Source organism: Panthera tigris, chromosome A1 (assembly GCF_018350195.1).
Source record: "Panthera tigris isolate Pti1 chromosome A1, P.tigris_Pti1_mat1.1, whole genome shotgun sequence".
NCBI classification, from domain to species: Eukaryota; Metazoa; Chordata; class Mammalia; order Carnivora; family Felidae; genus Panthera; species Panthera tigris.
Window position 1 is genome coordinate 146,133,477 of NC_056660.1, and position 144,179 is coordinate 146,277,655.

The window sequence follows — 144,179 nt, forward strand, 5'->3', positions numbered from 1 at the left end:
AATAATTGAAGTCATAAAGTGTCTCAAGTACATTAATGTAATCAATACCACAGATTTCTGCAATTGCTAACCTGGTGAAGAAAATAAATTAAAATATTTGAGTTATATAAAAATATTTTTAAAAAGCCAATAGATTTGGGACATACTATTGCTGATTTATCATTATTATAGATATGTACCTTCCCCCCCCCACCTTAGCTTTGCAAAAATAATAGGAAATGGAAAATGTTATGTGTTTACAATTTGAACTGAAATGCATGAAAACAAGAATGGGTTAAATGTCTTTTCATGAAATAATGTAACTTACAGAGTTTCACCGAAGAATAATAGCTAAGATTCTACAACTCAGAAGAATCAAAAGATACTGCAGTAACACAAAATTGACTTTTAATGTTTGTTTACCAGTTCATTGTATCTTACAGAAAATGAAAACATTTTTTTTTTTTTTTTTTTGGTAATACAGATTGGTTTTTCTCCTCAGATTTGTACTCAGTAGGTATTAAATGCCTTTAAGTACTGATTGTTCTTTTAATCAGGTGGTTTAATGACTTTTGAATTTTGCATTTCTTTTGTTGTACATCGTTGCTGCTCTGGCAGTAGTGAGCTATGATACAGTTCACTTATCAACAAAATTATGTCAGTTATCCATTGATTGTTCTTGATGCATTCTATGCTGAAAACTGACAGGTCATTCCCTTTTAATCCTCCCCTCCTTAGTGGTCAGCTACTCCATGAGACCACCATATTCTTTGGAGCACTGAAATCAAGAAACCCAGTATGGCTGCCAGCAACCAAATCAGAATCTCTTTTGAGTCTACTTCTAATTGCCAAAATAATAAGCAACTATATTATTGCATACAATAAAGCTTTAACAGGTACCGGCCCCCTTTCTATGACAGAAAGTTTAAATTTACAAATACCATATTTGACTAAAAATTACTGTGATAAAATATGGCAGCAGTCATTTAAAGATGGTTTCCAGTGTTAATGTGACTTATTTTCATTTCCATTCCTTCTTTTCATATGAATCATTTCTTTTTGTTTGTGTTTTCAAATGTAGGTAACTCAGTGGAATTTTCAAATCAACTTTGTTCTTTATATGGGCCACAAGTGTTAATTATGGACAAAATGATCAAAACAGGATTTCCTAACCCAGACTCCCATCTCATCCCTCTGATACTCTTGGAACCCTAGTCTGAGGAGTAATTTCTGAATTTGTCAGTGCTATGCTGACTTTCTGTTAGGAATTGTATTTGGATAACTTTTCTTTTTTAGAAATTCTTGATGAGATATCTTGGAGAATGAAGTAGGAAAATAGACATTGGTGGAAAACAGCAAAATAAGAACATTAAAAAAACCCTTACTCAGGTAGAAGTCCAAAGGGATAAGAGGATTCTGATCCTTGGAGGGAAGTCAGAAGATAAAAATTCTGCCCAGCAGTATTCATTCTGTTAAGGTTTTTTTTTTTCTTTCTTTTTTTTCTTTTTTTACAAGCATGGAAAAATGGTGTGCAATCAGTATAGATTTTATTTAGCTAACAGTCACTCCAGAGATTTTGATCAGCACCAATTCCAATACTAGTAAGTATTCAAAAGTTAAGAAACACTACTATGCTTAATATTATAAAGGTAGAGTTCTGCAGCAATAACTGAAAATAATATATCTGCCTCAACAGAAATTTGTTCCCACTTGGATTTCCAATAAAATTCTTGTAATGTGGGTCATAATCATTCAAGTATGGGCTTCCTCCAATAAGCTAACCCCCGTATTGGAGGTGTTAAAGTTGTTATTTTGGAGATACCCCTCTTTAAATAATATATTCATCTTTTCCTAGACCGTTCAGGTATTTTTAATTTTGAAGTTTGAGTTCTAGTTATATCAGCAGTGTGTTTGAGTTGAACTTCACAATCTCTTTGGATTTATATTTTTGTACAATTTGCATATCCAACCTAATGTAAAAAGTGCATGCATACATTGTCCTCTTTAAATATTAAAGCATCGGGAATTTCCCAGATCTACTTCGACAAAAGAAATGGCCTACTTTTATTTACAATATTTTGTCTAAATAATGTATGGATATAATTATGGTTTCATGGACTTCCGATTGTTCTATACCTTCCACATATGTAACTCTACATTTATATAGAGTGAATTTATTAGAATTATTACAGAGCTTTAAATGCAACCACAATCAATTCAGGAAACAGATTTATTTACTCATGTTCACGGGAGGAAAATCTACATAAAAACATTCATGAAAGCATACCAGCTATGTCATACTTGGATTATTATACTAAATCCCATTTATTAGAACTCATTGTGAAACAATGGGAAACCATGAAATGTAATTTGAATACAAATATTGGTCCCTGCGGGGTCTCAACAGTCATAAAAATATAGGAAAACAGAGCTTTATTTAATATTGGAGCTGCTAATGTCTAAAGTTGTTTTTCTGAAGCTGGTCTTACCCTTTCATTTACAGCCTTGAAGATTTTAGTGTAAACTCTTTCTTTGCTGAGAGCTTCCACATTTCATTTGAGCCTAATGACGACCAGCAAGGAAAGTGATATCATTGACCACATTTTCTATATGGAGGAAGGTTTAGAACCACTTGTTCACTTTTTTCCTCCCACACAGGCACCAGTTGGGCTTTCTAGTAAACATACAAATAAGAATGGTAAGAATTTTGAATGTCGGGTCCGTATTTGTTTAGGCAAGTGTATAGTTATACATTATTTTGGTGATTTAAATTTTATTCATGTAAGGTAAATAAGGAAATATTAAATAGTTTAAAGTTATTTTTATAGGACAATAATATTTCATAGGCTAACATAAAATCAAGCTGCTAAATTTTACAATTTTTCTGTCCAGCAGTTTATCTATATAACTGCCCTGAGTAGATGCTAATGCTGCTTAGCAAACGGCCCTTAGAATTTAAATATAATTCAGTAAAGCTACTCAAAAGATAGAACCATTCTTCTCAGGCATGTGTAATTTTAATTAAAAGAAGATAGGAGTCTTTCACTGGTTAAATATTATCTGCTTATTTACGTTTTGTACTTCATATAAATGGGGTTATTAAGGAGTTTTAACTGTGCTTGTTAATATGCATTGGAGTCCATATGAATTTTTTTAAATTTTTATTTCTTGGTCAAAAGGCAGGATTTTTAAGAGTAAAACATTGTGTCTATTGCAGACTTGAAATAATATCTTTTAGAAAAGTGTAGATTGTCCCATGTGTAACTGAGTTTTGTGCAATCTCTCAGAATCTCAGTTTATGTAAAGAAGCCTGTATTTCAAATCTGTTGCTCTAATTTGCTGATTGTAGTACATTTCAAAATTGTACAAATGTGTAAAATTTGTGCTTGTGGGAGCTGCTGCTCTGAGTAGCCGTGCTTCCCTTAATTTAATCCTAGCAATTCTCAAGCTATCGCGTGCCCCATTCATGAAAGGATACTTCGCTGGGATGATGTAGCCGAAACAGTTTGGCTCTAAAGCCTCCTTGTGTAGCGCTTCCCTTAAAATTGTATTAATTTATAATATATACTGAGTGATAGCTTTACAAAAAAAACCAAATTGATGAATTGGTCTTTATGAAAATGACTCTTTACAGTAAGTAAAAAAGGGTTATCACAGTTTTGGTAAAACTTGCATGAGTTCGTATTGAAAAAAAAAACACCTTTCACATGTTCTCAATGACCTTGACACTGGCGTGCTCTAGGGGCACCCTCAGTTGTATGCTCTGAAGCAGTAGACGCCATACAGCTTATGCTTTTTGTCTGGGAAACCCACAAAACGCACGGCAGCCTCAGTAGGACTGCAGCGCCTTCTTGGCCTAGAGATGGGGTAGCGGACACTGCCATCCGCCAACCAGCCCGCATCACAGCGGTCGTATCCCAGAAGTTTCCAGGCAGCGAAGATCTGGCCCACTTTGGCAATCTGAGCACCATCGTTGAGACAAGCCTGCACTGCTTCATCATAGGTCAGCTTGGTGGGGTGGATCAGGTAGTAAAAACGGCCTGTGGAGGAGGAGAGAGAGAGCGCGCGTCAAAGGCCTGTCTGCGACTGCGCCGTACAGAGACGGAAGGAGCCCAAACGGAAGCGTTTCTCGAGGGAGGGGGATAGAGAGCAATGTCTATAAAGCTCTGGGAACATAGGATTGTCACTTTAATGTAGTGCCCCTCAGTCATTTGCTGTTAAATTAACTTATTCCTTGCCCCTTAGTATGTGTTCAGACATGCCCTTTTATAGCTTGAAAGCAGAAAAGGGAAATGACAGTTGCAGTTTCTGTTAGCTAATTAGTGACTCAAAGGGCCCTTCTGTAGCACTAGAGCGAGAATTCCATGTTAAAAGCAAGAGCTATTTAAATTCTAGCTGTAGCAAGACTGAGCCCCAGCACAAGTTTCTGGAGAGGCAAAATTTGAATGTGAAAAGATCAAAACACATTCCTGACATAAAAGTCCATTTAAAAAAACTCAAAAGCCCTCAAGTCCTTTTCATTACAGGTATCAATAAGACATTATTCTTATTCAGAGACTACAGTATGAAAATGCAAAAAATACAGGAAGTCACTTGCCATAAATAATACGGACTCAGAATGCGAATCTAGTCTGTTCACCTACTAGCAAAGAGAATGAATTTTTTTTTTCAACTTCTCTCCGTGGGAGCCCTGACACCTAACCATATCTTGATTTCACAAGAAAGAGCAAGTTAGTCTCCACCACTTACTGAGTAAAGTTCATTACTGAGATGCCTTCAATGTGTATTAAATATGCATACAATGTGTGAAGTATGACACCGACTGCGGTGAAACAATGAAGATTATCTTAGACTTTTAGTTTCAGGTAGCATACAGTCACACTCTTTTATCTGATTACCCTTTGCAATGTGATGTCTTCTTGCCCTCCATTACCTACAGATTATTGAAGAATAAATTAATGCTTGCCAATTCTTCCGTGACTAAAACAATGCGATTTGGAGGGAAGGTAGAGGCCACCGCAACATTAGCTACAAGGTTCGTTCTGTCATCCACACCAGAGGTCCCCAAACTGGAGCACAAGAGTCCACTGGAGTTTTGTTAGAACACAGCCACACCCATCCGTGTAGAATTGTCTATGGCTGTTTTGTGTTACAGTGTACAAAACCACATTGAGTGGTTGCAACAGAGACCCTGTGGCCCACAAAACCAAAAATATTTATTATCTGGCCCTTCACAGAAAGTTTGTTGATCCCTGATCCCTTGCTATTTTTCCTAAACCATGTCATCAGGGAACAAAAATATAAAATGATGGGGCCAGTGTTGGCTTTATGGATGTGTGACCTGTACAGTTACACAGGGCCTCATGCTTGCTTTAACCTACTGCTGTCACCATCTTAAAATTCTTAAATTTTTTTTTAACGTTTATTTTTGAGACAGAGAGAGACAGAGCATGAATGGGGGAGGGTCAGAGAGAGAGGGGGACACAGAACCGGAAGCAGGCTCCAGGCTCTGAGCCATCAGCCCAGAGCCCAACGTGGGGCTCGAACTCATGGACCGCGAGATCGTGACCTGAGCTGAAGTCGGACGCTTAACCGACTGAGCCACCCAGGTGCCCCAAATTCTTAATTTTTGTATGAGGAGCCCTCATTTTCATTTTGCACTGGGCCCCACAAATTACGTAGCTGGCTCTGGATGGAGCAAGACAGGGCTGGGGGTTACATGGAAGGCAATCAGCAACACCGAGGCGACCTGATCTCTCTTCTTCTGCTTTCACATCCAATGTTACTGCTACTTAATTTTTCTTGCCAAGTTCTCTTTACTCTGAGCTCTCTCCTGATGGTGTGCTTTGCTGACCAACCCTGAACATAACTGGCTTTGTAATTTAGAGAAGGAGAGTATGACTCGGAAGCTACCTTCACTTCATTAAGAGCTCTGTATCCCAGGGCACGCATCTGTATTGCGCACAGGGGCAGCAGCATCTTTGTCAATAAGAAAGAGAACCCTTACAGTTTAAACTATTTTATGATAATCTGATGCAATAAAACCTAAGAATAGTGGCAATAAGCATTTTTGCTTGCCCTGGGTGGATATTTTAAAAAATTATGACAGTGAAGAACTTTACATGTTCAAACGGGAACAGTGTATCAAAACCATGTTCTTTTCTAATTGGTAAGATTAAAAGTTGAGCGTGGCGTTAGAGTATGCATTGGTCCCCAGGATAGGAAAGAAGGCAGTACAGTTAATAGCTTACCATTGAAGTTAGATGTAAAACAGAAAACATCGTATCTGCTTTTATCTTTGTCCCAAAACCCGTAGTTCCTGACACCGGGCACCGTGTTCTGGCCTCCACAGGGTTCCCTGGGCTTTGTGATGGGATATTGCACAGACCCGTCACTGAGCCAGCCGGCGTTGCACCAATCCAGCCCGCCCCGCCAGGCGTCGTACAGCTGGTCAAAGGAGGCAATCACAGCATCCTGGTCCAGACAAGCCTGCTGTGCCTCGTGAAAATTGAGATTGTAGCGCCCCAGTCGTGGGAAGTAAGGGAACACCACACCTGTCCAAAGGAGAGGCCAAGGGATTAGTGGTACAAAAAGGAACAACTCTGAGCAAATGCCACTTGATTGGTGAAAACCTAACAGAATCTCCATCCAATGAAGTTGCAGTTTTTGGTCAACTTGAAATGGTTTCTCATGGTCCCTTTTCCTCATCAACAGTGTCTCAGCTCTGAGCATGTCATAGTCAGCTATGCTTTTTCATAACTTCGGTGATTTTACCCTTTTGCTAAGAGCTCAATCCAAGCCTTAAAATTCTCTTTGCTGGAATGATTCATCCACAGGTTATGTTTTTCAAATAGCCTCCCTTGAGAATTTACCTTCTGCTACTAGTCACTAATCTTAAAAGGGATTTCTACTGAGTCCTTTTCAGCTGGGAAAAAGTCAATATTGAATACTAATAGTGGTAGAGGGTATAGAAACAGTGCTCAGAGAGAAGGTATTTTGTTTTTTCCATGTTTTTCTTAGTAATCTTTCTTATATAATTAGTAATTTGTTTAATATAGCCTTTTAAATGTACAAACACGGTAACAAATGATTCAAATGTAGGTATATACTTGCTTTTACATATGTTTCTAAAAACTTACAGAGAAGAAATTTTCATTTAGGAGGTTTCTTATTTGGAGAAACTCTAAAGTGAGTTTACATGTCTAGCAAAAACCTAATTAAGCACCCATACTTCATATTAATAAGATAATTCTTTCCAGTGTAGCACAACCTCCATAGAGAGTATCCTGACTTTATCCTTTTTTTTCTGTTTATTTATTTATTTATTTTTTATTTAAAAAAAAATTTTTTTTAACGTTTATTTATTTTTGAGACAGAGAGAGACAGAGCATGAATGGGGGAGGGTCAGAGAGAGGGAGACACAGAGTCCGAAACAGGCTCCAGGCTCTGAGCTGTCAGCACAGAGCCCGACGCGGGGCTCGAACTCACGGACTGCGAGATCATGACCTGAGCCGAAGTTGGCCGCTTAACCGACTGAGCCACCAAGGCGCCCCTTATTTATTTTTGAGAGAGAGAGAGAGAGAGAGAGAGAGCGCGTGGGGGAGGGGCAGAGATAGAGAGAGAGGCAGAATCTGAAGCAGGCTTCAGATTGTGAGTTGTCAGCACAGAGCCCGAACTGGGGCTCGAACTCTTGAACGGCGAAATCAGGACCTGAGCTGAAGTCAGACGCTCAACTATCTGAGCCACCCAGGCTTCCTGTGACTCGTATCCATTTCAACTTTTAGTGTAGCCCTTAATCTTATTTTAATTTTTCTGTCCTTGAATGGTGCAGCTAAAATGAAAGGTTTCATTTAAAAATATTTCTATTACTATTTTTCAGCTTTCATATTCGTGTATTGAAATTTGAAACTAGCTTTTAAAAACATTCTTTATTGCAAATTGAAAAATAGAAAAACCTTCCCAAAACTTGTCCTATACAAGGTAGATACAGAATAAACATCTTTTGAGTTAATGCCAAAGAATTAAGTAAAATATTTGAGAATGCAAAAGCACTTAACAAATGTGAACAGTGTGACTTCGGCACTTGACTTTGCCTGGGAAGATGCAATTACTTTCCAAAAGCATTCTTTTTGGTCAGATCATCACTAGCGGTCATTGAACCCTCTCATAACTTTCTGTACAATTTCCTTAAAGGATAATAATTACATCACAAGGAAGCAAAGTTGTATCATTTGCCGGACTTTAAGAAAGACCACTGCATCAAAATGTCTCCCCATAAAAGACTGTTAATTTACAAACATTAAAAAAAAGGGGGTACACCTGGGTGGCTCAGTCAGTCGAGCATTGGACTTTGGCTCAGGTCATGATCTCATGGTTCATGAGTTCAAGCCCCACATCAAGCTCATTGCTGTAAGCACAGAGCCCTCTGTCCCCCTCTCTCTGCCCCTTCCCCACTCATTCTCTCTCTCTTTCAAAAATAAACATTATAAATAAATAAATAAATAAATAAATAAATAAATAAATAAATGACTATTAATTTAGAGTGGTTATTCAAGGCCTTGCCTTGGATTTTTTACTATAATTAGAAATGATTAATACTTGAGCATGTGGAATATGAAAAATTGTCCCACTGACACAGTAATTGGTAGGTTATATCACAAGTGCTATTTTATGAGACCGCAGACCCTATTCAAGATGAATGTACAATTGACTAATAGTGTAACCAGGACACAGGAAATGTTTTCTTTTATAAGTTGTCCTGGAAGACTCTACAAGAAGAAATTTCAATAGCCTAAATCAAGTCCTGTCCACCCAGGGCCTCTGCAGGACACGTTTGTCCCTCTAGGGCAGTCCAGCTGGCACTCTTCACTGGAGGCAGAGATCCAGGAAGGCTTCCTGATCTCATCCTGCCTTCTCAGGTTCTTGGCTGAGGGATCTGTAAGCTGAATCAGAGCCAAAAGGAAGGAGGAAAAGACTCTGTCAGTTACCACTGCCCCCTGCAGTGATGGGGGTGGAGGGGAGCCTGAGATGGTTCTATCTAAGAAGACCTATTTCCAGGCATCCAGCTAAGAACCCCAGTTAGTGCTGGAAGGATCTGCTGTAGCCCTGCCTGTCCCCTCATGCCTTTCGTCCTCTTTGCTCAGAACTCCAGCAATGCCAATGAAAAGAGAAACAATTAATTTATCCAGTAGAGATTTCCTTGGCAGCTAGACCCCAAGTGAAAGGAAAATCTCAAAGTGTTTCAATCTGGAGAAAGAAACCATTTGGGTTGGATTTTGTTTCCCAGATGTCTCAAGATGGAAATAGTGGAGAATGTAGGATATTTTAATTTGTAATAATTTTAAAGACCTAGACAACCTTTCTGGTTTAAACTCACTGTGGTATATTTGGTGGACTATCATGGACATTAGGAAAAAATTTTCTTTAGTGGTTATTCTTGATGAACAATTGAATGTTACTGAAACACGATTGATTCAGTTCCAAATTTAGTGTACTGTATTTTTATTTAAGTTCTTTTCAAATTTAACATAACTTCATGCAACCCCTTCTTAAAATCAAAGTGAAACCCTATATGACAACTTTATTATTTTTTAATTGTAGGAATAAATGGTCAACTTATTGTTATACCAACTCAAAAGATTTACTTGAATTTTAATGTTTGATGATTATGGAAATAATACATTCCAGGCAAATCAGGGTCATTTTCTATGTCTTAGCCAAAGTTGTAGAAGTTTCACTGTATTGAGCACATTGGGTGGACACATTTCAATAATCTTGATTCTTACAAGCAGGGGCATTTCTGAAACTACATGTTTGTTAGCATTTTATTTATTTACTTGTTTTGCTTCCATCGAGTTAATATTTTAATATCTAAGACTATAATTGCAGAAACCTTGGCTCTGTGGAAAAATGTGTAATTCCTACAGCTGAATTATGGAGCAAATGGTTATTGCTTTCATCCAGCATTACAAAAATAAGAAAGGTTACACTTACACAGGTGACACCAAGGGTGTGTGATTATTTTCCACTTATGATTATTTTATAGTTATATGTCAAAATGTTATCAAAAACCATATCTTTTCCCATGAAGGGCTGGTATGTATCACGACAAAGGAGATTAATAAGAATGATATATTGTATGGAAAAGAATAATATCAAATGATGTGAGAAGTTCAGTTAGTTGAAGTATGTTTTGAAAACACATTCCTTAATATTTATAATTTCGCAGTCCAATTCACCCTAGTTGTTGGCAAATAACAATTTGTTAGACACATAAGATGTTCATACCATGGCCCATATGAAAGCTAATGTAAATTTCAGTAACTTTATAAAGTAAATATATTCAATAGCAAAAAGACAGAAATCATGGAGTATAATTTTACTGTCTTCAGTGCCTATCAGTTCTGTACACATCCTGTACACATATATATCTGAAATTATTTTTCTATTTGTAAAAGTTCTCATACTATATTTTTGTATATTTGGAGCTGTTGTCACCAGTGGAAAACCAATACGGTGGAATGTCGGAAGCACAAACATCAATGTCTTTTTCGTATCTTTATTTATATATGTGTTGATTGCTGAGATGATTTCTGCAGACCCAGTTATTCATTAATTTCTGGTGACATGAATTTCTTCATTATATTGACATGAGGCTATTCTCTTGTTGGGTGCTGTTTTGGGCACGGTGGGTAATCGGGAGTAATCAGAGGGCGTTACCCTACCCAAGATTCTATATGAAGAAATTGTTTGCACGGCTAACTCCAATTTACATGTAGTTCAGTCTCTCAAAAAAATGTATAATTTTTTTTTGTCAGTGTGATTCAAAAAGTTCCTAAGTCACAACTAAGAGCAAGGCACTGTACTCGGTTCTCTAGGATACAGGTTTGGGGTGTGCCTGTTACTGAAGACAGCTCATGATTTGATATGCAATTTGAATCCAAGACAGAATAAAATCTTGGAACATAAATACAAAGCATATAATTTGGACATCTTGAAGAAGAATGATTTTTTCCTAATTAGAAAAATTCTTTGGAGAACATAGCATTTAGTCTCTAATAAAGGCCCAATATAATTTAAGACATTGTTACAATTACAGTTGAAAAGGCAGAATAGTCATGACATTTAAAATGATATTAGTTTTTCGTGCTCTTATTTATGCACATGAGAACATTGACAAGGAGCTTGAGTGAAAGCTGCCTGATTGGTAGATGGTGACATTAAGAATGTAAATGATGAAAAAAAGTCAAAAACTGGGGTGGAGCTAGTAAGTGGTAACTGCAAGCTTGCTTTTGCACATGCAGTTTATTTGAGCCTTTAAAACACACCTTGCTCCTCTATCCCAGACTATGTGGAAACTATCAAGTCACTTTCAGGCAGCAAGCAAGCTCCTGAAATTTTATCCTCCAAGGGTTAGCTTAAATTTTTTGTGTGCAATTGCATTTTAAAATATGTGTCCTTATCTCTTCTTGCAGCGGGTGTAGATAAAATAATATGCTTTCTGAGTTTTTCTTGAAAAATATGCAGTAGAAATAGGGTTATATAAAGCAAAATAAAATGAGATGCCATCATCATAATTTCGGAAGCTGGACAATAGTATATGGGGGGTCAGTGTTTCTACTTTTCCAAATATTTGAAATTGGCTATAATAAAAATTTGTATCCCACCCTATTGCTGAGCTTAGAGCCCTAACCCAGTCCAGGTGGATGCTGACTGTCTATGGCATCTGGTATTCACATGTTTACCTTTCAGGAGTTTCTCTCTCATGCCCACAATGCCCTCTCCCTTGCTTTTTCACACTCTCTACCCTTTGGAAGGACTCTTTCATCTTTCATGGTCCAAATCAAGTGTTGCTTCCTACTTTTCATGGCCCCTGCATGGCAGGCATATTTTGTTTTCTGTATTTAAAAGTTTAAACCCCTTTTATCTAACATTCAATCACTTGTAAACTATTTACTGAGCACTAATTTTATTCTTGGCACTTGACTGCCCTCAAGTAGATTGTAGTTAGCAAGTGGAGACAAGCAAGTTTACAAATATTTACAAGACAAAATGTGATGAGAGCTAAATGGAAAGCTGTGTAAGGTGCTGTGAAAACATCACAGCTTAGGAGAGGAGGCAGAAGGTACGAGATAGAACTCTGATCTTATTCTTTGAAGATTTGTATTTTCTTCACTTGTTTAGAAATGGATTCATGTATATGAGGCTAAATGTTAAAATGTTAGCTTTTTCAAGGCAGGTCCGCTGGTTACTGATGGCTTCTACCCTTTCTGTAGCACACAAGAAAGATGGAAAAACACTACCTGCAGTGAGGGGAATTTTAACAGCTACCATGAGTACACCAATTAATGCAGTATGACCGAAAGATAGTTTGTCGGTTATCCCCCAAATAACTCTGGGACCTTTAGGAATCCTCTCAAGCGGGGAGCTGCCAAAGACTGCTGTCTTTTTGAAGCCTCTGGTCTTCTCTCCAACAGAGAATTTCTCCTTCCCGTGAATCCCTGGATCATAGTGGATAAAGGCATAGGCTTCTTCCAATGCCTTGGTATCAAATTCTAATTCTAGCTCTTACCACTGGCCATGTTACCTTAGAAAAGGAGTTTTCCCTAAGTCTCATCTGTCAAGTGGGATTACTGCAAGTGGGCAAAATACATAGTGAGCACGATTATAGCAACTGGTTTGTACCCACTTACTTTACCAAATTCTACCTGATTTCATTTATTTATTTTAATTGAAGTGTAGTTGACCTACGAAATTATAACTTCTGCCTTATTTTAAAATACTTACTTTGTAAAGTATATTAGGATCTTTAATGGCCTGTAAGACTTTTGAATTAAAAGAACCAAGGCTTGGAAATCTTTATATCTCCTGACACCAAAACAGTCCTTGGAAAAATATTTATCAGTTAAATTGGTTTCTTGGACACATTTGCTTGGCTCGTATGCTTATGGGTTATATGGTATGGAAGTGTTCCAATAGGGCGGAAAGCATGATGATTTGGGATGGTGCAGGGCCTAGGCAGGAAAAAATTATTCTTCTTATAGTTCCTTTTCAGCACCTCTAATTATGTCTTGAGTACAGTCTCAGCTTGACCTTAGAGTGCCTCATCCTCTAACACATGAATCTCCTTTTCAAACAAAGGTAGAGCAGGTTTCATGCTCAAAGCTATTAGCACGCAGGTATCCAGGTGGAAGATAGAAGTATCTTATATTAGTTGTATTTATTTTTATGGTGTCCTTCTATTTCTGGTGAGTTATATGGGTTTCTATTCACTTAAAATTTCATTTTAAAATAAATGTGGAGAGACAGTAAATATGGTATGTGAATTACTTGGGTTTAGGAAATACATGGTATAGAAATAGAATTTTAGAAGAAAAAGTAACTCGATGGGTAGTAACAGTTCAACCTATTATTCGTAGAAAAGGAAGCCAGGTACAGTAAGTATAAATAACTTTCCCCAGTTATAAAACTCATACTGGCAGAGCTGGGACTAACCTAAGAGTCTTGGGACTACTAGCTCAAGGCTCCGTCCACTGTCTCATGCCCCTTTGATAAAGGAAATTGGCTGTCAATTCATATTTGATGGTTAACAGTCTTCTCTAAGCCAATCACTTCTTTTATCTTGAATAATGCTAATGTTTATGGATATTAATGTAAATCAATAAAAACTGAAAGTATATATAATATACTTTCATATAATCAGGAGCCAAGAAGTACAACTAAAACACAAGAGAAGGTCACAAAGATGTACTTTATGATACTGTGCAATTTATTAGATACATAAAGCTAATAAATCTCCATACGTGTGATGGGATTCTATAGGATTCAGAAGGTCACATCTTCAGTGATGTGTTAATGAACCAACACACGTGTGGAAAAGGCACAAGTCTGTCCTAGATGTGAAAGGAGCTTCTAACAAACATATACCTATAGTTTACGTGCCTAAGGACGGAAAGTATTCCAACAATATAGCCATTAGTCATCCTTCAGTGTAAAGAAACACTGAAATTCGTGAATATGAGATATTTTGAGATATGAGAAACAGAGAGGAGTTTCCCTGTTAGTGGGGCATATGGACGATGGGCTTTGGGCAGAGGGGAGGTGGGATGGCGAGGGCACTTTTTATTGTTTAGCATTCTTCACATTTTGGTTTTTAAAACTACTGAAAAGATTGCCTATTTAAGAAATAAAATTGCTCCAGAATGCCTTGAATACGTGGTATTCGGTGTCTAAAAGAGTCTGGACCATTAAAAATGTTTACTTCTTTACTTATTTATTTAAGTAAATCTGGAGGGCACTTTTTTGTTAAATTAAGTTTTCAGTTAGTTGATAGAATACGATTACATGTATTTTAGCTAGCAGATGTCCTTCACAAAAGTTGGCATTATTTGAAACTGAGATAATTTTAGAAGCATAATAAAAATGCATTCAATCTGAATTTCTCAATAACTATGTAATGAGATTTAAATTTTGAATAGCATAAGGCAGTTTCCAAGTATTGTTAATTCAGTTCCACTGCACGTTTCTCCTACTTGCAAATAGCTTCACTTTTACGTATAACCATTGTGTGTACATTTCAAATATGAAAGCTGGAATCAGTGACAGACTGCAAAACACAAAAGAGCAGAAGCATTCCATTCATGGACTTTTGAGTTCTCACATTATCACTGTGGTAACCACTAGACATTACTCATCATGAAAAATGATTAATTATCATTTCCAAGCTTAACATGATTTATAGGTACCTACCTTGCAAATCTAATGATACCACAGCAGTATCATCTTCTAATCCTTCAATCACCTCACACTTATATCTCCCATAATCCTCCAGGGTGAGGTCTGCGATCACCAGAGAAGCATCATTATCACTGCCTCCCTTCAGAAACACTCTGCCCTGGTAGCCTGCATAGGCTTTGTTGTGATATCCCATGGAAACAAAAACGTCCACTTCCTTGAGGTAATCTGAAGTTAGCTTGGTCCACTTGATTCGGATTTTGTGGGTTCCTGAGCCAAATGCTGTAGGGTCTCGATAAAATTTACATGGCAGTGTAACATTGCCACCTCTATGTGAGAACACCTTGGTTTGTTCTGCTTCTACGAGTAGACGGGGGCCATTTTCTGCTATTAAAAAAAAAAAAGAAAGAAAGAAAGAAAAGAAAAGAACCATTAAGATGCTTGTAGACTTTTTTAAAAAAATAAAATGAAATATGCTATCTATATATCTATACAGGGTATCTGACAAAGCTTCTCTGCATTCTTGAACACAATCTTTTTTGAAGCACATAGAAAGTTACCTCTAATACCTAGAGGGCATCTATAAGGGAGTCATGCATTTGAAACCACTGAAAAAAAGAAGCGTGTTAATTATATTAATTGAGAAGTATTGAGTAGAAAACTCCACAGTCATCAAAATTTGATAATTTAATAGCAAATTCCATTTACTTTTTTCTACATTTCAATATCGAAAATGTAGAAACAAGACCAAGAGAAATGGCATAGTTCCATGACTAATTTCATCAATATAAACCAAAACATCTCAAGATTTCAAACAAAACACCTAAGATTTCTAATATAATAAATCTCTATTTTATTTATGGGAAGAATATAAAACTACATGATCAGTTTTCATTGCACTGTTCTGGGCAAAGAACTTAGAATATCCTCACATATGTGGCTTTTATTCAAATATACACTTGTAATATGACATTCTGGAGCATTTCAAGCAGTATGTATATATTTTATTTTCATATGAAGACTAGACATCGGAAAGGTACTTTCAGCCAATGCTTTAAAGAGATTCAGGTTTTGAAATATATCCCTTAAAACTTGAATGTTGGGGCGCCTGGGTGGCGCAGTCGGTTAAGCCTCCGACTTCAGCCAGGTCACGATCTCGCGGTCCGTGAGTTCGAGCCCCGCGTCAGGCTCTGGGCTGATGGCTCGGAGCCTGGAGCCTGTTTCCGATTCTGTGTCTCCCTCTCTCTCTGCCCCTCCCCCGTTCATGCTCTGTCTCTCTCTGTCCCAAAAATAAAAATAAAACACGTTGAAAAAAAAAACACACACAAAAAAAACAAAAAAACTTGAATGTTAAAAGTATATCCAAAGTTACATGTTATTTTCTGATTAACCAAAAAATTATTGGTTCTTTTGTACCCTTAAAATCTCCTTCTACTTCTTGTCTTTGCTTTCTGCTACATTTTGTTTTATAGTTTATCTTATCGCTCCCACCTTTCTTCTTCTTGCCCTTTGGTTTCCCTCCTCCCTCCCCCAAGAACAAGAGAGCCTTCCAGAGAGCACCGCAAGAGTCCAAGCCTGCCAAACCAGCAAGGCTCCTGTTCTCTAGGGAGCCAGCTGTTATTTTCACATCTTGGCTTTCTCTGGGGTTTCCCCTGGTTAGCTCATTGTGCTTTTGACCTTGACAAGGTCTCTTGAGGACGTGCAACATTTGAAAATGAGAAAGCAATTGAAAACCTCTAGGACACACACGCCTTCTCATCTCCACACAGCTTTCGAAGCTTGCCAAAAGCTACCTTTCACGAAGTTCTGCAACTCTTCCTGCCTGCGGCAGGCATGTAGTGAATAAACCTTGGCCATCAGTCATTTAACATATACAGGTCAGGAAGAGTACCCAGTCACCTCTGGACAGATCCATGCCTTACTTATTTAATGGCATACATAGGATTCAGATTTTAAAATAAAAAGCATGAGGAATAGAGATGGTAGTTTTATTTTTATCATATAGCAATGAGTATTTTAAAATGAATATATTTCATTTAGAAGTCAGCCCAATGCTCAGAAACTGAAAAGTTTAAGCCATTAATGCCTCCACTTGGAATAGATAATAAAATAAGGATAATGGCTTAATTAAAATGAATCATAAATCCAGCTCATTAAGCATTTCCTTTAGATTTTATTCTTTATCTTTTTATTTAGGATCATAGAATCATAAGGGATGAATGGTAAATCTACCCAACTCTACCCTATGTATAATTTTTTTCCCCTACAACATCCCTAATGAGTGCATCCAAGTATCTTCTTTCTGGGAGGAGGAAAGTGCTGTCGACTGCTCAGTAGAGCCTGAAGGGTGTAGGGAACATCTCCTACCTGGTTCCTGGAAGGACACCTGCTCCAGGAGGTTGCAGTCTCATGATTCTTTGAAGGCTTTCACTTTGAAGTTAAAACCAATGTCCAAATACACAGGGATAGGGGATATTATTAAGTATTCTTATACTTAGAATTATGTCTGACCAAAAGTAAGCGTGCACTCACTGCTGACTCTTCCTACTGCATAGATTTTGCACAGTATTTCTCAAATATGGTATTGCCTGATATTGAGCCTAATTTTGGCATGTATTAACCTTCCACAGTTCTACTTATAAAGTTATGAACCATGTGGGGTGACAAATACATAAAATGCCACTTGTGTCATAAAGGAGATGTAGAAATTATTGTGTGGTTTTACATAATCATAAGGTGTTCCAGAATGAATACAAGGTCTGAGTGTTTCATAAATTAAAGAGTTCAAGCAAAGATCAAAACCCTTGTACAAGGGACTGAGACTTCTAATTTTTTTTTCCTGTGGTTACCTGCACATCATCTCGTAGTATTTTAGAATTACAGGTTTCTGATTTTTTTTTTAGGTACTATTTGCTTATAATCCAACATTGTGAGTAGGTGATGATTTATGTGGTAAAATATTGAGAAGTGAACAGACACCAAAAATCCACTGATTTCCCACAAAATAATTTTTCTAACAAGGCTGTCAGAATGTATAAAATTCTACCACTCTTGTTTTTTGGGAAGGGAGGTTGGGGTGTTGTGGTAATCAATGCCACAAGTCTGTGGCTGAAATTCAAAGAACTCTAAGAAAGATGTGCAATATGTAACACATTGGGTGACTGAGGGCCATCAATGTTCATTAGCCTACACCCCCAGCCTGGCATTGAGAACAATGGTTTTTTGTTTGTTTGCTTGTTTTTAGAAGATTGACACTGCACATGATACAGCACTGAGGATCGTTGGTGAGAGTGATCTGTTGCAGAACAAGTGAAATGTAGGAAGGAGCACTGGCCAGTGAGTCAGGAGCTCGGGGTGTTTGACTGACTGGTCTGCCTCATGAGAACATTCAGTTTAAGATTCTTGCCAGGCTCCTCATGACAGGCAATCATGTTAGGGGTCAGCCAGGAAACATCAGCTAGAGAGGGGAGAAGGCAGATACAAAGAACAGAAAAGGGAATCAAGTGTGCGCATGACAAACTTTGCACCCATCTTGTCTAGGGTAAGTCTTGAATCTCATCATTGGATGCAAACACCTAAGTGCCCTGAAATTAATGTTTAAATCAGCCTGTTTGATAAGTAGGCAGTTGCAAAGCAAATAAAAAACAAGGGATAAAAATCAACTTTGATCATCAGAATGAGAATTGCTTGGTTTCCTTTTTTTTTTTAATAAAAAGTATGAAAGAATAAAACTAGGCAACATACATATGCTCATTTAGGAAGGACTGGATTTTTTTTTAAAGTTTAATTTGTAAGTAACAGAAATTTCCTATTTCTATTAGTGTCCAAGACAGTGACTTGACAGATTTGATGCCCTTCAAAGACCACAGTTGTCTCCAGGGGAAACAGCAGGCCCTCATTATTATTTTACAGATTCTGCTGTGAAATCTAGAGGACATCATTCAGTTTCACCAAATTATTAAAGCATCGGCATGACCAAACAACAGATCTTTGCATTGCTGTGTAATTTATATGAAGTCTTTTAAACAATAGGACAAAAGCAATTAGTTGCAGAGAAACAATTTAGAAATATGGTATTGGACTATTACCCATTGTTTTTCATTCCTTTAAAAGTGTCATTACTATTATTATTATTACTTAGCAGTTCATTGCCAAAGAAATGTATGTAACAGAAAAAAAGAGAAGGCGTTACAAATCGAAGTTTGCCTTGTAAAAAATTTTTTTTCATGTTGATTCATTTTTCAGAGACAGAGAGAACACAGCGTGAGCTGGGGAGGGGCAGAGAGAGAGGGAGACACAGAATCCGAAGCAGGTTCCAGGCTCTGAGCTGTCAGCACAAAACCCGACGTGGGGCTCGAACTCACCCTGAGATCATGACCTAGGCCCAAGTTGCCTGCTTAACCTACTGAGCCCAGGCACCCCTTAAAGTCTGTCTTTTAAAAGTGAATTGCAGATTCTGCAAAATAACCAATGTTAGTATTGGTCACTTTCTCAATAGGGTACACAGATGAAGTAGCCTCAAGACCTGAGGATTTCTTAGATTAATAAAATGTAAAAAAAAAAAATAAATAAAACAATAAAACTGGGGAACATATTTAAGATGGCTAAACAAGGACATTAAAAATACTCTTCTCCCAAGAAAAAACTCCACCAGCATCATTTGAATTCTTTTTATTGTGGTAAAATGTACATGAAATTTGCCACTTCAATCATTTTTAAGTATACATTTCATTGGCATCAATTACTTTCATAGTGTTGTGTAACCACCACCACCACCAGTATTCCTAAAAATTTTTATCACTTCAAAGAAAAAGCTAATTCCTCCCTGGCATTCCAAACTGGGAGGCAAAAATTCAATTGTCAGCTCCACGCTGAGTCATTTGAGAAAATTGCACAGGTTTTAAAAATGGTTCCTTATTTTTGTGACATTTGTTACCACTTGGCTGGTTTGGATCTGTGAGACTAACACTGTGGAAGGTGTTAGTTTCCTTAGGGCACACAGACTGGTTCTAGGTAGTTTCACCATAAGAATCCTTGCTGCAAGTATTTTTGCTACAAATATTCAGCTGCATGAATAAATGGTAAAGGCAATTTTGCCATAAAAGATTAAAAAAAACACAACTGGTTGCACTTTTGGTTTGGTAGTTTGTTGGTTTCATCAACTGGTTGACAGTTTGGTTTTATTTCTTCGTTGATGCAGTACTCCCATTTTATGTTACATAAATTTTAGCCTTCGTACAGTGACACAGAGTTTGAACCCATGTTTCCCATAGAACTTTGGAATGTCTCAAAGGGACAGGTGACAATATGCCAAGAACAAACAACAACATAACAGGCTTTTCTATTGCAATACAAAGCTCAGTTACAGATGTGAATCCTCATATTTGGAAACTGTTAAGTCTCTTAATGAAGGAAGAGATTGTAGAGAAGAAAGAAGAAGCGAGCTGAACAACGAGTTGAATCAACAGGGAATGAAAGACTTTGAAGACAAGTGCTTAGGAACCATCCACAAAACAAAATCAATTCTTTGCTTGTATTGCCATGACTGTGCACACATTTTAAATGTATTCAAGTATTTTGTATTTCATAATAAAGTCTTTTTAATTTTGCTATTCCTATTTCATATTTAATTATGCCCCTTTTTTAAAGTTTATTTTTTTTTATTTTGAGAGAGAGAGAGAGCGAGAGAGAGAGAGCGAGCACACGCAGGGTAGGAACAGAGAGAATCCCAAGCAGACTCCACACTGGCAGCTCAGAACCTGATGTGGGGCTCGAACTCACCAACCATGAGATCATGACCTGACCTGAAATCAAGAGTTGGATGCTTAACCACCTGAGCTACCCAGGCACCCCTCATTATGCCCTTTTAAATGAATGTGCCTTTTAAAAAAAAAATTTGTAGTTTTTTATGGCACAGTGGTCTTACTGCCAGTTAGTTAGGCCATGAAAATATCTGCAGCAAAAATGCTTGTGGTGAAGAGGCTTATGGTGAAAATACCATATATAAGCCAAACCTGTTGGAGAATGAGCACCTGAGATGGGTTTCTGTCTTCATGGCTGTGCTTAGCATAATCTGCTGCAAATGACCACTCTGTCTCTCTAGGCCATGCCTTGTTAACATTGTTCCTCCAGCATCAGGTAGGGCCTGGCGGCAACAAGGGTCTAGGACTGCCACGGTCTGGTGCTGCCTAGCGCCTCAGCCGGCTATGGCAGTGAGACGTGGGTGTGACGGGGTTTGCCTTATATCCTGATGTAGCTCCAAGATAAACACATTTTATAGACACAATTAAAGATACCTGTTAAGAGCCCAATATTTAAGCAGAATATATAATTGAGATCTTGGTTTCTCACTGTACCTCACACATTACATTTGAGTAGGATGCATAATTTCGGAAAAAAGTAAGGAGCATCTTACTCATTTAGCTGAGAATATTTTGTTTCCTTCAAACTGGAATGACTCTAGTTTTTTCCTGAAGTTGCTCGCCAGGAGTCAGAGCCTCCCATTGTTTGGCTATGATTCTGTTGTGTCTAGTCAGCTGTGCATCAAAAACTTTTATGAGGGCCCTTTCTGCTGTCTTGGCTGCCCCCCTCGGTCCCCAGACAGCCTTCAGTGTCCTTTCCGAGGGATGGTTGCTTTTAATTTGTCAGAGACAGAGCTTCAGTTTCTTCACCAGCTATTCCTAAATGCAAAGGGTGCTGAGCCTCTCCTCCGGGACTCAGCATTTCAGGAAAAGCCAACCTGAAAAGGCCAGAGGACAGGCTCTAATGATCCATTCTTGCCCTGTCCTCATCCAGCCAATCTGGGTTTGAGACCTTCTTGGATTTGTCTGTAGCCCATCTTTGCTTTCATCTGGAGTTTAAAGTCTGACCTGGGGCACCTGGCTGGCTCAGTTGGTTAAGTGTCTGACTTCAGCTCAGGTCATGATCTCATGGTTTGTGGGTTTGAGCCCCGCGACGGGTTCTGTGCTCACAGCTCAGGGCCTGGAGCCTGCTTTGTATTCTGTGTCTCCCTCTTTCTCTGTCCCTCCCCTGCTCACTCTCTCTCTCTCTCTCAAAAATAAATAAGCATTAAAAAAAAATAAAGTCTGACCTGAAGATACAGAAAGGTATGTGTGTTTCTTGCCATTTACTTAAATTCAAAAGAAATAGTTCTATTTGCTTAAACTGTATCTGAAAGGATTTATAAGAAACACAAGCAGCTAATAACTTTGGTAGCCTGTGGGAAGGTAAGGTGGATATTTGGGAGAGAAACCTTGAGAGATTTTCATTGTGTACACTTATATATATTTCAAAAATTTGGAACTGTGCAAATATATAACCTATGCCCACACTAAATAGAATGATACAAAAATAAACAAAACAGTCGGGGAAATTTAACTGACAAGTAAACGCCAAGCTTTGCCAAAATTATCTCTGGAGAGATGCCCAAGAAGATGGTAGCCACAACTACAGTATATTGTGTGATTGCAGGAGTATATTTTTGTAGACCTATGCGTCTGTTAATAAAAATGTTATCTTTAAATATGTCTTCAAAGCATGAACGTTTTACTTCGTTTTCCCTATTCCCAAGCCATTGACAGAGGTCCTGATTGTTGTCTAGTTTTGACTATAAAGGGTAAGTCCAATGCGAGAAATCTGGGAAGTGAGGTCTACTCTTTGCTGTAAAGTGACTATAGCTGTTTGTGACCATCTGTGACCCTGCCATTTGGACTCACACACTATAAGAATACACTTCTCCCCACATTGGCCCTGACCTCCTGCCAGGGCCCACTTTGTTTCCAACTACTGTATAGTCGGTGCCCTGCTAGCTCCTATCAATCTGCAGCTGAACCAAATTACCTAGAACTGTGGCTTCCCTGTGTCCTTAAACGGCACGTGTCCTTTCTGTCAAGACCTGCATTATCTGATGTGATGTGCTATGGAGCATTCTCTTAGATATTGACCATATCCATCTTCCTTCCTTGCCTTAGAGCTAAATGGATTCTGTAATGGGAAACTGCCCACACCAAAATATAGTATTGTTTTGAGTGATGTTTATCATGAATGTGCACTGTGTTATTGTCTTATCCAAGTTTCATAGTAAAAAATAAGGATAAATGTTATCATTGTTTTAGAGCCTAGAGGTTGATCTATGGCAATATTTGATTAAAAAAAAAAAACAACCTTTTTTTTTTTCCCTTGGGACAGTGGAACTTTTTCTTCCCATAGGATATATTAGACAAACCTTTGCCACATATATCTGATAAAAGGTGAGCTTCTTTGCTTGAAATAGGTGTTAGGAGCCTCCAAGTAGCTCTAAGGGATCCATCCATTGAACACAGTGTAAAAATCTTTGTTCTCAGAGGTAAACCTGAAACTGTGTTAATATCCTGAAAAATACTCTGTCTCTTCTCTGTTTTTCTAGCAGGAAGAAGTAAGTTGTGATGAGAGTGTTTAGCTCTGTCTGCTAAGTTCTTTGTGGGCTTTGTTTTTCCATGTTCATGATTTGTTCATGTATGTTTTTGGTAGTTATAATTCTTCGATTAAACATATGGGCTCTTGTATTGTGTTACTTAACCTTTCCGTGATTCTATTTCCTCCTGAGTAAAATGGAGTCAAGCCACCTTCTTCCTAGATTCTTGTGTGAGTGAGATGAGGTCATTCGCTTAGAACTTAGCCTTGTTCCTTGCACACCGTAAGTGCCCAGTGACTCTTACTAACCAACATTTGCTGAGATCCAAATTGTGCCAGGTATGCAAACCAGCTTCTCTCTTCCACATTGGCTTCTTTCCTGTGCTCTTTCAGAAGACAGTTCCTAGAAAGTATTGCTTCCTGAGAAATTGACATCTCATCAACTTTCTTTGATTCTTCTAATCTAGTAGTTCTTAGCAGGACAGGAGTACATCCCGGACCACCACCTTGAAGGCTTTTCAGAAAAACCCAAATCTATCTACATCTATAGAATCTAACTTCTTCCTGCCTCCTCGTCAATTTCCCTGGGGGTTCCAGACAGTCTTCACTTGGGGACAGGGATGGCATGTATTCATTGGCAGCTGTCCCCTGCTCCACCCCACTCCTCTAACTCCTCTTAAGAATCACTATGGTAGCAGGATTTCTCCAAGAAATAGGAATAGTTCATAAGAATAGTTTCTTCAGGGTCCAAGACCAAATGTTTTTTTGTAGTGATTTGATTTCTTCTGAAACATTGTTGTATCGACGGAATACAATAAAATGAGAGCCATTCTCACCTATTAATTCACTCAACAGTCTTCAAGAGTTGGTTCCCCTTTGGGTTAGGAACATGAGGATTAACCTGCCTGAGTCTGAATCTCAGCTTCCCCCTTAATAACCATATGACCAGGGGCAAGCTTTGAACCTTTCTCAACTTTAGTGAGGATAACCACCTTCATTCAGTGCTGTGGTGAGTCCTAAACGAGATGACTGCGGTAGTGCATTTTCTGTTGCGGATCACACATAGTTAGTGGTTTTCAATGTTAATATTAGCTTATATTATTGCCATTGCTTCATCCAATATAACTGGCCCCAGGACTAGAGATAACCTTACTACCGTTGTCAACTCAGCGTTATCTACTCTGGTTAACAATTTTCAGATTTTAAATTTATGTTATCAAAGACTTTTATGCATAATGAACTAGTATTTAATTACTGTTATTTTAAACCAAATCATAGTGATAGAGAGATTAAGGAATACATTACAGGAAAATAAAATAAAAAATAAAATTTGAATATTTCACTAATAGGGTGAATGACATTCCTAATAAAAATATACTTTTCAGGGTTTTAAATGTCCTACAGGTTTCTTTCAAAGGGTATGGGGAAACCAGAACATTAGCATGAGTCATTTATCTTCATTAGGCTGTAATTAACCACACACTCTTTAATTAGTGGAAATGTGGCTTTATGTGGTAAAGGGGTAGAGATCAAATCTACTTGTCTCTGCTCAGACCACTTCCACTTTGTGGTGAAATGTAAGGTCAAATTATCCGTAATTTGAAGAAAAGACATTGTTGGTTTTATACACTAGTATGGTTAAAGTCTTCACTTAGTATGCAGGACATCAAGATAATACTGTCACAGAGTCAGCCCTGGAGGCACAAGGGATCTTTTGCTTCTTTAGTTAATAAACAATCATAAATTGATAGTCTAGAATGTGTCAAGTATTAAGTTGAGTGCTGAAACAAATGAAAGGTAAGTTGAACACAAATGCCCAGGTGGGCAAGGCTGAGGGAAGTGATGGGAACACCAAGGTGCTGAGAACAACAGGGAGTGGAACAGACCATGCCGTTGCGGTGAGCGCATGCTCCATTCTGAAGGGGAGCAGGATACCGATTCCTGCTGATGTTGTCCAACGGGAATGCAGGTTGAAAAACAGCAGGTCTTTGGAATTTTCAGCAGATGCTAGAAATGAAGATTTTCATGCAAATATCTCCAATTTTAAAATGTTTGCAATTAATTTAGATTTTTAAAAAAGTTACATGAAAAAAAAATACCGCATTTCAGTGAGCAGGATTCAGACTCTGGGAAGCAAATATGTGGTATCTGCATCCTCCTTCCCCCTACCTGTTGGTATTGAGCACCTCCGAAGCTCAGACCGGAGCTGTCTCCTTATCTCTACCTGCATTTCCTCCTTCTCTAGGTGTTCTCAGCTGATCCATGGCTATAAATAGCACTGTGTGCTGATGATTCCAAAACTTTCTAGCAGTGTAATTTTCCCTGAGCACCAAATGAATAAATCCAACTCTCTGCTGGGCATGTACTGGATGCCGAATAGACAACTATTCGGGGAATAGAGGGAAGAGCTTCCCCTGCCCAAACCTGTTCTTCCCCCAATTTTCCTCCAATTATTTATGCCTCTACCATCCGTTCATTTGTTCAAGGCAAAATCTCGAAGTTGAGCTTGATGTGCCTCTTTCCCTTCATCTCTATATCTATCTCTACTCCTTTTGTTTTCTAATTGGTTCATCTCCACCACCATAGTTTCTCATCTAAAGTACAAGACCTTCTTAAATATCTTACCTTTCCACTTGGCACGTCATAATTCAGTATTAATGTGGACTTTTGTATTTGTAAACCATTTGACATTACTCTCTTGCTCAAAACCTTGTAACCACTTTCAAATGCTTTTAGAATAAAGTCTGAACTCTAGACCAAATACAAAGCAATGTGGTCTCACTCCTGCCTACTCTTCCAACTCATCTTAAGTCACACCCTCTTCACTGTGAGGCTGCAGTGCCTCCAGCTTCTTTCCAGCCTAAAGACACCATGTTAGTCCTATCACAGAGAATTTTATGATTTCTCACTCTTTCTACCTGGAGTGCTCTGTCCCTGGCTTTTGATGTGACTGGTTCCTGCTTACTATTCAGATCTCAGCTCACAGAACCCTGCTTGACTCTCCTCTACAGCAATTCATCCCATGCCCGCCTGGAGGCCCCCCTCACAATCTTAGTACACTGTAGGCAGTTTACAAAAACCCATTACTTTATTCATCTTTTAAATAAGGTATTCTGTTTCCTTGAAAACATTTCAGGGAAGTACAGTATTAAGCATCTAATCAGCTTTTCATTATTTTACGCTACAAGACTCCTTGTTAATGATTGTGTGATAAAAGAAAAAGCAAAGTGAGAATTAAAAATAATTATATGCAGATTTTGGAGATTTAAAACCTATCAGTATAACTTATGATACTTTTCAAAAGAAAGTAATAATTATTCATAACCCACATTACACTAGGGAAGAAAACTTTAAAATTTACCCATCTATTCTTAAAAAAACAAAACAGGAAAAATAAACTTGTGTGAAGATGTTAATTATTTTTTCTTACCAACATAATTAGCCACAGATAATCAAAAATCCATAGCGAAAAAATAGAGTCCTGTAACTAAGAACATAAGAAATTTACATAATGCCTATCGTGACTTATAAGGAAACCTACCTATCTTCAACCTCCACATCTCTTGTTCACCTGTGCTTTCACTATAATTCAGTGAATAACTCTGTAACTCTGAGCCAAATACACAGACATCATTTCCAATGCTTTCCAGGAATAAGGCAAAAGCAAGCATGATTACAAATAGAATCATCTAGAAGTGGGAATCTCCATACTTCAAGGATAGATTTTCAGTGGTGTTCTTATTTAAAGTTTATGATCCCTCTTTAGAAACAAGGTAGGATACTCCTTTTTTTCCTTCTTCACCTAACTGACCCACTTGACTATAGTGAATGCTCCCTGTTCTAACATTCCTTGTTAATTTCATATGTGATGGACTGTAGACTTTATGTGTTTTTATCTTTAATGTCCCTGACCCTTCTGAGTGGGCAGGGTTGGAAAAGGTAGTTCTGGAGAATTCTTGTTTAACTTCAGTTGTTCAATATACTTCACAGAATAATCCATAAGTGTGTGAGAACATACTACTCAGAGCTCATACATGTGGTAACTAGTCACTGAGTAAGCATAAAAGTCAAGTAACCAACATATGTAATTTAAATAAGATTAAAATACCTACTCTTTGTATTGACTACATTTTTGAGGGCACATATGTTTAGTGCTACTACAATATACACAAAATATTTCTGAAGATTTATAGAAATTTTACATTTCTTGTTCTTTCATTGTCTTCATTTTGAAATAAAAATATTTCCATAACGAAGATTTATCCCCACTGGATATTATCAGTTTGATAACCCCTAATTGAATATTTTAACTTTTTACCATTTTGGTAGATTTTTCTATTCCAAAAGACTCTCCTAAAACAGTAATTTTCTACTTCACATTTAAAATAAAGCGCCAAATCAACAAAGAAATCTAAATCTATTTTTTCTTGATATCTAGTAAAGTCAAAGAAACATAGCATGTTGAAATTACTTTAACATTAAGCCATTAAGCTATAGGTCAGTGCTTTAGCTGAGTCAACATTGGTTCTTGCAAAACTGCAACCAGAGGGAAAGGTTTCTGTATTAAATGGATTTTCTCACTATTTGGGAAAGTTTCCAAATAATTATTGGTTTCCTGCATGATTTGCGCATATCAGCACCCAGAATGGAACAGAGAAAGCAATGGCTGTTGGTGTGAATTTGTTGCTACCTGAAGAGATTTAAAAACATTTTTTTATGTTTATTTATTTTTGAGACAGAGAGAACTGGGGAGGGGCAGAGTGAGAGGGAGACACTGAATCTGAAGCAGGCTCCAGGCTCTGAGCTGTCAGCCCAAAGCCTGCACATGGGGCTCAAACCCACGAACTGTGAGATCACATCCTGAGCCAAAGTCAGGCACTTAACCGACTGAGCCATCCAGGCGGGCCCAAGAGATTTTTAAATGTAGGTTTTTATACCTGGAAATATTATAAAATGTGTTGCTTTAATGTGCTTTATAGAATAACATAGAATCAGCATTCTAGGTTACTCAGTAACAAGTTTAGAAATATTCTTAAGATGTATTTTATGAGTTTAAATCTACTAAGTGATAAAAACTTTAGTGAGTATGGATACAAAGTTCTAAACAATAAGAGTTTTTTGTTTAGTAGCTGTTTACTCTTTTCTCCATGTTTCCACCTCTGTTTAACACTTACTTTGTTCTTTTTTTGTTACTTTTTGTTGCCATAATTTTGTTGGTAATCTCACTGAGGACATGGTCTGTCCTTCCTCAGAGAATAACCCAGTGCTTTGCTTGAAAGAGGCCAATGTTCATCAAGTGCCTGACTGCAGATTTTCTCAAAAGGACACACAAATGCAGGGAATGCTTGGGCATGGGCTAGCAGATGCAAAGTTGGTATGAAAATATACATATTTCTGAATCAAGATTAAGGAATTTATAGAAATTATATATTAATCTATAATCACTTAATCCCTTGCCTTTTCTATTCATGACCATTGAGTATGTATGTATATACGTATAATTATACAATGTGTGTATCCAGGACTATATAGTTGAAGAAAGGTGTTGCCATGTTTGACTTTTATTTCTAATTTAAAGAAACTGCTTTTTTGAATGCTTCTGTTTAAATAAAAGTAATAGTAGGTAATGGTGTTCTCTCTGTAGCATTCCATAATTTTTCGATCAGTTATCATATTCCTTAGTTCTATATTCATAGTAATGTCTGTTTCATCCTCTTACTGGATGAAAAGCTGCGTGAAGACAAAGACTGTGTGTTCTGGTCATCATTGTGTCCCCAATGCCTGTAAGAGTAGGTGCTTGCCACAGACGGAATGTCTGTATGCTCTCAAAATTCCTATGTTAAGGAGAGCTGGGTGCCTCAGTCAGTAAGCATCTGACTCTTGATTTTGGCTCAGGTCATGATCTCACAGTTTATGAGTTCGAGCTCTGCATCGAGCTCCACACTGATAGTGTGGAGCCTGCTTGGGATTCTCTCTCTTTCCCCCTCTCTCTGCCCCTCCCCACTCATACTTTCTCTCTCTCAAAATAAATAAACTTAAAAATTTTTTTTTCATATGTTGAACACTGATCCCCAAGTAATGATTTGTAGAGGTAGAACCTTTAGTATGTGATTAGGTCATGAGTATGAGTCCTCATGAATGGGATTAGTGCCCTTATAGAAAAGAGCCAGGAGGGCTACCTTGTTCTTTTCTACCTTGTTCTATGAATCCTGAAGCTAGCTCTCATCAGACACCAAATATTCCAGTGCTATGATTTTGGACTTCTCAGCCTCCAGAACTGTGAGAAATAAGTTTCTGTTATTTATAAGCCACCCGATTTATGGTATTCCCTTATAGCAGCCCCACTAAGTGCATGTACGTTTGTGTGCAGTACATGATTATTTTCCTTCTTTTGATGGCTCATTTATTATATTCATATTCTTAGTTTGACCAAATGATAGGCCTGTGTTTAATGTAGTTGGTTCTTATTATCGTATTTGGCTTTATGTCCTATCGTAAACCAATAGATTTTAGAAAGTTCGTTCAATACTCATGATGTTGCTAAGTTTTATAATTTTATGGTTAACTTTGTTGATATTTTATAGCTAGTAGTTTCTAGATAGAATTATCAATAGTATATATATTTCTGTAAGTGCGACTTGGAAAATACACTTAATCTTTGTGGATTTTAAATTTTTGCCAAATAGCATTATTCTGCCTCAAAACTACAAAAATGAATTAATTTAACTTTTCAAGACAGACTCAGAGTCCAAATGAGTTTTAAGTGGAAGAGAGAAAATTAAGCTGGAATAACACTTATCTCGTTCTCACATTAAACTTTGGCTCTGCAGACGGTTTGTGATCATACATTATTAAATTCATTCCACCCACTGTGATCCACTCTGCACCACCAGATCCCAACTCTGCAGATATTACATAAGGAACAGGATAGCACTGCAGTGACCAAACATAAATCGAACACTCTTCAAAGCTGCCTACACACATCAGGAAGATTGCTGCCTCCTGCCTCTGGTGGACTCTCATGGAGTGTAACATGCTGTGTGCAGTATGGGAGCCATGCATACGAGCAAACAAAATTTGCTACCACACTCCCAATCCTCCTCCTCCTCGACTGCCTGTCATTCCACGAACTAGAAAGACACCTCATGGCTTTGGTAACACTGAATAGGGCTGGATTAGAAAAAGTACCTGGATGCTGGTCTTGCATTTATTCAACAAACATGTATTGATCACCTACTATGTGCCAGGTAGTGGTTTAGGTGACTGGATATATCAGACGAAGATCCCTATCTACCCTTGTGGAGTGGATGGACACATGAAGCAGAGATGGATACAACTACATAAAAATAAGTAGAGTAGAGGGGTGCCTGCATGGCTCAGTCATTTAAGCACCTGACTTCGACTCAGGGCATCATGTCCTGCTTCATGGTTCGAGCTCCGCACTGGGCTCTGTGCTGACAGCTCAGAGCCTGGAGCCTTCTTCAGATTCTCTGTCTCTCTCTCTCACTCTGCCCCTCCCCTGCTCATGTTGTGTGTATCAAAATTAAATGAATAAACATTAAAAACAATAAGTAGGGTAGATAATCAGCGCTACAGAGAAAAGGAAGAGAAGGTGTGAGAGAGATCGGGGTGTCCGAGGAGGGGCAGAATGCTGCTGAGAGAGAAATTTCATTAAGAAAGTGAGAAATGAGCCCAGATTTGAAGAAAGGGAGGGCATTAGCTGAGAGTCAATTCCCTCATCAGCCATGCAACCTGGGACAAGCAACTAAAGGCTGTGAGTCTTGATTTCTTCATTTGTACAATGGACTATTGATCTAGATGATCTACACTAGTTCTTTTGAATTCTCAAATTCTATAAACTATGATTTAACTTATGCCAACATTACAGAATGGAAGCAATCCTCTAGTGTAAAGTGTCACATATGCTAAATGCTGTGAATGACACAGGACTTAAATGTTCATTGTGATAGCAATAATTTGGAAGTATCTCATTACACTCACTCATTTTTCAACAAACGTATGTTAAGCACCTACCAGGTGCCAAGCACTACTATACAGTTGGGGTATTACAAAGCTCACGGTCTGATGAGGCAAGGGAGGCACGTTAGTTAGCAAAAAGGAACGCACATTAAACTGGAACAGAGGAGTCGTTTGGGACACACAGCGAATGGAAGGACCAACCGCAATGAGTGGGAATGTCCATTTCTGTCAAGGGTTCCTGGTACACATTATCTTACCTTTTAATATTCTTTCAAAAAATTTAAAGTAGTTTATCTGTGTTTACCTAGTAAGTATGTTAAGGGAAATACTACTTATGTTTGGAAAGCTTCAGTTTCCATAGGAAAGTAAAAATTATAAGATGATGTTTAACAATGTTGAACAAATCTTAAATTGTGAAATTAAGGAGGACAAAGAGGCAACTTATAAAATGTTTACTCCCTTAGAGCTAAGGTAATGATATGGTTCTGTTAACAAATGAATTTGAAAAGATAACCACTGGTTTTCCACTGGTATTTGTGCTCCTTTTTCTATCTATCTATCTATCTATCTATCTATCTATCTATCTATCTATTTATTTACATTTTTTTTAACGTTTATTCATTTTTGAGAGACAGAGCATGAGCGGGGAAGAGAGAGGGAGACACAGAATCTGAAGCCGTCTCCAGGCTCTAAGCCGTCAGCACAGAGCCTGACGTGGGGCTCCAACTCACGAACCGTGAGATCATGACCCAAGCCGAAGTCGGATGCTCAACCAACTGAGCCACCCAGGCGCCCCTCCTTTTTCTATTTAAAAGTTAGGGTTTTGTTGTTGTTGTTGCTGCTGCTGTTATTATTTTTATTATTTTTTTCACAACTATTTATTTATTTATTTTAAATGTTTGTTTATTTTTGAGAGACAGTGAGAGACAGAGCACAAGCTGGGGAAGGACAGATACAGGGAGACACAGAATTCAAAGCAGGCTCCAGGCTCTGAGCTGTCAGCACAGAGCCTGATGCGGGGCTCACACTCACGAACTGCAAGATCATGGCATGAGCTGAAGTCAGGCGCTTAACTGAGTGAGCCATCCAGGCGGCCCTCAACTTTTTATTTAAATTCCAGCTAATTATCATACATTGCAATATTAGTTTCAGGTATAGAATTTAATGATTCAACACTTCCATACAACACCTTATGTTCATCACAAGTGCCTTCCTTAATCCCCGTCACCCATTTAGCCCATCCCCTCCACCCATAAAAACCAGTTTTCCATGATGGTTAGGAAGTAATAACCACAACGACAACAACTATTATCTAGTGGGAGCTTATTGTGTGCCAGGTTCAGTACTAAGCACTTTTCCATGTATTACCTAATTTAATTCTCACAAAACTTTTTGGAATCAGTGATCATGCCCAGTTTCCTAGATGTGATAACTGAGACTTGAAGAGATCAATTGTCCAAGTGCTAAAGCCAGTAAGTGGCATAATGGGTAAAACTCTTGAACTTGCCATCAGACCTTCTCTTGAACACCAGAGGCAGGAAGTGCTGGCTCTCTGACCTGGATAAGGTCAAACAGTTACATGTTCAGGATAACTGTACCTGCTTTGCTTTTCACATTGGTCAATGGGAAAAGGACCACAACATTTCTCTTCTGTCTTAAGACTTGTACTTTAAAAAGCATATTCATCATCTCTGAACTTCTACTAGTAATTGAAAGCCTACACAAAGAGTTTTTGGGCCTGACCCAAATATTTAAAAAATTGTACTTCTGTGTATTTTGGATTTCCATACAAAATCCTTCCCAAAGATCTCAAGTTTCAAAGGATTTGGAAGTTGTTTGACTAGGCACATTATGAAATGAGGAATATAATCCATTAGTTGAGAGGGTTATGGAGAAGGCATTAACGAGAACTGTCTCTTCCTGTACAAGTACTTGAGAAAATGGCCCTCTCCTATATTGAGAGCAGTGTATGACAGCCAATGTAATATCTTGACTGCTCATTTTTAGCAGACTTTATGGACAAGTGACATTTGCTTTCTTGTGTAACCAAATTGATTCAAGAAAAAAAAAAAGAATAAATTAGTATGCATGCAATTTTATTTAAAGCTGTGTTTCCCCCCATGGGAATCTGGGAGACTTTTCATCACCAGAAAATTCTTTTCACTAGAAACACTTTGGACAGGGACCTACCCTTGCTGTTTTTTTTTTTTTCCTGGTAATCTGACTTTTTTTTTTTTTAAAAAACCCAGATTAAGTTTTTTTGTACCTATATCTCCAAAGAACCTTCTAAAACAAAATTGGCAGGAAGCCTTCAGAAAATTAATTAGGTAACTCTTATGCATGAGATTCAAGGATGTATTAAAGTGTTGAACATCTTTACCATTGCAGCCAAGGAGAATTTGAGGGTGATGAGCATTATTCCTCTGGGTGTTATTTAGGCCTGGAGAACTTAGAATACAAAAATCGATATATAATGAAAAATGGGAGATAGAAGAAGTATTTTTGCAGTAACATGAATCTTGAGCAATTTTCTATCCCTGAGAGAAGCATATACTGCTCTTCAGTCCAGTTCAGGAATCTGAGATTTAGATTCCTAATTTAATCATCTGACTGCAAAATTCATAGAAAATTCACAAGGATTTCAGCTCCCTTGAATCCTTTCTGGGCCAAGTTTGATTAATAACAGTTCCAAATGTGAAAAAATAATGTAGTATTTCAGCAAATAATGAAGGTTGCCTACTTCAGTGATTATCTACTTTGCTGTCTGCTTTACTTTTGTATTGTAAAAGACAACGGAAATTGTGGCAGACCACTGGAAGTGTTTCTCTGAAGGATTGAAGAATATGAAAGTTCCATCTGAGTACAATCATAAAGGAAAAAGAAAACTTTTTATTAAACAAAAGTAACGATGATGAATATTTAGAGCAATTTTAAAATAAATTCTGACTTATGGACCTAGCATCCCAATACTGTCCCAAATCACCTTTCAGTAACAACTTCCATAAGCAAAGTATAGGCCTATGAGTGTTATTACTTGAAAGCTGTGAGTAACTTTCTAAGAATAGGAATTTACAATTAAAATGAGGTGGACTACCAGGTCACTTAAAAAAGTTGGGTAGTGTATGCAAATGATCTGGATAATTCTGATCCCTGTGTAAGAAATTCCTTTGCACTAAATTTCAGCAGAATATATGGGTTGGAAAGGCAGGAGCCAACCAAGTTTTCCTTGCTGAGATAACTTGAGTCTTAGAGACTCCCCAGAGTAATTTTTAACATGTTAACACGTTTTAAAAACAATATTTGCATACTCTGGGTGCACTTTAGACTAAATGGTTTGTACATAGTTCATAATGTCACAGGAATTTAATAATTACTTGAAACCACAGCTAGAATTTATTTTATAGAGCGCTTCAAACTGCTATTGTTAATGACTAGGTATTCCTATTTTGGCTGCATTTAATTCTGTGATTAGATGTTAAAGGATGTTATCCCTCATTAGAAAATCTCTATGTGTAAACACCGTATAGTCTTTGGGAGACAGCCTGGATTCTACTATACACATTCAAGGAAACAGCTGAGTCAGCAGCTTGCATAGTAAAATTTATGATTATATAATTCCTTTTCATGGTCCAACATTGGAAAACTTAAAGCTGCGGGAAGCAAAGAGAACTGAAAGAGAGATGTCTAAAATAGCTAGACGTCATCAAATTCAGAATTCGATTTGTGTGGTCATAATATACATACAGGAAAATACTTCTAGCCAGACTAGCATTTGACCTTCGCCAACCATACTTTCCAACAGTGGATGCGGTTTTTGGAGGCTATGCTTTCGACCTTGAAGATGTAACTTAATGTTTTATGTCTCTTAGCAAACTTACAATACCTCTGGTCCTCAAACCGAGCTCATCTAAAATGAATATCTTGGTGTGTTTGAACTGTTAAAGTCTATAATTCTTATTTTAATTATTCAGCCTACAAGGGCAAAGAGAGAAGCTGCAAACTATCTTTTTCTTATTGCATAAGTCTGTCGGCTTTCTTAGTGCAGGATGTCCCTCGTCTGAAGCTGGGACTGAGGAAACAGCTGCATTCTACTGCAGCCTTAAATCCTGCTACAGCTCTCAAGCTTAGGATTCAGCTGAGCTGCAAAATATGCAGGGGCAACACATTGGTCTATGGGAACTAAAGCTTTGCCAGAGGAGATTGTCGTAAAGTGAGTTACTCTTTCCTGAACCTTAGCTTGTCCCACTTTCATTTTCACACGGTTTTTCTTAATGATTACTCGAACAGAATGACCTTCCATCGTGAGTTTTACTTCCTATTTCTCCCTCCTTTCGCTTACATTTAAATAAACTTTATGCCCTTCATTCTACTTGGAAGACACCAACTGTAGTAAAAAGCCCTGAACAAATTGCATCAGCCCCTTGCGGTTGGACATTCCTAAGCCATTCTGCTTTAATTGTCCTCAATTCTTTACTATAATGCAATAGCATTCAAAAACCAGAAAAGCATGTTCACCAGTTAACAGAAAGGAAAAGAAAAAGCCAATGCAGCAGAGCTAAAATTAAGAAACACCAACCAAGCACCCCAACTCCAAGTAACTTGAAATTAATTTGACTTTCATATGAGAACCTGCGTTTTCTTACCTTGGATGTGAATAACTCTGTCATGATCTAGAGTATAGTTGTCTGAATGATGATCAGCCCAGCAGATTGAAATCAGCACCAGGAGAAGTAGACTCTTCATCATCTTTATAACCCAAAGAATCTTCTTCACTGTGAGAGCATCACATACAAAGAGGCTTGTGAGATTTGGAACCCTTTGGAGTGTTGCACTGCACAACTTATTACCGCCTTATCATCATAGAATGGGTCTGTAAAAATATTTAACCCAATCTGTTCAGAAAGTTACTGTAGCTGTCTTTGGGAGCTGAAGACTGCAGCTTTGAACAATTCCAGTTTCCCTTATGCAGCCAGAGTCCAAATAGTGTTTAACTCTATCTTTGCAGAATTGTAAATCTAGAGATGTAAATCAGTATTGTTTTGATATAGAGAGTTACAGTTAGTTACAAAAAGATATGGCAAGGATATAAAAAGACTTAAAAAATTATTTTGATCTCTGAATTTGAAGTATTACTTAACAAAACCACCATCTGACATAGCTGCCCTGCACGTGAGTATCACCGGGTCTAATTAGAAACTGAATCTTAAACCGGAGCGAATGAAAAATATTTGCATGAAACTTGACATCGTCATTCATTTTACATGTGGATTCCTAAGCAAGTTGGATTTGCTTGTTCTAAAGAAGAAGAAGAAGAAGAAGAAGAAGAAGAAGAAGAAGAAGAAGAAACAAACATAAATCCCTGATTAAGTAAAAGCAGCACATTTATTACAGATTCACTTACCATCTTAAACACTGCTTGGGTCGATGGTGAAGAGTTGAAGATTATGGACAAACTAGGTTAGAGTTGTGCATGGTACCACTGCAGTCATCCTGATTGATTTTTCATTCATTCCTCCCTAAAATGCTGACGCACCAACTTAGAGTGCCAGGTGGGGTCTCTGCAGTCAGCAGAGGCACGGCTGCAGGGAGCGTCCCTGCCAGCCTCCCAGGGCAATTATGCAAATGAAGGGCTGAGACAACAGCTAAGCACAGCCCTGGTCCTAAGTGAAAGAGGCAGAGCCCTCACTTGGCTGTTCTTTACTGCGAGACCAATTTGATCAAAGGGGACACAATGCCCCCAAACGTTGTCATTGGAAGGGCCAAAAAGTGACTCCAAGTGATACAAACCTTATGACCTTGGCAATAGCTGCCAGGGAAGAATTTGAGTGTAGCTCCTCTGTTTCCATGTGAAAGCCGAGGCAGATATTAACAAGGGCTTCCTTTTTTTTCCCATGCACATCGCAGCCTTAACAACACTTGGCTATTTTTAAAACTGAAATTGCACAGCACTGGCTTCTCACACTAATTTGTTTCTTCCAGGAAAGCCTGATTCCCTGGAATACTCATTACAGAGCGCTGAGTCTGTTCCTGGAGGTCCTTGCAGGCCTGCCTTGACTCCAGAGCCTGAAGACACACGAGACACAGGCGTCCCCGTCTCTCCTGGGACAGAAATCCCTCTTTGCATTCTCCTAACACTGGGCATTGCTGTGGTGCCTGTGGCTTCAGTCTTTCATGTTAGCTTGAACCCTTTTCTTTCTCTTCCTTATGACACAGAAAGAAGACAGTGGATGAGCAAATGAAGAAACTTACTTTTCCAGGACACTGAGGGTATCACTTTTAAAATGTTATTTGATTTGCTCATCTTATTTTCTGAAGTTCACTTGACTGTGTCTCTGAGGGTTTTTTGGAAATGCTTGTTGTTGTTTTTTTTAATTTTAAAAATATTAATTTTTGAGAGAGCGAGACACACACAGAGCATGTGTGGGGCAGGGGTAGAGACAGAGGGAGACTGAATCTGAAGCAGGCTCCAGGCTCTGAGCTGTCGGCACAGAGCCCGATGTGGGGCACGAACCCATTAACTGTGAGATCATGACCTGAGCCAAAGTCGGACACTTAACCAACTGAGCCACCCAGATGCCCCAGAAATGATTACGTTTTTGAAGATACTGACTTTTGTCCATAGGAATATTATTAATAAATATTACCTCTTTTCAGCCCACACTGTACTTTGGGTGAATACACATAATAAAAGTGATCTTTTCGAATTTGGAATATAATGGGGACAATTCCATACTCAAGCATAAGACAGTGGGGAAACCAACACAAGAGGTATCATGGGCTCTCTGCCTGCCCAATCAAAGGAGAGGGAAATGTGGGGCCACCTGGGTGGCTCAGGTGGTTAAGCATCAACTTTGGTTCAGGTCATGATCTCAAGGTTCGAGAGTTCAAGCCCCGCGTTAGGCTCCGTGCTGACAGCTCAGAGCCTGGAGCCTGCTTCACATACTGTGTCTCCCTCTCTCTCTGCCCCTCCCCCTCACTCACACTCTGTCTCTCTCCTTCAAAAATAAACAAACATTTAAAAAGTTTTTTTTTTTTTTTAAAGGAGAGGAAAATGTTGAAGAGGGAGTGGGAGGAAAGCATGTATAATTTCATCACTTAAAGAGCGGAAAAATTCTGAGGGATCAGATGAGCAGAAGCAGAGAATTTGCTATGTTAATTTCCACATTTGCGTGGTCATTTACAGCAGAATTTATACACACACACACACACACACATACACATGCACACTCTTACAGTTGTACATCCTAGACCTACAGTCATCCTCATTTCTATTCACTTCTACTTAAAGCATATTCCACACAAATTTGTGCATCTCCTTTAATTCCATACCAGAGAATTAGAAATTGTATCACTGGAGGTTCTTTCCATTGAATTAACATATTCATTGTCCAACAGCTCAATTTTAAAATGCAAACATCCCAGGTGGGGTGAGGGGTATAAATAATAATAACAATAATAATAATAACAACAGCAGTTCCTTTTACTTGAATGTCTACTATTTGCCAAGTGCTATGCTAAGCACGGTACCTACAATGCCTTGAGACTGTGAGACCAAAATTTCCATTTTTCCTGACACGGACAGTTACCTTGCTGAAGGTCACACATCTAGTAAGTTGTATTTGCTTTCAAGCAAAAGCAACCCCTACCCTGAGCTACGCTTGTTGCTCTGAAAGTGAAACTTGTTATTTGTTTTATTGCCTTTTTTATTTAGCCTCTTTAACTTGAACCTACCAAGCTCTTAAAACCTTAATCTGTGTTATATGTGAATATAAACTTTTTTTTCACAGCTTATAGATGAGAAGTCAGATGGCAGTTTTTGTAATATGACTGTGCCCTGCCTCACTTGTGATACCAACCTAGGGCCACAAACACTGCCTTGGTGCTCACGTGTGTACATACACACACACATACACACACATACACACACACACACACACACACACACTGACACACACACCATCTTCATTTTAACAAGGATATGGCACATCATCAGTGATTTGTGATTCAAATAGAAGTGTGGGTCGGTGCACACTTTCAAGCACCCTCACTGGCGTTAACGCACTCCAGGCAGGATAGCGTGGGACTATGACATGCTAAGCTCCCCTAGAACAAACTTTAGGGCCACAGTGTTCAGGTGTCGAAGCCAACTGCACTGCGACGTGAGGTCCTAGGGTGCGGTCCTAGAGCACAAGGGCTGTGCCAGAGGCCTGCGTGCTGGTGCTCAGTGGAGAAGGATGCTTCGGAGGTAGCAGGCGGTCATGTGAGGGAATGAATTGAATCCTGCTTATTTGCATTTTGTAACATTTTCTCTGGATATCCAGGTGTGTTAGGTAAAAAGTTTCAGTTTTTGATATGAGTAAAATTTAGGAAATCTAGGGAACCTTTATACCACCACCTATTTACCAACCTTGAATTAGCACTCAGTTCACCTGCAGCGCACACCATTGACGTCTCTTTTTATAGCCGACCAAGCCTGGCTGCCTGATGCTGCAGCCATCTTCAAGATGTGTTCAAACAGAAATGCCTGTGTTCTTCGTCAAAGACATAGGATAGGGCTGTAATTTTCCAGTGCTGCTTTGGTGATAATTAAACCGCTATTCGGAAGCAAGATAGTGTGGTCAACATAGAAGTCTAGTAGTTTGATACAAGTATAGATATACCAATACCAGTAGTCTAATAGCGAAGTGGCCAATTGCTATTTCTTTTTTTAATTTTTTTATTTTTGAGACAGAGAGAGACAGAGCATGAACGGGGGAGGGTCAGAGAGAGAGGGAGACACAGAATCTGAAGCAGGCTCCAGGCTCTGAGCTGTCAGCAGAGAGCCTGACGCGGGGCTCGAACTCACGGAGCGTGAGATCATGACCTGAGCCGAAGTCGGATGCCCAACCGACTGAGCCACCCAGGCGCCCCGCCAATTGCTATTTCTTAAACACTGCTAAAATTTGTGTTACGATGGTGGCTACACTGTGACACAAGGTAACATATAGACTTGTCAAATCACTCTGGTACACCTGAAGCTAATGTAACACTGTGTGTCAACTCTACTTCAGTTTAAGAAAATAACAAAAAATAAAATTACTGTATGAGGTAGTAGGTTAATAAAACTCAATGGAAGGCGTGGGTGCTGTTTTCTGTGCCTAGAGGCCTATGCCACACATTTCCTGAACCCATTTAATTATTACTTCTCAAAACAATGCAATTGAAGAATTGTGTTATTATACACATTTTACAGTTACAGAACCAGAGTCGGAGTGGTGGAGTCCCAAGCACATAAAACGAGAAACTGGGGATCTGGGCAGTCTGACCCAACCCCCCCCCCCCCCCCCCCACAGCTCTGGCTTGCACTCTCCAGCACCACTCACGGTGTCTGTCCTTTGTGCCTTGAGAAAGACCTTCAACTCTCCCAGTCAGGTCTCCCAGATCTCTTACAGTTCACACAGGTTGGAATGCTGTCTTTCATCCCTTTCTCACTGGGTTATAGGAGTAGCACTTAATCACAGCCCTGTTTGCACAAGACATGTTTGAGTGCACAGTATGAATGCTTTTCTCACTGCACACCCAGCACCCAGAACCTCCCTGTGCCAAGAGGAAGAATGAATGGAAAATTGAATCTGGGAGAAACAGCTATGAGGACTAAAGCAGCTGAGACTGAGGAGAGTTTAATACTGTGTAAAGAGTTACACTTATTATTATATGAAGAATGGTAAAAGTTACTTCTTCTCCACTGAGAACTTAATGAAGTAAACCAGGTTTCAGGTTAGTACTTGAAACTTAGTTTAGAAATTACAAGAATCAATACAAAGGTTGCTAAAGATTGACTAAGAATCTCCTTTGACAGAATTACTTCGAAATAGATGGAATCTTTTCCTCTTTGGTATCTTTTAAGTCTGATCTAGTTACAGGCAGAAGAGGGTTTATGATCAGTGTTTCTTCAAACTTGGTCAGTGGTAAAACTTGGGCAATGAAAAAAAAAAAAAGAAAGAAAGAAAAACAAAAGAGAAGGGACTCCAAAAGTGTAATTTTTCATTAGGTAACGTTAATCCATTAAAAAATTAGTTCTTTTTTGAAGTAACCTTTTTTTTTCTTTTACCCTTTTGCTATTAGAATGGCCTTTATTTCATGGAATTAAGAGTTGTAGACTTCTCAAATTGTATATTTTTTGTGTGTTGAGCAATTTTTTTTTTTTAAATAACCTTATGTCAGTTTCTCTGTTGTTTTACTGTTGTTGGTTGGCCTTGTTTTCTGCTTTTTAAAATTTTTTTTAATGTTTATTTATTTTTGACAGACAGAGAGACACAGAGTATGAGTGGGAGAGGGGCAGAGAGAGAGAGAGAGAGAGAGAGAGAGTGTGAAACAGGCCCCAGGCTCTGAGCTGTCAGCACAGAGCCTGACACAGGGCTCAAACTCACAAAACCATGAGATCATGACCTGAGCCGAAGTCAGATGCCTAACCGACTGAGCCACCCAGGCGCCCTTGTTTTCTGTTTTGACTCTACACATAGGTGCAATCCAGTAGTCAGACCTTTGACCCAGATGATGGCTAATGAATTGACCCTAATGATGCGTTCGATTTGTTCAGTGTGCAGAGGGACACTTGGATTTTTACCTAAGCCCTGAGATTCATTGCACACATGGGGGTAGTAGAATGCAGAACTGCTTGGAATATACCCATTGCTCAAGAGAAAAGCCATAATTGAAAAAAAAAAAGAAATCTTTGTTCAATGATACAACTCCCCTCAGGGAGTGACTCTATATAAACTTCAAGTGAACGTGGCATTTTCGCCTGTCATCTTGCATTGTTATATGAAAGCACAAGCTGTTGCAGAAGCTAAAGAGCATTTATGATGCCCTGAATTAGACGGCCAGCCATGGTCACTTTCTAATCTGGTGGTGGTCGGTCTGTTGCTTCCTAGGATCCTCATGACTCTCAGAATAACTTGCGTTTAAAATGTATTAGTTACTTCTTTTTCTTCCTCTGTAGTTTGAAATCACCTACTTTATTTCCAATTTTTCTCTACATTTTCCATCATTGTTTTATCTCTTCTTGTTTTTCCTCTCTACTTCTATTTCTCTATTCATTGAATATAAATCTTACCCTACCTCTCCACTCTTCTCTTCTTCCTATATTTTATTATATTTATCATATTATTCAATATTTGACACAATCATCTGATTTATCATACAAACCAGGGCATAGAATGTACAGGAAAACTATAATTACATGGAAAAACAGTAGCGTGTAAATTGGAGCTCTTCTAGGCAGATGGGGAGATAGGGTAGAAGGGTAAAAAAGGGAAGGCAGAATTTAGTTTCATTCCTTGCTTTGCCACTATCTAGTTATGTGACCCTGAGAGAAGTCATGCTTTGAAGGGGTCAAGTTTTTTACCCATCAATTGGAACAGCTGATGACAAATGTCAATGCTCTATGCACATTTTTATTATTGTTTTTATGTAATTTTTTTCCTACTGGAGAGATCAGGCCCTCCTCCAATCTACTTATATTGCATTTTAGGACTGTCCTCCTCAGCAAACAAATTCATGGATTTTTAAAGGGATGATATCAATAATACTTGTTTAAATAGCCAATTCAATTCACTTACTGCTTTTGGCTGGTTATTCTTTGCCAGCTCTCTCTGAGAGAATATTGATGGAGTTTGGGACAAACTCAGCATCCCTTCACTTAATCAAAGTGCATTTGCTCAAACTGTTCATTGACCCACCTGAAACTGCTTTAAATAATTCTTGAGGTAAGAGTTAGACTTCCCCCAAACCATTTTTATGAAAGAGTTCTACAGTGGTTTTGTTTGCTGATAGGTTTTCCCAAATAAATTGAAACAAGGCGTGCATGAATAAAAGTAGGAACTGTATTTGATGTTTATAGTGTTCAATTCTGCAAGCTTTTGTTGAATATCTAGGGGGTGTGGAGGAAGCAGTGCATACACATATTAATAAGTTTAAGAACTTGTTTCTGAGTAACAGTCTGGCATTGCTGGATGAATAAATGAATGAAGCACATGTAGCAGGATTCTGATATGTCTAGGTCATAAACTATGTAAAACCCTAAACTGAAAGTAATACTTAAAAGTTGCAAACATGTCATTCAAAGTTTATTGGCATGCAATACCTTCCTTTGGAATTGTGTTATCTATCCCAGCTCATATTGAGGTTGGAGATGGATTTATAGATATAATATAGTATTTTATATTTATTTTACATCTTATTTGACTCATTTTTCTTCTATGAAAAGAGTAAGCAGAGTAAACTATGGGTCTCCAATGTTGTAGTGTGTCTTCTTCACCCAAGAATCTCTCGAAGTGGGTTAATACCACAGGACAGGTAGTTGTCAAAGTTCACTCACGTGACAGGAAGGAAAGAATGTACATTGTAACTATAGTAAAAGATGACTTTCTCGTGATCGTATGTTCTTAGTGACTTTTGCATGTGTAGCCACATCATATGGGTGGGATGGCATGTGGACACAGACACACCTATTCATTCTGAAATTACATACTTAAAAATGTGTTTCTCTGCACATTTATATGGACAGTCAGTAAGACCCTCCTTTCTGGTCATTCAAAGGAAATCACAGACATGCTGTCAATATATTCCAATATTCTGGTTCTACTGTTAGCATATAATTCACAGTTTGTTGGAGAAAAATAGGTGGACAAGAAGACTTATGGTTTCAAAGTCCTAGAGTGTAGAAGAAATTGCACAGTAGCTTTAGTGTATTTTTGCCAGCTCTGGCTACATACTATCTGCAGGTGTTCTCACTGTCTACTCAAAAGCTTTCCTTTACATGAGGTTTCTAAGTTTTCAGGTTCAGGCAGGAACATGTCTTCTATAATTAATAGTTTGTTTCTTAACCAGACAGTTCTTAGTAGAGGAAGTCAATAAGTACATTGTTAACATATTAACAAAAATACATTTTGATGATGGCGATGCTAAAAGAAAATCTCTTATCTTCCCTTCTATTTATCTTTGGCGAATGGATCCTACTTTTGCTGCCCTGAAAACCATAATTTTACCATAGAACATTAAAAATCAGAGTATATTTGATATGAATATTATATTGCTTGTTCTTAAAAGTGCATCCTTCATGGAATACAGAGGAAAATATTCATTTCCTATCATTACACATAAAGAAAATGGTCAAAAATCAAATCACATCATGAAGAATTCTTAAAAGATAATTCAATTTGTTAGAATATAAATTAATGTTGCTGCCACTTCTCAGGCCATCTTATAGTTTCTTTATTGTTTACTAGGCTAAATGCTGTATTATATTGACATTATAGTAATGATTATATTACAGAAATAGTAAGTCCACATGCTAAATTTTGACTAAAATAAAAATTTCACTAAAATTTTCTTCATTTCTAGCCTAGAGTAATTTCTTCAAAAACCAAACAATAAAGCATGTACCTATGTTAGCATCGTTCTGGGGGAAAGAAAAAAAAAAGCTTTCTCTGTAGAGTGAATAAGCATGCTCTAAAGAGTATTCTTGCTAGGCACACTTGTGCAAGAAAGACTTCATTTTATAATTCATTCCTCTTTGATTCCATGATCAAAAATCTCAGTAGCATCAACAACTTACGTTGAGTAATAGAAAATTAGACTTCAAAAATATTTTTTTCTTAATGTGTAAAATCAAATGACTTATTGTCATTATCAGTAACAGTAAATGATTTTTGAACATGGAACTAGGAATTTGGCACTAAATTAAGAACTCTACAAAGGTAGACATATTCCCTAGTGAACGGCAATTCAAATAGAACTTAATTAAACACAGCATTTAAAAGAGATTGAAACGAGCCCTTTAACCAACAATGTAGACATATAAACACTATTAAACATTATAAAAGAATCAATATATATATAAGATTAAGAATTTAGATTGCTACCTCATTTTGTCCTAACAAATAACAAATCCAAAAACAGACAATAGCAAATAAAATAAAACCACTTCCATTTTTTATTACCCATTTACATCATTTTAAAACCATGGAAAGTAACTCCCTTTTTAATATTTTAATGTGCAAATATGAATAAAATTGAGAAATGCTAGAACTGCTTTTAAGTGTAGGTTACATAAAAATGAGTTTAGAATCTAGCTCATATGAATACTAGTAATTGGATGCAAACGTCCACAGGCCTTAGAATTTGAAAGAAAAATTTTTAAATAAAATATTTAGAAGCAGAGTTTATATGGGTAAAAAACTCATCATAACATCACTTTCAATTAAACTATCTTTGAAAGTATGTCTAATTGAGCTAGCAAAACAATATTTTAGGACTCCGTTTCATTTAAAATCTTAGCATTTCTTTAAAAGCTCAAAAATTTCAACATCTCTCAGTTAAACATTATATTAACACTGGATCTAAAAATACAACTGCACATCATCTACAAGACAGCTTTGGTGTTATCACAGATGTAACAGTCACAAGTTTTCTACACAATGCAAAACCCAACTCTTAACTCACCACGGCATCCCACATCTAATTCTAAAATAGTTGACAAACAACAAGAATGAGGCAACTCACATATATTTTTTACGGTGATCAGACTCTGAGAAGGTGTAGAAAGATTTTAAATGTATGTCAATTCTGATTTTTTACTAAATACAAGGAAGAACTTTATGATCGATGATTTACTGAGGTATCTGATTGTACTAAGTCATGATAAAAACAAAAAAATCCATTAATGATCGTTTGCAGCAGAAACTTCTGTCTCCTTCTTGCTTGGTGCAGTCCCCACCTCTTTTGGCTGCCACTTTTAAGGTCTCTTCCAAGACCCTGAGGCAGGTTTAGTATTGGTTCACATCCTACGTCAAAGCACAATTCTCATCAGAATTCAGTTCATTGGCTTATGAGTAACAAAGCTTGTTCCAGCCCAAAAGGCTGTGTCTACACTGCACAAAAAGGGAGAATACGATATTCTTGAATTAACTTGGCAAATATCGACAGTTAAGCTCATTAAATTAAGTTTCCAAATTGATTTTATGATGCAAAATACAGCCCAAGAATTCACCTTGATAGGTTTTTAAGTTATAGTAATCTTTGAAAGTATTTTTTAAGCTTTTAAAACAAAATTATCCTCATTTACATCTTCTTTAGCTGAGGAATTTGTTCATTCTGAAAGCAGCTAAAATCATTTAAATAATCTTCTTTATAGGCACTGAAGCACTGACTTAGTCACTTAGAACTGACTACTCTAGACTCCAAAGATATCTACATAATTTATAACTTTCTTTTATAAATAACAATATCAGTTAAAACTTTTGTAGTATGTATTAGGCTTGCCTTTGACTTAGAACCAAATAATCATCTATGAGTATAAAACATAAAAGTGAGTTGTATTCTCGCAAGAAGTAAGGAAAACATGTACACCTGAATCTCAAAGGTTTTCAGTGTCCTTGAACACCATAAAATTACCACCCCCACCCCTTCCACAGACTCTTCCTTTCAACCTGGCTCCAAATTCCCACCACTAGAGTTACCAATGCTAAGTTTCTCAGGGTCTTTTCCATTTCAAATGTGACCGTGGCTTTGTAAATGTTAATAGAGGGTCTCAAGTCCCTGCAAGTGAGAGCCTAGGAGAGGTGCCTTTGTTCCTGGGTGGGTTTTGCCAAAGTTCAGAGGAAAGGAACAACTATAAAAACTATGTTTTTTACTCTTCCATAATTTTCATAGAAAGCAGCATTCATTCCACAAACATAAAAGTCCCAAATTCTCATCAATGTTGAGCAAATGACAGTTGAGAATTATTTGTGTACTAAGGACCTATGAGTAATCTCTTTTACCTTGTTAACTTTAGCAGGTATGCAGATGTATTTATACCTAGGTGATGAAATGTGATCCTGAGAATACACAGTACCTAGAAAGCAAGAGAAATGGTAACATTTGCACAACTCTTCAAAAAAGAAACTGCTGTCCAAAAATAGCACATACACACCTCACATACACAGCTCTCAGTCACTGTGCTCAGATGTTGGTAATAACTGCACACCTGAAAATAATTTGTAGTGCATGCTACAGAGCAAATACCGAGAGGACCACTAAAGCTACAAATGTCATGGGCAATAAAATGTCCATGGCTGATTCAGAGATTGGGTTCTAGAAAAGTGTGCTTTTGTAAGCAGTCGTTTAAAGTGCCAAAGCCCCTATCAATGAGAAGCCTACGAAAAGAACAGGAGAAGAGAAGAGAACAGAAGAGAAGAGAAGCAAGAGGGGAATGGGGAACTGGGGAGATGAGAGAGAGAAGAAGGAGAAGAGGAGGAAGAGAAAGAGGAGGGGGGAGGAGGAGGAGAAGGAGAGGAAAAACCCAGCCGCTGGAAGAGAAGGAGCAGTGCTCCTTAGTGCTAATGGACACCTGAAAAAGGCGGCCGGCAGCAACAGCCCCTGGAAATGGGAGAATGACTTGAAGTACAGAAATCACAACCAAGAAAAACCCACCAGATAGGCTAAGTCAACAATCTGAGCAGATCCAGAGAGGGAAAACCCAGCTTTACATAGCTTAAGGGCCCCTAAATTATGTACTGTGCCATACGAAGCCACAATTCACGTAATTATCCACTAAGCACCACTTTATGCCAGGCAAGTAGAAATAAGGCTTCAGATCCCAAAGTCACCCTTCAGGGAGGCTGCAAAGAAGTAGCACGGAGCAGAATGCTAAGTGCATAGAGACGACTCGGGATGCTGTTGGAGAAAGAGGAAGGGCTCCCCAGAATGCAATGGGATGGGCACCCTCTGGAGTTGTAGGACGCAGCAGCCTTGGCAGGCACCTAAGCCAGCCTGGGAGGGGACAGGGGTGGTTTCGCAAAGAGGATGATGGCACAGCTGGATCTGCAAGACAAGGAGATAGAGAAGGGGGCAGAGGATGTTGTTGTCTGTCAGAATAGCACGCACAAAGGAAATGAGCTGGGAGAGGCCTTGGGGCGCTGAACGGTTGCACGAGGCCCCGCGTGACTGCAGAGTAGGATAATCAGAATAGCGATGTGGATAAGCTGGAGCGTGGTTGGACAGGCATCCAGGGCACGGTCAAGAAGGCCTTGCACGGCATGCTAATTTGCATTTTTCTTGATGCCAGCCGGTTTTCTAACCAAATCTTCACCACCACTGCAAGTGGCTTAGTTTATCTTTACATACCTCAAATTAATACCCTAAACATATAACTGCTAGAGCGCATCACAAACAGGGATTTTCTTACACGTGTCGTGTTCTATTGACTAAGGAAGATGCATCTGTAACACACTTTCCAAAGATTTCTAGTGTTTTACAAAAGTATGATGTAAACATTTCAAAGCCTATTAGGCTAACGTTTAGTATTGGGTTTCACTTACTGTTCCGAAATGCCAGATTCACACAGATGTTACTGTACGTTCAACATCAGTGTAGAGCACACCAAAAATTTTATACATTTTCATACTGGGTTATATCAAAAGAGTGTCAAGCCACATACTTGAAAGTAGTTCTCTGAATATTGTGTGGGATTCAAGAGCAGAATATACGCCATTGCATGGGTGCGTAACTACTGGAATGAAAGCTCCAGAAGGGTAGAAACTATCTACCATGATATTCCCTGGGACCCACTGGGAGTTCAGGGGCATTGGTGTTGCACTGTGCACTGCAGAATGGATGGCAACCCCCAGTGTTGTACAGTACACAACCTACACAACCATATGTTTTAGCCTTCTTGATATGAGACATAACACACACGCACACATACACACAACTAACCTGTTGAAACAATCATCACATTTTCTACAAATGAAACAATCATAAAATTTTCAAATGATTAATGAACCACCTCAAAGTGATTCCATGTTAATGTTACAGAAGTTTAAGCCCCACTGAGGACAAAAACTGGATTTCAGAACTTTATGATATTTTATAAAGATACTCCTAGCATCGTGTGAGTTTCCTCTGAGTGTACATGAATAATAATGAATGAATTATTCAGTACTTATAGCTGATGTAAGGGTGATCCAGAGTTAACTAGTTACCAGAGTAACTCAGTTACTCCATTGCTTCTGTGGATTGCTATGATCCTTTCTCGCTTACCTCAATCTCAACCTTCCATGGGCATATCTTGCATGTTTGCTGCTCATTTGAAGCACATAATCTAACCTAAAAGACCACTTTTGGCCCAGGGCCTACGTCTTCCCATGCCTTTTCTCAAGTATGTCCACACAAGTTTTTGTAGTCCGTTTGTGGAAGAACATAGAGCATAAAAGTTACTGAAGCATTTACACAGGCTCTCGTTGCTAACTGCCCACCTCCTCTACCTCTGTTACCAATCCCTCAGCCATCTTCTTGATAGAGTATTCTCACACTGGTGGAAAATAAACATAGCATAAGCCTCTGAAAGCTTAGTGTGAGTGAGCCAATATTTCGTCAGTATTTCCCATTTTATTTCTTCACACTGGTACTTTGGAGATTGTCTGAAGTTGTACCTCCAGTGAAGGCAGAGTCAGACAAAAATTAGGGATGTAAAATGCAGTCAAATAGGGGGAAGAACAGGAAAGGAAAGAACAGGACTTGAAGCCAAATTTTCTATCTCATTTTCTCCTACCTGCTCATTTAAACTTACTTAAGAATCATGCCCTCTGGCCAACTCCTTGCATGATTATCTGACCTCTGTGTTAAAAAGGGAAAGACATGACCAGGAAAACAAAGAAGCAGCGGTTATGAGTGGTGAAAAGGTAGCATAGGGAACAAGACCAGTCTGTCCAATATAATCACCTTAGTGAGGGGTTCTGAACTCTGCTGGTCTCTTCCTGCACAGCTTGTAGAACCTTCCCTTGGCTTATATGAGAGGCAAAGATAGTGAAAGCCACGTACTTTAATTCTCATCTGAGTTGGTAATACCAAGAGCAGCAAAGAAATAAAAAGGCTCAGTGTGGTTGGACTTCAGGTGGTAATTTCTAGCAATGAATTCTGAAGCAACCATGTCACCTCTTCATTCTGCTGATGCTGACTAAAAATGTAGTGCAGCAAATCCAGTGCCAACACAGGCACAGGCCCCACGCCTCACGCCATCCCAGCCATTTCAGAGACTCAGCATGTGAACTCAGGAAAGTCCTTGAATCTACACTGCCAAGCCAAAGGGTGGGAGAGGAGAGTAAAACAGGTGGGGTGCAAAGTGACACAAAACAAAAGAAGGTCAATTAAATTTCAGGAAGTTCAAAGCAGGATAAGGTTTATTTTCTCCACATCTGGGAGGGTGTGTTGTTGTTTTTGTTTTTTCATTCCTGATTTTCAAGGGGAGAATTTCATTCTGTAAAAATTCCATTAGAGAAAAAAAAGCTAATAGGTTAAGTTGGCTGTTTGTAAGTTAAGATAGTTAATGTGACAGGTATTTTAAAATATATGCAAAAGAGGAAATGTACTTGAAAATACTGAAAGGACTTCAACATAACAGGTATAACAAGGGCAACTAGTTATTAAAAAGCAAAACACACCCACACCCACATACACACACACAGAGGAAAAGAGGGAAAGTCAATGATCTCACTGAATCATTAACCTCAATGATCTAGTCCAGTCAAAATCAATTTTTTAAAAACTGCACAATTGGCAAATATTCTCTCAGTATGTAGTGAATGGCCTAAGGATGCATCTGCTGTTTCTCCCATTGAGAGGAAGGGCTTGCCCCTCATTTAAGGAACCCTTGCCCAAAATTTGCATTTTTAGTGATACTGTAGGCACATCTTTGCAAAATACCCTGTTCAGCAAAAGCATAAATTTCTGTTTAGTCTCCTGCAGAATGACAGAATAAATATCTACTCCCTGGCATAGTATTCAAAGCATTTATTCAACAATGTTTTAGAAGTAAGCATATAAAATGCAATCCATAGCCCCAAATATCTTACCATTATGGAATCCAAACCAGCAATGACCTCTTGAAATCCCATTGGATTGCATTGGATGTGACACTAATGTGATTAGATGCTCAGTTTCCCCAACTAGAATGTAACTCCATTGCCCTTATTGTATTATCAGCCCTTGAATCTCCAGCATGCAGGCTGGAAGAATGTCTTCAGACTATTGTGTAAGTTATCTGTCAATTTTAATATTTTAGGACATCCTACTCTTTAATATGGATAATGAAAAAAAAAGAAAGTATCAGGAGAATTGATTAACTTTGTATTTTTGTTCTTTGGTGTTACAATGTCTAAATTATGGAAGTGCATTTATAAGAACATTCCCCGTTACTGCTCTTCAACTGACACATCAAAAGGCTGTTTTTACCCCCTTGGTTTCATTAAGAAACAAATACTGGATAGACAAGAATTTCTAGTCACAAAATAAGCCAAATGGGATGAAGAAAATGTGTTCTCATATCCCTCAATTCCTTCCTTTGTTTCTTTTCTTTCTTCTTCCTCTTTCTAGAATACCCTGATGTCTGAGACATTTTACCTATTCATGGATTTACATTTCAAGGCTCTCTCCTCAGACCTGCCATCCCTGACCCAAGTAATAGCTATTTTCTGACCCTCTCTACCCTTAAATCCAGTATTTCCTTTGCCTTTAGTCTTCTGTTGGTCTCTTGCTTCTTGAACAATGCCTTTGATTTTTATCTTCCATAGTGAACATTTTGGGCAGTGGGAGAAATATTTTGCTCAGGAAGTCATCCCAATGACCACTGAATCACACCATCCACCTTGGCTGCCTTTTCTGAGGCACAGGCTATGTTTATCTCTATATAGCAGAATAGTTCCTGCCATTCTTTATTTGGTTCTCTTCACCAGTTAAACTTTTCAATATCCACAATGGATCTGGCATGAAATCACTGGCATAGTCCCCACTTTAAGAAGTCTTCATTCTTAATTGTAAAATGAAGTTGCTTTAAAATACTACCATAATTGGCAAATCAAATTCTCTCCAATAATTAAATGCACATGAAAAGCAAATGGTTGTTGACCTCTTTTGTGGGCGCCCACGATTGTGGATAATTTCCTGGGGTAGTATTTGCCAAATGCGGGCAGGTTTGAATCTTTTTTTTTTTTTTTTTTTTTTTTTACTTTGGAAAATGGATATTTGAGGAAATGTTATTTAAATGGGAGACATTAGTATAGACTGAGGAGACAATAACGCTGTAAGATGATGCATTCAGGGCAATAGTGGACAGAGGCAGAAAACTTCTATCACTTTCTGCTTATGTACAATGAGAAATAGCTACTAATAATTCTACGAATAAAGCCTTAAACTAAGAAAACTAAGCTGAAGACCAGACAATATTCATTTGCTCACTGGTGCCCATTTGGCCAATAGAAGATGAAGCCTATCAGCACCATGGGGGAACTTATTCACGCTTATGTACAATTCTTAGTACAGACATTGTGTTGGTACAGAAAAAAATGCCATTTAATATGAGCTTGCCTGGAGGACTTGCAAAGTCTACAACAGGTACAGATAAAGTCTACTTTATTGGAGTTTCCTCAGTCCATTAACCAATCATTCTAATTATTAGGCCCCCATTTATATAAGATTTTCTTTTTTCATGACAAAATTAATTTGGCCATCTTTTCTGTTTGGGGTGGATGGTGGGGAGGGTTTGGAGTCACTGGATTTAGCCAAGTCTCTAACTGAATATTCTGAGCCTAAATGGTGACTCTTTTCATTGTCAAACTGTTAGGTAGACAAAGCCAGTGTAGTAATGAAAACCACAGTTATGGGTATTTGAGTAGTGACGATTACTAATATTGTCAGCCTGTCTTATGTTTCTCTGGAGGGAACAGCTGCCCAAATGGTTATTTTTTGGGCAATAAACGTCCTCAAAACGGAAATACAATTTTTTTTTCACTGACCAGCCAAGAAGTGTAAAAAGGAAAAAGGAGACTTTGGAAGAATGAAGTGCTGACAAATACCTACTTCAACTACTTTAGTGTTTTGCATAGGGCAGGCTGTAATCGGGGGGGACAGAGGGTGGATGGTATCTGTAGAACACATGGGGTGACTTCAGACTTGAAAGTAGAATCAAATATGCAAACTAAGGCCAAGTAATGGACAATTTTTCTCAGAAATGGAGGAAGTTATTTATTTGCCAAATATCCTTAGATATTCTAAATTTATTGTATGCTGATTTTAATATAGAATGTAGTATGCATGTAGGCATCTATTTCCACATAAAAATAATAAAACCAAGTAGTTTACACACACACACACACACACACACACACACACACAATTACACTCAGTTAATTCTAAGTCCAAATATATATGCATCTTTAAACTTTTTTTCTTCCACTGGATTTACATAGTTTTCCCTCTTAAAAGTCAGAGATAGGAAATTCTATATTAATAAACACAAAACATTAAAATTCATCCTTCCTTAGTTTCAAAGTTAAATAACTAATATTATTTTACATTTGCAGTTTTATTTGTTCACTATTTTCTTCAAAGAACTATTTGTTAAGAGACCACCCAGAAGTTTGAACTAATTGAGGAAGCAATCTTCAGCTTACTTGAGAAGAAAGACTGCATGGAACACATTCCTGGCACTAGTCCTTGGTCATATCTACTTGGATATAATGCAAAGGACAATCATTTTGAAAATACCTTGGTCTTTTCTTTTTGCCCTTAAAAGCCCAAGACATTCATAGTTAAGAATCTCTGATACTTTTTTTTTCAGAAAAATTCCTTCATAATTTGAGGTTTAGAAATGCCAGGAATAAACGAGCCACCCAAGGAGATCATAAAAGCCAAAGTCACAGATGTAGAAACAGGTTTTTAGTAGTGTGATGAATCTGAGTTTGGGAAAAGTGAAAGATGTAATTCAAAGTAGAGCATTTAGGTCTTGGAATTCTCATTAACTATTTGGTCATGAGAGAAACATCTGCAAATGGGGACTAAAAGGTTTATGAAAAAATATTGAGGGAACACATTGGAACCTAGAATAAGAAAAATGTTGGGCAACTTCTATTTAGAGCCAAGTTAATGGTATTTTCATCAGTACAATTGTAGCATTTTAGGGTTATTAATATGAGTTTGATATTGTGACAAGAGCCACAAGTCCATTTTTTAAAGATTTTGCCCCATTTTCCTCTCTCAAATTATGATATTTGTTTGCCTTTTCTCCACTCAGGGAAAAGTACCTGATATAATTTGAAAACCATTTATGTAACTATTTGTTAGATATTCAAGCATGTTAGTATGATTAATAACTAAGTAAATCCTTTAGTACTGTCCTGTCTACTTTATTAAAATAAGTCATATATTTTTATTATCATGAGTTTCTATTTATGCATATGTGTATTACTTTAGAAAAACTACAAAAATAAAGAAAAGCAAAAGATGAAAATAAAACCATGTAGAACTTCTGCTTCTGATAAAGATGGAGTAAGAGGGGCAGGATATATAACCTCTTGTCTAAAATAACTAAAAGGAAAATGGACAAAATATAGAAAAAAACAGCACTCAAAATGTGCTTTGTGTGTGATTGTCCGAGGTTATTGCCAAAAGAAAGTTTCCATGCTACAGTGCAGGATGATGGAGTCTACATCGATGCCACTGGAAAACTTGAGTTGAGGGGATAGAGCCCAGAGTTCTGGAAATCCAATGAAGTCAGACATCGCAGGGCAGAATGTTGGAGAGGAGAGAAAAGAGAAGAAGAGAGGAGACGAGAGGAGAGGTGTGAGGATAGGGGAAGAGAGGGAAGGGGTGTGGGGAGGAGAGAGTGGCTCAAAGAAAGAACTTAAGCAATCTATACACCCAATGTGGGGTTGGAATTCACAACTCTGAGATGAAGAGTCATGCTCTACTGACTGAGCCAGCCAGATGCCCTGAAAAATTTTTAATGTTAAATTAATCCAAAAAAGAAAAAGGAGGGGGGCAGGGAATGAAGAATAGAAGAAGCGAGTAGAAAAATTACCAAGATGATAGATTCAAAACCAACAATATCAATATTTATGTTAAATGAAAGTGATCCAAATAAAACAATTAAAATTCAGAGATTGTCAGGTTTAGTTGAAAAGAAAGACTTAACTGTATATTTCCTAAAAGATAGTCACTTTAAATGAAAAAGACAAAAATATATTAAAAGTAAGAGGATGGAGAAGTATATAACATGCTAATACTAATAAAAAAAAAGATGGGGAGACTATATTAAAATCAGAAAGTAGATTTCAGAACCAAAAATATCAGCAAGGAGAAGAGGATAATTTCATAATGATAAGTTGATAAAATCATTAGTAAAACATTAGAATCTTAAAAAAAAAAGGAAGCCCCTAATAACAGAGTTTTAAAATACATGAAGGTTTTAACCTGATACAACTGTAAGGAGAGAATATCTCTTTATCAGTAATTTATAGAATAACTAGTCAAAAAAACAGCAAACACAAAGAAGACTTGGACACTATAAATCAGCCTGATCTCATTTATATTTTTACAACATTCTATTCAATAACAGTAGAATATACATTCCTTTCATGTGTATACCAGGCATCTACCAGGATTCTACAAGATACTACATTCTGGGCCATAAAATAATTCTTATAAATGTAGAAGGATCCAAGTCATGCACAATATACTCTCTGACCATAGTAGAATTATGTTAGAAATCAATTGCAAAAAGACAGGTGGATACATGGATCAGTGGAACAGGATAGAGATGCAAGAAATAAACCCAAACTTCTGTGGTTAATTAAGCTATGCAAATGAAGCAAGAATATATAATGGGGAGACGACAGTCTTTTTTAATAAAGGGTGTTTGGAAAACTGGACAGCTACATGCAAAAAAAGAAAAGAAAGAAACTGGATCACTTTCTTATAGCATACACAAATATAAACTCAAAATGAATTAAAGACCTAAATCTGAGACCCGAAACCTAAATCTCCTAAAAGAAAATATAGACAATAATCTCTTGGACATTCCCCTTCATAACATATTTGTGGATATGTCTCCTCAGTCAAGGAAAACACTAGCAAAAATAAACTATTGGGACTACATCAAAAATAAAAGCTTTTGCACAGCAAAAGGAACTATCAACAAAATGAAAGGTAACCTACTGAATGGGAGAAGATATTTGCAAATGATATCTCTGATAAGGGTTAGTAGCCAAAATATATAAAGAACTTCTACAATGCAACACCATAAAACAACAAATAATCTGATTAAACATAGGCAGATGATCTGAATAGACATTTTTCCAAAGAGGACATACAGATGTTCAACATCACTAATCATCAAGGAAATGCAAACCAAAACAACAATAAGCTATCACTTCAAAATAGTCAGAATGGCTAGTATCAAAAAGACCAGAAATAAGTTTTGGTGAAGATGTAGAGAAAAGGGAACTCTTGTGCACTTTTGGTGGGAATGTAAATTGATGCATCCACTGTGGGAAACAATATAGAGTCTCCTTGAAAAACTAAAAATAGAACCACCGTACGATCCAGTAATTCCACCAGTGGGTATTTACCCAAAGAAAACAAAAATACAAATTCAAAATGATATATGTACCACTATGTTTATTGCAGCCTTATTTTTATAATAGCAAGATATTTATTGCATACATATCTGAACATTTTAGCCAATAACAAGTGCTATTTTTATTTTCACCGAAATAAAACCAAATTATACAGTGTCTTTAAAAGTGATTTTTAAAAATTGAATATATGATCGGCATCTTTCCATTTCATCAAATCTTCTTTTACATGGATATGGATGTTTATGTGTGTATAAAATATACATGCCAAAAATATTTTAAACAATCATGCATTTTGTATATTTAAGTATGTTTTTATTGTTTTTCTAATAAAACATTGTCATCACATAGCTATAGGTAAATTTTTAGCAATCTAAATTTATTTTCTTAGGCTCAATTCTACAAAGTGAGATTAGTAAGTTAAAGATACATATTCACAAAGTTGTGCAACCATTACCATTATCTAATTCTGGAACACTTCATTACTCCTAAAAGAAACCTTATACCTGTGATAGTCACTCTCCATTCTCTGACAACCACAAATCCACTTTCTGTCTGTTTCAATTTATCATATTCTGGACATTTCATATAAATGGAATGATACACTATGTGTTTTTTTTTTATGACTGGCTTCTTTCATTTGGCATCATGTTTTCAATCTGTAGCATATATAAGTACTTCATTCTTTTTAATAATTCTTTGCATGAATATATCACATTTTGCTTATCCATTTAGAAGTTGATGGCTATTAGGCTTACATTTTCACTTTTTGCCTCTGATGAACAATGCTGCTATGAACATCCATGTACAAGTTTTTGTGTGGACTAGTAATGGGATTGCACTTCACTATTTTACATTCCTACAAACAATGCATGAGGGTTCCAATTTCTCTACGTCCTTACCAGGATAGGTTTTAATTAAACAAATTATTGTCTGTCTTTTTAATTATAGCCATCCTAGTGGGTGTGAAGTGGCATCCCATTTTTTTAATGCTTATTTATTTACTTTAAGAGAGAGAGAGAGAGAGAGAGAAGCAGAGAGAGAGGGAGAGAGAATCCCAGGCAGGTTCCACATCAGTGCAGAGCCCAATGTGGGGTTCGATCTCACAAACCGTAATATCAAGACCTGAGGCAAAATCAAGAGTTGGATACTTAACCGGCTGAACCACCCGGGCAGCCCTCATTTTGGTTTTTGTGTTTCCCCAGTGACTAATGATGTTGAGCAACTTTTCATGTGTCTGTTGCTCATTTGTATATCTTCTTGGGAAAAATGTCTATTCAAATTCTTTGCCCATTTTTAAATTGAGTTGTTTTTTTGTCATTGAGTTGTAAGTGTTCTTTATATATTCTAGATATGAGACACTTAATAGATGTATGATTTGCAAATATTTCTCCCAATCTGTGTATTGTTCTTTCATTTTCTTGATATTGACATTTGGAGCACAAAGCTTTTTAATTTTGATGAAGCCCAGTTTATCCATTTGTTCTTTGGTTGCTTGTGCTTTTAATGTCATCTCTAAGAGAGCACTGCCTAATTCGCGGTCATGAATATATACTCCTCTGTTTTCTTCTAAGAATTTTATAGTTTTAGCTCTTATGTTTAGGCCTTTGATCTATGTTCAATGAATATTGTGTATAGTATGAGGTAGAGGTCCAGACTGATTCTTCTGTATGTGGCTGTTTACTTTTTCCAGCATCATTTGTTGAAAAGACTATAGTTTCTCCATTGAATTGTCTTGGCACTCCTGTTGAAACTATGCTATTGATTTTTAAGAACTTTTTGCATATTATGGATACTGCTCTTTTTGTTTTCGGTGCATAATGATGATAAGATACATCACACTGAATATTTTATATCTGTTTGGTTACTTCAGCTATGGGCTGTGTAGAGAGAACCTTGAAGTAATCAAACAAATGTAAAATATCCAGTGTGATGAGCTTACCTTCAATAAACTACTGAAGGAACATTTTTGTTTGTTTGCTTTTTGGGATTTGGGTTTTTTGGTAGAACTTATTCTTTCTGTCCTCTCTCTCCTTCCATACTGTCCCTTGAAGTAAGCTTCCAATCCCTATTACACTTTGTATCTCAGCCAACAAGCGTGCTTTCCAGCATCTAAACGTAAAGATCTGGCTTTATAAATAAAGATACAGTTTGTTTTTATCTCCATTCACCACTTTTCAATTTGCTATTTAACCAGTTAATAATCCTCCAAGAGCGGAGAATCTTAAAGGAGATTATTATTTTTTTCATCAGGTGTGTCCAAAATATTTTTGGTGACTTCATATGATTACTATCAGGGTAACTTACATAGAGCCTACTCATGCTGAATAACACTCCTTTGGTTGTCCTTAAGGAGCAAAATAGTTCAAATTGTAAATTATCAAGGCCCAGAATGCCTTTGTTTTACTTCAAGAGAAATCCCATGGGCTATATAGAAAGTTGCTCTGCTCTGGAACAATCTTCTTTAATCGAAGGATCCTAAGCATTACACAGAGCACGAATGCAATTATATCAAAATCTCAACTTCACAGGCAGTCAATACACTGCAAGACATTTTGTGTACGCTTAGATAATTTTCAATTGTATAGCAGGGCACAGATGAGGGGAAATGTTTTTATATAGTCCATTCAAACTTGAATTTCCTGTAGTGCTCACCCATGCACCAAAAATTTGGATTTGCAATTCATGAGAACATTCTGATACATAAATGAAATACATAAACAAAGAAAGAACTGATTCCTGATAAATTTCATAGTAAACCAGTCCTGTTCCATAATTTAGGATAATAGGCTTAATTAACAACCAATTTAAAATGTTGATAATAACAGGAGCATAATTTCTATACTTCTACTTTAACATTAGGAGAATGGAACAACTGGAATCCCTTCTGTTGGTTGGTTAAAACACATGCTTTATTTAAAATTACACTTATCTACTACTATGCTGCATAGAAACCAGGATTTTTAAAAAGAGGGCACCCTGGCATTCTAGGTATTGTAGGTATGTCATATCTGAATGGCTTTCTCCCTTTCTGAGGTGGCAGCTACTGGCCTATAGCAAAGCCATGGAATAATTATTATCCAGGAGTCATAGATTGTTTACTTCTGATCCTTAGCACGGACATTTTCATGCTGGTGCAGACAAAGAGGGATGAGGGGAGGCAGTGCATTTTTTTTCACAGAATGCATAGTAACACACATTAAGATCACGTTTTGCTCTATACTGATTTTTTTTTTTTTTTAATTTGAGAGAGAGTGTGAGTGTGAGTGTGGGAGGAGCAGAGAGAGAGGGAAAAGAATCCCAAGCAAGTTCTATGCTGTCAGTGCAGAGCCCTTAACCGGGACTCGGCTTGAACTAAGGAACCGTGAGGTCGTCACCCGAGCCAAAGTCAGGAGTTGGATGCTTAATCAACTGAGCTACCCAGGTGGCCCTGCTCTATATCAATTATAGTAAATTGGTATTTTCCTTCACTGTTTAGACCTCAAACTCTTCGAACTATTTTGTTTTATGTTTGGGCAATTAATGCATTACCATGAATGATTTCACTATGAGACCAAGCTAGGTTTCAATTTTTGACATAACCTAACCTTTTATGGGATGCAGATGTTTAAATGATGATGCACTGTTCTTCTCATTCTGCCATCTGAAGATTAATTTGAAATAGTAATAATACATAATGAGATAGTCACAATAAAGGAGTACAGAAGATCAATGCCTTCCATTTTGAAAATAAAGGTTTTCAACTCTGCATTGACATTTATTTTCCATTTTTCTGGTGCACCAGCTATTTGTTTAATAAAAGGAGACCTTTCCAGTGACAAGGACATTATCTTACTCATTTCTATAATTCTGTGAGCACTATCAATCAGGAGGTTTGCTTTCAAGTCATGGTAATACAAATTGGGTTTTTCCTTTCAGTCATAGACTTCCAAGGCTCAAAGCCTGTACGTGGGCTATAAAGCTAATACTAAGAGTGATTGCAATGTGGCTTAGAAGCTAGAAGAAATAAAAGGATCTGCAGAGTTTGGAATGATGTGCCCCAAATAATAAACTTTTATAGAACAAAACGTACTGTTTTGCATTTAGAAATAAATTGCCCAAATACGAACTAGGAAGATAATAAATTTATTCAAGGTAGCTTCACAGGACAAAACTAGAACAAATGGATGACAGTGAGGAAAGTTGATTTCGCACAATGTCAGCAAGAACTTTTTGGTAAGTCCTCTCAAAGTGAAACGAATTGCCCTGCAAAATACATAGTGCTTTCTGAGGCTGCAGGTGTTGAAGTAGATCAACAAATTATATCACACAAGGGATTCCTGTGGTGGGTGGAACACTGGAACAGATCAGGTTCTTTGAACTCTGATTCAAACCTTTCAGGTTTGAATCTGATCTAACCTTTCAGGTCAAAAGTCTTAAGAATATCAGGTGGATAAAACAGTCCATTAACAAGGAGGCTATAAATGAGTGACAGACATGTCAATAATTAATTACAGCATAAATACATAGAAAACTGTGCTACGTAGAGTAATGGTGATGCAAATAAAATACTAAGAGGGAACTGAGACAAAGTGACTAATTTCAGCGGGCAGGCGGTACAGTGTAAGGTTGCCTGGAGGAAGTGTTCTGTTAATGATCCTATTGGGAGCCATAGTTCAGGAGGGAGGGATCAGGGTAAGCGATTCCTGCCTGAGAGAAGTGAAGGAGCAAAGGGTGAAAGAACTGCATGAATGTTTGGGAAGAAAGATCTGGCGAATGAAGTCTGGAGACTGTCATTGTCATCATATTTGTGATAAGTTTGCATTTACTTTAGCTACCAAGATCTGCCTCTTGGTGCCTTAAATAGTTACAATATTGTAAACTATCCTATATAAATCATAAACTTTACGATCATTCTATTGATTTCCTCTTTGTAATGTAAAATAACATTGGAGAGTGATAAAGTTACAAAGTTAGGAAGCTTCTTCCCTCAAGAGGAAAAAAAAAAGTAAATAATGTTTTAAATCATAGACCTAGTCTGATCTGCTCACAAGATCCATCGGGTCCCAATTTCGGGTCAAATAGCTGTAAAATTCATGTGGCAGTTTATTTTTAGCCATACTCTATTTATTGAGTTCCATCTTTTAATTGTTCTCTTTAGAATGTTTTTCTGAGCATCTGATGTTTGCACTTTCTACTTTTTTGACAACAAAGTATCCCAGATAACCAAAATAAATACATAAATAACATTAGATCATATTACAGATGGATATGAACCTCCCAAACGTGTCCATAATTTTTCCTAAACAGCAATACGACTGGACGACATCTGAAAACAGACTGCAGGAACTGAGTCACCACTAAGTCTCAGTATCTCAGTTTAGCTCCTTCAGGGAACTGATATCTCTCTGATACCCTTCAAGCCCTCTGGGCTCAAAGACTTTGCTCTCTCAGAGACAGTAGGCTCAGCAGATAAGAGCCACCCTGTCAAGCCAACCTGCTGACTTTGGGCATTTTCTAATGTGGAAAAAAAAAAAAGGCAAAATTTCCAGCTGGCTAATTTTGCTATTTGTTAGTCTACCTGAAGCCTTTTATTGCCAGAACATATTAACAGTCTTTGTTGTTGTCAGCAGTTTTTTATGTCCTGTGCCTGGGTGTGGGTTGTTGGTTTTTTGTTTTTGTTTTGTTTTGTTTTTTGTATTTATTCTGTTGTGGCTTTGTAGTATTTCTTGAATTTGTGACATGGACAGTCACAAGCTATTTTTTCAAATGTTTACTTTTTTATTTTTAAGAGAGAGAGAGAGACAGACAGAGTGTGAGGGAGGGAGGGGCAGAGAAAGAGGGAGACACAGAATCCGAAGCAGACTCCAGACTCTGAGCTGTCAGCACAGAGCCCAATGTGGGGCTCAAACCCACCAACTGAGAGATCATGACCTGAGCTTAATAGACTGAGCCACCCAGGCGCCTCACAAGCATTTATTTCTAAAACATTGTTTCTGCCCCACTTGCTGTTTCTCCTTCTGGGATGGATGGCAATGTCCACAATGCCCAGAGATGTTTTACTCTCCTTTCCCCACACACCTAGCTTCCCAAGCCCCAGTACTTTTTCCCCTTCTTCTCTTAGGTTTCAGTCTGCTTCTTATTGTCATTGTTGCTTTTCAGAACTATTTTCCATTTACTAATTATCTCTTCAATGTGTCTCAACTTTTCAGAAACTCCTGGATTGAGTTTTTAATTTTAGTTATTAGTATTTAATTATTAATTGTTTTCCCAGTTTTAGAATTTCCATTTGAATGCTCTTTTTTTGTTGTTGTAGTTTCCAGTTCTTTGGCAAAATTCTCTCAGAGTCTAATTTCTTAAACATATTACTCACATAAAATCTGTATCTGATAATTTTAATATTTAGATCTCTTATTGATCTGTTTCTATTTTCTGTTTTATTACCTGGATTTTTTTGATTGTTTCTTTTTTTTAATGTTTTTATTTTTGAGAGAGAGAGAGGGAGAGAGAGAGAGAGAGGGAGAGAGAGAGAAGGAGATAGCAACAGTGTGAGTGGAGCAGGGGCAGAGAGAGACACACACACAGAATCTCTAGCAGGCTCCAGGCTCTGAGCTGTCAGCACAGACCCCAATGTGGGGTCAAACCCACAGACCACGAGATCACAACCTGAGCCAAAGTCCTATGTTCAACCCACTGAGCCACCCAGGTGCCCCTTTGCTTGTTTGTTTTGGTCCTTTGGGCCTGCCATCTGGTATGCTGCGTAACTGTAGATGAGAAGAGGTGAAGCTAGAAAGGTAAGCTAGCACTGGTCCCTGAGAACCTTGCAAATGATATTAAATAATTTGAACTTAATGTTCACAGTAATAGAAAGGTGTTGAAGGGGTTAAGCGGGCAACTTTTTTCAGATTCACACTTGAGAAACACTAGCTTCTGTGTGGGAGAGTGCATTAGAAAGTAACAAGACTGAAGAGGCAGACACCAATGGGTAAGGTTTGCAGGAATTTAGACAAGAGGGGATGGTCATGGAAGGTAGGGTTTATGCTAATTGAGATAGAAAAGGAGATATTTATGGGATAGAATCAACATGGTGACTCTGTTTTTGGAAATAGAATGGAGAGAAAACAGTATAATTTACTACACTAGATAAAACTGGGAGCAGTTCAAATTTCAGAGAAAGAAAATGTATCAAAAGAAATCATTAGTGACTCTGATGAGGAGTGTTCCACTGGAGTAGTTGAGGGAAAAAGCACATTGTTGTGAGTTGAAAAGTGGATGCGGTGAAAGGGTAGAGAGTGACCACATGTAATTAATTCATGAAGCTTGGCTCTGATGGGAAGAAGAGAGATTGGTAGATAGAATGTATGTGAGATTATGGAGAGTTATATATTTTTAAGACAAAAAGTTATGACCATGGTTAAATGCCAATAAATAGGAAGAAATAGCCAGAGTGGAGAGATTGAAGACACAAGAGAGAAAAACCTTAATTAATCGGGACTGTTTCTGAGAAGAGGATATGGGATCTTGAGCTCAGGGTGCAATGTTTGCCTTAGACTCTTAGAGGTAAAGCATAGCTATTTTTTTTCTTCTTCCCTTATAGAAAGGAAAAGAGAATCTATGGAGGTGCTGGTAGTCAAAAACAAGTTTTGGTGGCAGAACAGTGACAAAATTCTTTCCAGATGGCTTGTATTTTTAGTATGAATTAGGGAGGCTTAGATATCTGCTACAGGGCGTTCAAGAAACAGAAAACCTTTAAGAAATCTGATAGAACTGCCACATAGCATTAAAGATCCATCTGAGGTCAGATATGATGATCTGTGGTCCAGATATGATGACCCATTATGCAAGGTGTTAGGAGGTTTTCCTAGCAGTCCCCAGCAATTTGGAGCAAGTATAGAAGAGGTGGGCTGTTAGATTTTCCTGAAAAAGCATTTCTGGCTGGTGGGTCCCTCTGTAGACAATAGGTCAAAGACAGTGACAATGTTGGCAAGCTGATGGACAACAGAAGAGAAAGCAAAGGGTGAGGGAGCAAACAGGTAGAAGAAAGACAGGAAGTCTGGGATGGAAGTTTCAGGTCAGTTTGATGGACCGGTCGTCCAAAAGTCCAGACATTCTTGTTAGGATGACTGGGATGATGACAATTTTTGACTTATGTATAAGAAAACCAGTTTGCTTGAGGCAGTCTTGATTTATATTACTTTGCTGGAATAATTAATAAGTCACCTTACTAATTTCACCTTCAAAGTGTTCCCGGTTGGCTAATAAATTATATGGCCTTGGTATCTATGTAGAATTGGAATGGACCAGGCTTGGTAGAAGGAAGATGATGAGTTCAAGTATGGACATGTTGAGTTCAACTAGTTTAAGAGAAATTCAGGATGAAAGGTCAAGTAAACTTTACATGCACATACAACCAAAATTCTATCATAAAACATAAAACAGTACTAAATGACTTCTAATTTATTATCTTAAGAATGATATACTAATTTGCAGACAATAAACTTCTAGAAAATATTTGCATTAAAAATTTGAGAGGCCTTTCGAGGTATAAAAATAAATGACATTTTTTGGTAAAATGAAAAACATTAATCACCTGAGGAATAATTTTAACATTGACCAAATGGTAAATGGACTGAGTTAAGTTGAATCATACCTCAAAACATCACAAGGTGGCAGCACAACTACAAAATGACATAGTTAAGAAGAGAAAAGATCACTTTCAGCTATTTCTGCAGTTAGAATATTTGGGAGTTTATACCCATTGTACATGCTTGTATGAACGTATGCTTTTTCATTTAAAAATAATTGCTTGTTTTATCATTATTGCTGACTTGCAAAAGTGAAAATTAAAAAGTTTGTTTTTAACATGTACATTATTTTATAACATTTTACATAGACCAAAACACATTACTAATATACATTATGTCATTTTTATAACTGTTGGTGTATAGGCTATATATACAAAACACCATAGTTATAAATGTTTTATAAATTTGCATCAATTGGTATATTGTAGTTAGACAATTTTATTTCGATGATCTTTTTAATACATTTAACTAGTGAAAATAAATTCAGTAACTTCATTTGGTGACTTTTAGAAGGAAAGTGTTCAGAAGTCTCATGGAGAAACTCTTGTTTGCCATATTCTAGTAGTAAGAACTTCAAGTGTAGGGTAGGGTTATCCAATTTAGTCAATGAAAAATACAGGACACCAAGATAAATTTGAACTTCAGATAAACAACAAATAATCTCATTAGCATAAGTATGTACCATGAGATCTTTGAGACATACTTCTACTAAACATTATTCAGTTATCCTTTGGTTTTTATATGGCAGCCCTAGTGGGGAGGACAATGGGAGGGAGAAGAACTGGGGCGTGGAGGAGGGGAGCAAATTGCTGGAAAAGCCAGAGAAATCCAGGATTCTGGGCTCCAAATCTGATCTAAGATTTAGAAGTCTTCAAGATCAAGGAACTAGGAAAAGAATTATAAATGGACCTGAACTAGGCTGCATTCTGTGGCGAACTCATTTGTATGTTAAGCTAAACAACATGGGCTAAGGTTAATCAAGTACTCTGGTGAATTACCATCTACACCACACATTGATTACTGATCTTTAAACAACAAAATGCAACAACATATATTTAAAGCTAGCTCAGTATCAGACAAAATTGAATAAATAACTACAATTCAGACATTTTGGGGTCTTACCCATGTTCAGAGTTATCATTATGAAAATCTGTCATTAGAGTATCAAGGCTCGGAAATACCATTTTAATTTCATTTAATTTAAAACATGTCTGGCACCTTCTATACGCAGAGGACTGACTAAGACTCTGAGACATAAGGATTAATAACACACTGATGTTATCCAACTCAGTGGACATTTATAATTGATAAAGTAAGAGTTAAAATCACACACGATGGCAAAACTCATTCTTACCAATTTTTTCCTGGGTTTCAGTTCATGGTCAGCTGTTTTCCCCTTTGTTCTTCCCTGGGATGATGTCTTTCCCTCTTCTGTATGATTTTCAACTACCATTTTAATACTAAAGACTTCCAAATCTATTTTCAGCCATGAGTTCTCTCCTGTGCTTAAAATATATACATTCAACTCACATGGGTTCTCCACTGTCCTGTCAGTCTTTCCTAAATTAGATTCACAATATTCTTCAAGAAACCTTTATTCTTCCTTTATTCTCAATCTTAGTCTATTGTATTTCTCTTCATGTTATCGTCTGCCCTTGAAAAAGTCACACTATCCTTGACTTCTTTCTTTCATCCAATAAATGCATCCTTTTTAGACCATGCCTACACTGTTCCAAAGCCTCTCTAAACTCATTTCCAGGCTTTAGTCTTGCTTTTCTTAAATTTAGAGATTTTTTGAAATTATCAATTATTTCTACTTACATTATTCATTTTATACCGATTATTATTATTTAAATCTGAGAAGATTTTATGCACTTAACAACACTGAAAGATGGGAAGAAGACTAAAAAGGAAACAAAGAGTCAGGGAATGGCCTGAGGTTGGGAAGTGTTCAGACATCTGGAACATAGGCACTTGAAATAAAAGGCCAGGAGATGAAGAAAGCCCCGTGTTCTGCACTGTACTGTGCATTGACAACAACAGTAAGCATTTATAGGGCACCTACTGAATGTGAGCATCTATGTCTTCTAGCTAGGTGAATAATGCAGATAAATGTTCCTTTTCCTCTAGGCTGCCGGGAAGAAAGGGAAGGAAACGGGACTTTCTAAATCTGGGTTATCTGACCTGGCAATTTAAAAAGTGGTGAGCATATCTTTATATAAGAACAGATAGTATCTTACAGGACTAGCAAACTATGGTAGCATAATCCAAGGAATGTAATCAATGAGAACATAAATCTGAAACAACCAATAAAATATGACTATTGTTATACTGTATGTTAATTAAACATAAAACGGGAAAGAATTTACACAAATGACTATGATTAGTGCTTCTTATATAAAGCCAAAGCAAATGTTCAATTTTTTTCCTGTAGTTAGTTTTCCAGAATCTAGAATCAGCATCAATGTCAAAATTTCTCTGTAGCTAATCATAGTTAGGTACCTGAGCATAATTTAAAAGATATTGACTTTGACCCATCTTTTCAACACGAGGGCTCATTCCTATACTTGCCCTACACATATTTCATCTTCTTCCCTCAGCCCCTTCACTTAGAGGAGTCCTTGGACCAAGTATGTGGATTCCTGTTGCTCTTTCCCTCTATACCTGGACATTCAGGGTGACCTAAGGGCTCAAAGAGTAGAACATAAGAAGCTCTAGGTGCCCTCTTTGTCCAGGGGCAGCGACCCAAGTGCTGCAGAGGACATGAGGGCAGGTTTTGGCAAAGTAAAGGGATGGGCTTTGGAAGCCCCTCCAGGTAGGAGAGGGGAAACTGGGTCTGGGCAAAGCTCTGGGAAGAGGATGAAAGGACAGGTTGATCCGGCTCAGCTGAAAGGAGCCAATCATTAACAGAATCCAACATCCTTCAAGTTTCTAGAAATGGGCCTTGAGGGAGTCCCTCTAGCCTCACACACGGAATGGGGGAACTGAGAGATTGAAGACCATGGAGGACTAAATCAGCTTAATTACACCCTTTGGTGTAAGGATAGGAAGGCCCCCAAATGTTTGAAATTCTTTTTACAGAAAACAAAACATTTGCTTTAGGGACATAAAAGGCTTGAAATGTAAATGCATGAGTGAAACTCATTCACACTGAAGTGTAATCAGTCAGTCAAGAAATCAATAAACCAGAGAAGTATCAGATCTTCCGGAGTGGGGGTAGAGAGCAGGAGTCTCACTTTATGAGGTAGAGGCGAGGTGGAAAGTTTGGATAAAGGCAAAGAAAAGAGACCCAGGAGACTATGAAGCCAAACTTCACCTACATGGCAAATTTTACTAGTGATTCATGATGTGCGTCCATCTGTCTTCTCCACTAGCTTGTGAACTCCTTGAGCCAATTACTGTGCAACCCCTAGTATGGTGCCTGGTGCAAATGGTAAGCACTACATCATCCTGTGCTCAATCTGAATTTAGCCGCAAACTGGCAGACAGCAACTGTGTGCAAATGAATTTTTGCTTTTCCTGTCCATCCAAGCAGACGGATTATTGGAACCCTAGCCCTCCTGGAGTTCTGGAGTGTCAGAGCTGCCCTCCCAGGCCCATCTGTGCCCACACAACTGAATAAAACAAAGCTCTTATCCACTCAGCTAGATAGCAAATAAGGAAAATGATTTTGAAGATGTATGCCCCAAATTCTCTTAATATAAAAACTATGAGGCTAGAATTTTTTAGTTGTTTCTGTTTCTCAGTATACCTTAGGATCCTGTGCATTTTAGATTCATTATCATTAATTTTGACTTTCTGATTTTTTTAGAATGAATTTTCATGGAAGGGTCCCAGCACATAGTGCTAGCATAGTACCGGGCAAATAGCAAGTATTTGATAACTTTTCATTGAATGAACAAAATGAATGCAAGAATGATCAAATGAAGTGATCCCCAATTCAAAATAAGAGAGTCAAAATAAGAAAAAATCAGACAGTGTAGGTGGAGACTGATCCAAGATATCCATGAAACTTTAAAAGTTTAGGAAAATCCAGATTCACCATAAAAATAATTTGAATTTTATTTAACTTAATTGGATTTTATTCAATACAGTAAATGTAACTGGAGTATAGTAATTGGAATTTAGTAACAAATCAAGTGATTTGTGTTCCCTGTAGGGAAATTTCTATGGCTTCCAAGACTGAGAACGAACCCCTGAACTGTAGTCAGTTTTCTGTCACTTTTATTTTGTGAGTTTGTTTTGTTTGTTTTTGTCTTGCCTTGTTTTGCAAATGGCCTCCTGGCCTTCTAGCAACCCCTGCCACCCCTATATCAGGTGTCACTCTCCCACCCCCCCTGTTAGACTATAAAACAATGAATAGAAGCTCAAAATAGTCCAGCACCATTTGATATTTTAAACAAATCCTGGCTTTATCTGAACATGACTAGGAAGCCTTCAATCCCAGGAGCCTTCTCATCTCCATCACCAGGAGAAGCCATTCTGTGGACCTACTACTTATGATATAGCTGAGAATGCAGTAGCAACAGAGCATTTCAGAGAGCTTGACTGGGTCTTTCTCATAAACTCTAGTATCCTTAAGTCATCTGAAATCATTAATGACAATTTTGTAATCCATGTTTGAATTTCTTCTTTCACGGCCTCTGACTTTTAGGTGCTTAAACTACAAGTATGGGATTCATTCTAAATCACGAGGATGGTCAGAGGAAATTGTTAACAGAATGGTTTGTTTCTGGTGGATAACAGCTTATTGGAAATAAGAATTAAGATAATATGCCTTATTTTACATGATTGATAGTGTTTTCAGCCACCACTTCTGATCAACTCAGGCTATAATTTTGTGGAATTAATGAAAAAGGACTTAATGAGAGGCTGTCCTTCTTTCACCGTGTAGGTCTCACTGCCATACACAAAACCGAAGTCCCCTAAATCGGGAACTTCCATTCCACACCAGCATGCCCTAACTCGATATGTGGATGACACCTCTAGAGCTCAGCAAGTAACAAATTAATCATTTTTTTCTTACTGAGGCATTTTACCTTCTAATGTGAATTTCAGAACTTGTCTTGATTAATGTCAGTGTGCTGAACACTGTTGCCATTAAGTCATAGATCTTGCAAAAAGCCAATTGGAATAATAATTCATGTATCTCCTGGAGAAAAGGTTTTCCAAATTCTCAATGCAGTATTCTGATGGATTAATCTATGCCTTCCTGATGCTCCTTTCAAACACTGGCTTTCCTGGCAATAGTTCTTTTTTTAGGATTTTTTCTATTATGTCAATTTAATGAAAACAATGTTCCTACTTCAAAACTGCATATGAGCAACAGGTATCCAAGACGTTGTTCTACATGAATTATTAGTGTTTGAGGGCAATATTCTGTAAAATATTCCTCCAGGACCCCCAAACAAATTTTACTACTATCCTTTTACATTTAATGAAAAAATGTCTAGAGAATATGTAATAATATATGCTAGTATATGTGTGCTAGTCTTTTAATCTAGTATTTATTTACCCGTTTAAACTCAGTAACACTGAACTTTACAGAAATATATTTCCATGTGAGAAACAGTGATTCCAGACAGAAATATATTTTCATTTGAGAAAGAGTGATTCAAGATTCCAACTCTCCAGTCCTTTCTTGAGCTAGGTAGGTCATGACATCCTTCTACAAAACACATCCTGTGTTGGAAGTGAGTTACAGTTATTAAACTATATCCTCATGGAGGCAGAAAGTTGATGGTAAATTACCCAGTAAAGATTAAGCTGATTTTAAATGCAACCACTGGGAATTTAATCAACTGTTAAGTGGTGCCTTGATTTTTAAATTATATGAAAGCCACTTACTGTATTTTCTACTCTGAGCTCCTACCCCAACATCTGGCATACAGTTAGTGTTCAGTGTCAACCCAATGGAAGTCTCAGATTTTTTTTAGGGAGAGAGGCTGGTGAAAAAAAACCTTCTTTGACTCATCCACTAGGTGGCACACAGGGACCGTACTTCACACACAACCATCACAGAGTCTACCTTTCATGGTGTAAATAAAGAGCTGCATTATTAATTTATGCTATCACGGCCACTCTACACCTAATATTTGCTTAACCAGCTGTTTCCTCTAATTCTCCTTAAACACTATTGATTAAAATCCTAAGCATATTCAGGGTTCCATCCCTCCCCATTTTCCTCCAACAATATTTTGTTACCTTTAAATAACAAACTAAGTACATTTAAATAGCACAAACCAAGTACCATGGTTACTAATAATGAATCCAGGATGTTGGAAAATCAACTAAAGGCAACAGAAGACTCTGATGTAAAAGTTATTTTCAAATTTGCTTTGCATTTTGTTGGAATTTTAATTGGTGGAATACCATTACCTTAAAAATGTAATCTGGAAAATAAAACATGCATGGGAAACACGCAAAAGGAGATGAAAAGAAAGCTGGCACTAGCATTTTCTGGAAATGAGAGTTGTTTTCTGAACATGATTCGCGTTCATTTTTCCTGAAACAAAGTACAGTGTTACCTTAAGATTCAAAGACTTCTTCAACTCTTCAGAAAATACCAGCATTCCACAACCAAGATGTTAAAAGGCAGGACCGTTCCGTAAACCATCTACACATAAAGTATCTTTCTGCATATTCCGCCAAATGTATTTATCCTGGATGTGTTACTTGCTCCCAAAGGAAGGAAGAGGAAGTGAAACTACTAGGGATATAATGAATTGATTCTTCTCTGTGAAAGTCTCTTCAGTACTTCTAAATTACAGTGTCCGTCATTCCTCTGAAAGACAGGGCCTGCTGACAATAAATAAATGGCTCACTTTATAAGAACATGATGCGCTCCTCTTTCTTCTTTTCTCATGGAAAGCCCAGGCCCACTGGACACTTCTGTTTGGAATACTGGCTTCTGGGCATGTTCTCCCAGGGGGCCAGTGATCTTTTAAGTTTGTTGGTTTTCTCTTGCTCATTTAATTAAGCTTAAAGAAAATTACTTCTACTTATCTATTTTCTCCCATTTTTAAGCTGTTTACAATTTTGTGAAGAGGTTACCAAAAATGTAACGTCAGCTCTTAGCTTAAACAATTAAATTATTAAGAACAGATAGCCCCCAAATGACTAAAGACTAATAAATGTTCAATAGACCTCTGGCATACATTGTATTTTACTGAATGGAATTGAAAACTTTTTTATTAGTAGAAATAAATGCAAATGAGGATAAAAACTAATGTAAGAATCAAGAACTATCACACTAAAAGTTATCCAAAAAGAACTTGTATGATATATTTGTGGTACAACAATATTCCTATTTTATGATTCCATTAAAATATTGAAGTCACTGGAGTATGTATAAAATTACTGCAAAATTTAGTACACTGAAATAATCAAATAGAATGATTACCAGAAACTACATTTGTAATGAATAAATATTACATTTCACTTAGAAATTAATTCACAGGCTTTATTTCTTAAGAACCGTTAGCTTCCAAGAAGCCAGCCAGTATGTTTGATTTTATGACATCACACTGGAACATGTACAGGAACACTTTCCACCCTAAAAATTCCCAAATGTACTAGCCACTTTGTGTATTTTTCCAGTGATAAATGAAAATAAAATAACTTATTTTCAAAGTAATAAACCATCTCATTTTGAACACAACAGTCAAATTCAATGGAAGAAAACAACTTCATTTAAGCCCCAAAGTGTTCAGATTTGCTTAGGGTGGTGAACAGTCTCAATACATGAATCGTTTAACCAACTTTTAAAAGTAATCTTAATAACTATGACTTTAAAATATTTTGCAGTGCCTTAAAATTATCTAGCAACATCATTCTATGTATGACACACATAATTCTATAATCTTCATTTCACAATTAATCGGAGAAACTGGGAACAAAACTGGTAACACCTCAAAGATTATCAATCTAACAGGTATTACCTACATGATTGCCGTATCTTTCTTTTCCACACAAACTTATATATTCCCTAAAATAAAACTCATAAGTCTGGAATGGTCATTCGCATTCCTCAGCATTTCCTTCAATCTATACTATCTTTTTTTTTTTTTTTTATAATTTCAGGTGCTATAAAAATGCTTGTTGAAACACAGATGGAAAAGCCAAGAGTTGGAAACCACATGCCTACCAGATTTATAGTAGCACTAGCAAAACCCAGGATACTAGAGTTAATCCTTACCCCAAAGTAGACTGAACTTTTTTTATTGCACTTCAGCATTTTGTCTGACAATATGACTCTTCAAAAAAAAAAAAAAAAAAGTGGAGATGTCATGTTAAACCCAAAAGAAAATTAAAGAAAATAAGAAAAATTGTTTTAATGTATATATACATCATAATATGTATTGCTCTCTGAAATCTTAAAGGCACAAGGTTTGAGAGGAAGAGTGAAAAATTTATGGAAGTTTTACCTTGTCCTGAAATCCAGAAGTTCAGATGCTCTCAAGTCCTGCTGAGGTTGGAGCCTGGAGATCAAGTGAAGCTAGCGCTCTTTCTCCTCACCTTAAGTTTGTCTCTGGGCAAGTGTGTGTGTGTGTGTGTGTGTGTGTGTGTGTGTGCAGAATGTGTCTTTGTGGCGCTGGATGGCAGAGGTCCTGGTCCTGGGAAGAAGGAGGCACTTTCTCACCAAGAGCAGAAGAAAAGCAAAGCGTCACCAGGAAAGTTCTCCTCCCAGATCCCCTAATTACAGCCTAACGTGCACTTCATGCAAACTTCAGGGAGGAAGGGAGGGGCAGCTCTGTGCCCAGATCTTGTGAAACAGCAGCTTCTTAGATGACTTTCCACTCTGCTCAGATCCCTGAGTATCCCGCTCAGGGGTTCAGGGAAAGCAGCAGCTACAGGCGCAGCCCCCACCCACACCACACCTCCTGAACTCTCACCACTCCTAGGTCTGTACAGAGGGGCTGGGGTAAGGGGTCTGGAGGATGGTCTATGGGGCAGCAGTGTGAGACAGAAACTCCAGGACAGTGCATTTTCGCGCGCGCTAGCGTGTGTGTGTGTGTGTGTGTTTGCCTTGGTTAAAAGAAAAATCCAAAGGTAGAAAAGGTCCTGGCTTTTCCACCTCCCTCTCCCCAAAGTAGATCTAGGGTGAATAGGTAGAGAGGCAATCATGACAACAGGAGACAAAATTTCATAAACTGGAGGTACCCTTCCACCCAAATTGCAAGAAGTGTATTTTCTTGTTAACTGGACTCAGTTATCAATCTGGGTTTGACTCTCCCTTAACAAACAACTGCTATTGTATCCTTGGATGACAGAGCTCAAAGAACCTGGATTTATTTATAGAGTGAGGAATGCGAGGGGCAGACGAGATGGGTGGGGTTGGCTTATGGATCCATACCCAGGATTAGAACCAGATGGGCACAGGGTGCGCGCGCGCGCGCGCAACACACACACACACCCCTAAAATAACCACTGGGGAAGATGCTGGGACACGCGGGAAAACGCCTCCTGAACAAACAGACGTTTATTTATAACTCCTGGGAGAGTATATAGGTCCATTGATTCCCGCCTTGAGTAACCAAGGGTTTTGGAGAGGAAATGGCTTCATATTTCAATAACAGAGCCACCTTTGATGGAGCCTAGGAGGGGAAAAAAAGAAACACACCGCAGGAAGCAAACGGCTGTTGAAGCAGCCGGGAGGGAGCGGGGTTGGCCCGGGGATGAGGACAAGCAAACAAGCCTGAGGGGCTCCGGGCCAGCGAGGAGGCGAGACGTGGGCTGGCCCGCCCGAGAGCCCGGGGGTGCAGGGCACCGTGGGCGCGGGGCGCTGGGAGGCGTCCAGGGGCTCGCGGCCTCATGCCGGTTCTGGCCCGAGGGCCGGGGAATGTGCAGGCTGGACTGACTGCGGGCTCTTCACGACCACCGCTGCAGCCCAGCTGGGGCGCTCGTGGGGCGGGGAGACCCGTGGGGCAGAGGGTCCGGCGGGGCCGAGGATTGATGAGCAGAGGGATTGGCGCGGCTGGGGGACTTGCGGGCAGATGAGCTAGTGGAGTGGCGGCGTCAGTGGGACACAGGCGCAGTGAGGCAGGGACGTCCGCGGGGCAGGTGACTCGCGGGGCAGATGAGCTGGCTGGGCGCGGGGACGAGGGCGCGGGCAGGGCAGGGCAGGGCAGGGCAGGGCGAGAGGTCTGAGCTGCGCCCGAGGCGGCGAGCGGCGCTATTGTCTCAGAGATAAAGTCTAAGCCTAAACCGCTGTGGTGGCTTCCCCTTTGGAGAGAGGCGGGAAAGAGATCTTAAAATAAATTAAAAAAAAAAAAAAAATCACCCCCCCCCCCCCCCCGCGCCATCCCCAAGCTTTCCCTTGACGTATTTCACTGATTCTTGCCCCAGACTCGTCGTCCTTGCCATTCAGGTGCTTGGTAAATTAACACGTGCCTCTTGGAAAGATTTTGTTCCAAAAACAAACCCAACACCCATAAATCCTCACTAAAAGAAGACAGTTATATTCAAACTGAAATAATTAAAAATGAATCTCCCAACAGCCAATCCAACACCTTTCTTGTACAGTCGTTCCAAAACCCCGGAAAGACGCCGTTTTAGTCATTTTTTTTCTATTTCTCCCCACAGAAAACAGGCCGCTAAAGGTTTTGCGATTTTATGCTGTTAATTTAATGGCTATTGAGACAGCTGTTATAGTGTAGGCCCCCACATTAACTGCCAATAAAAATAAGATACCTCTCTGCTTTTCAATCATGAGAAGAGTTTTTGTGCCATTTCCTGTAAATGTTCATGATGATCCGTATTTTAAGGAACATAAAGGAATTAGACTTAAAAACAAGTATCTTACAATTTTTATATCAAAGCTTCATAACGATGGCGAGGCTGGTAGTGTGTGGTTATGAAACCGTGTAAAGAGAGCTTAGACCCTAATCTTGTTCTTTCAGCTTAAAAACCTAATTTCTGGGAGTTGCTTGGAGAGTCCATCAGATGGGCTGGCCCATGCATGGCACTTGTTCCCTTTATGTTGTGGTCTGCTCCATGAATTTATTCTCTTCAGAAATTGTCTGTTAGGCACACAAGACCATCTGTTTTGCGATTTGGTTGGATCGCAGTGAGTTCTTCTAGAATTTTTGTTTGTTTCAGTCTCAGGTACAACCCCACCAAGTGAGATAAGCTTCAAGAAATAAGGACAGCCACTTACCTCTACTGTTCCAGACAAGAGTTATCCTACCCTTATTTCCTAGCTCCCTTTCCAAGTTACCTAGTTACTAGTCTTTTTTAAAAGATCTCCAGTATTTTTAATCACAGATACTTAAACTGCCAAAAGTGTGTGTTTTAAGCCTTATTCAGACTTAATTTCACATTATATACATTTCCATTCATTTTTGATTTCACATATTTTAGTAATTATTTAAAATTTACACTGGAATCAGCTTTAAGAATCTTAAAAATATTTTTATGTTTAAGTTAATTAATATTCACCTAAATAATGCTTTATAGAGGTAGACATTACTTTGATCTGTTACTATAATTATGCATCAGGGCAAAGTCATATTAATAAATTTTGGTTAAAAAGTCTAATTAAGGAACTAACTAAATAAATTCAAATCTATTTCATGACCAAATATTTTGTGAAAGTATAAGTTGTGAAAAAAAATGGAAGACCCAAATACTTGCATTCTGTGTATGAATCTTCTAATTATTAACATTAGTAATTCATGTGGAAACACATGCTTTTCATGGCATATTGAGGTATTTTTGGTTTTGTTTGGGGAAGGCTGGGCAACCAGCTTTTTAACGTTTTAAGAAAAGCCAAATCTTTTCTCCAGTATTAATTTTTAAAACGACTATGTGCTTAAAATGTATGTCAGGTTCTACCTTAAGTTACTTGGCTAGTGCTCGCGATACAAAACCTAAAAATCAAAATTGAAAATCCAGGCCAGTGTGAGGAAAAGCAAATACAAATTTAGAGCTAATGGACACACACACACACACACACACACACACACACAAATCAGCACATTTTGAAAAGATCTTGTTTAGCATGGTGCAAAAATACTTTTTAAGAATAAATTAGGTCAGGATGGTGTTATAAAATGTAACTTTGCATTCTTTTCCTAATTGTAAGACAGCATAAATAGTCAGGTTGAACCAGATAAAATGGAATATTCAACCATTTTTGACCTACAAAAAAAGGCAATTTCATCCAGCTAACGTAATACAAACTTAAATATGTGCATAAACATTGCAGAAGCATCCTCACCATTTAAAAAAATCAGCCTAAAATATCATGAATTTTTAATATGTGATACATTTGCAAGGAGAATGGCATTCCTCCTGGCATATTATATCACTAATGAAATATACATTTGTATTCAAATGGTGATTATCTAAATTCATCTGCTCTTCAAACTCTGAAAGAGGCTGTTCTGTTATCCACTGAATTCCAAAGAACTCTTAACCCTGTGAGTTCACATTTCCTGGAATTTTCGCCTCTGGCTAATATTATACCTGGTTGAACATCTGTGAGGATAAAGGTGTAGCTATGTGCACTTTGAGGTACCAGGGGAGGAAAGCCATTTGACCTTTCCTGTCTGAGGGCTCAGAACTTCATTAAACCATCCCTTGGGATTGCGGGCATAACCATGAGAAAGACATCATTTGTAATTAAGTCCTTCCCACTGGCTATATTCCTGTTGAACTCCAAGATTAAAATACAAATTCAATATTCGAAATGGTCACAAAGCATTTGATAAAAGGCTATTTTGCTTTTAATGCAATGGGGAGAGGATAACTTTCCAAAGGCCCCCTTTTTGTGCTCTCACTCCCAGAAAGTGTCCTGTAGAGAGCCTCTTCAAAAGGGCAAATGAAATAATTAGGCAATAAATTGTTCAAATGTTAAGAGCAGAGCTGTTCTAGAAGCTAGTGAGGCCATATGAATATCATATCAAGTGATAAATATCCTCAGCTCCTGAGAAGTGAGCGCCTACATTGTCCTCTGCTTGCCTATTGGATTGGTTTTGGTGTCATAGCAACTTTATTCTAATCTATTGTTTTCTCAGTGTGTTTCTTTTGTCCAGAATGCCCAAACTCTTTCTTCACTTTTTCAATAAATTGCTGTCTATTTCATTATTAACCAGATTCTTCCCATTTTGCAGTGAGGCCCAGATTCAGTCCCATGACCTTTGTCATGTTGTCTTTGATTGTCCTAGTATCAGAAAATTTCTTCATCTGTCACAAATGCATACTGTGTTAAGAACACCCACTCGCCACTTTATGCTGCCTTGCATTTTATTGGTATTTTCATATATTCAGTTTTTTTAATCGGCTATGTCATAAACTTCCTGAAAGACAATATTATATCTTTGTATATTCAATTTCTAGCACTCAGCCTTGCTGTTAGAACCTGATCAAAAAATGTTTATTGCTATTGTTGAAGGTAACGATGAGAGTCTAAATTCAGCAGAGAAAGTAAAAAAAAAAAAAAAATGAGGAAAGCTAGTTATTGAACAAGCTAGTTCAGAGTATTTTGTACCTAATAGCCAATGGCATAAAGAATAAATCATCGAAGGTTGATTAATAATTTGTATCATTGTTATTGATCTAATAAAATTAAGAGAAACATAATACATATTTTTCTTCCATGCTTGGCTGCTGAGTGATTTTATATATGATAATAAACAAAGGTAAACTGTTTTACTCTTCTAAGAAACTAGGTTGAGGTTAGGAGAAAATAAGGTTATTGTCTTAGAATTATAATATTAACCACTTGAATTGATTTTTTTGCTTATATTGTTATAATATTGTTATTTTAAATTTAAACCAATTGTAACTATCAGCAAATGTAGTCCTTTTTGTATTTTTTTTCTTATTCTCTTTTCTTACAACCTTTAAAGAAAAGGATGTCAAGTTTAATTGGGCTGGAGTGATTAATATGTAATTCTTCTTAGGCTAAAATGGGTGAATTAGCTAAGGTTGGCATAGAGAAGACTACCCAGGAGAGACTGGAGTGTAGGGCTTTGATTATTTGAAAGTGAAGGAAATGGTCTAGAGGTGTCAGACAGATGGAGGGAAAGACAAGATTATATTGTATCAGAAGCCTATGAAGAATTTCAAAAAGGAGAGATTAGTCAAGTGCCAAGCTTCGGGACAATTCTACCAGAAGGCTGGAAGAGAATATTAACATAAATACTTAGAGCAACATGCCTCTTAGTAAATTGTGATTTAAGCTTGGATTGGAATAAACATTGAGATGCTTTGAAATTTTATGTACAAATCTGTGCTAAACTTGATAGGTAAAATCTAATTTTTTCCTCATATGACCAAATATACAGAATGAATTCTCTCTTTATATCCAAAGCAGGCACTAGACAGTATTTAAAAGAATAGCTAAGACTTAATATATATACACATACATCTATCATATATAGACAGATATGTATCCTTTTTTGCATCAAGGTCATTAGAAAGCTCACTTGTGGTTTATTTTAAGTGCTGAGGAAAGAAAAGGATTTTAGAAGGAGCCTCTGAACAGTGAGAGTAGAAATAGCTTTACATACATTTATCTTCAATACTTGCTCTCACAGCCTGGCTCAGCCAATTCATTCCATTGTAAATAGGAAATCTGAACTTCTTTCTTAACCATAATCTAATTTTTCCAACATAAGGCTAAATTAAGTTAGGAAAGGTTAAACTGGAAGAAAGACTCAATTTGTAAACAAAGAAAAAGAGGAAGTATTTCCCCCATTTTGTGTCTAATTGCTACTAGCCTTGCTGCTGAACACACTGTAATTTTTCAGTAATCCTGCCTTAAATGTCAACTAGAAAATGCTTGCTGGTGTAAATACCCAGTGTCACATCTCTTTTGAGCTTAAAGGCAGGTAATTTGGGAACATGAAATCTTCTGAACATCAGCAAAGTTGAGGTGACTACCTCTCAGCTTATACAGGGAAAACCTCATCAGTAACTTCAGAATCCTGTAAATGTCCTCTACTCTAAGCCCTCCTTACCCCCTTCCAATAATACTTAAGTAGAAGTAGAAAGTTTTTAGAATTAAAAGTAAGCTAAAATGATTTAACTCAATCCTTTACTTTCTTGATAAGTAAACTGAGTCTCCTGAGATTAAGGAATTGTCCCAAAGTCACCCTGGTATCATGTGAAATGTTCTCAGCCACCTATTTCTGTAAATCAGAGTACTTAGAATACGGTTGTAACTAGTGTATTTCTTCTAGAACATAACTAGGAATTAATTATTTCCTCCTTTCTGTTTATTACCTCATAACTCTATTACAGAATTTTGCATAGTTCAACTCATTAGTTAGGTATATACCTATCTCCCTCATTATACTATAAGCACATTGACTGCTTATGTCAAATGTATTTTGAAACCTTCCTGTGTTGCCTACTACCCACCCCAAGCACAATCCCTTCTACATGTAGGAATGAAGGAAAGTTTGCTGAACTGAATCACCTCAAAACCACAGAGGAAGTATGTTAGCAGGAAGAAACTGGAAAGTGATTTCTTTTTTTTTTTAATTTTTAAAAATGTTTACTTATTTTTGAGAGAGACAGAGACCGAATGAGAGTACTTTGGGGCAGAGAGAGAGGGAGGCACAGAATCCGAAGCAGGCTCCAGGCTCCGAGCTGTCAGCACAGAGCCTGACGCGGGGCTTGAACTCACGAGCTGTGAGATCATGACCTGAGCCAAAGTTGGACACTCAACTGACTGAGCCACCCAGGGACCCCTGGAAAGTGATTTCTGACTGAACTCTCAGGTTTATCTTCTGTTAAAAAATAACAATATGATTTGATTTGGGACTCGACTCATTTTTATGGCCTCTTCCCTCTTAGTTTTTCTCTTCATCATCTCAGTGCCTTGCCACACAAATGCCTGAGCATTCCTGCAAATTGAATTAACATGTCAGGATTCTATTGCCCCTAGAAAGAAGTCTGAAGGATTTTTCATACCTGTCACCTCTTTCTCATTTTGAATATCCCTTTCTTATTTGAACCTCATTCTTGTATTAGCATCCTGCTTGCCTTCCCTGACTCAGCTCTCATCAGGAATCCATTTCTACTTGCTCATGATACCATTTCCCTCTGTCATGACTCTGAACATAACACTGCCTTTATCAAAACCTTTTTGACAAAGCTCGCTGGATAACTAAGCTCTAAAAACCTGAGATGCATATTTGGTTTTGTGATCTAGATGTTAAAAACCACATTGCTTTACTATACTTGGCCTGAGTGTGGCATTCTCTACTCTTTGAATTAATTAAGTTGTTTGGAGGAAGTAGAAACTATCTTTGGATAAAGTTGAGTGAATATAGTTGTTCATCAGACTCTGGCAGCTCCTAAAATATATTTTTTGATTCCTTATATAACTATGCATGAAACTTAAACATATAGGTCACTGCTGAATGGAATTTTGTACTCCAATTTCATAGACAGTTACTATGCTACCTTTTTGTGTACCAAAAAAAATAGAGAAATATTTGTAGACCAAAAAATATACTTGATCATTTTGTGTTATAGTTTGATCCCTTTGTGGATTTACTTGTGGCTGTAAGGCTTGAGCTATTTGAGTATTACTTATTATTTGAGTATCGCTATTAGAATAGTGTACAGAGTTCAGAAGCTACACCCCCCCCCCAAGCTGGAATAAAAACAGAAAATAAAAACAGAAAACTGTGTACATTGCCTTATTGAGTCTTATTTTTTAGAGCAGTTTTAGGTTAACAGCAAAATTAAGAAAAGGGTATAGAGATCACCCAAATTTTCCTTTCCCCTCACATGTGCATAGTCTCCCCCATTATCAACACCCCACTGGAGTGATACATTTATTACAAATGATGGATCTACTACATTGCCATATCCTTATCCTCCAAAGTTCTTAGTTACTCTTGGTGGTGTACATTCTTTGGGTTTGGACAAAAGTGTAATGACATGTATCCGCTATTACAGTATCTTACAAAATGTTTTCACTGCCCTAAAAATCCTCTGTGGTCCACATATTCATCCCTCTTTCCACCTAACTCCTAGCAATCACTTGACTGAGTTTCCATTTTTGATGCTTCTCGATAATTGAAGAAGCTAAGAATGAGTTTCTATGAGATCCCATTCTGAATGAATATAAGTACTAGCACCCACTTAGAAAACACAATAAAGCACAAATTTGGGAGCTTAAAATACATGTTATTTATTTTAAAATATGTCCTAATATTGTCTAGCTTCTATATAGGAAAGGATAAATATAAGTTTTAAGGTAAAATCAGTGTAGTAGGAGTATATTCCTGGCCCTTTAATAAGGGTAAAGCTTTTTTTTTTTTTTTTTTTTTTTTCTGTCTGTTAGACTATCATGAAGGCTGGTTCACATTCCTGATAGTTAATTCATTAATTAACCTTTGATGGTATTATTTTGTTTTGTAGTTTTGCTATTAAAAATCATGAATCATTTTTAATCAACTTTATAATTTAAGGTAAAATTAAGGTTCATGGCTTTATTTTCATTTCAATGTAAAATATGTATGTCATTTTGTAACTGCCCTATGAAAAGTTAACTGTGAAAATGATTTCTTTCTACCATTTAAAAAAAATAATTGAATTTGAAGGATATTTTATCTCACTGATTCTTCAAAGTTCTGGTTGTCAAAAGATATCTTTTTTTCCTTAGGGTTTAGAGAAAAAAGATGACTCTTAAATAATAAAACACTTAAATTTAATGCCTGTAATCTTTCCGATATTATGTATGCTAGTATTATCAAATAATAAGAGAAATAATAGACCCATGGCTATAATTTCCATTCTTCACTTGACCTCTAGAAAAGGGGTAATTTGATACAACGCATCTTTGTTGTTTTTAAAGTGATGACTATTTTGGTTAAAATTTTTGTTGTTTTCATTTGAAAATGGAAGCAGGTTTTACCCCAAACCATGGATTGGGCAATGACATTAATCAATTGATCAGTAAAATAACATAACAATAGTCCATTCTTTATGTTGTGAGTCATCTAGTTTGTATTCTTAATGAATTAATAATTCATTAGCAATTATTGAGACTATTTGGATTATTCATGCAATGAAAATAATAATTCATAGGGGTGCCTGGGTGGCTTAGTTGGTTAAACATCCAACTCTTGATCTCAGCTCAGGTTTTGATCTCAGGGTCATGAGTTCAAGCCCCAGTTGGGCTCTGCATTGGGAATCTCCATTTTACTTAAAAAAAATAATTCATACAATAAAAGGCATATAAATATATGTATATTGGACAAGTGAGCATTACAGTACCTCTGTCTAGTTTTGAGGCTACAGGCTTAGATGGACTTGTACTTTATTTATTGGTAAATCATTCTCTGTAGAGGTCTTTGTGTTCTCCTGTTCAAAAGAATACATGTTGTGTCAAGGACAGAATCTGTGAAAATTTGATGCTTGGAAAAGTTGTAATAGGGCAGTAAGTTTAGAACCCCAATTGCCTTGCCAGATACAGTTCTGTTGGTTTTTCTTAGAGACATTGCATGATTTTCTCTTCTTTAGAAGTGTTTACCAGCACAGTGGTAAAAGGGGCTGTAATCACTGCTATTTTTATTTGTACTTGAGGAATAGTTTTTGGGAAAAACCACTCACTTGATCTGTCAAAATACTGGAAGACTTCTGCTTATGCTGTCTTTGAATTTCAGTCTCTTTAAAATTATACTCTAGATTAAGCTGTTATAGTTAGAATATGTAAGATTACTACCTACCAAGTTCTAACCCTATTTAGAAATTAAAAGTGCAGTTATATATGAACAGGAATCTGAAAAGGACCTCAATTAAATTCTCTTTTGCTCTCATTTCTTCTCTTATGATATTTTTCACAAGAGGAATGATAAAGTATGAAAACTGTAATAGATCTAGAAGTAAATGATATCTAAGTTTTTCCTCTTAAGAATTATAGCTTTATTATCTAGAATAATTATGCTTATTAATATTTCTGTAGGGATAGTGGCTTAGAAAATTTTCAGTTAAATGGAACATTGTGCTGCAGTCAATACCAATAAATTTTGGAACCAAAACACAAACACACGCACAGACACACACACAGAATTATAGTTTCAGTTTCTGTGTCATATACTTCCTTAGCAACCTGAACCCCTTTACATCATGTTTTTATGACTTGTTTGATATTTGTCTTCCTTGGTCTAAGCTACCCTAGGACAACAACTAAGTCATTTTGTTCACCACTTTATTTTCAGTGACTAGCATGTGGAAAGTTAATGACAAATATCTGACAAATGTTAAAAAATAAAGTTTATTTAAAGGTAAAAAAAATAAAGGGATGCCTGGGTTGTTCAATCGGTTGAGAGTCTGACTTTCGCTCAGGTCATGATCTCACAGCTCGTGAGTTCAAGCCCCATATCAGGCTCTGTGCTGACAGCTCAGAGACTGGAGCCTGCTTTGGATTCTGTATCTCCCTCTGTTTGCCCCTCCCCCACTCACACTCTGTCTCTTTCTCTATCTCTCTCTCAAAAATAAACACTAAAAAAATTAAAAGTAACAAAATAAAAATAAAAAAGACCAAAAACTCCATAACTAAAATTAGATTTCATGTCCAGAGTGTCCTTATTTTTTATTTTTATTTTATTTTATTATTTTTTAATATGAAATTTATTGTCAAATAAATTAGAGAGGAACTAACACCCAGTGCTCATCCCAACAGGTGCCCTCCTCAGTGCCATCACCCACTTTCCTCTCCCTCCCACCCCCCATCAACCCACAGTTTATTCTCAGTTTTTAAAAGGCGAAAGATTTATGCAATCTGAAGAGTATTATTCTCAGTTTTTAAGAGTCTCTTATGACTTGTCTCCCTCCCTCTCTAACTTTTTTTTTCCTTCCCCTCCCCCATGGTCTTCTGTTAAGTTGCTCAGGATCCACATAAGAGTGAAACCATATGGTATCTGTCTTTCTCTGTGTGACTTATTTCACTTAGCATAACACTTTCCAGTTCCTGCAAAAGGCCATATTTCATTCTTTTTCATTGCCAAGTAGTATTTCATTGTGTATATAAACCACAATTTCTTTATCCATTCATCAGTTGATGGACATTTAGGCTCTTTCCATAATTTGGCTATTGTTGAAAGTGCTGCTATAAACATTGGGGTACAAGTGCCCCTATGCATCACCACTCCTGTATCCCTTGGGTATATTCCTAGCAATGTTACTGCTGGGTCATAGGGTAGATCTATTTTTAATTTTTTGAGGAACCTCCACACTGTTTTCCAGAGCGGCTGCACCAGTTTGCATTCCCACCAACAGTGCAAGAGGGTTCCTGTTTCTCCACATCCTCTCCAGCATCTATAGTCTCCTGATTTGTTCATTTTAGCCACAGAGTGTCCTTAATTGAATCTTTGAATCACATTGACGGTGGAGAGAAAAATATTTTCCTATTCTAATTTACTTGCTCCTCTGTACAAATCTTCTTCCAGATCTATTAATAAGAAATGTTAGTGAATTTGTTTGAGGTAGGGTGATCCCACTTATAAACAGAGTGGGAGGCAATGCCAGTGGTATAATTTGAGGGACAGAGAGAGGTGTGTTTGTTCAAAAATAGCCCCCACCTGGCTACCGCATCTTTGGAATCCTCATCATTGGAGTTGTGTGTTGTTGTTGCTAAAGTGTCTCCAGGAGGCCCATTTTAAACTTATTTATTCTGGTTGTTGTGAAAACAAAAGGACGTACTACCTCCTTTATGGGGCAGGACTTGTTAAATGACATCAGATGTGCTATCATTTTGTTGAATAGGCAGAGATTTTCCATCTGAAAATTTGAGAAAGTGTCAGGGGGAACCTCTAAAAAGACCTGCTAAACTTCAGAAAAGGATTAGAAGGTATTCCTGTAAGGAGGGTAGATGGTTAAGAGATTAAACAATGTCAGCTACAAGATTATTTGTGTAAAATTTAAGGAAAAAAAAAACCCTAAAATATTCTTGAAGTGTGGAAGAACCTCGGAATGTGGAAATTCAATGTATATGTATGTATTTGGCTTATGGAATGAGTAAGACGACAGGGCCAGAGTTTGATGAACAGTGATGGGGACAGACCTGGGGGTGAGAAAGGTGAGTTGCTTAGCAACTCAAAGGCCATCAAAGCAATGAGACCTTGTCAGAAGAGATGCTCTGGCTTAGGAAACCACCATCTGCCCATTCACCTAAGCCAGGAAGCAAAGGAGAGGTGGGGCGAGGGATGGTGCAGATTTCACTTGTTTTACATAAGCCTAAATGGGATACTGTGATTTATAATAACAAATGTAGATTTGTTCTTCATCCCCGTTTCTGGCACAGAGCTCCTAAAACCTTTGAAATTTCCAAAGTGAAGAGAGCAATGAAGATTTTTTTTTTTATGTTAATGAGGTGACTTTTGGACAGTGCCTAAGGATGGGGATAGTTGCCAGAACCAACCATGATTTGAGAATTAGAAATTTGAGTCCAACCCCAGGGCGTCCCGCGAGAGGGGAGGGGCTGGAATTTGAATCAATCGCCAGTGGCCGATTGTTTAGTCATGCCTATGTAATCAAGCCTATGTAATGAAGCTGTAATAAAAATCCAAAAGGAGAGCGTTTGAAGAACTTTCAGGTTCGTGAACAGGTAGAGATTCAGGGAGAGAAGTGCACTCTGAAACGGTATGGAAACTCCATGCCTTTCCTTCATACCCTGTTCTACACATCTCTTTCATCTGGTTGTTTCTAAATTTTACAATAATCAGGTAATCAAAGGGGGGGGGAAGGGAGGCAAATCAAGAAACAGATTCTTTTTTTTTTAATGTTTATTTCCTTTGGGGGAGAGAGAGAGAGACAGAGAGACAGAGACAGAGAGACAGAGAGAGAGAGAGAGAGAGAGGAAGCTAGGGAGGACCAGAGAGAGAGGGAGACAGAGGTCCCAGGCAGGCTCCATAGTGTCAGCACAGAGCCCCAAGTGGGGCTCAAACTCAAGAGCTGTGAGATCATGATCCGAGTCCAAATCAAGAGTCTGGATGCTTAACCGAATGAGCCACCCACGCACCCCAAGACTTTAACTACAGACAAAAAACTGATGGTTACCAGAGGGGAGGTAGGAGAGGGGTTGGGTGAAAAAGGTGATAGCAATTAAGGAGTGTACTTGCTGTGAAGAGGACAGGGTGTTGTATACAGGGTGTATACAATCACCCGAAACTAAACATTACACTGTATGTTAACTAAATGGAATTTGAATAAAACCTATTTTTTTTTTTTTAAATAAACAGGTAGTCAAGTAAGTAAAGTGTTTCTGAGTTCTGTAAGCTGTTCTAGCCCTGGTAACAACCTGTACTTATGACTGTCATCTGAAGTTGGGAGTTAAGGGGGGCCATGGTTGTAGGACTGAACTCTTAAATCTGTGGGATTTGCTGCTCTCTCTAGGTAGAAAATGTCAGAATTGAGTTGAAATTTGAGTTAAATTGTAGGACACTCAGTTGGTCTCCTGGGCATTGCCCTCCACACACACGAGAATTGAGTGCTGTTTGGTAGTGTGGGGAAAACCTTCACACATCAGGTGACTAGAAGTGTTCTGTGGGAATCTGGTAGTGTGAGAGTAAAAAAGAAACACAGGAAGGACTGGGTTTTTCCTTACACCTGTAGATCACACTGCTTTTCCTATTTACTGCTTTTCTTTTTCGAGATTGCTTTGGCTATTCGGGGTCTTTTGTGGTTCCATACAAATTTTAGGATTGTTTGTTCTAGCTATGTGAAAAATGCTGGTGGTATTTTGATAGGGATTGCATTGAATGTGTAGATTGCTTTGGGTAGTATTGACATTTTAACAATATCTCTTCTTTCAATTCATGGGCATGGAATGTTTATCCATTTCTTTGCGTCGTCTTCAATTTCTTTCCACACTGTTGTATAGTTTTCAGAGTACAGGTCTTTCACCTCTTTGGTTGGGTTTATTCCTGGGTATCTTATTGGCTTTGGTGCAGTTGTAAATGGGATCGATCCCATAACTTCTCTTTCTGTTCTTTCATTATTGGTGTATAGTTTTTATTTAAATTCCAGTTAACATACAGTGTAATAGTAGTTTCAGCTGTACGATATAGTGATTCAGCACTTTCATTCAACACCTGGTGCTCATCACAAGTGCATTCCTTAATCCCCATCATCTATTTACAAAGTTTAAATCACCTGTCTGGGAATTGCGTGGAAGAGGGCATGCTCAGATTTAAATATAAATAGAAATCCGCTGTGGTTGGTTTTTTTTTTTTTTTTTTTTTTTTCCCAGTTCTCCTCTGTAGGTGCACCGCTCATTTGTTCATTGGAAGAATTGTTAGCTTAAGAAAACAGGTAAGGGGTGCCTGGGTGGCTCAGTTGGTTAAGTGTCCGACTTCATCTCAGGTCATGATCTCGCAGTACATGGGTTCGTGGGTTCAGGGGTTCGTGGGTTTGTGAGTTCGAGCCCCGTATTGGGCTCTGTGCTGACAGCTCAGGGCCTGGAGCCTGCTTCAGATTCTGTGTCTCCTTCTCTCTCTGCCCCTCCCCCGCTCACATTCCGTCTCTTTCCCTCAAAAATAAATAAAAATTAAAAAAAAAAGACAGGTAAAAAGTGACTCAAATTCTTAATGATTCAGGAGACTGTTTATTATGGGAATATTCATTTATTACTTTACTTTTTTCTTTTCTGATTTTGCTGAGTAGCCACTACCGAAGACATTATCACCTTTAATGAAGAGAAAGAAAGCAAAAAATACAAAAGGTAAACTAAACCTACTTTGTTGAGGGGTTTCTATCACTAATGTATTTTGTACTTTGTCAAATGCTTTTTCTGTGTCTATTGAGAGGATCATATGGTTCTTATCCTTTCTTATATTAATGTGGTATATCATGTTGATTGATTTGTGGGTATTGAGCAACCCTTGAAAAACAGGAGTAAATTCCACTTGATCATGGGGAATGACTTTTTAAATGTACTGTTGGATATGATTTGCTAGTATTTTGTTGAAGATCTTTTGCTTTGATGTTCATCAGGGATATTGGCCTGTAGTTCTCTTTTTTAGTGGGCTTTATATGGTTTGGGTATCAGGGTAATGCTGGCCTTATGGAATGAATTTGGAAGTTTTCTTCCCTTTCTTATGTTTTGGAATAGTTTGAGAAGAATAGGAGTTTACTTTTCTTTAAATGTTTGTTAGAATTCACCTCAAAGCTCACTGCTCTTACCAAAACTTAACTATTTTTTCTTGAATAACCACTCCTTGGATTCTGGCGTGTATTAGTTAACTTTCAGAGGTCTGAGAAAGTTGGTTTTGTCCATGTTTTCTTTACTTGTATGGAGGAGTGGATTTTTGGAGATCCTTATCCTACCGTCCCAGAAACCTGTCTCTTCAACAGCGTCTTAATAGTCTCATTTCCTGCCAACCTTGATCAAGCATGTTATTTAACATCAGTGAGCCCTAATCTCCTCATCTGTAAATTGAAAACCATAACATAAGCCTCATCGGGTTGCTGTAGATAATGAAAGAGAAGTTACCAAGCTCTGTCTCTTGATTGTTAGGAGAGGTTGTTTCTCCCCTCCCTCTTTTGTACTTCTAGTTCATTTTGCACCATTGAAATATTTCCAGAGTCTAGCTTAAAAACCAGAAGTGATTATTCATACTTGCTAAAATCTACTACTCTGTTTATCTCTTTGTGCCTTCCATGTTTGAATCCCAATTCACCTTTTCATTTAGAGTTCTTTCTATACCCTGCCATTAATGCTTGGTTCCTGCCAACCTGTTTCATCCAGTTGTGCTTGGAGTACATATGGAGTACATATGGAGGTTTTTTTTCAACTATTTATCTGTTTATTTTCTGGGTTTTCTTCTCTTTTATCTCTGCTTTCTCACTGATACCCTGCACACTATTTTCCCCCCTCCTTCCCAAACCAGAGCAGAATCAATGAATCAAGGCATTTCTTTACTGAAAGGCAAAAGAATTTGGTCCCTGTTAGCAGAGCTGTTTCTGGATCTCCTATGCCTTCAAAGCTCTCTCTGTCCTTATCCTATACACACTTCAGGACCTAAAGTTCCACCGTCTCCTTTAGCTCTTCATTCATACCCAGTTTGACACTCAGTCTATTTCTGTACATGATTGCAATCAGTTTATTTAACTACACTATCTTTTGGTCTTTTTGATTGCTTTATGACTAAAGCTTTGGCAAGGTGTATATATTAGCATATCAGTCCAATGTACAAACATGAGAAGAAAATACAATTTTAAAAGGTTTGAGTATGAAAATAGGCAGTATTTCAGAGAGGCATTAATAAAAAGAATTTTTGTGCAGTTTGTTCCTGCATAATTTTGCCCACGGCTTCTAAAATAAAAGTGAGTTATCTTTTAAACAATGTCATTCAGAAAATGTAACTTTAGATACTATCAATTAAATGACTGCTGTAAATGATTAGGAAATGAATTGCGCACACAATTTGCTACTTCCTATCAAACAACTTTATACTGCTTTTGTCAAGCACATTACTACTTTTTACATTTTCAAGGTTTATAGTCTATCCATTCTTAAACCGACCGAAATATGTACGTGCTTTTAAGATGATAAATACATTTTGCAGCATTTGTCCTATGGATGCAAAGTCGACTCCATGGCAAGGCCATACCATAACTGATAAAACCTATGTCCTGTTATAGGACATGTATAATAGTTTCCATTTTTCTTAAACAATATTCTGATTATTTTCCCTAGCAAGTTTTGCTCACTAATTTTCCCATCCTTTCTTCCTTATCTTTATGAAGAAAAAACAGAAAAAAGTTAAAAAACATTAAGTCTGGGTAATCATTGGCTATCATGTTGACCAAGCATACAGGAATTTCAATTAATGTATACTAAACCTACCATAGTTCACCCATAAAATTAAAATGTAAATGCCTTTCTCCCCGGGGTTTTGAAAGTTGCATTTAGATAATATCTGAAAAAGATAGACTATCAAACCATTGCAGTATATTGCTAATTTCATTGTTGAGGCAGTTTTATGAAACCACTGCCACCATAGCACCATTTTTATGCTTTATTACTTTTTGACGTAAATGACTACTTACAAAAACTGAAAACACTATGAAAATGTCACGACAGTCCTGGGCTCTACACATCCCTAGCTTTATAGACTCCAGCGGATCATGAGGTTGCAAAGTATGCTGTCATTAGGAATTCCTGACACATCTTTTTGGAACAATACATGATATTGATTTTTTCAAATATTTCATTTACTAACTATTGTGTTATGAATTATAAACCTAAAAATTTAATAGGCAGATTATTTTTCCTGTAATTGCAGTGCAATCCCACCAATTGTAGTGATGGCATTTTGTGTGCTTAAAAAAAATGGTCATAGTCTCTACATGTACCTTGTAAATACAGATGTTAAAATAATCGCTTGTATCTTGTTAGTGCCTTTCATGATATTTCCAAAATTTGCACTGAAATACATGACTTCACAGAATGGATTAAGGTTGGAGGATTTTATTTCTAAGAATCCACCCGAATATGTACTTACATTAAAGGAGAGATCATGTGCATTAATAATTCAAAAGGCTACCATTTATACTTGCCTCATTAAAAAAAAAAAACTCTTCACTAAATCTGTTGAGTGGGATGTCTGTATATTACTGAAGTCTCTTCACCTTTAGCTTTCGTCTTCTGTTTAGAAGTGTTTAACACAGAAACAAATGCTACTGTAAATATGCCACAACTTTGCAAGGGATAGGCAGTTAAGCAAACATGTAGTAAGATCCTACTATGTAGCGAGCACTATAGTGGGTGCTAGAAGCCCCAAGATCAATGGTTGGTGGTTTTTGTGTCTAATGAGTTTATAGTTTGGAGAGAGAAACAGATCGACGAACAAGTTATCTTGATATAATTGTCTTAAATTAGTATTTAGGCAGAAACATTACAAATACTTTGAGGAACAGAGTATTGACCGTGTCTGGTAAGGTGAGGTAATACTTAAACTCAGTTTTCAGGGATGAAAACTAGCCACATAAAGAGTGGTCCATGAAGTTAGAAGTCCCACCATGGCCAGCATGTTGGATGCAGTTGCACAGGCTGTGCCCTGAAGTCCAGCTCCTGATGATCTGACTTGCTCTCATATGCCGTTTTGTAATTCATCTGCCCAGAGGAGGCACCTTTCTGTAATCTCTCTGTTGAGTATGGTTCCTTCTTGTGTTGGTTCACTCAGAAGGGGCACTTACACATTTATACAAAGTGTTTATATAAATTATGCCATTTATGTGACGGTACTGTACTGTTAACCTTCCACTGTTGGTCAGAGGACTAGAACTTCTCTTGGTATCCTCTTTAACTCACAAATTTTCTAAGATCTAACATCCTTTACCCTCTCTTCCGGAAGCTTCCACAAATCCTGAGATTTCCTGCTAGCAAAGAGCTAGCAGATTCAGAAGCTGACGGAAAGGGCTGGTCTGAGCTCTGGGCTGTCTCTCTGGTCTAGATCAAAGTTAATACAAACTGAAGGAAACTTGGGCAACTGGCTGACTTCTCAAGGGAATGGTTCTCAAAAGGCAACAGCTGCATATTTAGTTAGATTCCAGAAAAGTTAGCTTCCAGGGACTAGTGGTTTCCTTACTTTCTTTTTCTTTCTACATGTTATATACCTTCCTCCCAACAGTTTCCTTCCAGAGCTTCTGCCAGTGGAAAACTTCTTCTGCCGTAACTGAATCTTTCTATCTTCCGTTGTTCTCAGGCTCTGTTTATGTTTCTGCGTTGGATGATTCACATCTACTTTTCCCTGTGCAGCCTTGGGAGAGGGAAGAGGCCCCTGGAGGAAACAACTGGAAAAGTTCAGGGAACTAAATTCAGACAAGGTGTGCATATAGGGAAAACAGATTTAAATTTGGAAATATTATACTACCATGTGTGTATATGCTGGAAATCACTTAGAAAAGAATGCTTTGGAAATACCTAGGATAGTGGCCAGTACATACAGTCATGAATGAAGGATTCAGATAAAACGAATCTCTGAGAAATAGGTCTGTGGTACCGGTAATGAATAGTGTGCAGTACAATATCAGAACTCCAGCAAAGAGAGAAGCTTGGTCAGTCACTGTATTTGAAGTTGTTAGGCAAATATTAACCTCATAGATACTAAAGGACTGATAGTAAGTAGTTTGAATTGCTGTTCTGCTCCTCAAGGGAGACAAGAGAAGACCCTTAAGAGTATTCACAAGCCTTTGGGGCACCTGGCTGGCTCAGGCAGTAGAGGGTGCGACTCTTAATCTCAGGGTCGTGAGTTTGAGCTCCATGTTGGGTGTAGAGTTGACCTAATAATTTTTTTTAAAGAGTATTCAAAAGTCTTTAAATTTCTTACTAGGTGTCTCTGAGGAGCTCCAAGGAAAAGGTTGCAACCTGGGAAGCATGATTTTGAACAGAAGTTGTGTGATCTTTGGGAAGTCCCAACCCAGTAAAGTCTTTTTTTACTTAAAGGTTGGACACAAAAGTCTGATCCTTAGCCAAGAAACCCAGCAGTAGCTGTTCAGCAGCAATCAGTTGGCAAGTAAAATATACATTTTGGAGAGGAAAAGTGCTGGGATAGAATTATCCAGACAAATTGGAGGAGGAGATAATTTGATCAGGGCTCCTAGAAGAGAGGTGATTATTGACATGTAAGCATGACCTAGAGAGACAGAACAAATACTGCTCCTTAGAGTAGGCGGGTTCAAGTTAATTTTTGGCAAGGTGACCAAAATTCTGCAGACACTCTGCCACCACCTTCTACGCCACCTTATGGCAGTGTTTCATAGGTGCAGGCTGAGGATCACTTGGAGCACAAGCACTGGGGATACTGTGAAATGTCTGGCCTCTAGATCATACCCTAGGTTTGCAGCATTGGTATCTCCGAGAGTGACATGGGAAAATCTGACTGTTTCTGTAATGACCCCGAGTAATCCCAAGTCTATTAGCACTTAAGAATCCATGGCTTACAGCATACTGTGTACTGTACAGTAAGAGAGGTGAACATTGAAGAGTCTGTTTCCATAAAGAAGCTACAGATGTAGATTCTGAGATGCAGGTATTCCATGGTGTGCAGATGACTCTTTGTGAGAAGACTACAGAGACATATTGCTACTTGAGAATAAGAGTACTTCTACCAAGTCAATATGCTTTTCACTTCGGTTTTTCTTCCTTTAAAAATCATCAGAGAGTTTTATATAGATGCACTGGGAGTGCATAGATGAGAAAAAGGGAAAGAATTCTGGTATTTACATAGTCGCCTGCCCATAATTAAAGTGATACATGTGCATAAATAAATTACACTGAGGGGCGCCTGGGTAGCTTGGTCGGTTAAGCGTCTGACTTCGGCTCAGGTCATGATCTCAGGGTCCCTGAGTTCGAGCCCCGCGTCGGGCTCTGTGCTGACAGCTCAGAGCCTGGAGCCTGTTTCAGATTCTGTGTCTCCCTCTCTCTCTGCCCCTCCCCTGTTCATGCTCTGTCTCTCTCTGTCTCAAAAACAAATAAACGTTAAAAAAAAAAGAAAAAAAAATTACACTGAATATTATGGTGATACGTTTGCAAATGTGGAACCACTAGCTCTTTGGGAAAAAGTCCTAATGTGTAAAATTAGCTTACTTGTGTGGTGTAAATACTTGCATGTTGATCAATTTCAAACTACCACAAAGTTCCTAAAATTTTAATAAGTCCGTTCTTACGAACCAGTATAAGCCAGCTCTGCTGATTTTATATGTAAACTATTATATTTATATCTGTTATTTCAAAGTTAACTCTGAAACTTACTGTAGTGAACAGTACCTACTTACTTCTCCAGGTCCCTGCCAACATTCATATTTCCATGCATTTTCCCCCTTTTGCTGCTCTTTGTGCACCATTATGATTTTGATGTGTTAGTGTGGCCAGTACACTTCTCAGATAAATTGTTTTTCTAGGGTTACACATCTTGAATGTGATTTGAACAGGAACAAAAAGACCTTACAATAGTGATGAAAAACTAACAACTGCCAGATGAAGGAAGTTGAAGTTATTTTTTAAAAGTATTTATAAAGCTAAATGGCATCAATATATCACACACGATCTGATTCTTTAAAAAAAATCTCTTCTGAAAAATAATTGGGTTCATAGACTTGGAGAATAAGAAGGTATCTGGCTCATTGCTAGAAAACTCTAAATAACTGTGTTTGATATTTGCTGAGAATTGGAGGCTGATGGGCTCTGGCAGCCAATGGGTCTGGCAGGGAAATATTTGTTGTATAATTTTCTGGAGAGAGGGAAGTCATGGGAGAAATCTGGGGAGTTCTTAGCACAGTATCTAAAGATAACTACATAATACTTTGCAGAGTTGGAGAGGTTAGTGAAAAAGGTATATTTTGAGGAAGCTCCAGAAGATAATTGTGACTTAATTATTGTGTACCATCTATGGGCTGCTACCCCTTCCTCTGCCCAATCCGCCCTCCCTTATGAAGTATTTAGGTAGGATATAGGCAAATACTGGATTAGAGGTATGATTAATTCAGTTCTACCTGAAAATGTCAGTTTTATAGGAAGGTAGCAACTAGGAATTTAATTGTACAAAGCATCATTAAATTGTTCTTCTATTGAGTAATTCAGCTAAAGTAATGTGGGCTAATTAGTGGGGAGGGATATTGTGGTGAGATTGGCTAAAAAATGTGAAATACATGGATTATATATAGAGGACTGAATTGTTGAGGACTGAATTGTGTCCCCTTCCCTACCCCCAAATTCACAATTTGAAGCCTTAACCCCGTGTGTGACTGTATTTGAAGGCAGGGCCTATAAGGAGGTAATTAGGGTTAAATGAAGTCGTAAGGAAGGACCCTAATTGAATAGGACTAGTGTCCTTAGAAGAAGAGGATGGAAGAGCTCTCTCCCACTCTCCCTCCCTCCTTTCCTTGTTTCCTTCTCTCCTTGTTTCCTCCCTTTCTCCCTGTTACCCTCTCCCACTCTCCCGTTCTCCTTTCCTCCCCATGTGTCTCTATCTCTCCTTCTTTCCCCCTCTCCTTTGCTCCCTGTCTTCCCCTTTTTGCCTGTGTGTGTGCGCACACAGAACAAAGGCCCGAGAAGAGAGCCTTCACCAGAACCCAACCTCTGAGGCCTTCATCTTGGACTTTGTGATACCAAAACTGTGAGAAGTAAGTTTCTGTTGTTTAACCCACCCAATCTGTGATATTCTGTTATGGCAGCCTGAGCAGATTAATACATATGTATTATAAAATAATGCATATTAGTACTTGCAAGCATATAAAATAATTACAGATGGGCTGCATATTTGTTTAACGCTATGAAAACAATAACAGCTTATACTTCCTGAATTCTGCTACTGCTGCTTGTTTGTCTTCTGTTTTGGCCAGGCACAGTCTCGACCTCTCTGCTAGTATCAACCCATTTAAGTGTCACAAGGTTATTAAGCTGGTACTCACATTTTTGTTTTTCCTGTGTTGCAAAATGAGGAGATGGGAGGCACAAGAGTTTTAGGAACTTACTGAATACCACGAACTAAGTAAGTGGTAGCATCTTTGAACCCATCATTTGGCTCAAGAGTACAAGCTCTTACCTACCATGCTGTGAGAGCAATTTATTTGCAAATTATAATAATTCTGTGCTTCTATAAAGTTTTATTTTCCTAAAAGCAAATTACCCACCTAAATTGCTTATCATTCTCGACCACTAACCTACCATTTGTACAAGTTATTTCCAGGGGAATTTTGGTGAAGGGTAATAGTAAAAATTCATCTAAGCTTCTTTAAAAATCCATTCCTGTTGGTCCCTACCCTTACTTTAGCCAGAGCGAGCCCCTGCTATTGATAGGAATTATCACATATCCCAAGAGTGCAGGGAAGGGAGATGTTTGAGAACAACTGGTTGATACCATTAGATCTTTTAAAATAATAATGAGGGGCCTGAATGAGTCTCTAGCCCATGACCTCTGCTTACTTGACAGCACATGCAGTAGAGTCTGTGTAAACATAATTACTTGAATAACAAAAATGTTTTTGGACATCCAACAGTACCTAGGAGTGTGAGTCAATCAGAAAAGTTAAGTCAATATCTATTTAAAAAAAATTTTTTTTTAATGTTTATTTATTTTTGAGACAGAGAGAGACAGAGCATGAACGGGGGAGGGGCAGAGAGAGAGGGAGACACAGAATGCGAAGCGGGCTCCAGGTTCTGAGCCATCAGCACAGAGCCCAACGCGGGGTTCGAACTCAAGGACCATGAGATCATGACCTGAGCCAAATTCGGACGCTTAACCAACTGAGCCACCCAGGTGCCCCTCAATATCTATTCTCAATGAGTTTCCATGATACTGAGAAAACTCTAATATGCCTTGGAGAAAAAATGTAAATGGGAAGAAAATATATTTCATAGTGGAGATGAAAATAATTTAAGGCAGGACTCTGTTGTCCAGTGATCTGTGTTGTTGTAAATAGAGATTTTACTCTCCCAAATATAAGGTGGGTTTTAAAACGAACAAGTACATAACTATGCTAGGTTCTTGTGTATATTCCTAAATGTGGTAGCATTAAAAATAAAAAGTGAAGCCAGAAATCACATGGTAAAGAAAAGTAGCTGTTCTCACCAGGGATAAGATGGTCTGTACAAGTGCATGTTGAATGGGCTTTGAGAGTGTTGGTAGTTTAAGAAAAGCATAATCTGGTAGCTTACATCGATCTCCTTGATGGTATAACTCACTTCATCACTTCTCAGTACATCTTATTGTCCAAACTCTGGTTAAGGTTCTGCTATTGAACAGATTGATTTCTAAGAATAAATAATGATGGATCTGTAGGGTTCATCAATTTACTCTGGTGCAGGTTTTCTCTGTGGCCTGTAACTTTCTCCTACAGTTCAGTGACTGCAGTATGTGATAGGTTCTGGCTTCATAAAAAGGAGGAAAAGGCTGACTACTGCCCAGTTCTTTTTTTTTTTTTTTTTTTAAGTATCTATATCTAATACCTCCCTCCCCCCCCAACACACACATTTCCTGGCTAGAACAAAGGGTGACTTTGGTAGTCATCAAGATCCTTCCTGTTTTTGCTATATTTGGTGTTTTGCTGCATTCTTCTCTCTGGCTTGTCAGCTCCTTCAGATCCTCAGTCTTGCCTATTTGCTTGAACTTTGAACTTCCATTGGCACCTTGTTGGAGTAGTTGTGTTCCTGTCTCTGACAGTGTAAGATGTTTAGTATTTCTGATGATTCTTCTTTTTTCATTGAATAACTACCCAAAGGTTAACTTATGGTTCCAATAATTAGAACTATTTTTTAAAGTTATGTGAATTCAAAGACTTGGTAATTCTTTAACTTCTTTTTAGCTTACACATCTTACTATTGTAATTTGTAAGTCTAGCAACTTTTAACCATCATTTTAAATTACTTTTGAAATAATATTTGGCACCATTTGAAACTTAATTGACATCTTCAAATATACTTAGCTGAATTTATAGATTATATACTATATGTTGAATATTCTTCTTAAATATTTCACTTGTGCAAAAGTACAGTCATGTGCAAAATAAAAAAATCATCTTTCTGAATAGTAAATACTTCCAATTAATATGACAATTTACAAATACCTTCAATTTTCTTAATAATTGCACAAAATGGCATAACTTTAATTGAACTCTGTCCTGTGACACCTCCTCCTCAAAAACCTTCTGCTTTCTGCTTGGTTTCTACTTTGCTGCTGTGTGCTGGTGAGACTCTCCTATAGAGGAAAAGCCATGTAAATGTGGATATCCCTCAGTGCAGTTCTTTTCTTCAGTTTAATAATTTTTTTCAAAGTTTTAATTGTTTTATGTGGGAGAGTTACTCTGATACCAACTACTTTGTCAATACTTGAACTGGACCTCTCAGACCAGAGACTCTCAATAAATATAAAATAGAGACTGAGGAAATAAAGAGATCACAGATAATTACCCAACAACAAATAATATCTTCTTTCATAGTCAAAGGTGGAAGATTTAAATGCAGAATTCACACATGTCTTGGGTCATACTGATGAAGTAAAATGTTTGAAATTTTGTTTTGCAGGCAGCGAAGCTCTTGACTTCCTGGCAAAACAGAAGGGAAGCTGCCATTTCATTTGTGTGACCAGTGGAGCTCTGGACTTGGCAGTGGCTCAAAACTGGTCTTCCAGCTCCTTGGCCTAGAACCCATGCTGTGTTTTGTTCTTCCTTAAGTGACTTAGATACCTGACAAATAGAAGATGACTGGTCTTTTAGCTTGCAAAAAAAGAGTGCATACGCCTTAAGCATATCCGGGCTCTTACAGAATTTGATAACTATAAATTCTGTGAGTTTAAACTTGGGACAGAATTTGTCATTACTCCATTTGAAACTTACATTCTACTAAAATGCCTCCTTTAATGCTATGGATAAAAAAATAGCAAGGAAGAAGTACAGAGAAGGATGGTGGAGAAAACAATTTTCAACAAAGCATTACACATAAAATGTATCTGAGAAAAAGGAACAAAGAAACCTAGGGAGCTGGGATAACCATCTCAAACAAAAGAGTAACCACTTTTGTGAACCAGTCTAAGCCAGTTTGGCTCAACAATGTCACATCAGATAAATAGAGATATGTGGGAGGCTACCTTTGATGTTACCGGGTGATACTTGATGTTGAAAGCAAGTCTTAGCCTAAACCCCAGTTCTGCCTAATGTATAAACCTTTATTAATGAATAGGAAAAAACATATGCATAAAATCTGTTCTTGATTTCTCTGGAACATCCATCTCTCTGTCCTTAGCCACTCTGACAGGTAGCTTACATGAAAAATTTAACCTGAGGCCAATGCTACAATATTTTGATGGCCATGTCAGCCACTGGTTACTGGGGTCAAATGACAGAGTTGTTCCTGAAATGGAGTGGCCCAAGGCCTTTGGAGTCTTGAATATCAAGTGATTGCCAATTTGGGTTTGTTGAATTTTTATGCCATCTTCATTTAGTCTCGCATTTAGCCAACCATATATTTCAGAAATCATTCATTTTAGCAATGAAAATTTACAGCTGAGTTTCTTTGTGATTAACAAAATTTCTTGTAAAGATTTTGATAAAATATTTGAAATGCCTAAGTGCACTTTCTGAGTGTGGATTCCTCTTTAATCTATTTCAAATGCTAACTGGATGCCCTTGCCTTGAGTATTAAAGTTAACCCATACCTGTATATATTACACTGCTTACTGATGGATTTTAAAAGCAATTTACTTCACAGATTATATAACAACTCTTGAAGACAATCAGATTTGTCTAGAATCCCTTTGCCCAAATGAACAGATCTGAATCACGATCTGAATCATGCACTGAGGGTAGACATTGCTAATGAATAATTAACAGCTTTCTGCTAGGATTAAATACAGATTCACCGTCTTCAGCACAGGCAGCCATTACCAATCCAAACGTTCAGTCCAGATAAAACTTGTCATCCTGGCCTTCGTCTTCCTCAGTTTAATGTCCAATGTTTATTTTATTTAAATTTTTAGGCAATAACTGACCCTCTCCATTTCACATAGTGCATGACAGTAGCTTCAGGCAATACACGTTTGACATTTGTAGACAAATAAAGTGGGAGGCAATTCTGTCCTGAGTATCACTGCTTTGAGAAGTCAACATTGCAGATGATTGCTTCAGAGCTGTAGGAGCAAGAGACCGCCTATCAGGAAAATAGAGATAATTACAAACAACAATCACAGCTGCTAGCAGCAGCACTCATAACACATCATCAGAGTGAAAAGATTGCAACTAATGCATCAGACATTGAGCCACACTCAGTCACCTTGATGGACCCAGAGCAGAGACGATCTAAAGACAAAGCCAGCACTAATAGGGGAGGGGGAAACTAAAGTCCAGGGTTTGCCTTGCATGAGAAATTCTTACTCATTTCAGAATTAAGGCCCAAAGACTTAGCTCATTTTGCATAAGAGATTTATTATCTAAAGATTACTTGTCAATCAACTCTGCAAAGCTTTCTTAACATACTTGAACATTTCCTATAGATGGCACTTGAATCATTATGCTTATTTTTCCCACCTGTATGAAGAACCACCCTTCATGTAGGTATTGTGCCCTGCACTCTAGTTCCAAAGCCATTTAGGAAACATTTCATTGCTCCCTGACAGAGACAGAATTTTCAGTAGCCAAGGCTTAGTTAAGTTTGACTCTTCTCCAGAAAAAGATAATTATGATTTATTAAACAATATTCATTTTTGGAAATACTCATTTCATTTCCTGTGAAGCATTTTAAATATTAGGATTATTTAGTAAATGCATTTTTTCCTTTAATTTCCTTTGCATTAATATCTTACCAAACTCCCAAAAATAACCAGCAACTAATAAAACAAAACATGCATAAAAATAATAATAGCATAAGTCGAATAGATTAAATTCGGATAAAATCATATTCTGCTTTGAAATAAGCAGTATAATCAGAATATATAAAAATTTATAAATAAGGTAGAGGAGGATAATATTGCCATCATTCTTTTTCTTTGTGTTCCAAATCTGCATATCCTATTAACATAAATTATATGAATTTGCAATGTTTATTGTCACTCACAGAAAAGATGTTTTGATTTTAGCAAAGTGTTAGTAATGTGTTTGCTTAAGGGACACCAAATGCAAAAATAGATAGATGAATTTAGTTTTTGTTTGAAGTAAATATGGGTTAACTGCTCTATAGCGAGATGTAACTGGAAGTATGTATTTGAGAGATGAAAATACACATATTAGTTACAGCCTTGGCCAGAAATGAGCTTGCATGGGGAATGTATACAGCATCATCTCTGATACTAAGGCAAGCAAACAATGGTGTGTGTGGATTTAGGTAACTTAATGAGAAGGGGGGATATTAAGGTAATTCCTGCATCATTGCTGCTTCTGTTTGCTCTTAGAAGAAAGGTGAGGTTACTTTCAAAACTCCTAGTGACAATTCCTTTTTAGAAGTGTCAAAAGTAGCCCCGTTTCTTTTTCAAATCTTACTGTGTTTTTTTTTTTTTTGCCCCCGTAAACCTGATTTCCCTACTGTTGATGTAGATTTTGGAAGGAACTTTCTAGAAAACATACTTTTTCCATGCTCCTGGACTATGCTCTATGCTCCTGTGCAGATAGGTCATGAGTAAAGTGATGACCATGGGAAAAACTGCACATGTTCCTTTCCTACCTTTTGCATGGATGCCAATTCATCAACAAACTAAAGAACTTTTACATATATCCAAGTGCATTCTACATATAAACTATGTTTAGCATTGTCACATATAATATTTTACTTGATCTGAATGATAATCCCGAAAGAAGAAAGGGAAGACGTTCTTACTATTAATCAGACTCTAAAAGCATCTCCTATTTATAAAGTATCGTACAATATGCAAAATGTTTTCATACAGTCTTCTTATTCCAGCTTCAAACAAATTACCATGGTATCAGGACAATTTGCAAGAGAAATAAGTGTGAGTAGTTAGTATTCACAAAAGTTGTTCAAGGTCACTTATGACCAAATAAGTACAAATTAAAATTACCAGAAAACATTTTCACCTGTCAAATAATTGAGAAAATGATATACTCCGTTTTGTCAAGGGCATGTGTTGGTAAAAAGGGTACTATTATAGGCTGATGGTGAAGTTATCATTTGTTATACCCTTTCTGAATGATTATTTTGGCACTAGGAATTCACTCAAGGTAAATGGGAGATATAAACAAAGGTTTCTGTGTAAATGAATTCATTACAGAGCTATTTATAATACACAATATGAGAGACCACATTTATTTGGGTAAATGTAATTAGAGGTAGCCATTTTGGAACATGGGGAAATCTTGCCGATTGAGACCTTACAAAGGGAAACAAAAGTTGGAAGAAGGCTGGGAGCAGAATGGCCCTAATCATCCACACTGCCCTTCCTTAGAGTTTTATATGAGAAAAATAAAATGCTTGTGTAAGGTACTATTCTTTTGGGATTCAGCTGTTACAGCCCAAACTAATTTTGACTGACGTAACCATACTTGCTGGCTTATGCATATATTAATGCATGTATTTAATATTTAAAAATATGTTTTAGAAAACCTCAATCCTTTTATTGTAAGCACAGATTGGTTATTAGGGAAAAGGTAGGAATGAATCTACATAGTAATCACTGACTCGTTAGCCAATAGAAATTGAAAATCTGAAGTTCTTTTCACAAGTATAGAAATATATATCTCTGATTAAACTGCTTAGGTAATACCCTTTATGCTTCTTCTAGGACTTGATGATCCTGAGATTTCTTTTAGCTTTATGAGTCTACAGTTGATTTAGCAGCCACATTTATTATTTGAAGAAAGCAGGAAAGCTGGTGTTAAATGTTCCTCAAAGTAGTATTGAGGTTTTAATTGTTACAGGACATATGGAGGAAAGAGACCCTGAGCAGCTCACTTCCAAGCCTGAAAATTTTTCAGTGAATATTTCAAAACACAATAGTGTGCCTGTTCAATTAGGAAGCTGTTGGTGTTTATTTGCTTTCACTGCACATAACTTTGGCTACTGAAGTCATTGTAGCCCTTCCAAATTAATAAAGAGAAAACTTTTTGTTCACTGGTGAATATTCTGTTAATTTTCACTTATGCAAAATCAATGCTACAAAAACTATGGAACACTTTTGATTATGGATTCATATTTTGGGATGTAATTTTGAGGGCACCATTACAGTTAATGAACTCTGCCAAGTTCAATTCAGTATACTGAGCTATAGGAAATTCTCAAATTTTTTCTCTTTGTGAATAGTGAAGGCAGCAAACATTTTGACTACTAAAACAGCTTTCCTTAAAAAATAAGGTGTTTCTCTTCCTCAGTCAGATGCCTTCTCAGAAGACTTTTCTAATTCTTTTTTTCAGCCAACAACCCTCACACTTCTTAATTTTTCTATAGCATCTTACTTTATGTAACATTTTCTCCTTTCTCCCCGTCTCTTGCCTTTAGACTTCCCTTTTTTCCTTCTCAGTGAGAGATGAAAATGTTAGTACTACTATAGATAAGGCTCATGGGAAATGGTGGCTTTATTTGGGCATCCAAATGGGACTAAAATACTCCCTTGAACGAATTAGCCCACCTGGATCCTGGCATAGATGACTCTGCAGGGCCATCTGGAAGTGCACATAGTGGAGAGCAGAGAATGGTTGTGTGTTCTGAGGACATGGGGCTCCAAAGGAGAGCTCTGCCCTCCTGGAATCCGTGCCCATGCCCCCCGGCCCTTGTTTTGTTCTATTGCTGCTCAATGTTCGGTTCCTTATCCCCTGTACATGTCTTGTCCACCTAATTTTTTTTTCTTCATTGCTGCCTCTTCTTCCTTAACTTGTTATCCTGAAGCTTGGCTATTCCTGGGGTTCATTCTTCTTCCTTATACTCACCCCCTTTGGGGTCACCTTTTACAGTTGTGGCTTCGCTTATGTATAAAGGCACTAAATTTATTTCTCCAGTTCTGGCTTCAGGACTCCTCATTGGACATTAGTACTAAAACTCGTTTTTAAAACCAAACCCATTCATTTTCCCCTATACAAACCATCCCTTTGATGTCACATTTTTGCTACTGTATCACACTTCTCTAGTCACCCAGACGCAGAAAGTCTGATAGCCTTTCCTCTAATCAGACATTCCTTTGCTGTATCTCCTGAATCCATCCTTTCCTTTCCATTCCCACTGATACCACGCTGGCTCCATCCGCTTCGAGATCACTTGCACCGAATTTGAAAGGCCACACAAAGATTAGCTTATGCTCAAAGCGTTTTTAGCCTCTCCCTGGTCCAGCTCACCCTGCATACATCAATCTTCTTTAAGGTTAATCTCCCTTGCCTTTGGGACTAAATCCCTTTATACTGCATCTGAGGGCTCACACAATTTACCCTTTATATACCTTTGGAGCTAATCTACTTTTCTCACACAAAGCTTCAATTCCAATCCAATTCCTTTAACATTGTTTTTCCTCCATGTCTTTGCTCACTCTGTTCTCCCTACAAAGAGATTTTCAACACATTTCTCTATCAAAATCCTACCTTTTCTTAAAGGTCCAAGTTAAAATTTCACCCTTTCATGAGGCTCTCTCAACATGAAATTATATATGCTGCCTTTTCAACTCAATGATGTTTTTATGACAATTTTGGTTGTCAGTTTTATGATGCTTTGTTACTATATCTCTTTAATATCTTTTATCTCTAATTTTAGATTGTAAACTACTTGAGGGGAAGGTGTTTATTTGTATTTTCCACTGTTAATAGTAAGGAACAGCATATCAGTTTACTGATGGCTATCTGGAGATGATACCATCTATTATAAAAACTTTTCACCTCCCTTCTCTCCATGAATGGTGACTAATTCTGAAAGTTATTATTCAAAATAGCTACCTACAGAATAGGGATTGGATTTTTCTTGGTGATATATGTACTTAGTTTTTTTCCTCACTCAAATGCCAATGTAGGTTTTGATCTATCATTATTTGATTCCCTTCTTGGGGTTTTTAGAGTTCCATGCCTCTAGTTATTGTTGGTAAGTAATATCATCATGCACAAAGAAGTCAGTCTCTGGAAATTAACAAAACCAATTTCCTCATTGTATAGCCACATGCAACATTGCCAGATTTAAACTGAGGACCCAGGGCTCTCCCATAAGAAGGTTTCTCTGTGACAATCCATAAAGCTTGAAGAAATTTCCAAGGCTAAAAGTAACACATGGTCAAGTTGGGGGCCAAGAAAACTAATGGAAAGACTTTTCCCAGAAAGATTGTGTGGTGTCTTTGTCCTGGGAAATGATCCCCCTTCCTCCTCCAGGGTGTGTGTTGACAATTAGGCTAACAGCAGGTTCCTCTCCAGCTTTTGGAAATAAGGTTGGTAGTGGGCAGTAAGTAAACCAGTACAATCAAAGCAACTGCTTAATAAAAAAGCCACACTACTTTAGTTTCAGCACGAAGTCAAAAAAGTTTAATACGTGGAATTCATGCTCTAAAAAGCAGCTCACATAATTTGTAGTACTTACTCTCCCTCAAAAACAAACAAACAAACAACAACAACAACCAAAAAAAAAAAAAAAAAAAGTAAGAGAGCTTGACCAGAAAATGATCCAGTGGCTGTGAGAGAGAGCTCTTTTTCTTCTCAAATGTGAAATAATTTTGACTTTTTTGTATATTGAAAGGAGCATTGAGTTAGAGCCACTCTGGAGTTGTAAAGGTCTATAGAATCCTCTCTTTAAAATAATTTTTATTGATTCATCTATAAGCAGAAATATTAGAATCCAATTTTCTGTAAACTGCTTTCATCAGATATTCTTTAAAATGTGTCATGAATATTTCCCATAGCTTCTTCTTTGTGTTCTCTTTTCTGCGCAAACTGTACTACCAAGCATTCACTTGGTATAATTTCCCGCCTCTGAATCTCTGTTCTCATTATATTTGCATCAGAAATCCCAAAGGATTGCAGTATATAAGCACCCTATCTTAAGTTAGTTACGATATAACTAACCATACTCTTCTTGTAGGCGACAAATAAGGATTTAAGTTCACCCATAAATTATATCACACACAGTTATCTGGCTACCTGATAAACATCATCTTATAAGTAGCAAAGGGAGGACCCCGAAAGGGTTAAAGTAGTGTGTATACAAACCACCCTTGCAGTTGTAATGGTGACCTTAGGAAAAAAAAAATCACTGTCTCTAATTTTTAAGTTTTAAGATACATGCTGAAAGAGCAAGAACATACAGTTTTTAACATCTAGATCTCACTTTCAGGACTGCATTCAGAATTTTTATAACACACCAAATTTGCAATGATTTCTATGGCTGTTTATGGCCTCTGTGTCAGCCAGTTCAGGTGGAGGTTAAAGTTGACTGTGGGGCAATTTTCTGGTTTTTGGCAGTGTGTGACTTTTAATATTGGTTGCAATCTGTACTTTGCTAAGGTTTTCAGACTTTGTTTTTGAAGCAAGAAGTTTGTTTGAAGGTTCTAGCTTTAATCATGTTTAGCATGCTTAGAAATTAAAGAAACAGCATCTGATTAGATGCTTACGGGAGACTACTGAGCAAAAGGCAAATATCTAGCTTTCAAAGAAATGGGTAAAACGCCTGGATACAATAAGCTTATCTATATAAGTAAGGTTTTTAAAAAATAATTGCCAAAAGTCATTATGTCCACTGCTTTGCTGAAGTTACCTTGTGAATTTGTCATAGTGGTTCTGTAAAATAGGAATGGGTAGGCCATGTTGTAGACTTGTACAATTTTTAAATTGCTTTTGTCATTTTCTTTCTGGAACTACGCCTCCGTGTAATTTTAATGGTACAGAAGGTAATTGTGCCTTCATTTCTATGTAACATAGATCAAATCTGCCATTTTTAAAAACTAATCTCAGTAGCCAAAATTATGGTCCCAAGGGTGAAAACCGACCCCCAAAAAAGTCATCCAGAATCCATGTTGGAGATTGATGGGGTTCGTGGGGAGAGACACCTTGCCATTTTATCTGGGTTTTCTAGTATTGGGGAAATCTGTATACTTGGAATGATAAGGGCCCATTTTTGCTGCTCCATGGGAAGAATCTTCCTATAAATGAAGCCTACCCAAAAGAAAGCAGAGTCAATAAATCATGCTAGCCAATGCATTTTTTTTGTTTTTGTTTTCAGTTAAGCCACCTTAAGTAGGGTTTTTGACATGAACAAACAAAAGAATTCTAAGATTCCTTTCCATTTTATATAGAAGAGTTTACCTGACTTCCCCCCAAATAAACAGCTTATTGGTGGCAGGCCCAGGTTTTAATCCAAATCTCTGATTCCAGAACCACAGTCCTATAATGACACTGAGAATAGCTTGGGGAATTTGGCACCAGTCAGTTACTTAAGATATCAAGATGGCCATAGGCTCTGACTCCAATTGAACTAACCATTTTCTTCCCAAGAGGTTTTTGTGTGCCCTAAAATGATACGAGGAATAGTTTTTGAAGGATGGATGTAGCCCAGAAGATTCAGGCACATAGCCTCTGTTTTTGTTGAGACGATTTTGAAGAATAGTTGTTTATCTTAACCTTGGCAAGTGAAAATGTTTTGTAGAAATTTTTTTTCACCTCTATCAGTGTTGACTTGGACTGGTTATACATGGTGGTTTATTGTGGTGCACATAGTCAATATAACCTAGTATTTATCAATGGGAGCTGCTGCAAAAATCCCTGGATTTGATCACCATCCTCTCCTGAGATGAATCTTCCTCATATGCTCTTCCATAAGCTGAAGAGAGGCTGTTCTCTCTAGCCCTCACTGTGTTTTGATGACCTAGTTAGTAAGAGGTCTCTGCTTGGACGGCATGGATAGCTATACTGTGGGTAAGCTACTTCTTAGATGTCTGAGACATTGAGTGAAATATTAAAGTCTGGTAAATATTCATGGACCACTGAGTATATCCTTTGGTTGAGATAAAAACAAGTATAGGAATTCTTGTCAAATAAGATTTCAAAACTTGTTCTAGAATTTCCTCAAATTAACATGTTTGAAAAAAGTTTCAGTATTAAGATAGGTGGCACACTTCTTAGGTGTAGGGAAAAGTGCCTTCACTTCTTCCTGAAATTTAAATTTCTTAACAATAATTTATGGGGATAAGGTCGCAGGTATTCAATAATTTAAGTATCTCAGACTTAGGTGTTCAGGTCTCACAGATGTTCAAGTTTTTGTTTCATTTTTGGGACCCTTTTGTTTACTCCAAAACAGAAAGAAAACTTTCAGTACACTGTTTCCAAAAGTTAGGATACAAATACTCAATATTGGTCAGAGTGCACATTTTAAACTCTGTTTACCAGGTTCCAGGACCAAGGCTGAGTTAAATATCATATCAAATTATTTTAAAATATATTTGTACTGCCTGCTATCCCCTTACATACAGTTGGAGGGGGGAAAAAAGAACTGACTCCAAGTTTATTGCTAGAAAATCTAGTGTTTGGGGTTTACAATAAATAAGCAGACATTGCTACTTGAGGCCTAATTTTTGAAGTCTTTAAAAAATAAAAGTCTAGTATAAAATGCAAATAGGGAAGTTAAGCACAGTGAGTTGAATAGGCAGTAGCCTCTGCTCCCTCCTGAAAATTCAATAAAATGACAGTACAGGTATTTTTAAAGATGATAGATACCTAAGGACAAAGAGAAGAGGAAATGTCAGTAATGAAACATTGGAAGCCAAAGAACAGATGGAAGAATTAAAACTGACTTAGCAGATCCCAGAATGCTGAATCCTAATTACACAGTGGAGAAAGCAAAGAAGCCAACTGATTTATACCATGAGACCTGCAAAGGGCTCCAGAATTGCTGATGCTAGAAAGTGCTGGAAGTGGAGACAAAAGTGGGTTGAAAACAAGAATTCTGGTTGAAAGTCTTTCCAGAAAGCCAGTCACCCAGTTTGCTCCTCTCCTCTGCTCAATCGGCCACTGCTTTCCTCCGATGCTGGCAGGTTTGTCCTCTCTAGAAGGTCTCTGTCCTGCAGAGACAGAGAAGCAGGGGAATGAAGTAAAGATTGATATATCTATGTTGACTCTCCCAGCTTGCCTGTTAGGATTATATTCACAAGCAAGAATTGAAGAAACTGTCTCTGAGGAATGATTGATCCTCTAAGTAAAGATGCTGACTACCTCCAGTGGATTAATTTAGGCAGACAACCCTAAAAAGAATACACATTCAACAACCATCTCTGTCCACCGCAGGTAGACTTTCTAATCAACAGTTTTTTGGCTGAGTCATAAGTGGGAGCAGACTGTAGAGGATCACCGGGCATTTGAAAAAGCCTCCAATGTGAAAAGCATACACCAAAAATAAAGAAACAAAGAAATAAATAAAGTAATTTGGAGGGAAGAGTTTCTGTTGTATAGAAAACACAAAATGATCATAGTATAGTGAATAGTCCACCATGACTCAAAATGAATATTGATTTAATAAAAATTATGTTTTGTTATCTTAATAGGAAATGGGAAATATGAATGCATGGGTGGGAGCCTCATCTTCACAGTGGGAAGTCAATAGTGTCTAAAACTCAAAGGTCAAGAAGAAGCAATTAAAGTAAATTACTCAGAAAAATAAAAATTAATAAAAAATTGTTAAAGGATTCAGAAGTGGTTGCCTCTAGAAATCAGGAAGCAGTGGCATATGGGAGGTCAGAGGCATGCTGTTTTTTAAAAACAAGAGCTATTAATTCTGAACTGTGTTCATGTATAACTTTGACAAAAATAAAAATTGAAATAAATACACGGCATAAAAATTTTTCAAAAGATACATAGGTATCTGGAATACAATTTTTACAGATCTGTTTACCATTCTATGTCATAATGTGTTGTCATTATTAACTGTGCATATATATATATAACAGAAATATTCATGTTTCTTTTTACTAATGAGAATAAAGCTGCACTTAACATCCCTACTCATATAACTTTATTCTTAAATTTTTATATGTGTGTAGATGTATGCATACATACTCACATACTTATGTATATATCCAAATAACTGACTTGTGATTTAGATGTGAGGGTCTCCAGAAGGGAAAACAACAGAGAAACTTCCAAAATTGCACTAAAGCCCCTTCTGGCACACATAAAGGATGAATGTTCAATTCTTATCCATGTGTTAAGACCCAGTTCGAATGCCACTTCTCCAAGTCTTCCCTGACCCATCCATCTGAAAGCAGTCAACTGTATGTTCCTTTACCTTTTGACATTTGTCACAAGCGATTGTCTTTCTGTTTTTGCCTCTATTCTTCTGTTGCCATTGATAACTCCCTAGCTTTACTTTTCACAAATTCAAACTCTTGGTGAGACTGCTTAATGATTTCTTTAGTTCCAAACCTGAAACCAGCTTGAGTCAGGTACTCCTCTTTGTGGCCAGGGCTTAGGGAGGGTTTGGTTGAATGAGGTGCTGCCTTCTTCTTTTGTCTTCTTTTTCTTTCTTTTTCACTTATTTTGAGAGAGGGAGAGCATGCATGCACATGCACTCATGCACACACAAGCAGGGTAGGAGCAGAAAGAGAGGGAGAAAGAGAGAATCCCAAGCAAGTTTCAAGCCCAAAGCAGAGCCTCATGTGGGGCTCAATCTCATGACTTTGACATCTTTACTTCACCCGAAACCAAGAGTCAGATGCTTAACTGTCAGACACCCCGTGAGGTGTCTCTTCTTAAGACATCTGACTGTATGAAGGAGAAAGGGTATTTCCAGAAGGTACTGGACAGATGCCTCAAATATTTTCTACACCAGTGTTTATTATTACTTCTTTGGGTAAGAGGATGAGTAATTATTGGTAAAATCGTGTTGAGTCAAAACTGTTAAAGTGAGAAGGGAAAGCTGTCTTGAGGTTTGTTAAAGAAACTGGCCCTTCTCTCCTGGCCCAATTCTGTTCTATTCATTGATTAATTTATTCTGTTACTAGATTTGATATTGTACAACATTTTTAACAATTTTTATCATATATAGATATGGTAGTCAAAACAATAACTTGATGAACTATTAACTCTCTTTACTGATAACATTTATCCAGCAATGCAGTTTTCAGATGCATGTTCTCAAGTGTTTAATTCTTCCTAATTTCTATAGAAATTCCAGTAAAAGGTTAAGATGAATCATTATGGAAAAATTAGATTAAACCAGAATCTGATCAATAGAAAAATGAATGTGACTATAGGAAACAGAAAATATTTGGGCAGTTGACCAGTTGACCAGTTTGATGTAGCGATAAAATTGTCCAACACAACTCAATGATTCAGGTACTGTCATTGAGGATTCTGTAGCTAAGCAATTATGTACGTCAACAGGGATTTTAGAAAATCTAGGTGAGGTTTAGATTATGAATATCCACTTATAAATATCAATAGATTTAGGGGTAATGACCTCACTAAGAAATGATTCACGTGAATAACCATATTCTTTTTAAATATTTTTTAACCTTATTTATTTTGAGAGTATGCGTGCATGCGCGCGCACACACACACACACACACACACAAGCAAGCGAGGGACACAGAGAGAGGGAGAGAGACAATCCCAAGCTGAGCACAGAGCCCAACACGGGGTTGGAACCCATGAACCATGAAATCATGATCTGAACTGAGATCAAGAGCCGGATGCTTAACTGACTGAGCCACTCAGGCACCCCAACCATATTCTGATTTGTTGGCATTACATGATTCAGTTTTTCACACTGAAAATACATTGTCCTTTGTCTAAACACATGTCTGTTCACTTATCCTTAGTCTGGAGCAGGAAAAAAAAAGCATTTTTCTACGAAGAAATTTTTATTCTTTGGGAAAAGTTGTATTTTTATGCTTGATTCTTTTGTAATTAATGGATTAATTTTGTGTTCCTCTTTCTTTTGCACAAATGGGTATCTTCTTGCTTGTGTATTCCAAGTACATATTCCTCATTTAAAATACAAAACCTAATCACCCTATTTCCCTTGCTTTGGGAGCCTTGCTCTCCCAGCTAACCATTCATCATTGGCCTTTAAATTGCTGTAGGCAAGCAGAAAAGGATTTCCTTCTTTATATTTTCTTAGTATAATTTCACAGAAAAGAAAATTAATAGAAGTGTAAAAGACTCCCTGAGAACTTCTGCGGCCACTGCAATTTAGAAATGTTATTGAATTGGTACAAAAGTATGAAATAAAAGAAACGAAAATATTAGGCTAAAGAAACCTGCAGTTTTGCTTTTTAAAATATCTGTAACGAGGTTCAGGCTGACCACCGTAGACTTTCAAAGCCTGCTGCTCTGCAAAGACTGATGCCGCCTCACTCACTGTCTCATCAGCCCAAATGTTAGACGATGACCATGACAGAGGCAGACACACCCAGTCTCATTCTGAATGAAACACAGGTAAATCACAACTGTGATGAAATACTGTTTCCAGCTACCAGACTGGCAGAGATGAAAAGGTTTGCTAATACACTTGGAGAGTAAGTGAGCTTTCTGCCCTCCAACCCTATTGGGAATGTGAGTTGATATGACCTCCACAGAGGACAATTTGGCATATTTACCAAAATTAAAAGTGCTCATGCTCTTGGCCTAGAATTCGATTTCTAAAAACTTACCCTTTAGAAAATATATCCATATGTACAAAGATACTCATTGTGACTTTTATTTTTGAAAATAAAATGATAAGCCAGGGAATACTTGAAATAGGGGAAAGTCTATACCATATACAAGGGGTATTATTAAGTGCAGAGTAGTGTGTGCAGGCAGAACAGTACCATTTTGGTTTTTCTCCCTTTTTTCCTTGTTTTTAAAGACTTAGACCATAATTCAGAAAGGCAGCATAAGAAGCTGAATACATGGGGTGCCTGGGTAGCTCAGTTGGTTAAGTGTCTGACTTTGGCTTAGGTCATGATCTCCTGGTTTCTGAGTTCGAACCCCGTGTTGGGCTCTGTGCTGACAGCTCGGATCCTGGAGCCTGCTTCAGATTCTGTGTGTCCCTCTTACTCTGCCTCTTCCCCACTCACGCTCTCTCTCAGAAATTACAAACATTAAGAAGCTGAGTATAGGATTTGCCTTGGGAAGGGAGGTTTGAGGGGACCTTTGATATTGTGAAAAAATTTCACCATGTCAAACACAACATTTTCTGCTGAGTTAAGAAAAAAATGGCAAGTCCAGTTTCATAAGCTCATATTCCTACTGGTCGCTGCAGCTCGAACCTGTCATGGACCCCTAAACGTTAACAGCAGGCTCCAGAGAGAAAAGTAGGAAACAGATGGAACAAATCCTGTGACAGGAGTAACAATAGGAATCGTGATACTACTTCGTGTCCTTTGAATACTGACAATGTGCCTGGTATTGTAAGCATTTTACGTGGATTAACCTACTTAACTCTTACATCTATCCTAGAAAGTATATATTGTCATCTTCCTTATTTCTCAGAGGAGGTAGACCCGAGAGACAGAAAGGTTGAGGAACCCGCCCAAGATCACCTAATTATGAAATGCCCATGATTTCAAGGACTGCCCTCAGCAAAGTGGAGAGCTCCCTGCACTTAAAATCAGCACTATTTTGCCCTTTATGTTCAACTGGATTCCCAGTCCAATAAAAAGGTATTTTTCTCCGTGTGCTCATCCTCAAAAAAGGAGACCTGTTTTAGTTCACTATTTGAATTTGCAAATATTTGCAGAGACTGTGTGGGCACTATTAAAACTATTTAGTTCCCTTGGAAATTGAAAGGCTAAACAGACAAAGAAATGAGTGGAAGATAGGCCAGGCAGATGCCAAGAGAATGATAGTGGGTAGTCAATATTAATATCAGAAAACACTATAGGAAAGTCATAATTTGGAAGAAAGATTTTTAAAAATATTGACAAAATATTAAATAACCGCAGTAAAATATCATAACCATGAACGTTGAGTCATTAAATATATGAAATATATAAAACCAAAGGTAGTAAAAATTCAAGAAGTAGACAAAACCAGTCTTAGTGGCAGAATTTAACACACATTTCCATCTGTCGTTGTCACATCAAATAAAATGATGATATAAATACTAAAGAAATGAAAAAAGAATTAAAATAAGCTTAGTGAAGTAAATGGTTTACAACTCTGCATCTCAAAATTTGCATATGCATTTATTAAAATTTTTAATGATATGGGATTTTGATGCTACTGTAAGATGGTAGGATGTCTTTCCCTATACCGTTTCTTTTCTTTTCTTTTTTTTAATGTTTATTTATTTTTGAGAGAGAAACAGAGTGGGGAGGGCAGAGAGAGTGGGAGACACAGAATCTGAAGCAGGATCCAGGCTCTGAGCTGTCAGCACAGAGCCTGACGCGGGTTCGAACTTGTGAACTATGAGATCATGACCTGAGCCAAAGTCAGAAGCTTAACCCGACTGAACCCCCCCCCCCCAGCGGGGGCCCTCCCTATACCATTTCTTGATGATAGTATAGGTTATTTTAAAAGATAGGAAAAAGATAAGACCGTATAATAGGAAGTGTACTCAGATGCAGGCAACAGTAGTGTTCTTAATAAGGTAGAGAAAAGAGATTCTGTTAATAAGGTAACTGGAGTCATGCCATTCAATACTGTCAACTTTTAGGGTAAAAAGATAGGCTTGCTTTGTGGCTTTTTCATCCTGATGCTGAACCAGAAAAAGTGGATGGATGGATGGATTTATCTATTTATTTAAATTGTATTTTTTTTAATGTTTATTCATTTTTTTGAGAGACAGAGAGACAAAGCATGAACAGGGGGAGGGTCAGAGAGAGAGGGAGACACAGAATCTGAAACAGGCTCCAGGCTCTGAGGGTCAGAGAGAGAGGGAGACACAGAATCTGAAACAGGCTCCAGGCTCTGAGCTGTCAGCACAGAGCCCGATGCGGGGCTCGAACTCACGAACTGTGAGATCATGACCTGAGCCGAACTTGGATGCTCAACCGACTGAGCCACCCAGACGCCAGTGGATTTTTTTTTTTTTTTTTTTTTTTTTTTAATATTCTCTGCCTGCAAGCAGAGTCTGATAAAATCATTGGGTGGAGCCAAATGACTGACAATTTAGGCCAGAGCTCATGCCGAGAAGCAGCAAGATGCAGACCAGAGATTAGAAGGGAACAGAAAATTCATCTTTTGCTTATTGGTTTCTAGAAGCTGTTGATATATTATTGATGTTAACTTTTAATTTTATATTCAAATTATATCTAAATATATGCAAAGATTTGTATTTTATTCAAAAAATTATATCTATTAAATATTTTTTAAATTTTTATTTTTTTAAGTTTTTGTTTAAATTCTAGTTGAAATACAGTGTAATAATAGTTTCAGGAGTAGAATTTAGTGATTCAACACTTGCATACAACACTTGGTGTTCATCATAGCAAGTGCACTCCTTAAACCCCATCACCTATTTTACCCATCTTCCACCCTCCTCTCTTCTGTAACCAACTTTGTTCTCTATAGTTGAGTGTTCCTTGGTTTGCCTCCCTCTCTCTTTTTTCCCCTTTGTTCATTTGCTTTGTTTCTTAAATTCCACATATAAGTGAAATCATACATTTTTCTCTGTCTGACTTATTTCGCTTAGTATAATACTCAGTAGCTCCATCCACATGATTGCAAATGCCAAGAATTCATTATTTTTTATGGCTGAGTTATATACTCCATTGTGTGTGTGTGTTCATATATATATACATACCTCCTTTTTATCCATTCATCAGTCAATGGACACTTAGGCTATTCGCATAATTTGGCTATTGGAGATAATGCTGCTATAAAGATCGAGGTGTATGTATCCTTTCAAGTTAGTATTTTTGTATCCTTTGGGTAACAACCTAGTAGTGCAATTGCTGGATCATAGGGTAGTTCTATTTTTAACTTCTTGAGAAAACTCCATACGGTTTTCCAGAATGGCTGCACCAGTTTGTGTCTCCACACACACACAAAAGAGTGTTCCCCTTTCTCCACATCTTTGCCAGTACCTGTAGTTCCTTGTATTGATGATTTTAGCCATTCTGACAGGAGGGAAGTGATATCTTATTGTAGTTTTGATTTGTATTTACCTGATTATGAATGAGGTTGAACATCTTTTCATGTGTCTGTTGGCATTCTGTATGTCTCTTTTTTGGAAAAATGTCTATGCATGTCTTTTGCTCATTTGTTAACTGAATCATTTGTTTTTTGAGCGTTGAGTTTTATAAATTCTTTATAAATTTTGGGTACTAACCCTGTATCAGTTACGTCATTTGCAAATATCCTCTCCTATTCCATCAGTTGACTTTTAGTTTTGTTGATTGTCTACTTCATTGTGCAGAAGTTTTTATTTTGATGAAGTCTCAATAGTTTATTTATGCTTTTGTTTCCCTTGCTTCTAGAGACACATGTAGTAAGAAGTTGATATGGCTGACGGGTTACTGTGTTCTCCTGTAGGATTTTGATGGCTTCCTGTCTCACACTTAGGCCTTTATCCATTTTGAATTTATTTTTGTGTATGGTGTAAGAAAATGGTACAGTTTTATTCTTGTGCATGCTATTTTTGTAAATATCATTAAAATTTTTTTTTTAATGTTTATTTATTTTTGAGAGAGAGAGACAGAGACAGAACATGAGCAGGGGAGGGGCAGAGAGAGAGAGGGAGACACAGAATCTGAAGCAGGCTCCAGGCTCTGAGCTTTCAGCACAGAGCCTTATGTGGGGCTTGAACTCATGAACCATGAGACCATGACCTGAGTCAAAGTCAGAAGTTTAACCTACTGAGTCACCAGGTGCCCCTATTTTTGCCAATATCATTTTTTGAAGAGACTGTCTCTTGCCCATTGGATAATATTTACTGCTCTGTCAGAGTTTAAATTACCATAGAGTTTTGGGTTCATTGTTGGGTTTTTTATTCTGGTCTATTGATATATGTGACTGTTTTTGTGCCAGTACCATACTGTTTTGATAACTAGAGCTTTGTAATAGAACTTGAGGTCCAGAATTTGATCCCTCCAGCTTTGCTTTTCTTATTCAATGTTTCTTTGACTATTCAGGCTCTTCTTTGGTTCCATACAAAGTTTAGGATTGTTTGTTCTAGCTCTGTGAAAAATGTTGTTGGTAGTTTGATAGGGATTGCATTAAATGTGTAGGTTACTTTGGGTAATATAGATATTTTAACAATTTTCTTCCAATCCATGAGCATGGAATCTTTTTCCATTTCTTTGTGTTTTCTTCAATTTCTTTCATCAGTGTTCTATAGTTTTCATAATATAGGTTTCACCTCTTGGTAGGTATATTCCTATGTATCGTATGGTTTTTGATGCAATTGTAAATGGGACTGATTTTTAAATTTCTTTTTATGCTTCTTCATTATTGGTGTATAGAAATGCAATGGATTTCTGTATGTTGACTTTGCATCCTGAGATTTTACTGAATTTGTTTATCAGTTCTAGCACTTGTTGGTAAAGTCTTCCGGGTTTTCTATATAGAGAATCATGTCATCTGAAATATTGAAAGCTTGAATTCTTCCTTGCCAATTTGGATGCCTTTATCTATTTGTGTTGTCTGATTGCTGTGGCTAGGGCCTCTAATACTATGTTAAATAACAGTGGTGAGAGTGGACATCCCTGTCTTGTTCCTGACTATAGATGAAAAGCTGTCAGTTTTTCCTAATTGAGGCTGATACTAGCTCAGGTTTTTTTGTTTTTGCTTTTAGTTATTTTTGTTTGTTTCTTAATTTTATTTAAATATAAGTTAGTTAACATATAGTGTAATATTGGTTTCAGGAGTAGAATTTAGTGATCCATCACTTTTATATAACACCCAGTGCTCATCCCAACAAGTGCCCTTCTTAATGCCCATCACCCAGGTAGCCCATCCCCCCACCTGACACCTCTTCAGCGACCCTCAGTTTGTTCTCTGTAATTAAGGGTCTCTTATGGTTTACTTCTCTTTCTGTTTTTATCTTATTTTTCCCTCCCTTCCACTATGTTCATCTGTTTTGTATCTTAAATTCCACATATGAGTGAAATCATAGGATATTTATCTTTGACTGACTGACTTTGCTTGGCAGAACACATTCTAGTTCCATCAATGTTGTTGCAATGGTAACATTTCATTCTTTATGATCATCGAGTAATATTCCATTGTATATCTATACCACATTTTCTTTTTTTTTTTCTCCTTCCTTCTGGTACAGAGTATTTCCCTTCATTTTTTTTTTAATTTTATTTTTTTATTTTTTTATTTTTGAAAGTTTATATCCAAATTAGCATATAGTGCAACAATGATTTCAGGAGTAGAATCCTTAGTGCCCCTTACTCATTTAGCCCATCCCCCCCCCACAATCCCTCCAGTAACCCTCAGTTTGTTCTCCATATTTATGAGTCTCTTCTGTTTTGTCCCCCTCCCTGTTTTTATATGATTTTTGTTTCCCTTCCCTTATGTTCATCTGTTTTGTCTCTTAAAGTCCTCACATGAGTGAAGTCATATGATGTTTGTTTTTCTCTCATTTCACTTAGCATAATACCCTCCAGTTTGATCCACATAGTTGCAAATGGCAAGATTTCATTCTTTTTGATTGTTGAGTAATACTCCATTATATATATATACCACATCTTCTTTATCCATTCATCCATCCATGGACATTTGGGGTCTTTCCATACTTTGGCTATTGTTGATAGTGCTGCTATAAACATTGGGTGCATGTGTCCCTTCGAAACAGCACACCTGTATCCCTTGGATAAATACCTAGTAGTACAATTGCTGGGTCATAGGATAGTTATATTTTTAGTTTTGTGAGGAACCTCCATACTGTTTTCCAGAGTGGCTGCACCAGCTTGCATTCCCATAACCACATTTTCTTTATCCACTTATCAGTCAATGGACATTTGGGCTCCTTCTATACTTTGGCTGTTGTCGATAGTGCTGCTATAAACACTGGGGTGGATATGCCCCTTTGAATCTGCATGTAAAAAAAAATTTTTTTTAATGTTTATTTATTTTTGACAGAGAGAGAGAGACAGGGCATGAGTGGGGGAGGGGCAGAGAGAGAGGGAGACACAGAATCTGAAACAGGTTCCAGGCTCCGAGCTGCCAGCACAGAGCCTGACCCGGGGCTCGAACTCATAGACCGCGAGATCATGACCTGAGCCGAGGTTGCATGCTCAACCGACTGAGCCACCCAGGTGCCCCTGAATCTGCATTTTTGTATCCTTTGCATAAATGACTCATAGTGCATTTGCTGGGTTGTAAGGTAATTCTATTTTTAACTTTTTGAGGAACCTCCATACTGTTTTCCAGAGTGGCTACACCAGTTTGCATTCCCACCAGCAGTGCAAAAAGGTTCCTCTTTCTCAGCATCTTCACCAACATCTTTTATTGCCTGAGTTGTTAATTTTAGCCATTCTGACAGATATGAGGTAGTATCTCATTGTGGTTTTGATTTGTATTTCCCTGATGATGAGTGATGTTGAGCATATTTTCATGTGTCTGTTGGTCATCTGGATGTCTTTTGGAAAGGTGTCTATTCATGTCTTTTGCCCATTTCTTCACCGGATTCTTTGTGTTTTGGGTGTTGATTTGGATAAGTTCTTTATACACTTTGGATACTAACCCTTTATCAGATATGCCATTTGAAAATCTCTTCTCTCATTCTGTCGGTTGCCCTTTTAGTTTTGTTGATTGTTCTTTCACCATGAAGAAACTTTTTATCTTGAAGTCCCAATTGTTGATGTTTGCTTTTGTTTCCCTTGTCTCAAGAAATTGCTGTGGCTAAGGTCAAAGAGGTGGCTGCCTGTTTTCTCCCCCAGGATTTTGATGGTTTCTTGTCTCATATTTAGGTCCTTGATCCGTTTTGAGTTTAATTTATGTATGGTGTAAGAAATTGGTCCAAGTTTATTCTTCTGCATTTCACTGTCCAGTATTCCCAATACTATATGTGAAAGAGACACTTTTATCCATTGGATATTCTTTCTTTCTTTGTCAAAAATTAGTTGGCATACATTTATGGGTCCTTTTCTGCATTCTCTATTGTGTTCCATTGATCTGTGTGTCTGTTTTTGTGCCAGTGCCTGTGATTACAGCTTTGTAAGCTGTGGGTTTTTGATGTTGAGGTATGTTCCCCCTAAACCTACATTATGAGGGTTTTTTATCATGAATGGATGCTGTACTTGGTCAAATGCTTTTTGTGCATCTATTGAGAGGTTCATATGGTACTTATTCTTTCTTTTATCAATGTGGTATATCATGTTGATTGAGATACAAATATTGAACCATCCCTGCAGTCTAGGAATAAATCCCACTTGATTGTGATGAATGATTCTTTTAACGTACTGTTGGATTTGGCTTGGTAAGATTTTATTGAGATTTTTTTTGCATCCATGTTCATCAGGGATATTGGCCTGCGATTCCCTTTTTAGGGGGGTCTTTATCTGGTTTTGGTATCAGAGTAATGCTGGCCTCATGAATGAATTTGGAAGTTTTCCTTCCATTTTTATTTTTTGGAATAGTTTGAGAAGAATAGGTATTAGCTCTTCTTAAATGATTGGTAGAATTCTCTGCTGAAGTCATCTGTACCTGGACTTTAGTTTTTTTTGATTACTGAATGCATTTCTTTGCTGGCTATTGGTCTGTTCTAGTTTTTATTTCTTCTTTTTTCAGTTTTGGTAGTTTATATGTTTCTAGGAATTTGTCCATTTCTTTCAGGTTGTCCAATTTGTTGGTATATTATTTTTCATAAAACTCTCTTACAATTGTTTGTATTTCTGTGATGTTTGTTGTTATTTCTCCTCTCTAATTTGTGTTTTTCTTTATTTGGGGTCCTTTGTCTTTTCTTTTTGATAAGTTTGGCTAGGAGTTTATCAGTTTTATTAATTTTTTTAAAGAACAAGCTCCTGGTTTCATTGATCTGTTCTTTTGATTTTTAGTTTCTATATCATTGATTTCTGCTCTAATATTTATTATTTCCTTCTTTCTGTTGGCTTTAGGCTTCTTTTATTTTTCTTTTTCTCATTCCTTCAGGTGTAAGGTTAGCTTGTTGGAGATTTTTATTTCTTCTGGATCTATTATATTCAAATATTAACTCTATATCATATCCAAATATATTTACATATTTTCCAGTGAATTTTTTGGATTTATTTTTGTGTAGGTTTTTTTTTTGTCTACAAATGTTTGTATTTTGGTATTTTGTTTGAAATGTGTTTATTATCTCCATAACCATTTGTAGATCCTTGTTTTATTATGTAAAATTTAATAGTTTCATTTAGTGATATTTTTCCAAAATGGGAATTTTTAACCTCTATCCTAGTAGGCCAATTTTTTACTTTCAAGGTATTTTAATTAGTACATGGATCTTGTTTACCCTGTATCTGTTCCTTACATTAACTTGGGAGTTAACCCCTCCCTCAGGGTTCAGTTTGGAGAATCCTCTTGGTGACATCTTTAAGAGAACTTCTTAGTCCACTACTTGGGTGCTTTACTTCAGTTTTCATTCATTTCAGTTTTCAGTCTTTGCTCTCAGTTGTGCAGTCTGTGCTCTGCTCTGATATTCATTTCCTAAACCCTACCAGCAGGAAATAAGTAACTATAATTGCTTGATCAATAATGAGGCATGGAATATCTTTATTTCTGTGTCAGATTTTACTTTATCCATTACTATTTATAATTTCAAAACGTCCACTATGTAAGCAACACATCAATAAAAATACGCTCCTATTAAAATCTCCTTTATTACTCTCCCCCTGTGAGACATCTACCATGCCATTATGTCTCACTGATTCATGGCCCTCTTTACATGGCATCTGTCACCCCAACAGGGTGGTGAGTGCTGCCTCTACCCTTCAGTCTTTGTAACTGCCTTGCAAGGGTTCTGTTCTCTCACTGCTCTATCAGATACATGTTTCTCTCCTGGTGATCACCTTGAATCTTCTTGGTGCCAGAGCTTTGAGATAATCTTGCAGAATCGGGGAAAAGTGTCTTTTCCTCCTTTGTATTATACCTTTTTAAATAGAATTCAAAAGCTGAGTTCTTTGGACCCAGTGATACACTGTATTCAGTGAGTAACTTAGAGTTGATTCCTCAAAAGCTGACTCTGAGATGACATAACAACAGGTGGTTTGTTTATGGAGTATTCCAGGAAGCACAAGTAAAGGGGTAAAGAAAGAGATGGGGGGGGCGGGAAGCACTGATAAAGGTTCATTCATAAGTGGGTTATGGGCTCAACCTTACTATGGGCTATTTGAGATACTGGGTGGAATACATGTCACAATTGTCCACTGAATGTCTAGGAAACTTGGTTATTTATCTGCTGGCTCCCATTTCTCATTTGTTGAGGGGGTACTCCTGGGGAGTGATAAATCTCGAGCTACACTGGGCTATTTCTGGGCTACCCTGTAACACTGGGCAAATTTGCATGATTCTGGAGAAAGCCCAATGACTGAGAAACAAAGAGACGCAGGCTCTGAGGTGAGCTGGCATTGCTGCCAGGGCATAAACAGCACCTGCCTCTGAAAAATTCCACTTTTCCTTTATACTTAAAAACTCCTTGCACCATCCATGCAAATCTATTTTTTCTGAGCCAAGTTGACCATGAATGTTGACATCCTTTGTGGAATTCACTTGCTGTCTGCACACTCTGCCACCTTCTCTTCCCCTGATACGCTCTGTCAGCTACTCCAGTTTTCCAGGCAGACCTGAGGACAACTGAACCCCATAAATGGATACAAGCTCAGTTATTTCCAAAGAGCCCCAGTAGACTTCCTTACAAACCAATTTCCCAGTAGTTCACAAGCACGATGCCCATGACACATTTGACTAGTGGACACCGCAGCCCTCAAGGTGAGAATCACACTATACAATCTCAAAATAAAATTTTATCTTTTATGTCTTGTTTTTTTTTTTTTTTTCCAGACCTCTGCTGACTGGTACTTGACTATTCTATATAATGTAACACAGATTTACTTACGGTGTTTTAACAATTTTCTCTAGATACTCTTAGCAACTTAAGACTTCTGAAAATTTGCCTTAAGTGCAGAGTTGAAGTGACAGCATTGTTTTAAAAAGGAAAGAAAATTAATGGGTTCTATCGTGCTTAGAATGCCACATACTTGTTGCCCCTTCCTTGCTATATACAGTCAGCTGCATTTATTTAATTGTGACAATTTAGAAGGAAATACCTCAAGAAAGTTTAACTTTGGCAAGTGACACTCGGTCAGAACCATGCAAAGACAGAAGAGAATGATGAGGACTTGGATGATTACTGAAGTTCTCTCTCATTGATTTATGTTGAAGCTCAAGACAAGGAGGCCAGCTGCTCTATCATGCACGTCCTTCTGTTTTAATATGGAAATACTTGTGTGCTAAAGGATTCCAGGGAAGGCAAACAGGGAGGGTAAGATGAGTTGCCCATGGCGGAATGGGATGTGGAACCTCATATTAGGTGAAATTAACTTGTGTGTGGGACATGCTTCCAATTAGCAATGTATCTGAAGGAGTGTCTTAAGCATTTGTTGTTTGGGTTGTAGGAGCTCTAATGCTGTTTCACATGGGTTGCCATCTGACTGATGTCTCTCTAGACTCCCTGGTTTAGCGCTATATCCATGGTGTGCTTACTAAATGCCAAGTGACGTATTGCCATATGTTGAGACTATATTAAATAGCCTCAAATTTGTATCTAATACTTTTATCCATATTCAGGGGAAGGGCGGGATAAATTTGTGGAGAAATAAAGAACTTCTTCTTTATTATAGCCATAGAATTGAGGTAAGACTAAACGATCAAGTCCTGTTTTCATTTCTCTCCAGTTCATCTCTGTGTCTCTGTCTTTGTCTACCTGCCTCGTTCTCTATTTCACACACATGCATGTTTGTGTGTATACACACATACTATTGAGATTCCCTCTTCCCTACCAAGGATATTCGCTACACTTCAACTTGACCTGTACATTTGAGATAAATGAGTGTGGAAATGTGTAAAAAGTAGAGGTTTTGATAATGAACAGTTTTGAACCCTGCCCCTGCCACTCAGCTCTATGGCTTGCAAGTTATACAAATTTTTGAACCTTAGTTCTATGAAGTTCTAGATATTTGCTACCCTCAACAGTGAGAGAATGACATGTCTCTTCCCATGGCATGTGGCTCATGGTAGATTTCCTTAAGAGTATTAGACTTCCAGCCATTACATCGCATTTGACCAAGTGACTTGCTTTAGCCAACATATTGTGAATAAAAGCTTTAAGAGCCATTTTGTGTTTCCAGTATTGGTCTTTTCCTCTTACAAGATTGGTCTATACCAGATAAGGGCTGTTTCTTCAGTTTTTGTCTGGAAAAACAGAAGACATGAAGCACAGACACAATCTATCCACATTGGAGACCCATAATGTGAGCAGGAAATAAACCCTTATTACTATACTACATAGTACCTTAGCCTAAAGTGATTTACACATTTTCTTATCTATAAAGTGGGGGTAACATTACCCATTCTGCAAAGCTAATGTAAGACAGAGTGAGATATACATTAATACATACATTAAAGCTTAGCAACTGGTAACCAACACAAGGTTTGGAGATGGCAATTGAAAAATTTGGGGTGGCAACAAGGAGAGATTTTAAAGGTGCTTCTAACCAAGAAAAGACACTTTCTTCTGAAATAATCTCTTTCTTCCCTTCTAGGAAAATAACTGTATTTAATTCAAGTCACAGTTCTAATTTCACATCTTCTCTAAAGCTTTACCTGACCCTCTGTCCCTATGCAAAATCAATTGCCTGTCTGTAGCCGTAACAACATTGTGTTACAAATGTTTGCATGCTGACTTTCCCAATAGAATGTACAGGCCTTTAGGGTAGAAGCTAAATTTTTATATTCAAACATCCAAAAAGCAATGCAGTAGGTAGAAATTATAGTGGAGTCTGAACATAGAAATGATTTTAATTTATGCCAACAAGCCACAACAGAATTTGATAGGACCCTATTATTTGTACAGTAACAAACACATCTAGTAATGTGCATTCACATGGTCAGGTTTATAGTATAACCAAATGGAGTAAACACTGAACATAAGAATGTCTTGAAATTTTTCACCCTGCTCTTGTCTTCGTCATTGAAATTAGAAGCAGAATGGTTTGAATGCCCTAATATCTGTGTACACACTTTCCTTTGGTCCTTTTTTAGTCTACTCTTGTGGTTCTCACAGTGGTTCACCATGTAAGAATTTACAGTGTATGTAATATGTGTATGTTTATTATAGTGTAGGGGCAAGCTAATGGGTTTTCAAGACGTTTTTTAATTCAAGTATAAATAATGTCATAGGTTTTCAAAGGACATTTTTAAACAACTTCACTGAGGTAAAACAGACATGTAATAAAGTGCACAGATTTAAATTTTACAACTTAAAAAGGTTTTAAAATTTATTTATTTATTTATTTATTTATTTATTTATTTATTTTGGGGGGAGGGGAGAGAGAGAGAGAGAGAGAGAATGAACCAATGAATGAATGAATCAATCAATCCCAAGCAGACTCCGCGCTGTCAGTGCAGAGCCTGATGTGGGGCTCCAACTCACTAAATGGTGAGATCATGACCTGAGCTGAAGTCAAGAGTCAGAGGCTTAATCAAATGAGCCACCCAGGTGTCCCTAAAACGTTTTGACACATGTACACACCTGTGAAATTATCTCCACAATCAAGATAGTGAATGTTTCTGTTACATCCAGAAGTTTTCTTGTTCACCTCGGTAGGTATATTCCTATGTATCTTAGGGTTTTTGATGTAATTGTAAATGGGGCTGATTTTTAAATTTATCTTTATGCTGTTTCATTTTTGGTGTATAGAAATGCAACGGATTTCTGTGTTTTGACTTTGTATCCTGAGATTTTACCAAATTTGTTAATCAGTTCTAGCAGTTGTTGGTGAAGGCTTCTGGGTTTTCTATATAAAGAATCATGTCATCTGCAAATGTTGGAGATAATTCTAGATATCTTTCTAGAGCTTTGTAGAAATGAAATTATACAGTGTTTACTCTTTGTTTGGCTTCTTTCACTCGGTGTGATTATTTTGAGATGAACATTTGGGTTGTTCCCAGTTTAGGGCTGTAGCAAATAAAGCTTCTTTGAACATTCAGATACATATTTTTGTGTAGACATATGTTTTTATTTATCTTGGGTAACTAGCTAAAAGTGGAATAGCTAGATCATATTATAAGTTTACATTTAACATTTTAAGAATTTGTCAAACTTTTCCCAAGTGTTTGACAATTATACATTCCATTATCAGTGTATGAAAGCATCAGTTTTTCCACATCCTTGTCAACACTTGGTATGGTCAGTCCCTTTAAGTATAGCCATTCTATGATGTATGTATCTCATTGTGGTTTTAATTAGCATTTCCCTAATAACTCACAATATTTAGATTTTCATATGCTTATTTGTTACCTATATATTTTCTTTGGAGAAGCATCTGTTCACATGCATTTCCTCCCCCCCCCATTTTTATTGTGTTATTTTCTTATAATTGCATTTTGACAGTTTTTGTATTTTTACAATACAGGTATTTTATCAGAAATATGCTTTGTCAATATTTTTTTGCAGTCTATGGCTTGTCTTTTCATATTCTTAATAATGTCATTTGGAGAGCAGAAGTTTTCATTTTTGACAAAGTCTATTTTATCAATTTTTAAAATGGATATACTTTCAGTGTCTAAGAAATTGTTGCCTAATCCAAGGCCATATAGATTTTCTCTTAAATTCTCTTCTGAAAGTTCTGTAGTTTCAGGTTTCACATCTGGTTCTATAACTCATCTTGAGTTAGTTTTTATTATAGTGTGAGTTAAAGATCAAAGTTCATGCTTTTTCATACAGTTATTTCTGCCACTATTTCTTGACCATCTTCTCTCTACCTTTGCAACTTTGTTGAAAATCAATTGTCCATAGTTTGGCTATTATGAATAATGTTGCAATGAACACGGGAGTGCAGATAGCTCTATGATACAACAATCTTGTTTCCTTTGGATGTTTACCCAGAAGTGGGATCACTAAATAACGTGGCAATTCTTTTTTAATTTCTTCATGAAACTCCATACTGTTTTCTATAGTGGCTATTCCAGTTTATATTCCTACCACTAGTGCAACAAGGCTTCCTTTTCCTGAACATTCTTGGCAACATTTGTTATCACTTGGTCTTTTTGTTAGTAGACAACCTAACAAGGTGGGAGGTGATGTCTCATTGGGGTTTTGATGCGCATTTCTCTGCTGCACAGTGAAGTTGAGCACCTTTTCATGTACCCATTGGTTATCTTCTGTAGAAAAATGTCTATTCAGGCCCTTTGCCCATTTTTTTAATTGGACTTTTTGTTTTTTAGAGGTTTTTTGCCATTGAATTTTATGAATTGCTTATATATTTTGGATATTAACCACTGATCAGATAAGTGGTTTGAAAATATTTTCTCATGTTCCATGTATGTCCATGTCATTTTGATGATGGTTTCCTTTGCCAAAGTTTCTTAGTTTATGTAGCTCCACTTGCTTATTTTTGCTTTTGTTGCCAATTAAAAAAATTAGTGCCAAGACCAATGTCCAGGAGTTTAAATTTTTTTTTCAACGTTTTTTATTTATTTTTGGGACAGAGAGAGACAGAGCATGAACGGGGGAGGGTCAGAGAGAGAGGGAGACACAGAATCGGAAACAGGCTCCAGGCTCCGAGCCATCAGCCCAGAGCCCGACGCGGGGCTCGAACTCACTGACCGCAAGATCGTGACCTGGCTGAAGTCGGACGCTTAACCGACTGCGCCACCCAGGCGCCCTTCAATGTCCAGGAGTTTAACCTCTATGAAGAAAATATGGTAAACACGATGGAATATTATTCAACCTAAAAAAAAAAAAAGGAAATCCTGTCATTTGTGACACAATGGATGATACTGAAGGGCATTATGCTATGTGAAATAAAGCCAGAGAAAGACAAAAACTGCATGGTATCTCTTACATGTAGAAAATATACAGTCAAAGTTAAAGAAACAGAGAGTAGAAAAGTGGTTTCCTGGGGCTCCTGGTGACTGTAGTTGATAACACTATATTGTATAATTGAAATTTGCTAAGAGAGTAGAATTTGAATATTCTTACCAAAAGTGAAAAAAAAACCCACAAAAAATAGAAGGTAAATACGTGAGATAGTTGACTCAATGGGGTTAGTCCTTTCACAATGTATACGTATATCAAATCACATCACACACTTTAAATATCTTACAATTTTATTTGTGAGTTATACCTCAATAAAGCTGAAAAAAGTCTGTTTTCCATAAATAGGGGTCTATTTCCGGTTTATCTATTCTGTTTCAGTGATCGATGTTTGTGCTAATAACATATTGTAGTGATCAGTGCAGGTTTATAATAAATCTGTAAAGCAGATATTAGCCTTCCAACTTTGTTTTTCTAGTCAAAATTGTTTTTGATTATTCTAGGTCCTTTGCATTTCCATGTGAATTTTATATGTAGGCTGTCAGTTTTATAAAAACAGCTGTTGGAATTTTAACTAAAATTGGCTTCAACCTATGGATTAATTTGGAAGGCATACAATCTTGAGTATTTTTCCAACCCATGAATGAAGTATGTCTCTCCTCTTATTTAGGTCTACTTTATTTTTTCTCAACAACTTTTTGCAGTTTTCAGTGTACATATCTTTTGCATTTTTTTGCTATTATAAATGGCATGAGTTTTTAAAAATTCTAATATACAGTGCCTGTTGATAATAAATATAGAAATAAAATTGCCTACAGAATATTTATCTTCTATCTTGCCATCTGGTTAATCTCATTTATTAAATCTAGTAGCTCTGGGAAAGATTGCATTATATTTTCTGCATAGTGGGTCATATTTTTTATGAATAAACAGAATCCTTTCCTTTCCAATCTGAATGACTTATTTTTCTATTTCATGGAAATGATGAGACCATCTAGTACAGTTTTGAACAGAACTGGTGAGGTTGAGACCTCCTTGTCTTCGTCCTGCTCTTAGGAGAAATGTATTTAGTCTTTCACCATTAAGTATGATATAAGCTATACCCATATACACATACCCTTTATCAGGTTGAGAAAATTCCCTCCTGTTCCTATTTTGCTGTAAGTTTTTGTCAAGAATGGATGTCTGATTTTGTCAAATACTTGGTTTGCATAAATTTGGATGTCACAGGATTTTTATTAGTATATGAACAATTACAGTGAATTTAATTTTTAAAATATTTTAAAAAGTTTATTTATTTATTGAGAGAGTGAGCAAGCAGGGGAAGGGCAGAGAGATAGGGGGACAGAGGATCCAAAGTGGGTCAGTGCCAACAGCAGAGAGCCAGCAGAGAGCCTGATGTGGGGCTTGAACTCAAGAACCATGAGATCATGACCGGGGCAGAAGTTGGATGCTTAACCAACTGAGCCACCCAGATGCCTCACCTTAATTAATTTTTGACTTAAGTCAACCTATATTCAAAGGTTCATTCAAACCCTACTTTGTCATGATTTGTTTTAATTTTTGAATGTATTGTTCTATCTGATTTCCTAAGATTTTGTTCAAATGTTCACAACTATATTCATGAGGGATATTCAGCTCAAGTTCTGTTTGTTTTTATGACATTGTTGGTTTTAGTCTCAGGGTAATGCTAGTTACATAGAATAATTTAGGGAGCCGTTAATTGCCTTCAGTTTTCTCAAAGTTAATGTAAAATTGCGATTTTTTTCCTTACATGTTTGGTAGAATTCACCAGAGAAGATACTGTGTTTGTAGTTTTCTTTGTATGAAGGTTTTTAACTAAAAAATTGCATTTCTTAAATAGATATGGGGTTATTCCCATTATCTCATTTTTTTCTTTTTGAGTGAGCCTAGGTAGTTTGTATCTCCAAGTTGTCATATTTATTTGTATGAAGTTGTTCATAATATTGCCTATACATATATATATATATATATATATATATATATACATACATACATATAATCTTTAGAGATGTTATCCCTTCAATTTCTAATATTGGTGTATTTGTCTTCTTTTTTCCGGATTAGTCTGACTAGAGGTTTATTGATGATCTCAAAGAACCAGTGAGAGTTTCATTGATATTTAGTCTAGCTAGTGGGAACTAGGACAGTATCCTGTCCTGTATGTGTTTCATGAAATGTTCTCACTTGTCCTTATGGATGGTTCTGGCCCTGGCTTTGAGTAGTTTCTCCATATGCATGCAATGACCGAAACTCTCCTGAATTTTGAAGGGAAACCTTCTGCAGATCTGCAGTGCTCCCTTTTCTGTGCATCTGACTTCTCTCCAGTACTCTGGCTTGAGAACTACACCCTATTGGTCTCTCTTAGATTTCATCTCTTCACCTTAAAGAATCAGCCAAACTCTACCTGGTCTCCCCTCCCCAAAACACTATCTGGAAACTCTCTCAAGGCAGTAAACTGGGCAATCAAAAGGATCACTTCATTTGTTGCCCATCTTCAGAGATCACTGTTTTCTTTGCCTGGTGTCCAGAGTCCTGAAATCCATTATTTCAATATGCTGTCTGGTGTTGGGGTTGTTTCAGAAAGAGGGTAAATCTGACTCTGTTACTCCATGTTCTTCCAAGATGGCAGAAGTCCCTTAAAGCTAATTTTGATTATGTGATTTTTTTTTTACCTCATTAAATTAAGTCTCAAACAGTTAATTGATTTAAGATTGTACTGCTAGTAAATACAGGCTAGCTAGAACAGCTAGGCCTAGGAATTGTAACCCAGTCTTTATGCCATTCAGTAGTCAATCTCCAACAAACTTCACTTTACAAAATTTGTATGTAGTCATGTGTATGTTGGGCACAGATGCACAACTATACCAATTTCTGATGCTTGGTAACTTAATTTTAAATAATTCACACATAGGCCAGTAAAAAATAGCAAGTACAATAATACGATTTTTGCAAAGATCTATTCCAGTCTTCATGCCTACTGTTACTTTAGTGTAAATTTACCATTACCTAGTGTGTTATGGAGCTAACAGATCTAATTTTACGGAGTTTTTCCAACACTAATAGTACAAAGCTGTCAGCTGTCAGTTATATGTTTATTTTGCATCGAGTATATCCTAGAAGGTGAAAATTTCTACTTATATATCATGATTTCTATGCAGAGATAATGCGTAAATTAACACATAGGGAGATTTAATTTCATTTATGTATTTTAACATAACGAGAAATTATATCTGCCAGATTTTGTTGGTAAAAGCTGTGTTGCAGATTTTTTTTTTATTTAAAAAAAATTTTTTAACGTTTATTTATTTTTGAGACAGAGACAGAGCATGAACGGGGGAGGGTCAGAGAGAGGGAGACACAGAATCCGAAACAGGCTCCAGGCTCTGAGCTGTCAGCACAGAGCCCGACGTGGGGCTCGAACTCACAAACCACGAGATCATGACCTGAGCCAAAGTCGGCCGCTCAACCGACTGAGCCACCCAGGCGCCCCAGCAGATTGATTATTTTTGAAGTAGAGTTGGCTTATTTTTCATTGTTATTGGCAAGTACATAATATTAAGTGCTTCCACATGGGAACAACCATTAGAGCAGAATTAAGTGTATCATAGGACAGTTTCTGGCAAGTGATATATATATACTCAAGAATATTTATTGAATACGAGTGAATACTTGCATGTTTCTTCAAGCCCCTGACGATACTTTCTGTTCTTTTATTTTTAACTTTACAAATATTGACTATGTGCTTGTTAAGTACCACAAAGATGAGTAAATTTTATTTTCTACACTTACAGACCTGATGGTCTAGCATCCAGGAGGCACATACTATAGAGTACAAGGTGATATGTGCAGGCTTAATGCCATAAAAGAGTACAAAGAAAGTTCTTTAAGGACTGGTCGTTTTAAAATCAGTAGTCATCTCCACTCAGGAGGAATTGGGAAAAGAGATAAGGCATTGGAGATGGAACTTGAAATATCGGTAATACTTTGTTATTAATATTTGATGAATTAGGCATCAAGGAAATTCTAAGCAAGAGAACAACATGTACACAGCTAGGCCTACTTGGGTGATGATAATGTTCCATTTAATCTGATGAACGGGGAAACTACAGAAAGGGTTAAGGGATAAAGCTGGAGTGACAGGGGAATAAAGTCATAGTGATATTGTTAGCAGCCATGAAAATGTGCAGGATGAGTTTGTATTTGATGTCTCTGGAGAGCTAGAAGCCATTCACTGACTTTAGTAGGGATTTGGTCTATTATCAGAGCTGTGTGTATGAATACAAACCAACACCCGAATGTACGAAAGAAGTGGGAGGTGATATGTGTGGAAGTGCAGTCAGAGCATAAGCAAAATAATTCTGGGAATGGAATAGGTCAAGTAGGAGATAGGAAATATTGTACAGACATTTAAGAGGCAAAAGTCTATGTAATTTGGTTAAATAGGAGTTGTTAAAGTGAAAAAAAAAGGGATTTGCTCAAAGAAAGAATTTTTTTTTTAATATATGAAATTTATTGTCAAATTGGTTTCCATACAACACCCAGTGCTCATTCCAAAAGGTGCCCTCCTCAATACCCATCACCCACCCTACCCTCCCTCCCACCCCCCATCAACCCTCAGTTTGTTTTCAGTTTTTAAGAGTCTCTTATGCTTTGGCTCTCTCCCACTCTGATCTCTTTTTTTTTTTTCCTTCCCCTCCCCCATGGGTTTCTGTTAAGTTTCTCAGGACCCACATAAGAGTGAAAACACAGGGTATCTTTCTTTCTCTGTATGGCTTATTTCACTTAGCGTCACACTCTCCAGTTCCATCCACGTTGCTACAAAGGGCCATATTTCGTTCTTTGTCATTGCCCTGTAGTACTCCATTGTGTATATAAACCACAATTTCTTTATCCATTCATCAGTTGATGGACATTTAGGCTCTTTCCATAATTTGGGTATTGTTGAGAGTGCTGCTATAAACATTGGGGTATAAGTGCCCCTATGCATCAGTATCCCTTGGGTAAATTCCTAGCAGTGCTATTGCTGGGTCATAGGGTAGGTCTATTTTTAATTTTCTAAGGAACCTCCACACTGCTTTCCAGAGCGGCTGCACCAGTTTGCATTCCCACCAACAGTGCAAGAGGGTTCCCGTTTCTCCACATCCTCTCCAGCATCTAGAGTCTCCCGATTTGTTCATTTTGGCCACTCTGACTGGCCTGAGGTGATATCTGAGTGTGGTTTGGATTTGTATTTCCCTGATAAGGAGTGACGTTGAACATCTTTTCATGTGCCTGTTGGCCATCCGGATGTCTTCTTTAGAGAAGTGTCTATTCATTTCCTGCCCATTTCTTCACTGGGTTATTTGTTTTTCGGGTGTGGAGTTTGGTGAGCTCTTTATAGATTTTGGATACTAGCCCTTTGTCTGATATGTCATTTGCAAATATCTTTTCCCATTCCGTTGGTTGCCTTTTAGTTTTGTTGGTTGTTTCCTTTGCTGTGCAGAAGCTTTTTATCTTCATAAGGTCCCAGTAATTCACTTTTGCTTTTAATTCCCTTGCCTTTGGGGATGTGTCGAGTAAGAGATTGCTACGGCTGAGGTCAGAGAGGTCTTTTCCTGCTTTCTCTTCTAGGGTTTTGATGGTTTCCTGTCTCACATTCAGGTCCTTTATCCATTTTGAGTTTATTTTTGTGAATGGTGTGAGAAAGTGGTCTAGTTTCAACCTTCTGCATGTTGCTGTCCAGTTCTCCCAGCACCATTTGTTAAAGAGACTGTCTTTTTTCCATTGGATGTTCTTTCCTGCTTTGTCAAAGATGAGTTGGCCATACGTTTGTGGGTCTAGTTCTGGGGTTTCTATTCTATTCCATTGGTCTATGTGTCTGTTTTTGTGCCAATACCATGCTGTCTTGATGATGACAGCTTTGTAGTAGAGGCTAAAGTCTGGGATTGTGATGCCTCCTGCTTTGGTCTTCTTCTTCAAAATTACTTTGGCTATTCGGGGCCTTTTGTGGTTCCATATGAATTTTAGGATTGCTTGTTCTAGTTTTGAGAAGAATGCTGGTGCAATTTTGATTGGGATTGCAATGAATGTGTAGATAGCTTTGGGTAGTATTGACATTTTGACAATATTTATTCTTCCAATCCATTGGCAGGGAATGTCTTTCCATTTCTTTAAATCTTCTTCAATTACCTTCATAAGCTTTCTATAGTTTTCAGCATATGGATCTTTTACATCTTTGGTTAGATTTATTCCTAGGTATTTTATGCTTCTTGGTGCAATTGTGAATGAGATCAGTTTCTTTATTGTCTTTCTGTGGCTTCATTGTTAGTGTATAAGAATGCAACTGATTTCTGTACATTGATTTTGTAACCTGCAACTTTGCTGAATTCATGTATCAGTTCTAGCAGACTTTTGGTGGAGTCTATCGGATTTTCCATGTATAATATCATGTCATCTGCAAAAAGCGAAATCTTGACTTCATCTTTGCCAATTTTGATGCCTTTGATTTCCTTTTGTTTTCTGATTGCTGAAGCTAGAACTTCCAGCACTATATTAAACAACAGCGGTGAGAGTGGACATCCCTGTCGTGTTCCTGATCTCAGGGAAAAAGCTCTCAGTTTTTCCCCGTTGAGGATGATGTTAGCTGTGGGGTTTTCACAAATGGCTTTTATGATCTTTAAGTATGTTCCTTCTATCCCGACTTTCACAAGGGGTTTTATTAAGAAAGGGTGCTGGATTTTGTCGAAGGCCTTTTCTGCATCGATTGAGAGGATCATATGGTTCTTCTCTTTTTTTTTGTTAATGTGATGTATCACGGTGATTGATTTGTGAATGTTGAACCAGCCCTGCATCCCAGGAATGAATCCCACTTGATCATGGTGAATAATTCTTTTTATATGCCGTTGAATTCAATTTGCTAGTATCTTATTGAGAATTTTTGCATCCATATTCATCAGGGATATTGGCCTGTAGTTCTCTTTTTTTACTGGGTCTCTGTCTGGTTTAGGAATCAAAGTAATACTGGCTTCATAGAATGAGTCTGGAAGTTTTCCTTCCCTTTCTATTTCTTGGAATAGCTTGAGAAGGATAGGTATTATCTCTGCTTTAAACGTCTGGTAGAACTCCCCTGGGAAGCCATCTGGTCCTGGACTCTTATTTGTTGGGAGATTTTTGATCACCGATTCAATTTCTTCGCTGGTTATGGGTCTGTTCAAGCTTTCTATTTCCTCCTGATTGAGTTTTGGAAGAGTGTGGGTGTTTAGGAATTTGTCCATTTCTTCCAGGTTGTCCAATTTGTTGGCATAAAATTTGTCATAGTATTCCCTGATAATTGTTTGTATCTCTGAGGGATTGGTTGTAATCATTCCATTTTCATTTATGATTTTATCTATTTGGGTCATCTCCCTTTTCCTTTTGAGAAGCCTGGCTAGAGGTTTGTCAATTTTGTTTATTTTTTCAAAAAACCAACTCTTGGTTTCGTTGATCTGCTCTACAGTTTTTTTAGATTCTATATTGTTTATTTCTGCTCTGATCTTTATGATTTCTCTTCTTCTGCTGGGTTTAGGCTGCCTTTGCTGTTCTGCTTCTATTTCCTTTAGGTGTGCTGTTAGATTTTGTATTTGGGATTTTTCTTGTTTCTTGAGATAGGCCTGGATTGCAATGTATTTTCCTCTCAGGACTGCCTTTGCTGCATCCCAAAGCATTTGGATTGTTGTATTTTCATTTTCGTTTGTTTCCATATATTTTTTGATTTCTTCTCTAATTGCCTGGTTGACCCACTCATTCGTTAGTAGGGTGTTCTTTAACCTCCATGCTTTTGGAGGTTTTCCAGACTTTTTCCTGTGGTTGATTTCAAGCTTCATAGCATTGTGGTCTGAAAGTATGCATGGTATAATTTCAATTCTTGTAAACTTATGAAGGGCTGTTTTGTGACCCAGTATATGATCTATCTTGGAGAATGTTCCATGTGCACTCGAGAAGAAAGTATATTCTGGTGCTTTGGGAGGCAGAGTTCTAAATATATCTGTCAAGTCCATCTGATCCAATGTATCATTCAGGGCCCTTGTTTCTTTATTGACCGTGTGTCTAGATGATCTATCCATTTCTGTAAGTGGGGTGTTAAAGTCCGCTGCAATGACCACATTCTTATCAATAAGGTCGCTTATGTTTATGAGTAATTGTTTTATATATTTGGGGGCTCCGGTATTCGGCGCATAGACATTTATAATTGTTAGCTCTTCCAGGTGGATAGACCCTGTAATTATTATATAATGCCCTTCTTCATCTCTTGTTACAGCCTTTAATTTAAAGTCTAGTTTGTCTGATATAGGTATGGCTACTCCAGCTTTCTTTTGGCTTCCAGTAGCATGATACATAGTTCTCCATCCCCTCACTCTCAATCTAAAGGTGTCCTCAGATCTAAAATGAGTCTCTTGTAGACAGCAAATAGATGGGTCTTGTTTTTTTATCCATTCTGATACCCTGTGTCTTTTGGTTGGCGCATTTAATCCATTTACATTCAGTGTTATTATAGAAAGATACGGGTTTAGAGTCATTGTGATGTCTGTATGTTTTATGCTTGTAGTGATGTCTCTGGTACCTTGTCTCACAGGATCCCCCTTAGGATCTCTTGTAGGGCTGGTTTCGTGGTGACAAATTCCTTCAGTTTTTGTTTGTTTGGGAAGACCTTTATCTCTTCTTCTATTCTAAATGACAGACTTGCTGGATAAAGGATTCTCGGCTGCATATTTTTTCTGTTTAGCACACTGAAGATCTCGTGCCAATCCTTTCTGGCCTGCCAAGTTTCAAAAGAGAGATCAGTCACGAGTCTTATAGATCTCTCTTTATATGTGAGGGCACGTTTATCCCTTGCTGCTTTCAGAATTTTCTCTTTATCCTTGTATTTTGCCAGTTTCACTATGATATGTCGTGCAGAAGATCGATTCAAGTTATGTCTGAAGGGAGTTCTCTGTGCCTCTTGGATTTCAATGCCTTTTTTCTTCCCCAGTTCAGGGAAGTTCTCAGCTATAATTTCTTCAAGTTCCCCTTCAGCACCTTTCCCTTTCTCTTCCTCCTCTGGGATACCAATTATGCGTATATTATTTCTTTTTAGGGTATCACTTAGTTCTCTAATTTTCCCCTCATACTCCTGGATTTTTTTATCTCTCTTTCTCTCAGCTTCCTCTTTTTCCATAACTTTATCTTCTAGTTCACCTATTCTCTCCTCTGCCTCTTCAATCCGAGCCGTCGTGGTTTCCATTTTGTTTTGCATTTTGTTTAAAGCGCTTTTCAGCTCCTCCTGACTGTTCCTTAGTCCCTTGATCTCTGTAGCAAGAGATTCTCTGCTGTCCTCTATACTGTTTTCAAGCCCAGAGATTAATTTTATGACTATTATTGTAAATTCACTTTCTGTTATATTATTTAAATCCTTTTTGATCAGTTCATTAGCTGTTGTTATTTCCTGGAGATTCTTCTGAGGGGAATTCTTCCGTTTGGTCATTTTGGATAGTCCCTGGAGTGGTGAGGACCTGCAGGGCACTTCCCCTGTGCTGTGGTGTATAACTGGAGTTAGTGGGCGGGGCCGCAGTCCGACCTGATGTCTGCCCCCAGCCCACCGCTGGGGCCACAGTCAGACTGGTGTGTGCCTTCTCTTCCCCTCTCCTAGGGGTGGGATTCACTGTGGGGTGGCGTGGCCCATCTGGGCTACTTGCACACTGCCAGGCTTGTGGTGCTGGGGATCTGGCGTATTAGCTGGGGTGGGTAGGCAAGGTGCACGGGGACAGGACGGGCAGGCTTAGCTTGCTTCTCCTTAGGTGATCCACTTCAGGAGGGGCCCTGTGGCAGCGGGAGGGAGTCAGATCTGCTGCTGGAGGTTTGGCTCCGCAGAAGCACAGAGTTGGGTGTTTGAGTGGAAGGAGCTAGTTCCCTGGCAGGAACTGGTTCCCTTTGGGATTTTGGCTGGGGTATGGGCGGGGGAGATGGTGCTGGTGAGCGCCTTTGTTCCCCGCCAAGCTGAGCTCTGTCATCGGGGGCTCAGCAACTCTCCCTCCCTTTGTCCACCAGCCTTCGTGCTTTCTGAGCAGAGCTGTTAACTTATGACCTCCCAGACGCTAAGTCGCACTTGTTGTCAGAACACAGTCCGTCCGGCCCCTCCGCTTTTGCCAGCCAGACTCGGGGGCTCTGCTTGGCCGGCGAGCCGCCCCTCCGCCCCGCCTCCCTCCCGCCAGTCCGTGGAGCGCGCACCGCCTCGCCTCCCTTCCTACCCTCTTCCGTGGGCCTCTCGTCTGCGCTTGGCTCCGGAGACTCTGTTCTGCTAATCCTCTGGTGGTTTTCTGGGTTATTTAGGCAGGTGTGGGTGGAATCTAAGTGATCAGCAGGGCGCGCGGTGAGCCTAGCGTCCTCCTAAGCCGCCATCTTCCCTCTCTCTTAGAGAAAGAATTTTAAAAATATATTCAAACAAGAGACCAAAGAATACTGAATATGAAGTATGTGTCACTACATGGCAGTCTGAATGTAGCTGTGTCCTTAAGATCTGTACACAGAAATTGAGGTGTGAAATATTAGGCCAAGACATCAGGGCAAATAAAGTTTTGAAAAGCACTCCCATTGGTAGGCTCCGCTACCCTTTTTTTTTTTTTTTTTTTTTTTAACACTTACAGACTTAGAGGTTGTGAACTTGTATGGCAAGTGGAGTAGGCCTACTATTAATGGAATCTTGGAATTCAGGGAGCAGACTAATATTGATTACTTCCAATCATGTCTCCTTGGATTCCTGAATGCCACCAAAACAAAACAAAAGAAACAAAACACTTCAACATCTTTCTTCTTCAACCTCTCTAAGAGTAAAAAATGGTATTCAAATTGCCAGGGTAAAGACATATGGCAAAGTCATAGATGTTTATAGGAGAACAGTTGAAAGAACAGGTTATGTTTTGAAAGGCCACATTTAAGTCTACTGATTACAAGGTCCAAATGAACTCTGAAAACACCTAGACTTTCCCTCAATTAACATTGAGTTAACAGATGTCTGATATTCAAACATTTTTAAATTTCAATAATCACTTTGTGTCTTAGTCATTTCTGAATTTTCTCATGCTGTATGTGAACTCTCTTTGTTTTACAGAATTGTTCCTTATTTCAAATGTTTCATCCCCTACCCAACCCTCATTTTCCACTACATTCAATGATTTCATCTTTACCAGCACTTTTAATTTTCCTTCTGAATTTTCAGATAATAGGATTTACATTCATGAAGCATTAGAACAGCAAACACACATTGTAGGTGAGCAAGTCCTATGAGAGACAACACTGGAAGGACTGCCCATAACTGTTACCATCCTCTGTTGTTTATGTGCAGAAATGAAACAACTTTGCTTTGCCTATAAAAGTCAGTAGGTTGAGAACTTGATGAGTCCAGGAGACTTATATATCTCAGGCCCTCTATCTCCTAAGTACATACTGGAATTGAGTCTTTCTTTTCCTGCTGGTCAGCCATGACAGGGTAAACTTAAGGAATTCAAGACTTTTCTTTCTCTGCTAAGAGAACAGAGGTATGATGAGTACTTCATTAACATTTGAGCAACATCTGAATCCCTCACATGAGAATATCACAAGAAACATTCATGGAAAGCTTCTGATTAAGGAACTTCTCAGTGAGAAAATACATACAGCTCACAACTGACCAGCCTCTCTTGTGGCTTTTATTTGAGATCTCAGGACTTGGGGACCTTTACCAGGTTCAGGTGGGTACCCTGTGAGGGTGCGGCAGAGACTTCTCATCTTACCAAGTCTGTGCTGGGACAATCCCCTGTTGTTTTAGCACTTGCCCTACCCTGGAAGAGTGTAGGTATCTCAATATTCTCTGTGATTTATATTCTTCTTTGCAAATTCCTTTTATTCTTCCGCCCCCCCCCCCCACACACACTACTTAAGCTTTACTTTTCTTTAAATTCCATCAGTTACTGATGTGCAAAGGAAGGGAGAGTTTAGAGGGAACTTCTGGGTTTAAAAGGCATCAGTTAGATACCCAGAAATTAAATGACAACAATAGATAAGTTGTGAGGCTAGAAATTGGACTCAAAATAAATAGGAGAATAGTTTGCATGCGATAAAGCATTGGTTAATTGTCCTTTGTTCCAGAAAGCAAAATTTTACAAAGTTACTTCTATCTTTGGAACAATGGAAGTTGGGTTTTCCAAGTACGGTATTACTGATGGTTTCTGAGAATTGGGTGATAATATTTATAAAAAAAAAAACCTTTTTTTTTAAATTTTTATTTACTTTTGAGAGAGAGTATGAGGGGTCGGGGAGGGAGAGCAGGGAGAGAGACACACAGAATCAGAAGCAGGCTCCAGGCTCTGAGTTGTCAGCACAGAGGCCCTATGTGGGGTTCGAACTCACGAACTGTGAGATCATGACCTGAGCTGAAGTCAGACGCTTATCCGACTGAGCCACCCAGGGCCTCGCTTGATATTCAATAAGATTTCACTTTACTTATAAAGCTTAGTGGAAAATTTAGAAAATGCCTCTTTTTTAAAGCTCAGATTTGTTGGGTCACCTCGCTGGGTCAGGTGATAGAGCACGCGACTCTTGATCTCAGGGTTGTGAGTTTGAGCCCCATATTGGGTATAGAGATTACTTAAAAATAAAACCTTAAAAAATATAAAATAAAAATTCAGATTTGTTAATACAGAAAAAAAGTGGTGTATACTATGAAACCTATATAAAAATTTGTCTAGATAAATATGACTCCATTTCCTAAATCAGATATATTGGGTAATATTTGGGCAATAAACTGCCTATTGACACTAGCTAATATCTTCAAGCCAAAGAAAAGAGCTTATGTGTAGTTGTGGCATTGTTTTGTGTTCATACTTGTATTGTTTTTCAACATCCTAATTTTTAGAGTTAAGTGACTAGTAACCATATGTTCAGGATTTCATAGAACTATCTTGATTTAAAACAGGGATTCTCAACAGAGGGTAATTTTGACCTCCCCTGTTCCCTGCAGGTGACAATATCTAGAAATATTTTTGCTTGTCACAGTTTGGAAGATGGGGATGGGTTGTTAATGGCATTTGTGGGTAGAGGCAAGAGGTTCTGGTAAATGTACTATAGTGCACAGGAAGCTTCCCACAACAAAGACTTACCCAGCCCCCAAAGTTAGTAATACTCTGACTGACAAATCCTGATTTAAATAATCTATTTCATTGTGTTTCTGCATACTTATCAGTTCATGTATTCTGATATTCCTAATTTGGAGTTTGATGAGTATTATCCAGTAATTTATTCTATAGTGAGCTCCAGTTAGATCAGGATATGCACCAAAAGTACTTAAAAAATATACTCATCCTTACATGTAAAATTGTTGCCTAATATAAAACATAAAAGTACTTTTTGTTTCATTTCCACTCTACATTAACATTTTAATACAGCTTGTGCAAGCTTATTATGTCAGCTATTCTTTGAAAACACATTCTAAACAGACAACAGAGTGCTTTTGCAAACATAGGTTGGAATACCAAGTTAATAATTTGCTTGCAAGGAAATCTCTAAAACTGAAATCAAGAATTCCACACTCTAAAACATGACTTTCTTTCAACAACATTTCATTTGGTCTGGCTTGCACAACCGTATAGAATAGGTACTAACATTCTTAAACTTGGACAGAAGGTGAGCTTCTTACCCAGTGGTTGCAGAATGACTGAACATACTGTTCCTCCTTTCCAGGCCCTCCTCCATACAAAGGGACCATTTTGGGTGTATGCATACCCGGTGGTGGGATTGCAGCTGGGACCTATGAGTGGGTGTGAATAATCTTTCTGTGGGTTGAGTTGCACCCAAGAATAAAGTAAGACCTGGGCTTCAAAATGCAGCCTCTGTACTCTCTTTTAAAGACTTTCATTTATCTTTAGGTTAAATAACATTCTAGAATATGTAAGCAATGTCCCCAAGGTACATGGTGTCGTAGTTGGAACAGACTGTACAAAAGCAAAGCTTGTATTAGGCATGTTGTATGCCTGCTGTTCTATGGACATTGCAGTATCCTATGCATTTTCAAAAAAAACTGGGTGTTTCAGCAATACGCTAATTTTTAGGGGCCATAAATATGCATCTGGAAATATAAATGCAAATTCACATCAAACATTGTTGGTCTGTTAAAAGGTCAACAGATTTACTATTCCTCCATTGCCTGCCCACAACTCCTTTGGCCTTACAATCAAAGCTCACCGTGTACTGACATTTTAAAAATGAATGTGACAAAAACTTACTTTTTCACTACCCTGAGTTTCTATTCTACAGGGAAAACTAGTTATCTAGGGTTGCTATTTTTTGATTCATGAGGCAGTATTCACATTACAATTGTGTGTGCATTTTTTTCTGTTTATTCAGTCAATAAGGAGATTGAAATATATAACCTCAGAAATATCAGATTCACTGTAGTATGCACTCAATCAAAGCTAAACTATTTCATTGTTATTTGTGAAGGAATAAGGCACATGCTATCAAATTTCAATAGGTATATAAAATTGGTATATAAATTTGAAATAGGTATATAAAATTGAAAATGTATATAGGTATATACAATTGGTATATAAATAGGTATATAACATTGAAAATGTAATGCAGGTGTGGCTTTTCAGTTTTAGGTTATAATATTTTTGGAAATCATTTAAGATAGCTTAAGAGCTTTAACCAAACCAAGCCTGACTCATTTGCGGGAATAAACATAGTTTAAGTCTGAGATACGATGTTTTTATCAGCCTCCTTAAGAACAATAGTTTTAAAATTAAGCTCATTGTTTGTATAGGGTGAGAGAAAGACTCCTAAGGAGAGAAGTACTGAGGAGATAAGGGAGTATGATAGTAACAACATTTGCAAGGTTCTTGCATCTAATATTTGTCTATTTCTTGTCAATTGTCGATACTTTTCCCAAATCCTCTCCTTTTTTTTTTTTTCCTTTTTGTCCTCTTTTGGCTTTACAAATTTCTGGTTTGGCAAATTAATAAACATATACCTGAAACAAACTTTTCTATATTTATTCCTCCTCTACTTCATTGTAAGTATTTAAATATTTAATGCAAGACACTATAGAAGGCCTTGTGAGGATAGTAGATATGTGGGCCATATCTCAGCACATCTGCAAACCTGGCTCACGAGCAATTAGAGAGGGAACTAAAAGATAGATCTCTCTTACAATCCCAGCACACTGGGATTCACCAGCACACTACCCTCCCTATGTAGCTTGACTTTGTATTTCCACAGTGAGAATTGCTATTATTCAGGGTTGCATATTAACAGAAGGCAGTACAACCATTGAGCTGTATTGTCAGGTGTTTTTTGTTTTTTTTGTTTTTTTTTTTGGTAAATATCAGAGAGTTAGGGGGTAGGTACTGCTTTTCTGTCAGCATCTCTATGAACTAGTGACTAGATAGTTCCAATAAAAACACATTTAAAGCCAAAGTCTGCCATAGTTACCTGCATTTACTCATGGGCTGTCGGAAAAACTCTGAGACTGTTCTTGTAGCTTGCAGAACACCAGACCTATCCTTAAAACCTCTGAGTAGTACCATGCATAAAAAGCTCACTTTGAGGAAGGTGCAATGATACAATTTCTTATTTTTTTATTAAGATAGAATTAAAATATAATCATAAGTATTAGTTTGTTGAGTTTTGATAGTTTTATATACCCATGTAACTACTGTCCCAAATAAGATCTAAAACATTTTCATTCCCTTTCCCGGTGCTCTCTTTGCCATCAAATCCCCTCCCCAAACATTTGTCTGGTTTCTG

At 37.6% G+C, this 144,179-nt stretch overlaps 1 protein-coding gene across 1 annotated transcript; it reads right to left on the bottom strand.

The window, feature by feature from the left end:
- Nucleotides 1–480: 480 nt before the first annotated feature.
- On the bottom strand, nt 481–73,561 carry HAPLN1 (hyaluronan and proteoglycan link protein 1). The gene is made up of 5 exons (XM_042989580.1): nt 73,504–73,561; nt 35,727–35,855; nt 14,728–15,099; nt 6,231–6,533; nt 481–4,019 (listed from the first exon to the last, which is right to left on the bottom strand). The coding sequence occupies exons 2-5, from the start codon at nt 35,827–35,829 to the stop codon at nt 3,730–3,732; spliced, it is 1,068 nt and encodes a 355-aa protein (XP_042845514.1). The 5' UTR covers nt 35,830–35,855; nt 73,504–73,561; the 3' UTR covers nt 481–3,729.
- Nucleotides 73,562–144,179: the final 70,618 nt, after the last annotated feature.

What these genes read in the sequence shown, in the direction of transcription:
- HAPLN1 (XM_042989580.1), bottom strand. Translation starts at nt 35,829, where the DNA reads ATGATGAAGAGTCTACTTCTCCTGGTGCTGATTTCAATCTGCTGGGCT. An exon ending in GGTATCATTAGATTTGCAAG is followed by an intron (nt 6,534 to 14,727) that starts GTAGGTACCTAT and finishes TCCTTTGGACAG; the next exon opens with GTGTGGTGTTCCCTTACTTC. An exon ending in TTTTACATCTAACTTCAATG is followed by an intron (nt 4,020 to 6,230) that starts GTAAGCTATTAA and finishes CCTCCTCCACAG; the next exon opens with GCCGTTTTTACTACCTGATC.